At 45.3% G+C, this 140,780-nt stretch overlaps 8 protein-coding genes across 11 annotated transcripts in view; 4 read left to right on the top strand and 4 right to left on the bottom strand.

The window, feature by feature from the left end:
• Nucleotides 1-11,371, top strand: part of insrb (insulin receptor b) — a 77,100-nt gene extending 65,729 nt beyond the window's left edge. The window contains exons 15-23 of the mRNA XM_085264505.1: nt 770-926; nt 1,020-1,116; nt 1,197-1,264; nt 1,357-1,586; nt 1,975-2,085; nt 3,010-3,172; nt 3,259-3,388; nt 3,476-3,610; nt 3,690-11,371. Coding sequence (XP_085120631.1) covers nt 770-926; nt 1,020-1,116; nt 1,197-1,264; nt 1,357-1,586; nt 1,975-2,085; nt 3,010-3,172; nt 3,259-3,388; nt 3,476-3,610; nt 3,690-4,044 — 1,446 coding nt within the window. The 3' untranslated portion in view covers nt 4,045-11,371. The remainder of the gene's footprint in view (nt 1-769; nt 927-1,019; nt 1,117-1,196; nt 1,265-1,356; nt 1,587-1,974; nt 2,086-3,009; nt 3,173-3,258; nt 3,389-3,475; nt 3,611-3,689) is intronic.
• Nucleotides 11,372-12,841: 1,470 nt separating this feature from the next.
• Nucleotides 12,842-52,733, top strand: arhgef18b (rho/rac guanine nucleotide exchange factor (GEF) 18b). 3 transcript variants are annotated; one of them, XM_085264218.1, is made up of 32 exons: nt 12,842-12,902; nt 20,462-20,610; nt 20,892-21,499; nt 21,902-22,052; nt 22,583-22,709; nt 22,814-22,868; nt 23,363-23,407; nt 23,722-23,796; nt 24,317-24,425; nt 24,649-24,832; nt 33,798-33,865; nt 35,366-35,411; nt 36,939-37,143; nt 37,692-37,798; nt 38,702-38,842; nt 39,154-39,404; nt 39,474-39,599; nt 39,699-39,816; nt 39,893-40,147; nt 40,244-40,320; nt 40,497-40,675; nt 40,801-40,874; nt 40,993-41,178; nt 41,316-41,465; nt 41,728-41,843; nt 42,278-42,340; nt 42,491-42,538; nt 42,656-42,937; nt 43,065-43,214; nt 48,015-48,342; nt 48,779-48,922; nt 49,315-52,733. In XM_085264218.1, the coding sequence occupies exons 3-32, from the start codon at nt 21,333-21,335 to the stop codon at nt 49,602-49,604; spliced, it is 4,317 nt and encodes a 1,438-aa protein (XP_085120344.1). In that variant the 5' UTR covers nt 12,842-12,902; nt 20,462-20,610; nt 20,892-21,332; the 3' UTR covers nt 49,605-52,733. The 3 variants fall into 3 exon arrangements, with proteins under 3 accessions (XP_085120344.1, XP_085120342.1, XP_085120343.1); XM_085264216.1 differs by lacking the exon at nt 12,842-12,902 and adding an exon at nt 16,576-16,663; XM_085264217.1 differs by lacking the exons at nt 12,842-12,902; nt 23,363-23,407 and adding an exon at nt 16,576-16,663.
• A 16,124-nt stretch (nt 52,734-68,857) lies between these two features.
• Nucleotides 68,858-79,753, bottom strand: enc3 (ectodermal-neural cortex 3). Its single transcript, XM_085264855.1, has 4 exons — nt 79,419-79,753; nt 77,360-78,394; nt 76,498-77,272; nt 68,858-70,206 (listed from the first exon to the last, which is right to left on the bottom strand). Exons 2-3 carry the CDS (start codon nt 78,380-78,382, stop codon nt 76,526-76,528), a joined length of 1,770 nt encoding a protein of 589 aa, XP_085120981.1. The 5' UTR covers nt 78,383-78,394; nt 79,419-79,753; the 3' UTR covers nt 68,858-70,206; nt 76,498-76,525.
• Nucleotides 79,754-95,640: 15,887 nt separating this feature from the next.
• Nucleotides 95,641-99,740, top strand: timm13 (translocase of inner mitochondrial membrane 13 homolog (yeast)). Its single transcript, XM_085264354.1, has 3 exons — nt 95,641-95,892; nt 96,268-96,336; nt 98,702-99,740. Exons 1-3 carry the CDS (start codon nt 95,773-95,775, stop codon nt 98,798-98,800), a joined length of 288 nt encoding a protein of 95 aa, XP_085120480.1. The 5' UTR covers nt 95,641-95,772; the 3' UTR covers nt 98,801-99,740.
• A 265-nt stretch (nt 99,741-100,005) lies between these two features.
• Nucleotides 100,006-107,624, bottom strand: tmprss9 (transmembrane serine protease 9). Its single transcript, XM_085264353.1, has 16 exons — nt 107,191-107,624; nt 106,568-106,786; nt 106,305-106,432; nt 106,156-106,223; nt 105,902-106,077; nt 105,762-105,806; nt 105,032-105,145; nt 104,709-104,874; nt 103,344-103,618; nt 103,052-103,194; nt 102,159-102,432; nt 101,961-102,074; nt 101,707-101,875; nt 101,362-101,627; nt 100,884-101,020; nt 100,006-100,295 (listed from the first exon to the last, which is right to left on the bottom strand). Exons 2-16 carry the CDS (start codon nt 106,707-106,709, stop codon nt 100,134-100,136), a joined length of 2,379 nt encoding a protein of 792 aa, XP_085120479.1. The 5' UTR covers nt 106,710-106,786; nt 107,191-107,624; the 3' UTR covers nt 100,006-100,133.
• Nucleotides 107,625-109,450: 1,826 nt separating this feature from the next.
• Nucleotides 109,451-111,240, bottom strand: lsm7 (LSM7 homolog, U6 small nuclear RNA and mRNA degradation associated). Its single transcript, XM_085264131.1, has 4 exons — nt 111,184-111,240; nt 110,837-110,927; nt 110,654-110,725; nt 109,451-109,914 (listed from the first exon to the last, which is right to left on the bottom strand). The coding sequence occupies exons 1-4, from the start codon at nt 111,187-111,189 to the stop codon at nt 109,772-109,774; spliced, it is 312 nt and encodes a 103-aa protein (XP_085120257.1). The 5' UTR covers nt 111,190-111,240; the 3' UTR covers nt 109,451-109,771.
• Nucleotides 111,241-111,459: 219 nt separating this feature from the next.
• On the top strand, nt 111,460-118,288 carry LOC146546301 (kelch-like protein 23). Its single transcript, XM_085264127.1, has 3 exons — nt 111,460-112,494; nt 112,625-113,036; nt 113,155-118,288. Exons 1-3 carry the CDS (start codon nt 111,525-111,527, stop codon nt 113,456-113,458), a joined length of 1,686 nt encoding a protein of 561 aa, XP_085120253.1. The 5' UTR covers nt 111,460-111,524; the 3' UTR covers nt 113,459-118,288.
• A 73-nt stretch (nt 118,289-118,361) lies between these two features.
• On the bottom strand, nt 118,362-132,225 carry LOC146546300 (ceramide synthase 2-like). 2 transcript variants are annotated; one of them, XM_085264128.1, is made up of 11 exons: nt 132,070-132,225; nt 130,911-131,087; nt 128,959-129,076; nt 125,670-125,788; nt 125,117-125,174; nt 124,943-124,993; nt 123,863-123,955; nt 123,343-123,471; nt 120,304-120,410; nt 119,964-120,120; nt 118,362-119,884 (listed from the first exon to the last, which is right to left on the bottom strand). In XM_085264128.1, the coding sequence occupies exons 2-11, from the start codon at nt 131,084-131,086 to the stop codon at nt 119,687-119,689; spliced, it is 1,206 nt and encodes a 401-aa protein (XP_085120254.1). In that variant the 5' UTR covers nt 131,087; nt 132,070-132,225; the 3' UTR covers nt 118,362-119,686. The 2 variants fall into 2 exon arrangements, with proteins under 2 accessions (XP_085120254.1, XP_085120255.1); XM_085264129.1 differs by lacking the exon at nt 132,070-132,225 and adding an exon at nt 131,413-131,436.
• Between the last annotated feature and the right edge of the window lie 8,555 nt (nt 132,226-140,780).

Genomic DNA, 140,780 nt, shown 5'->3' with positions numbered 1-140,780 from the left:
TCAACTGCGACAGTGCAGTCGCGCATCAGCCAACCTTAAGCGTCCTTAACACAGAGTCAAACGAGCCCAGCTTTTCACTTCTATCGAAGGGCTACAGGCCAATTTTTAGATTACAGTCTTATGTGTTTTTGCACATGTCAGCTCTTTGGATACATTTTAATTCAACCGCATCCACTTTAAAAAATCGCTCCTTCGTGTGAGTGTATGCAGTGATTTGGTCGGACCCTGAGCACAAAAAGCTCTGGTTGTTCTTCTCACTTCAGCACAACATTCAGGTTTGCACCAAATCACAGCAGCACTCCCCTCGAGGCCCTTTATACTGCAAACCAACGAGCCCAACAAACAGCAGCAAGAACGTTTAAGCGTTGGCCCTTCAAAATAAGAGACACGAGCTCGAGCAGGTCATTCTGTGAGGTGAAGGTTCGCTTCACAGCAGCATGAGAAGACGGGGTGGAGTGTGGGCTGTCCACCCAGTCAGGGGTTAAGAGTAATTGGCTCAGCAAAAATACTTTGGTCACTTTTGATTGGGTGGGAATAGAGCAGCGAGTGAGCATCATGCGTGTGCTGCGTCCTGCACGCTCTACCCTGGCACCTGAGTATTTGAAGTAATGTAAACACATCTGAACTGTAGTATTTCCTGCTGTGCCACATGTGTGTAAAAGTAACCTGGAAATATCCGGACCTGTTTGTCCTGAAAGTCTCTTCCGTTATTTATTTAAGCAAACTTTTAGAATAACATGGGTTTTCTCTCTTTTCCTTTTGGGCCCAGGTTCACACGACCTGTGTGTCACGGCCGGCCTATCAGAAGCTCGGTGGCACCAAGCTTTCCCTTGTTCAGCCTGGAAACTACAGCGTGAGGGTTCGCGCCACCTCGCTGGCAGGAAACGGCTCCTTTACTGAGATGATTTACTTCTTCATGCCCAACCGTAAGACTCTAAGAGTCGGACTTCTGAACTTAACAGAAAAGTGGAAGATGTGCCAAATTTACTGTCTCGTGACCGCTCTGTTATCTGTTGCAGCTGATCAAGGTTTGATTTGGATTGTCATGGGTCCCGTCATCTGCTTCATCCTGCTGCTACTCGCGGGAGGTGGAGCGTTTGTGTACTTCAAAAAAAGGTTAGTCTTTAACCAGCAGGCTGCCCATTACAGCCATAAACTCCAGTGACTCTTAGTGACTCTGTGTGGTCGTGTTACAGGCAAACCGAAGGCCCCTTAGGAGATCTCATCACCTCTCCAAACCCCGAGTACTTCAGCGCTGGTGACAGTAAGAATGAAATAGTTGTTTTTTCCGTCATACGATGATTTGTTCCCTCAGTTCGCTCTGTCAAAACGGTCATTTGCACCTGTGTTGTGTAGTGTACGTTCCTGATGAGTGGGAGGTGCCCCGGGAGAAGATCGCACTGCTCAGAGAGCTCGGTCAGGGCTCCTTCGGCATGGTGTACGAAGGAGTCGCCAAAGACATCGTCAAAGGCGATCCGGAGACGCGCGTGGCCGTCAAGACGGTCAACGAATCGGCCAGCCTGCGAGAGAGGATCGAGTTCCTCAACGAAGCCTCCGTCATGAAGGCTTTCAGCTGTCACCACGTGGTATGACTCTTTAAACCGTTAAACCCTCAGACAGCGTCACGGCACGCCGAGAGGACACCGGAGCAGCTGCTCGTCAATTACACTAAATTACAGCTTTCCCGTCGTCTCGCTGAAAGCGGCGGCACACGTCTGACTCACAGTCGTGTCTTGTTTTGCCGGCGCTGCCGTGTTCACGCACAGTTTGACTCTACAAACAAATGTTGTAACTGTTACTGTGGACCTACAGAGCCGGCTGATCACTAGTTTAACTGCCAAAGGTTAAAACGTCAGCTGTAAAGATCAGATTGAGGTGTAGCTTTATCATTTCTAGTCATTAAATTGAAATTTTGGCTACAAAGTCTACTGCTAGAGTTGAGCGTGCCGTTTTAACACGATGAATTGTTTGCAGGTGCGTCTGCTCGGCGTGGTGTCCAAAGGTCAGCCCACCCTGGTAGTGATGGAGCTGATGACCCACGGGGACCTGAAAAGCTACCTGCGGAGTCTCAGGCCAGACTCTGAGGTATGTAGTCCTGATTAGTGTGCTCCCACCTATTTACACACTCTGGTATGTAAGCCCCGCCCCCAAACATCACTCATGTGGTTTAATACCTGTATTATTTACATATGGATGCACTCCCTGAAGCCTGTTTGCTGAAAATTAAGCAAACTAGGGCTCTACAAACTCTGGGTTTTTCCACCTGTGTATAGCGAGTCACTCAGACCGATGGGCCCATGCACCAGCAGTGTTGATGATTTGGGACGTGCAGTAAAGCCTACAGCCATTTGGTTCGCCTAATGGTTGTTCATAAAATTTCAGGTGAAAAGAAGTTGCACGTGTTATGATTTTAGCTAAGATTCCTCTGCTAAGGCTCAGTAATGAAGATGGTGATCAGTAAACGATAGACTCACCTGCTCCTGCTCCAAGTAACCTGAACAGTACACGGACTGGTTCTTATGTAGTGCTTTTCTACTCTTTTATACAACATGCCTCAGTCGCCCATTCATACAGGATCTTTTTTCTAAGCTAAAGTGTGTTCTAGCTAACATTCACACGCCGATGGATCGGAGAGTATCCCAGAGATATTGGGCATGCAGACTGGGAATCGAGCCACCAACCTTCCAGTTGGCAGTAGGGATGGGTATGGTTTAGGCTACCTCCTGAGCTCCAGCCACCCCACCTTTGCACTCCACCAATCCTACGAACATCTTTGAGTTTAACTAAAATGCCAGACAGTAGCTGTGGTATTGGGGCAGAATATGGATCGCTGTCTTCATTTCCCCTCCACGGGTAGATGATCCAAGTAGTCGTGCAGTAACATTTAGCTCGCCAGCGTAGCGAGTCGGTCACGTGACTGAAAACTACGCCCGAGTATTTCAGCAGATGTCCAGCACAGCGTTACCTGCGGGAAGCTGTGAGTGGGTCTAACCTGTTTGTGGTTTGTAGAACAACCCGTCTGGTTCCCCACCGCCGACTCTGAAAGACATGCTCCAGATGGCTGCAGAAATCGCCGACGGCATGGCCTACCTCAACGCTAAAAAGTTTGTCCACAGAGACCTCGCAGCCAGGAACTGCATGGTGGCGGAGGACTTCACCGTCAAGATCGGAGGTACCAGAACGTGTTTGGTGTTGTCGATACCGCCGCGTAGTTGGAGGTGTTGTCTTAACCTTTGTCTCCGTCGCTCTTCCTCTCAGACTTTGGTATGACACGAGACATCTATGAGACGGACTACTACCGTAAAGGAGGGAAGGGCCTGCTTCCTGTCCGGTGGATGGCACCCGAGTCCCTGAAGGACGGAGTCTTCACCGCCCACTCTGACTGCTGGTGAGTCACAGCTCACACAGTGGCCTACCGTACAGCCGCACGTCATTCGGCCTGATCTCGTTTGTTTGTGCGTTTGTACATCTGCAGGTCGTTCGGTGTTGTGCTGTGGGAGATCAGCACGCTGGCCGAGCAGCCTTACCAGGGTTTGTCCAACGAGCAGGTGCTGAAGTTCGTCATGGAAGGAGGATTCCTGGATCGACCGGAGAACTGCCCTGAGAGGATGTGAGTAGATGCGGAGCTGGGAAAACTGCCGTCCACGTTACACAAGACTAAATTGGCCTTTCTTCATCCCTCTTCCCAGGCACAGCCTCATGCAGATGTGCTGGCAGTACAATCCCAAGATGCGTCCGACGTTCCTCGAGATCATCGAGATGCTGCGGGACGACCTGGACCCGTCTTTCCAGGAGGTCTCCTTCTTCTACAGTGATGAAAACAAAGTCCCCGAGACGGAGGAGTTTGACCTAGACCTGGACAACATGGAAAGCATCCCCCTGGACCCTTCTTCTTACTCCCAGAGAGAGGAGAGCTTATCCAGGGACAGCGGGCCCTCGGTGGCCCTGAGGGGGAACTATGAGGAGCACGTCCCCTACACACACATGAACGGTGGCAAGAAAAATGGAAGAATTTTATCATTGCCCAGATCCAGCCCTTCCTAACACTTCCCGTTTCCTCAAAGAACTCTTTGAAGCTTTCCCTTTTCCCCTTTCCGATCTATTTTTCTGTCTCCTTCGTGTTCCTCTCATCATTTTCGATGATGGTGATTTTCTTATTCTTCAGAGAAGCCCTTCAAAAAACAAAAAAAGAGACACAAATCTCAGGACTTTTTATTTTCTTCCCCGTGGCTCCAGAACACAGGCAAGATGATGCAAACGTGGTGTAAGACATCAGACCAGAAAACCATCGCTCGTCACTAACGCCGCGTTTCCACGACTCCTTGTGATGGAAACGGGGAAAAAACAGAAAACTGTGAACACAACAAACCTTAGACAACCAAGAAGGCTGCTCGTGCTCGACCTCCTCGAGACTCGCCCCTCCTCCTCTCCCACCGATCCGCATTTCCACGATTCTGTGCTTTTTTATTTTGTTTCCCTCTTTTTACTCAGATAGTGGCCTTTGTGTACGTGGCCTGTAAACAAAGTGTCTACACTACTTGTCCTTTTTGAACAATGACTTAATCAGTGGGATGACTTGCAAAGACTTGATGGTAGAACAAACATCTATTCCTAGAGGAATGTTTTTGTTGTTTGTTTGTTTGTTTGTTTTGCTTCTGCAGAATTCCAAACGACAGATTCGTCGGGTGTTTGGTGACAACTTTTAATTTATTTGCTTCAAACGTTTCTTTTTGTGTCCTCAAGGCTGAAGGATATTTAAACAGTTAAGAATTGGACAAAAAGAGTCCCTCAGACTGACCAATAACTGCTGCTTTCATATATTTTAGTGGGTATAGAATTATATGAGTATATATAATACACATATATATGGAATATTGGTATTTCCCTACCAATATTTTATATATATATAAAATAGATGGCATTGTAAATAGTTTGTAATATTTTCCATCAGGAGCTTTGCTTGTTCTTTGTTTCGTCGGGTTTATTATTCACATTTTTTACTTCCTTATTTTTATCGCCCCAGAAATCGCTCCAACCTACCGGCAGTGCTCTCCGTGTCTTAGGCCTCCCGCCTCCCTCTTAGTCTTTGTCTGGATGGGAAACCTGGAAATGCTGTAAGCTGACTGCATTTCTTTCCTCTCAAAGTGCACAATAGTTCAAGACTTCACTACAGCTTTGAAAATAAACTAAAAACAAAACAACCAAAAAGAGAGAGAAAGAAGCTTTATGAGGCGTTTGTAGGTCGGCGTGCCCGGGTGCGCCGTCTCTCGTGTCTTCGGTGGCGTTGAGGCTCCCACGTGTTTGTTCCTGCGGTTTTCATTTTTTTATTTATTTTTGTGGTTTCTCCGGTTTGCCCGTCTGTGTCAGCTGCTGGCGAGGTTAGACGGCGCGGTGCTGCTCGGAGTAAAGGCGGAGCATGAACTGACAGCAGCGGTTGGGTGGGGGGGGAGGCGTTCTGCGTTAGATGGAGGGGGTTATCAGAGTCACGCGTTGCCCCTCCACCCGTGCTTGGTCTCCCCGAGGCGTCCTGTTTGCTGCTGATGTTCAAGATTAGCCTGGTGGAAAATTCCAGGTTTTGTGGTCGAAGCCTGAAGGAGACATACGGACAGTTCCACCTGCAGATGGAGGGGGGGGGGCAGTCTCCCTGTATTTTTGAGAGAGCACAGGGAGGGGGGGCTGCCAGTTGGTTGCTAATCCCATTATTCTCCCTGCTATCACTGCAGACTGTGTGCAGCAGCTGTTTCACTCAGGTCTGACATTCCAGTTGAGTTGGAGCTCCTCGTTCCCTCGAGCCTTTCCTGCCTGTTGGCAGAGCTCACACTATCACACAGGGACAGACGTTCGCTTTTTGATTTTCCTCCTTAATAGATGACTTCAACACATACGGTGGCAGACAGATTTTTCTGAACATTCACACAAGCAGAAACTTGTCAAATTGCTCCTGATGATGATTCAAAAACATTCCTGTCCACTGATCCAGAGTTCAAAACAAGTCAAGTGTCCTTACGGCTGACCTTTCACTGACCCGCCTTCATCCAGAGCCCAAAGGTCACCGGTGTTTCGCAGCGGGCCAGCCCGCGGCCGCTCTTCTGTGGTCCTCAGGCATCAGCCGATAGTCAGCGGATCTTCTTCTCCCCCTGAACACACAGAGCAGTGCGGGTGCCAAACTGAACAGACTCACAGCCAAAGCGTTGCTCTCTCACCAAGAACCCAGAGAGTCGAGTCAGAGACCGCCGGGAAGCTGCCTCCAGATATTTACCAGTGCCTTCTCAAACCCTGAGCCTCTTCCAGGCTAAATCTATTGGCTGTAGTTCAACACACACACAGACGACTCACTGCTTTCTCATATTTTTTGGAGGCGGTGTTTCTGCTGCAGACACCGTCGATCACACCGAGCGCGGATCGGCCCGAGTCTGCGCCGTGGCCACTAAAAGGGGGCCGGAAATGATGGAGTTGTTTTTAGTTCGTCATACTGAGGAGTGAAAGCCGCGGGCCGGTGGTAGTTTGTTTGGAAAGATAAAAGCAGACTAACATCAGCTGCGTGTGCGTCGTGAAATATTCCAACTGCATCACGATCCGATCGCGCAGCCAAAAGCCGCTCAGAGTCGGCACGTCGCGTGTTCCTGCACATCTGCAGCTCTGAACATTTTCTTATGATCATCATCCTGTGAACAAGAACACCGTCAGCATGTTTAGAGCCGCTGAGGGTGGAGTAAGTGCTGCAGGCTGGTCAGCTGTAGAGATGGAGTCGGCGGTGGTGAGCGGCAGGAGTGCTCGTTAGTTAATTAGTTAGTGATGATTGTCGTCTGTGTGTTTGGCCGGAGTCTACCTCAGTGCACACGGAGGAATCGGTCTGCGGAGCCTGAGTCATGGATGGGTTCCCAGGTTGCCGTCTTGCGTCCGTGGCGTGCTCTTATAGACTCTCACATCTTATGTTCAAGCCCGCGCGTCGCGTTTTTAAGAGCACTCATCGCCCCTCTCCTCTGCACGTTTCATGAACATTTCTTCACACAAAGCTTCCCACGGTCACTGGAAGCAGCACCGTAGCTTTACTGGTCCCCTTCTCCGCGCTCACCGGGCCTCTGGGCTGTGCGCAAAGCGGCTCTGATATCAGAGAACGTGACACTGACAAGAAAAACCAATAATATCGTGACTCTGTTCATATCTGTGATTGCCTTCACGCAGCCAAGGCTGACCGAGCTCAGCCGTGGACCTCACGCTGCTTTATCTTCTTCGGCGCGTCGAACTGTCTCCGTGCGGTCGAAACAGTCGCTGTGTTCACATCTCGAGTCTCCTCCTGTTGTACTTTTGTTTCTCTGTTCTGATTTCATTCTGTGCGTATGCTTTTGCTTTTTCTACTGTGAATGTCGAGTGATGACCTGTATTTCCTGTCAATGCCGTGGATTGGGTCTGTCGTGGCAGGACGCAGACGCCCGGGCTGCTTACAGGAGGACTTTAACCCCCACCCCCTCCTCCGCCTCTGAAAGGGACTCGGACCATCCTGTGTGCCATAACAACTATTAACTGAAATCTCGATTGTAACTTTTTCGTCTCAGGGAGGCGGCCCGATGCTTACGGTTGGAGAGTAAAGAGGAGGAGGAGGAAGAGCTACCTACCTACCTTTCATCTGCTCTGACTGAAGCGCAAGTTCTCAGCATCCTTGCAAAAAGGCGACAAAAACCTAAACACTCTTCTCATAAATCAGTTTTTCCCAGCCTGTGAAATCAGTCAGGACCGCTCCACTCACACGTGATCTGGTGTGGCCTGCCCTCTAGTGGTCGGATGGGAGCGTTGCGCGTCAGGGGCTGCAAGGACAAACGGCTTCCCCGCTCCTGCGCCAACCCACAGTGCCTAAAGCTCCGTCTGACCCCCTCCTGAGCAGAACCGCCCCTGACAGTCCACCAATCACAAAAGAGGATTTTCCCGCCTCCGAACACGAAATGAAAATCACATAAATTTTGTTCTTGGCGAAACGATTCTGCTTTTTTTGTTGTTTTAGGAAATCATTGTTTTTCTTTTTAACCTTCCCTCCACCCGGAGAGAAAATAACAGCTGAACTTGTGTCTCTGCTCTGCTAAGCTCTGGCTTGCTTTGTGCATGAAGATGAAACATCTGTACCAGCAGATAATTTGATGCCCAAAGTCACGCAAACAAGTGAGCGCACAAACATTGAAAAGTGCGTTCGTTTGCTGCACGATTTGTATGTTTGTCATTTTCGTTTTGAATGAACCCAATAATAAGCTCTTACGTGTAAATAGCAGCAGATCTTCTCGTCCCTGGAAACAAAACGAGAGCGCTTCACTTTTAGGGAAGTTTGGCTTTGTTTTGCTGAACTCTGGTTGGACAGAGCATGCTAGTAACGCAGCACAGGGTGAGAACAAAGCATTGTATGTATTATTGTTTTGTTTTAAAGAGAAAAGTATTACGTTTTAGAGATGTTGATATCTATTTTTTTTCTAGCCAAAGTAGGGAGGCCGAATACGACGACCTTTTCTGACTGTAAACTTTTACTACTCTTGTACATTTTGAATTTAACATTGTTATCAATGTGTATATAACTTTTTCTAAATTTAAAAAGGTTCTTTTTGTTTTTTCATGAAGCAGCCCACTACACAGAGAAGCGCGAGGCTGCAGTCTCACAGCTTCACGAGTACGCGGCCTGAAATGTTCCGCACGCCGACCCCGCTCTTAGTCCGATGCATGTCCTGAATGTTGGCCCGAGAGGTCGTGCGATTTCGGCCCGCCCCCGCCTCCACCCGGCCCCGGCGGCATGCCACCCTGTCACCCGTAAAGCCTTTCTCACGTCACACACGCTTCACCTGTCGCAGGTGTTTTAGTGTGAAAATGTTTCCAAGTAACTTGTTTGTTGTTGTTGTTTCTTTGTGAGTGTGGACAAACTGGAAAAGACCACTGTGCGTTATTTTGAAGAAGAAAACAAAAAAACACAAGCGAGAAAATCCTGAATAAGCTAAAGAGAAAACGTGTTATTGGAGAGGCGTGTCCTCCGCCAGGCTCTCGGCTGCAGAGCTGGAAGGCTGTCACAGGAGTCGTGCATGTTTTGGTGAATTCCCTCACGGAGAGGTGAAGCGGAGCTATTAGTCACTTATTTTTATATGAGCTGTTACGGGGTGAGTTAAGCTAAAGTTTCCCAAAAAATGACTTCAGTGTGTGTGCATGCAATCCCTGTGACTTTTTTCTACTCTTGGCTCTTTGTGATGTCTTTGGCTACGTTCACACTGCAGGCGAAAGCGCATCAAATCCGATTTTTTTGACCCTATGCGACCCATATCCGATCATGCTATGACAGTGTGAACGGCGCAAATCCGATATTTTCAAATCCGATCTGGGTCACTTTCGTATGTGGTACTGAATCCGATACATATCCGATGTTTTAGAAAGCGACTGCTGTTTGAACGGTCAAGTCGCATTAAATCCGCCTTTTACGTCACCGACACAAGACTGAAGCCAATTATCAGCGCCCGAGAAGACGTCGCGAACGCTTCCTAGCCATCCAGTGAAACTGTTGGGAAGACAACGTGAACATTTTATTTGTTCTGTATAATCTGCAGATTCTGACAGAAATCTGCAGCTATCCTTTGAAGCACCGCTCCTCTCTTAAACAGCAATAAGGATCATTATTAGGTTATTTACATTATTATGTAAATAACAAAATAACTTAAAGCAAAAATTGGGAAACGTAAAGTCCGAAGTCTTTATATTAAGGGCCATCAGTCAAACAATACTGTTTGTTCTTGGTCTAAACAGAGCGCGTTGTGTGTGACATCTTCTTTTGCGCATGCGGGCCGCTTTGAGCGTTCACACTAGAGCGCGTTTGCTGTCGCATTTTATTTGTAGTGTGAACGAGCAGACAAAAAAATCGGATTTGATCAAAAAATCGGAATTGAGCATTAAGACCTGCAGTGTGAACGTAGCCATAGAGAGGAGCTAGTGTTGTTTCAGGCAGTGGATAAAGTAACTGGTTGGACCAACCCTGAGATTTGGATAAACAAAGGACTCATTCAAAGCGACTGTAGCGTAGCGGGTCCTCTCTAAACATAAAGATTAGAAAGAGCGAGCGTGACTCTGATTAACCAATGAACACATCACCTGGATGGTTTAGTCCACAGAAGACCAGCAACAACAGTTTCTCACATTTACTGGTTTGTGTGTGTGTGTGTGTGTGTGTGTGTGCGCGTGTGTGTGTGTGTGCGCGTGTGTGTGTGTGCGTGTGTGGACTAAACAGATTAGTTATAATGTGTCTAATATTGAACTGTAGGATTTTAAGGTGTTTTATCCTATATGGAAGCTTGTTTCTGCCACTGGAGCAAAAAAAATTGAGTATCTCGGAATTTCAGCTCGACAGTTTAGTTTAGTTTAGGTTAGTTTAGGTTTTTCAATTTACTTCTGCATAAGTCTAAAAATGTGACTTATGCAGAAGTAAATTGAAATGTTGTCTGATGGGCTTTATTCGTCTTCGATTGGTGGAAACGAGCTTGGTAGCTTCGCTCAGAGCCACACTCGCCGTGTTCTCCAGTGTCGGACTTTGTGCTAAGCTAGCTGCCTCTGTGCTACAGCTTGGTGTTCCCCCATAACATGAACAAGCTTTATACGAGCGTAAAGGCTGAACCTCTCCTATGAATGACTTCCAGTCCTGTGTGTCGCAGCCCTTTGTCAGGTGACAGACATGAGGACGAGCTTGTGAGAGTCACCCGCCGGTCCAGTGGTCTGCTCCAGTTTACACACCAGTGTGCGATGCTCGGTCCGAGTGTGTCGTCGTCCTCGGTTGAGATCTTCACGAGCGCTCTCTTCGTCCTCCTGTTACTTCACGTTTCCTCTCTCCTCGTGCACATAGGTGGTCCCCAGAATGCTCTGTGTTGTCTTGCAGGATACCTCTTTGTTAATGTCATTTTATTGGCGATGAATATGCTGATGTATTCTTTTTGGGATATGTTGTGTATATGTTATGTTGAAATGTCGGCGTGTACGCATACAGCAGGTGTATATGTGTGTATGTGCAGTGCAAAAACACAAAAACGACAAAAAAAGGACGCCTCGCCCCAAAACCCGCAAGAGATCGCTTCATCCCTGACACTGGATCCAGATGTGCCATTATCTTTATGTACCACAAAATATCGACTACACAGTCTCACCACACACACACACACACACATGCATATTGTACAGGATCAAAAATGTGCCATGACGAAATGAACGCTTGACAATTTATTTTTTCTATGTTTTCAAAGGAGAGCCAAGTAGTGACGTGTACAGAAAGTGTTGCAATGATATGAAAATAAAAATCTTGCTGTGTGTAAATTATTCAACAATTAACTGTTTATATTAAAATTATGAATAAAATTATTGGAGAATATGCGTCTTTGTGCACTTTGTCAGCTTGGGGAGTTAAACTGATCGCACACTTTGTGTTTTCAGTCACGTTATCGAGGTTTGGATTCATCCTGTTTCCTGCTGTTAACACTTGAACCCTGCTGATGCATTTCAGGGGAAATATTTTCTGTTCCATTAAAATGATGAACATTATCTGCAGGTTGATTCAATTCCAACATTTAAAGCTGGGCAAGGCAGCAAATCCGTAAAAGAGCTCAATCGTTTTTCATTATTCTGTAACTCGGTCTGATCCAGAGCTAGACTCTCGTCTCAGCTCCCAGCCTGGGAAAGAGCTTTAAACTGGGACGTGAGCGTCTGACTGATTACTGCGAAGGTCTCAGAATAAAGTTTTGTTGGATAATGTCACCATGCCTTCATCCAACTCATCTCACATGAGCACTCCTTTGTCACTGCCATATAAAAAGCAGCACAGGGTTAGAACAGAAGGATCTGCCGTTGGGATGAGTGATGATTAAACCCTGTGGAGCGCAACAGCATCAGACGCTCCTCTTTGTTGGTTTTGTCACTGATTAAATCAGGATATTCATTAAATGTAACGAGTGAGAGGAACTTCAAATACAATACAAACGACACCAGTGACTTTATAAATAAACGTAGAGCTGCATTAATGAATCTTTGTGTATTTTGTGTCCAAGGATCCAGATGTCTGAGCAGCTACACTTGACGCAGTAACACGACTGTTACTTTGTTGCCACCTGTTCTAAAAACTACTTATGCGAGTGAATCGAGTGCCAAAGATAAGTGACGGCCGCCAGGCTTTGTGGTTTCAGTGGTCGGGTCTGCTTTTTGCTTCCTCCTTTTCAGGTCCTAATGATTTGCTTCTGTCATCTATTACAGGAAGTGACATCCTGCACATCACCAAAGCAAATAAAAGCCAAGTTGGAAACCATCTTATATGGAGAAGGTTTCCAACTTGGTTTTTATTTGCTTTGGTTTCACTGCGCTCTGGTCACTGGTTTGAATGCCTTGATGCTATTATTCATTAGTTTAGCTCTTGTTTTGCTTTTCTTCACCTTTACATGTGGACCTCATTTCTTTGTTATGCAAATGAACAAGTTGATTGGTTAAGCTAATTGGTTTTTTGAGTGAGATGTTTTGGGCTGTTGGTTCTTAAGAAATAGAAACAAATGTAGTTTTTGGTTTCTTGTATGGTTGATTGTGTTAGTTTCCTTTTTTGTCCGGGCTGTCCTAGTTTTGTCTCTGTGCCGTGTCCTCTGTCTCCTGTGGAAATGAGTCTAGTCTCCATCTTTGTGTCCCCGTGTGTGTTTCTGTGCCGGTCTCTGTAGTCGCTCGTTTTCCCTTTTGTTCTGTCAAGTTAGCCTGTCTAAGTTCTGGCCCTTGTGTTAGCTACTTCCTGTTTTATTTTGTTAGGTCCTTGTCCCATGTATGTCATGTTCAGTGTTACTTCCTCTGTCTCCTCAGTTAGATTCTGCTCAGCTGTGTTCCTCACCTGTTCCCTTGTCGTCTCTGCTGTGTCTTCCTAGTGTCCTGTAGTAAGTTCCAAGTTCCTCGTATTCCTGGTATATTTGGCGTACTTGCGTTCCAACAGTTACCTTGTTTCAGCAGTGAAGCTGTATTTCCGAGCGCTTCCCTACGTTTGGCTCCAAACCTGCCAGTCACGCAGTTTGAGTTACGACTATTTCACACAGGAAAACTGCTGATCGTGTTTTCCTTTCGGGACCGTTTGTTATCTTGGTGTGTTGTCCATGTGGTTGAAGTGTTGGGAGCACTGGGAGTACTGGCTGGGACTTCTGTGTTTCCCAGATCCAGAGATACTGGTAGTATTTTCACATGATGGGAGGAAGCTGTGTGACTATAGTCGCCCTGTGGTTGTTTTCGTCTGGATTTGTCTTCAGCACTTCCTCCTTGTTTAGTTTAAGTTATCTGATAAATATAAAACATGAGTTTATGGACTAGCTGGCAGTGCGGGCTCAGGTGACACCAGGTGGATGTCCTGTGGCAGCATGTAAAAATGAGCTGATGGAGTTTTTGGGTTAGCAGGACATCACCACAGATTTGTAGTCCTTTCTCTGAGGAGGCTCCTTTCACCATCCTGTTACAAAAAAGCACTCCCAGCTGTCATGTTGCTTTAACATTTCTTCTGCTTCTGATCCTGGAGCTCAAATTTGTAGAAATCTTTTAAGATGCTGGTTGGATGCATTTGTGGGCGCTCCTGGAGGCCAGGGGGGGGGCAGAGCTCAGCATCCCGTCGGCTTCTTTTCATGGAAAGTTGGTCATCAGCTGAATTACTCTGAGCGAAAAGGGCAACCTGATGCTCATTTGGGCCCTCTGGGTTTTTTAGGGTCCACTGGACCATCACTACCAGTAATGTTGCATACAGATCATAATCTGCTGACTACTACTTTTTTTTTTTTTTAATGCGGTGTGCAGAACGGTTACTAGAGACTGCTTTGGCTGCTTTTGTATCATATTAAAGGTTAAGAAAATTGTGCATTTTCTCAAACACTGATGCCTCAAATGACCCCAACAAGACGATTTGCAAAGAAACCTGGCTTATCTTGGTGTGATGTGCAGTATATTCTTAAAAAAATGAGTAAACAGGACAAGTGGAAGACAAGCCTAAAAAACCAAATGCACAGCAGATAGCATCCATGATAGTCTGAAGGTCATGCCCTTGAAGTCCTGCAAGGATGACACAGGACCTGAGAGATGGATCTGACCCTTCAGTCGACCCATCTACTGCTCACTGAAGTCTCGTCAGAAATGGTCTCGGTGTTAGCGTGGCTGTCAGGAAGCCATTCTTAAAGACGGGAAATGGTCTGAGAGACACCAAAGGGACAAATCCAAATGTAAATTTCTGGATCAGATCTTCATCAGTCAGGTCAGGAGAGAAGCACTCTACTGTCCCTCATTTTTTAAATGTATTTTTCTCAGAAAATGGAAAGTAGATGCAACGATTGAATGAAAGGAGTAAATAAAAATGGAAAAACATTTAAGTTGTACATTTGGACTCAACATTACTGAAGCATTCTCACACTTCAGCATCCTAGTTCAGACGCAGAGCCGTGGCTGGCAGCTGATAAAAATCGTCATGTACCTAAACAGCTCTGCAAAGTGGTATCTTGATGGTGGTTGAGGAGGAGCTAAGTCTTACCTATTAGCTCTCGTCGTCGTGTTTTTCAGCCTGAGACCTGTTGTGGTGAAGCCATGCACTGCAAAGCAGAAGAGTAACTGATGCACCCCCATCTGGCCAATTTAAGCTTAATGAAAAAAATAACTACAATAGGTTTGTGTGTTTTTCTGAAGCACAGAGACGTCTTAAAGCTGCACATTGCAAATACTTTTCTTTCCATTCTCTGCATGTAGGTTGGGTTTCAGGGGAAAAACACAAAGACTGCACGGCCGGTTTGCACAAGCCTTAGTTTTGATTCAGAAAAAGATCTGAAAGTAAAAGAGCAGCAGTGCAGCGTTCGTCGTTATGCACTGAGGGAAACCACTATGAGCACATCTAGTTCCTCCCCAACTTGTTTTATGTAAATGCTTTGCATGGAAGCACAAAGCTGCACAATGAGAAGATGTAGTAGCAGAAAAACACACCAGAGACGTCAAACTACATCTCAGCGTATATGTGTGTGCTGATGGTCGGTGACGAAACTATTGCTCTTCGATGGAGTGAGACGTTGTTTTTGTGAGTAACAAAGGTTTACTGCCAACAGGTCACTCGTTCTGGTTACGCTTCCACACTGCTGCGCTATCACGCTGCTGCAGTGATGTGTCAAACTGTACGTGTGGGCCATTCAGAGTGCGGTTCTCCTCAGCTGAGCAGAATGACACACAGAAAAAAGGGGAAAGAAAAGAAAGAGGAAGCGGGTTGAGAGACGGCAACTGTTTTGGCTGTATGCGCTCAGTTTGAGTCCGACGTTCCTGCAGAACAGTCCCATCTGAAGGATTTAAAGCATCTGTTTTTTGGGGGTTTTCTGCCTTTAATTCACTCTTTTGGCCAACAGGAGGAATTTACACGCTGCCACTTGTGACCTTCCATCCAGCGTAAGTGCACTTTGTGTGTTTTTAGTTTTTTTATAAACTTTGACAGGTTGTGACTGGCGGTGGATCAAATGTGAGACGATGTGCAGCACATTTCGGTTGTAATACGCTTCAAGCCGTGTCATCTGTGGGAAAGTAGGGAGAGTCTTCCACATGATGTGCACTGACAGTCGTCCGCAGCGACGCTGGTGCAAAGGAAATAGTTGCAAGAAATGCCAAGCCCCATGTCTAGCAGCTGCAGCAGTCAGCGGTTGGTACAGTACCTCCTGCTTTAGTTGTTAGACTTGGTCTTTTCTGTAATGTGCAGTTTCCCTGTGAATCTGAATCTAAGAAAAACCCAGCATGGATCCTTACCCTGTACTTTCATTGCGTATGCTTCCTTCTCCTTTTCTGTTTTTGTTTCTCTAAAACAGCTGCGTCTGCTAACTGGTCTGAAGCAAGAGGTTTGTACAAATGAACAAGCCTGAAAGTCAGTATTTGGCATGACTGGACCTTTATTCTCCGTCACATCCTGTGTCGGGTCTTTGCTGGATTTCTCCTCCCAAGGCCCGAAAGTGCAAAGTGCTTAAATTGGTTCTTGGCTAGCTTTCCTGTTAGGGGCTCATCCTTTGAGTTGGGCGTCTTCTGCATGCTCGAATGATTCACAGGTCAGTGTTAAGTGGACCAAGAAAAACAGCAAATGCTACGATGACTGGACTGAAAATGAGGGAAAAAGCATCCACACAACAAAAAGAAAAAGCTTTGAAAGAGCTTCAGAAAGTCTGAACAAGTGTTTCTCGAGATGACTTGAAAAACAAACTCCTGCACGCTGTGGAATCCAAATGCAAAGAAATAAGAGGTGACTGGAGACGTTTGCACAGCGCTATGGATCCATTTCATGAGTGCATATTGAAATAAAACTGCAACTCTCTCCTCCTCCTTACTTTGTCATTCAATCAGCTTCAAATGAATCTAAAAACAAGAGCTCTACCCCCCCCGGGAAGTCTGAGAGCCCACTCCCTCACCCCTTTTAAAGACACCACACTGATATGCTTCTTGATGCCGCTCGCCCTCTCTCTCTCGCTCGTTTCTTCGCTCCCTCCCTCTCTCACCTCCCTCTTCCTCTTGCTGGGTGCCAGAGCTCAAGTGCGAGCGAGCTCCAGTTCCTGCTGGCCTACCCACTGTGCTGCTCCTATGGCGGACTCTCCTCTTAACAACTCCTGGCCATCCTTCTCCAGACTCTGGATGAAGAGATGGTCCTTCAAGAGAGGTAACCTGGTTTTACACTGACTTCATGTTTCAGCCATCGTGGGTATGTTGGGTGGATGGGGGGAGGTGACCCAGCATGGGCTGCAGACTGGATGTGACCCAGAGATGTGCGTTATACCTGCTGGCTACTGCTGCTGCTATTTTAATGTTCTCCTGGCTTCCTTTGGCCATTTTCACACCGTTGTTGTTTACCAGTTTGACCTGGTTGGGTTTGTGGTCGGAGACAGTTAGTGCAGCAGATGAGACGTTGGTGCAAAGTTCAGTGAGTCATTTCTCACTCTGTGCAGTGTCACCATGCACCTTTCAAATTTGAGCATAAATCTATTACTGAATTTGTGTGTCCACCGGTGGAGCTGCACCGTGCGTGGACAGTTCAGGCTGTGAAGCTTTGCGTGGGACTTGGTGTGGCACTGGTCTTGTTGTCCTTTTAGAGAAAGCATGACTAACAGGTGGAGCTTCGTCGGCAGCTAGTTTCCTGCTTCCTGCGCTTTCGTGGTTTAATGTAATGCTTAGCGCACACGAGCAGCGTGGAACGTTTCCACTTTGCTTTCGTCCAAAGTACCCGGGCCGCTCAGCTCTGTGAAAACAGCCGTCGGGCGCATTTGTGATCAAAGAGGCTCTGCAGCCTGACAGTTGTTTTTTGATGTTTGCTTCAACCTCAGATCTCACAGCTTCTGCCTTCACCTCCAGCCCGTCACGCAAACACAGAGACACAGCAGCCCACACTTTGTGTGATTCAAGCACCAGTGACAGATACTAAATGGTCACCACGACCTTAATGTGAGCTCTGTGTCTCAGACAGACAGGAGCTGTAAGTTTTATTAAATGAGTTGTAGTTTTATTTCCTGTGGTTTGTGTCACTGGGTGATGATGTATCACCACACTATGTAAGAAAGCATCAAGATCACAAAATCAACTGACATAATCACATGAGTTCCTCTTGTGATTAGCTTTGCAGACAAACGAACGACAGACTTTGTGGCAAACACGTGCGATCGTTTCCTCCTCGTCACACCGGCTGCAGCGCTGATGCACAGCTTCTGGTTTCTTTTTCCTTTTAATTAGCGGTTGCAATCATTCAGCAGCTCAGCGCAGTTCATGTGACTTAACTCACCATTACAGCAGCTGAATAATAAACACCTCTTTAGAGATGTTTAGAAAGTAAAGCGAGGCTCGATGCTGAGTAAATCACAGATGCAAAGCCGTTCATGTTGGTGTTGTTCATTACAGCCACTAGTTTTAGTACGTGGAGCCGAACTGCGAAGAAAACAGCTGACAGTGACAAACGCGCAAACGCGCTCACCTGAGGACGCACACGGGCGTTTCGTCTCTGTGTCATGTCGGGGGCGATCTGAGAGGCCGACCATAAAAGGCCACAGTGGCGCTGCAAGGCAGCATTAAGCAACCGCAGCAGCGCCTGCTGGCTGTCTTAAGTTTACTCAACACGAGCGGGATCGGGACGCAAACAAATTCTCCTTCCAGTGAGGACACTGCCACCGCTGCAGCCTCGGCCTGTGATTTAGTAATATAGAAAACTGGATCTACAGCGCGTCTGTCTGTGTGTTTATATGACAGCAGCCCTGACTGCGCCGCTGAAGCCGGGAGTGGATGCTGCTGGTTTACAGCAGGACACGATGTCTGTGTTTCATCATAGCGTTCAGCCACTGCCGAGGTCTCAAAAGTGATTCTGAGAGAGGGAAAAAACACACATCGTGTGTGTGTGTGTGTGTGTGTGTGTGTGTGTGTGTGTGTGTCGCTCTGATGGTTAATGGTGATTTAGGAGGGTTCGTTTTTTTCTGAGTCTAACTGAGCTCAAGATGTCTTTTGGAAGACGCATCAAATCAACACAACACTAAAGAGGAGACACGTATGATGATAAATAGAAATGAATAAAACTTTTCATTGCAAACAACCCTTCACCAGCGCACAGTAACCAGGATATAACTCAAGTAGGAATTGAAAAAATAAAATAATAATTTTATTTATAGGCACCGTTCTTATAAGCAATCAAAGACCAAAATCACGCATGCAGTTAGAGTCATGCGTAAAATAATAGTTGGTAAACGTAATAAAAAGTCAACAATAACAAAATAGGCAAGCTTTGTGTCTTATATATATATATAGATATAGATATAGATATATATAGATATATAGATATAGATATATATAGATATAGATATATATAGATATATAGATATAGATATAGATAGATATACACACACACACACACCCCAGGTGTCATGGTAACTGGTAAATGGACTGGTTCTGCTCTACCCGAGCGCACTAACAGACCTCATTCATTCACACAGGCACAGTTTTCTATGCTTTAGTGTTTTTATCTAACATTCACACAACCAATGGATCCGTTTGGGGTTCGTATCCTGGATCTGTGGCGTGCAGACTGGAGCAGCAGGGATCAAACTACCAACTTTAGCAGATTATTTGATGACCTGTTGTCAGCAGTGACCGTCTGCGTGATCGAGTTATGTAATGTTTGTCTTTCAGGTTTTAAGCTTCCGTCATTTAAGTTGATCTTTTTTAAAATATTAATATTTGTGCTAAGAGACTTGCTGGTGCAATCAGCAGCTAAAAAGCCGGACATCTTCTACAGGATCTGGCAAGTATTCAAGAAATGTATCTCTTAGACGGAAAAGCAACAACTGCTGTTCGTGATGGTTTTCTGCTCTTGCATATATGATGTTGGGGTGTTTTATTTCTACACCAGAAGTGACTGGACTTGTATGACCATCTGAACGAAGTACAAACAGACACATCAGCTGCATCTCAGCCTGTATTAGCACTGAAAAACATACTGATTGGCTCTGATGTGCCCGTTTTGTGATAAGAGAGGCCCACCGAGAGTGGGCTGAGCAGCAAAACAGCAGGAGTTACTCCCACACTGAGCTGAAATCAAACATAAAAAACATGTCAATAAAATCTGTCTTAACTTTGTTGGTTTTAGAGGCTCTGGTAAAATCCTCCGGAGCGCTCTCTGCTCAACTCGAGCTCAAACTCAGGAGGCTACATGCAGTAATACTCCTCATGGCGACGGGCTGCCGAAGCACAGCTGTAGCACCGAGCTGTCTTTGAAATATTTACTTATTGCTGCATTATTGAGGGGAAATTCCAGTGTTTATATCTGCACCTTCTTTTTAACTACATGCATCATATCCTCCTTTTCCCTCCTACTGAGTTTACACACATATTACACATATATCATTGGGAAAAGCCCATTTTTACATTGAATGAGGAAAACAGAATAAACCGTGTGGCTGGAGCCCCACCAGTGGACGTGACGCCGTGAAACTCTGACATGTTTGCTCTTATCGTGTCTCAGTAATAAAATGACACTTTTAGCTCCAGAATAAGATCCAGAAATTCCACGTTTGCCTCTTCTGTGTCTGTTCCCCTCACGTCACCTGAGCGCACTGGTATATTATATGATTTATTGCAGGCAAGCCGCTTCTGGAGCTGCTGAAAGCTCAGCAAGGGAATAATCGCCAGCCTCCCAGAAATGACATGGAGACTAATGTTGGCTCACTGAGCAGTTGCCAGTGGTGACGGCGGTTTGTGGCATCATGTGAATCGAGGAATCTGTTTATGCAATGGAAATGCAAAGGAGCTTTCAGCGAGGGGCTGGAGCAGGGCTGCCGGCGGGGCCTTTCTTCCATTATTCACTGTAACTGTTCAAATGCATTCCACAGGTGTTAGACAGCTGATGACGTCTGCCTTTTCTCCTCGTGTCGGTTGTAAATTTGTGTTTATCGAGACTAATAAATGCCAAATGATTTGTTTTTAGCATCAGAGAGCAAGCCCTGCAGTCAGCCCTGTGAGCCTCCCAGTGCTCATCTCAGCGTCCAGCCTACCAGTGCAAAAGGATCTTCCTCCTCATTATCTCCTGCTTCTGTCACTGAGGACGTCTCCTTTGGGTGGACCAGTGATGACCAGGTGAAGCTGAACACTGAGCGTTACTATTATTTTAGGTTCTCAACAAATGCAATGACATTTACCAAAATAATAGTGATCCGAGGTCCGTTATGGACAAATGAATTCTTCCCTTTTGTCTGACTTGACCTTTAGCAGCAGGTGCCGGTCAGCTTCAGCTTTAACTCGTTCAAAGAATAACTGAACGCTAACATTTTACACACCAGGCTCCCAAAGTGTGTCAGGACTTCTATTCACGTCTGCTGTGTTTGTCTTGTCTTCGGGTGCCTTTGCGCTCTGTCCAGGATGCGTGTTCGGTGGTGAGCGACTATGACTGCCCCTGCATCGAGGAGAGCAGCAGTGTGGAGGACTTGCAGAGCATCAGCCCCTCTCTCAGGGACTCTGAGTACTTAAAAGATCTGCGGGGAGGTACGCCGACCTCGCAGACAACTGCATCCACAGTGACCGCAGCCACGGAGAGCGTCGACCTCCAGGAGCCTCTAAACACAAACAGTCCAGCCCTAAACCGACCTGCACACTCTTTTCTGAACACGCACTCCCCACACTTAAATGCACCGTTCCCGTCCTGCGAACAGCCTCCAGAGGAACTTCCTCACAACCTTGTGGTCACTCAGCTCAGTCCTAAGTTGTTACCAGGTGGGTTCACTGATTGCGAGGACTCTCTCTGTGGAGGCTCTGCAGTAGGGCGGAGCTCGCCAAGTAATTTGATCGGATTGTCGGGATCGATGGAAACGGCATCGACAGCGGCGATGGAGGGAGCAAAGGACCAGTGCTCAATGGATTTTGATGGAGAGCCAGACCTGGACAGCTTTCCTATCCTAATCAGATCCATGTCTACATCTCGGAGGCACAGCTGGGGTGTCCCTCTGTCCCCCATCAACCTGGGGAGGAGGTAAGACGCAGAGCTGGACACGCAGAAACATTTCAGAGGAAGCGTCTCCTGTTACAGTCCAAATCTACTTGACTCATAAGTCATATAATAAAGTTTCTACATAGAGAAACATCTTGCTTCAGTATTACTCAGCACAGTTGTCACGCTCAAAAACAAAAACACTTTTCTGCCTGTGTTATTTAAGTGAGCTGAACGTTTCCTGTGGTTGGTCTTTCACAGCTTTTTAAATAATGACGGTGAAGCTTCTTTGAGCTGTGAAAATGAAACGTGCACAAAAATACTGACAAAACAGAAAATACACACAAGTCATAGACTCCCTCTGTCTCCCACATGTGTGTGTGTATATGCACATGCTTGTATATGTAAATCTATTTGCTTTGTGTTTGCTTGCCGTGCTGCCAGACTCAGTCTCGACACCAAGGCCATAGACAGTGACGGAGAGAGAGATGATGATGATGACGAGGAGCGACAGAATAGTCTTTTCCAGTCCACCTACAGCTGCTCGCCGTGTCCTGAGGAGGACTCCGGCAGTCCTGATGGCTTCAGCCTGAGGGTAAGCTGCCCAAAGATCAGGGTCACTGTGGTGGTAATAACTCAAAAGTGGCATCGAGGAACTAAACTTTTTTGTTAAAGTAATCTCACAACAAACCAAAAGCAACAATGTCATTTAGTTCCCTCTGAAGACGTCACAGACGTGCAGCTCTGCGCTGAACTCGAGCTCAGTGATTTCCTCAAACTGCAGGATGCTGTTCATCTTTCAGAACAAGCAGGTGCATTTCTGTGACACTGCAATGAATGAACACATCAACCAGTGAGCTTCTAATAGTTTTTGGAAAAGACTGGAAGTCCCAGAGGACTTTTGGTCTGGGACATATGGACGATAGGAAAGCTGTAGGTGACCACAGCTTGGATATTTGATACTAAACAACAAATTAACTGAACCACAAAGAATTTTCTGACCACATTGACCAAAATAACTGAATGTAAATTGCCGTCTGCATAAGAAATCTATCGTATACAGTAAGTGTGTGTGTGCTGCTTGCTGAGGAGTGGATACACGTGCGTTTATTCTTCTTCTGTCAGGACCACAGTGAGCCCGGCAGGCAGCTATACTCCCGCTCAGAGATCCTTGCTACAGACGATTGCTCCCGTGCTGCACACATTTCTCGTGTTGTACAGACATCCAAACGGGCTGCCAGGGCAGCAGGAGGTGGGCCGGCGGCTTTAACGCCTGTAGAACAAATCTAAGTTCAGGTTTTATCACCTGAAGGCATCTTTCCTCATAACTGACCAGTTTATCTTTTTCACCTGTAGCTGAGGAATTTGACCCGGAAGAAAACCTGCATTCTACTGAAGGACAGACGCATATGTGAGTACACGTCATTTACATCAACATAGCTGCTCGTTCTCACCGTGTTCGAGAAGCTGTTTCTGTCGAGTGCAAGTTTAAAGATGTTTGAAAGAAGGAAGTAGTTTGATTACATTAGGAAACACGTCTTCTAAACTATGTTGAATTGTATTATTGCAGTTTTTGACTCCTTTAGTGCAGCAGTGCAAATCCTGCTCTGTAGCTTTAAATGGTGAGCTGCAGCTCTCTCACTCCCACATAGCAGAGGGGCTTTCCCCACTCTCTGCTGACATTTCTGCTCCATGTCATATGTCAGCAACCTTCTCCTCCCACAGTTCCCTCTCCCAGCTCCTTAGATGGCCCCTTTGTGTCTGTGTGTGTGAGGGGGAGGGTTATTTTATATGTACCCGGGCGGTGTGCGGACACAGCACACGGGGGAGGATTCTTCTCAAAATCAGCACCCAACTCCTAGAATTGTTCTCCTCCACTTAGTCTCAGTGTCTTGTTTGTCTCAGGGTGATGGTACAGAAAGTTCTGCAGGAGCTAAAGAAGTACCACGGGTAAGTAAACAGGAGAGGGAGGTCTGCGTGCTTTCACTGCTGTAGCGGCGTCCCAGTCTATAAAGCACCAGCAGAGCCAGACTGTAGAGCGTGCGTGTGCACACACTGCACTGTAAGTGCAAGCATGTTTTTGCCATGTTTTGCATGTTGACATTGTGCAGTGACACGGCTGTTATCACTGGGAAAACACTCACCGAGTCTAAACCACACTCTTTGTTTTTGTACAGTTTAAAGACTTGAGCCACGACAAACACGTTTCTCACATTTGGAGATTTTTGAATCCAGCCTTTCATTGTCATTGTTGTCATTGACAGAGAGAAGCAGAGAAGCAGCAGATCAGACGCCAAAGATTCAGGAAGTGTCACTTGGTACGAGTTCCTCTCTAACGAGTAAGTACGGCCCTCACCGTTGTTCCCCTGTGACTGAAGCTCATCGTCTCACATTTGGGATGTTTGTGATCTCAGCGAGTCCTGGGAGGAGTTTTATTAGCCGTCGGTGACGGGATACAAAACTGAAAGCAGTGAAAGACAAAGTGCTGATACAGTGCAGGCTGCTCTTGGTTCTGCAATAATGTGGTTTGTTTTTATAGAAACCATCAGAAAACTGTTACTAATCAACAATGTCCCCTGTTTGCCAGGATGAATTTCTGATGTGTGCTTCAGGGGAAGTTTTATGGGTTTTTATTCCCTTACTATGTAAAGCTCCCTGAGATGACCTGATGCTGCACAAAAAAGTCAATTGAAACTCAACAAAGAGTGTAATGCTTTTAAAGTCAGGGATAGCAGTGGATCATCTGCTTCCATCTCACCCTTTAAAGGCTGAAAGCAGAAGAAAAAGACGCCACAGAGATGCTGTGGTGTCTTTACACTAGCCTGTAGTTTATACTTTACTCTCTTGCTCATCTACCAGGAATGAAGAAGAGGAGGATCGTATAGAGAAGGTGGAAAGAGGCACAAAAGTAAAAAGGACTCTGAGCTCTCTCAGGAACAGGATGACCGGCTCCTTCAATAAAGACAAGGTAATCCTGTGAAGCCCCTACGACTTCATGGCGAAATATAAATGTACCTTTTGCACTGAAGTGCGTGGCACGTTTGGCCTAATGATTGCATCTTAAAGCAGATTGCAATCTCTATCCGAATTGTATGTCCTGCCTCAGCCATGAGATGTCATGTTTATTATGTCTGAAGAACACAACATGTGCATGAAAAAACCAATCTGCCTCTTTCCTTGTTCCTCTGCAGGGTAAGAACCGCGAAAAAGAGCCTCAGAAAGACAAGGTGAAGGACAAGGACAGGGAGCCCAAAGAGAAAATGTGTGGCATTCACAGCAATGGGCATCATTTGGTGCCAGGTTCCTTCTCCAGTTGTGCCACGTGCTCGTTGTGCAGCAAGGCGCTGCAGAAAAAGCATGGCCTGCAGTGCACGAGTGAGTAACACCACAGCCACAGGTGTACACGCACCCACGCTTCTTCTCAGTCGGACACATATGTGCACAGGTGCCGCGCTCATGCACAAGCTCGCATCTATTTATACTGCATGCACACTCACTCGCCCACTTAGTGGCGCACTCATGCACACAGGTAAACAAACCACACACACATGCACATACAACACGAAGAGCTTGTGCTCACTAAACACCCGTTCAGCCTCCTCACACTGACATCTTTGTCAAAGCACATACATGGAATCAGACAGCAGCTTTCACCACCCGTCACAGTGACTGTGGCTCCTCTTTGGGGCTGTAGAAGACATTTTGCCGTTCCCTTCCCTTGTTAGATGCTAAGATGACACAGCCTTCCCCTTTCCTGCCTCATCATTACTTTACCTCATCAGGTCACACACCTCGGTGAACTTGTTTGGACAAATTCTTGCAGATGTTTCGGTGAAGCTGCAGCTCGCCTTAGATTTGTTTTTCTAGTTTGCAACATATTTCAGATTTCTGCTGTCTTGTACGTGTTGAATGAGCTCGAAGTGGAAAAGCTGAGCCTCGCTTTGTCTCAAGGTAACCAAAGCTTCATGAATCCATTGGTCTGTTACTCTTAAGCCAATCAAGGGCAGCGTACAGGCTATAGTCAGAATAATGTTACCGAATGTGTCTTTGCACATTTGGAAGATTATAAATAACTGCAACAGCTTCTGATGAACTACTTGTACCGTGCATGGAAGAAGTTTCCCAGTGAAACTCTTTAATAATGGCAGTCGTGTTAGTGGACGTAGACGAGAGTTAAGAACCTTTAGTCTGTATTATTCACATCTGACCATAACGTGTCTGACAACTTTACTCAAGTAAAACTAGTTTGCGTGTCAAATGTTAAGCTTCATGTCAGTAAAATGATAAAAAGTCTCTTCTCTTGATAAAGACGATGGCAGCACAGGTTTCAAAACTGCATCTGACCAAACCACAGCGCCACGTTTGGAGAAAATCAAACGCAGCATACCAGCACAACAACCTCACATCAACTGTTGGGCACGGTGGTGGGCGGGGCAATGCTTTCAGCTCGTTTTGCAGCCCCGGGACTGGACACCTTGCACTCACTGAGTCCACTGTGCACTTCTTAGTATACAAAAGTATTCTAGAGGCAAATGTGAGATTGTCTGTCTGACCAAACCTGGGTCACACAATAGGACAATGATCCCAAGCACAGCAGCAAATGTTACAGCAGAATGACTGAAAAAGAAAAGAATCGACGTGTTTCGATGGCACCGTCAAGTCAGGTCAGTTACATTTAATTAGTTTAACTTATACAGCACCAAATCACAACAACAGCCGCAGGGCTCTTTATACTGGAAGGCGAAGACCCTACAATAATACAGATGACCTCTTTGAGCAAGCACTTGGCGACAGTGGGAAGGAAGAACTCCATTTAAACAGGAAGAAATCTCGTTCAGGACTCTAGGAGGGGCAGTGACAGGAATGCTGTGGGCGGACCTTAAGAGCATAAACAAATGTCCACAAACCTAAAGCGATGCAGTTAAAATGGATGGTTCTAGACACACTCTCAGTATTGATGTTACATCTATGTTTATACAGGTTTGTTAAAGTGACAGTTTTAAACTCCTACTGGGTATTTCCTTTCCATCACCGTGACTGATGCTGGCAGTGTGGACTTTTGTCACATGTGTTGACATTATTGTAAACCAGAGGCCGTCTTCTCATAAGCCATGTGGTCTGGCTGTTGAGAATTTCACATCAACAAATAAAGTTTCCAGTAACAAGGAAACAGAAGTGTTCTCAATGTCATCACCATTTCTCTTTGCTTTCACTGGCACATGTGGATGGGAGCACTGGGGGCATTTAGTCATTCTGTGCTATTGCTTCATTATTTCATGACTATAACCCAATATTTCCTTTCTCCCTCTATTCTGTGGCAGACAAAGGCCATAATACGTCCAGGATATTTATACACCGTGCAGTCTGGCGGTCAGGATGTAATATATGGTTGTTTCTTATTGTTTGCTTATTAAACAGAGCTGCTCTGGTATCCTTCAGCGAGGCTCGGCGTGCCACACATTCAGTGTCTTCCTCTTTGGACTGCCTCTTTTTTGACATCTTCGTCTTTCAGCTGCTCCCCTTAAGGGTGGATCATCTGCCTCCATCTCACCCTGTCCCTAGCATCATCACAACGACCACTACATACCACTACATCCACGAATCCCCTCTTTTGTCCTCCTTCCTTTTCTTCCTCCCTTCAACATCCTTTGCCCAGCATATCCACATCTAACCTTGTACATCCTGGTCACTCCCAGTGAAAGTCTGAGCATCTTCAACCATACACTGTCATCTTGTAAACCTTCTCTTTCATTTTGCTGCTATCCTTCTGCCGCAAATCATCCCTAATACTCGCGGATGAAGCAGGCTCTCATCCACCTGCTCCCCGGTCTCACTACAGATCACATTGTTGCCTGTAAATATCATAGTCCACAGAGCCTCCATCACTGTGTCAAAGAAGAAGGAAGGGTCTTAGCAGATTGCTGGTGTAATCCTATCCTCACCTTGAACCTGCCTGTAAACCTGCTGTACACCCTGCACCACCCTCACATCCTTCTTCACGCAGTACCACAGTTCCTCTCTTGCTTTCATAGATCCACAGAAACCACAGTGCAGTTCTTTTTGACTTTCTCTACACTTCTCCATCAGCACTCTCAAAGCAAACATGTCTCTAGTGTAAAGTAAAGTGTGCGTGTTAGTCCCCATAGGGAAATAGTTTACTTTCTCGGCATGAGGACACTGCTGTTCACTTATCGTCACCTCTCAACAACTCTTTCCCATATCTTCACGGTATGACTCATCAGCTGTATCGCTCTATAGCTGCCTCAGCTCTGTACATCACCCTTGTTCCTGAAAATCAGTACCAGTACACTTTTCCTCTGATGCTCGGGCTCTTTCACTCTCCGAGATTGTGTTAAACAATCTGGATAAAACAATAATAATAATTATAATAATGCATCTGTTACATTTCTCCATCCATCAATCATCATCGCTGCTGCTGCTGAATGAAGTCACAAACCCTAGATGCTCATGTGTTGTTGTTCCGCGGACACAGGCGTGAGAAAACAAGTGAGTGTCCCTTTAATTTGAACTCAGCCCTGTGGGGATTCAGCCTGTGGAATGCGTCGTTTGTATGCCAGAGATTGTTCCCAGTGGAGACACAAACTGGACAAAACCGAGTATGTGGGATACTTGTTGCTGATCTCACTGGTCGGTGTGTTTTATTTAACTCACGGACAGACTACAATTCCCTTCGGATGCAGCTGATTCAGGCAAACCCGAGTCTTCTTGGGCGGTAAGAAGCGGCTACTGTAGCGATGGTCTCAAGCGGGATCAGGTGGATAACTCCCGTTGTTTCCCTCTGTGGACTTTTCAGTCATTCCTGTCGTTAGCTAAGCCAGCTAAGAGCTAATCAAAGCCAACTAGGAGCTTTTTTCTTTTCCCTCCAGTGTTGACTCGGTGTGATAATAAGGGCAAGACACATTTACTTCCCCGAGAGTTTAATTTATACTTAGCTGGCCCAAATTAGCTCCCAGCTATTCTCAGCGTAGTGCTGGCTACTTATTAGCCTCGCAGCGCTTAGCGTGCTAGCTCGCGAACAACCTCTCCTTCTCGAAACACAAGGTTAGCTGAAAGCTTGTGTCTTTGTGGCGTAAACAAACCCACAACGCCACGAAACTCGTCTGTTTGTTGAACTTTACGTGGGTTTTTCGGTGACTTTGCTCTGCTGCCGGTTGTAGACTGCACGAAGCTCAACAGGTGATTGCTAGCGTTAGCTTCCAAGATAACTTGGTGTGCCTGAAGTCTTAATTTACTGGCGTTTCCTCTCATGTAACGTGTTTCAAACGGAGCGTGTATTCACGTTTACAGCAGTAATGTTAGAGCAGTGTTGACCGAGGCTGTCTCCACCTCGTTTCCATCAGCCTCCTTTATTTGTCTTTGCTCCCTCCTCTTAGCTGACTGAGACCCAGGCAGCTTTTATTCCTTAAATGTATATTCTTCAGTGTATTAAATGAGATGCTTCCCATTCCTCAGCCGGGCAGGTGATGCCCCTCTGCCAGAGCTTTGCTGGCATCAGGCGATAGGAATGCCCCAGGCTGAGGGGTGACCATTCAGCCTGTCACCTCACTCTTCAGCCTTTCTGTTCTGACTGGGTCACATGGTGCTAATTGTGCTTGGCAGGTCTACCAGTGCATAACAGCCCACTCCACTGACTCTGGGTCTCACCCATGTCTGCCTGTTAGCACAACACTTCTTTATGCATCACTGCCTTTCCTTCAAGCATGCCCGGCTCTCTGAATGTTTGCATTTTACACGATTGAAGGTTTGGCTCTCACACTAGTATTCTCCTCCTGTGGACCATTGTTGTCTACTTTTATACTGGTAACCTTTGGCCTAATTAATCAGGGAAGGGAAGGGGGGGGGGGGGGAAGCACCATTACCAAGAAAAAGTAGAATGGTTTGGACCATTACTTCCAGGAGTGAGAACCAGATTAATCTAATAGTTCAAACCCAAGCAAGGTCAAGTGTACGACAATGAAGGCATGGTTGTTGTGCTAATTTATGTTGTGCATTAGATTATTGGTGGTCTTCTTTTGGTGGAGATGTTTCACTTCACTTTGTAAACTGCGCCGCTTCCCTCCCGTTTCATTAGATGATGTCATTGGGTTGTCTGGCCTCTTTGGACTTTGTCCCAAATGTTTTTGTCGCTAGTGTTTTTGGGGATTAAGAGTAACTTCTTTCTTTTTCTTTTTTTGCATGCATGATTGCACAGGAAGCTTTGTGCTAGAATGTTTTTTTTTTTAAAGTGACCTGTTTTCCTCTTTACCTTTAGTCGATCAGCTATTTGTGGTAATACGGTTGATTGGGGTCACACATGCTTTTCACATGGTTCAAAACGATAAGCAGCCTACTTATTGAACTTTACCGTCAAGTTAATTTCCTCTCAAATTGTGACACTGCACTGTCCAAGTTATTCTGTGGAAGGGTGATATGTTTAACTTCTATTGTAGCTTACATGCTCTCTCTGTGTTTTCTCTCGGTTTCCTATCTAGTTGATAGGCATGCATTTAGTTACTGTGGATATCCATATCCATGGTTTAATAGCTGTTTGTGTCAGCTCTGCAGTGGACTGACCGAGAGGACATGCTTGAAAATGCTTTTCATTCACATAAATCGAACGACGTTCACATACAAAGGGCTCTGGTTCTCTAAGTCATGGGAACCAAACGGACTGCCTTAGTGACTTTGAATGCCATGTGTGGGATTCTGGTCATAACAGAGCCACTGGATCCACTCACAGCAAGCGTCTATAGTCAGTGTTTTTTGTTTAAGTCGTCATTAGTCTGTAAGTGAACAGTGGATGTGACCTAAAATGAGCTCTTGTGGCCCTTGACAGCAATTGCAGTGCTAGCCTCTATGGTTTAAAGCCTATACTTAGAGCTGTGACAGGGTTATTGCTTTCACATGAATTAACACAACAGCTTCCTGTGTTTTTGCACTTTGTCTTTGCTGTGAGTTATATATATTTTCCACAAACCAGGCTGCACCTTCAATCTGCATCTATCATATAGTAAGGAATAAAGTAAAGACATTTGTGTGTGTGAAGCAGGATCGCAACGAGAGCTTAAGATTGACAGAAATGCACAGCTGCTTTAGGATCTAAAATGTGCATCCTTTGTTATTGCATGTTGTAAAACCACCTGCGACGGAAACTGCAGTTTCACAACCTGACAGCGTTTCTGGGCCGCGTGTGAAAACAGTGTTTACATGATGTGATGTGTGAAATAATGCTTTCCTGGAAGAAACCCCTGTTCTTCTGTTGACCTCTGCCAGATCCAATGCCGGGCATGTGAGATAACACATTTTCTCTAGAAGTGGAGTAGCAGCACAGCTTTTTTTTTTTCTTCTAATTTTCTATCAGTTACAGCAGAGAGCAAAGTATCATTTTCACTTCTAGTTCACTGTGACTCACTGAAGTGTGCACTCTGTACCACAAGAAGACTTGTTGTGCGATGGGGTGTCAGCAGATGTTGGGTGTCAGCAGATGTTGGGTGTGGTCGTGGTTTTGTTAGGGAGCCGAGTGTCCCGTGGATCAGCGACTGACATCAGTAACTGTAACTTCTGACATTTCTCAACAGTATCAGTCGTCCAGCTGATGATACGCGATCCCGTCCTCTAGGGCTGTGCGATATGACCAAAACCTCATCTCCCGATATCAGACATCTGTCGTCCGATAACGATGTAAATCACAAAAATGTAACATTTTCTGTAAACTCGTGAATCTCGGGCAGCTCGACTTGCGTGAAGTGTTTCCAGCTGCGCGTCGTGTAGCTGGAGTCGAGTGTTTTAACCGATGCTGAAACGATACATTTTTAGACATAAGTTGTAACGGCGCCGTTTTCTTTGTGAGTATTTATTACACGGCGTGCTGCGGGGAAAAGCCTGTTCTAACGTTTGAGTCTAAGGTTTATTTTTTAGCACCTGGCGGCTCTTTTTTACTTCTCATCTGTAAATAATCTGCATCTTTCACGTGATTCAGTTTATTTTGAAAAGTCTCAACAGGATCTTGAGCTTTATTGTGAAAGGTTTATGTGGAACATAAACAAGCGGACACGTGATGCTGTTACCTTCATTGTTGCTAATGACAACGCATAAAAACAGGCGCTTGTCCGTCCGTAGTGTGGTTATATTAAATATAAGAGAAAGAGAGAACTTTAAGAAATGAATATAAACACTACAGTGACATCAGAACCATGAACAAATATTGCTGTAAACAGTTTATTTTGCAACACCACGAAACAAACGACAGCGTGAAATGAAACGACAGATGTTTTTATATCGTCATCAGATATATATGGTTATATCGAACAGCCCTACCCTCCTCACCTGAGCTCTGCTTACTTTGATCTCTGTCACCACCCGTGTGTTCAGCATGACTGGTGCACAGTGTGCTATTGTTAACAAGCTGCAATGATAAGCTCGGTGATATCAGTGAGCAGAAAACCTACTGTTCTTGCTTATCTAAGGTTAATCTTTTACTTCTATTGACTGATAATATTGCAATGACATTGATTTTTTTTAAACCCCACACAGATATACTTAATTATTAATCCCGTCTGCTTCTCAGTACCTTTCCAAGACAGGAACTGCCGTACTGCATAAGGAAGTGCGGGACGGTGACACAGTGGTGAGCTGTGTGGTAGGAGTCGGAGGTGGGCTTTGTGTTTGCAGTGTTGATGGACAGGCTGACAGATCGGTCAAGTCTCTGTGGACTGTTCGCAGATGACATTGTGCTCTGTAGTGAGAGTAAGGAGCAGGTGGACGAGAGCTCTGGAAGAAAGAGGAATGAGCCTTGCCCGTGGGGCCGGTTGTCTTCATTAAACAATGAATTTGAGCTCGTCTGTCGAACAGCCAGATTAGCAAGAAGATTACATTTTATTTTCTTTTTCATCTTTTAGTTGAATCAGGATGAAAAGTTGGAAATTTCTAGTTTCTTCTGAAGTTCCTTCTTGTCCAGCCTTTAGCTGCTAAACAAAGTCTAAAAGGGGAAAATGGGCTTAGATTCAACGCAAAGTGCTTCTAGTTGCTATTCACAATTTAAGTATATATCTGCTGAATACAGCTCAAAGTGAGGCACAGCGGTGCTGGTTCAGATTATTCAGAAGCCAGTTTCTGTTTTCTTTTCCTTCAGCTGAGCCAGCAATTGTTCATTTATTGTGAGAGCGAGCGAGCAGCAGACACAGAGAAAAAAGCTAAGAGGCAAAAAGCTGCATGCAGAGCGTTTTCACACACAAACGATCACCTGTCTCACTGCTTCATGCTTTTTCTGGGTAAGAAGATACAGACTTATCATTTGTCTCCATTGTAGCGGCTGTATTGTGTTACCAGCATTCAGAAGGGAGGGGTAAGGACTAGAAACATTTAGCATTTAGTGGAAGTTGCTGGTACGGCTCACGCCAGCGTCACCTTTGTCAGCCAGCTACAAAGCCTGATTTCAAACACTCGCCACGCTGCCTGCGTCGGTGTAAAGGAGGCAGCGCTGACAATGAAGCTTTAGGACATAAACATCATCAGTGAACGAGTTATTGTGCGACGTCACACTTTCTCTTGTGATGCACTGACTTGACGCAGTCAGCTGAAATTTGTTTTTCACCAGTCACAGCGTAGATAAGGTTTTACGGCTTCAGTCTGCGTACGCAACCATGTACTTGTCCGTCTTGTTTGTATTATCGTGGTTTTACCTGGAAGGGATGGGAACACGCTTTGCATGCTGAAGCATGACTAATTTGTTTGGCTAGCCTTGTCCTCCAGAAAAGGCTTCGGGCGTTTACAGTATGTGTTGTACTGCACGCTGCCAGGTTGCAAGATCTCAGTAATCGCGTACGCGATAGAGGAGAACTTTTCTCACCCCCAGTTTATTTTTCCATAACAGCTTTTATCTGTGTAATTAGCAGAGAGGTATATACAGCCATGTCATCTAAACATGCAGCAGCAGCAGCTTTGGGTTTAATAAAGACAGAAATATAAACCTGTTACTGAGAAAAAGGAAGCTGCTGGTCCGACTGCGCTCTGACTCTGTGTCTTTATGGGGAAACAAACAGAAGCCACAGCCACTGTTGCACCAGTCCCACCAGTTTTACTTTACAAATACATGCCTGAAAACAAACATTGTGATTTGTTTGCATGAGCTGAAAGTGCTGTCCTTCAGCTTTCTGTTTCTTTGCCTTGTCTGAATCACAGCTTTGTACTTGTGATGGCGTCGCCTTCAGGAGCTGCTCAAATGTTGTTCTTTTTCATTTCAAACATGCATCATTGCCAAAACTTTGTGGTCTTGTATAAACCTGCTCCTGCAAAGACTAATGATACACTGACTGTAAGTTTCTGCCCTGGTGTTTTTCAGATTGCGCTGTGAACGTTCACAAGAGCTGCAAGTCTCTGCTGGGGGAGTGCACCAGCAGCAAGAATAAGGTAAACACTCGAAACACGGCGAGCAGCCACGATTAGGCCACGCTGGGTTTGATTGCGCTCTACAGGCCTGGACTTTAATGTGATGTTGCACGAAGGAGTTGCATATCACTTCCTGTGTCCTCTTCTGTGGTTCGATTACCATTAGTGCTTCTGTGCAACGCTGGCAGTGATGACACGTAGAAACCTTCAGACGGGATTTATTTTGTCAAGCATGAGAAATCTGGAGGAATGTTTATGTTAAAATGACTTTTGGATTGATGATGAAACGAGAATTTGCTGTTTGACCGTGACGGCAGGATTCAGTGTTCACTGTGACGGTGAAGCGGGCGTAAACAGAAGTGTCGATGATGATGCTGCTGCTTGTAATTTCCACATTCAATACGAGGGCTGTCGAAACATTTTGCAACAACCGCGCCCATGACTCCCAAACATACACCGTCTCTTATGCATCTGCACAATATGAGCTCACTGGAGCATCAAGAGGACTTATCCTAGTCTACAAGTCATACTTCTTAAAAATTATTTTTGGGGATTTTTAGCGTTAATTGATTTGATGGAGCGCTGATCAGAAAGCAATTCAATTTTATTTATATAGCGCCAAATCACAACAAAAGTCGCCTCAAGGCGCTTCATAGATACAGAGAAAAACCCAACAATCATATGACCCCCTATGAGCAGCACTTTGGCGACAGTGGGAAGGAAAAACTCCCTTTTAACAGGAAGAAACCTCCGGCAGAACCAGGCTCAGGGAGGGGCGGGGCCATCTGCTGCGATTGGTTGGAGTGAGAGAAGGAAGACAGGATAAAGACATGCTGTGGAAGAGAGACAGAGGTTAATAACAGATATGATTCAATGCAGAGAGGTCTGTTAATACATAGTGAGTGAGAAAGGAGACTGGAAAGGAAAAACCCAGTGCATCATGGGAATCCCCGGCAGCCTACGTCTATTGCAGCATAACAAAGGGAGGATTCAGGATCACCTGGTCCAGCCCTAACTATATGCTTTAGCAAAAAGGAAAGTTTGAAGCCTAATCTTGAAAGTAGAGATGGTGCATGAAGGGACAGTGACGTGCACGCAGTGACTTGTGTGGACACGTTTCTGGGTTTTAAGCAATAATCTCATTTGTTTTTCATTTGTTATTTTTATTAAACAAACTAAAGTGAAATATAACTCAGACTTTATAAATTCCAGTGTTGTACGTTTTCTGACATTATTTCCTCTTTTTTGTCTCATTCAAAAATGTAAGAGTAAGACAGAAGACTGAGAACAAAATAGGAATCGTAAAAGAAATTAAGGTGGTGCATGAAGCTACTTCATCCCCTCACAGATGCGTGAATCCACTTCTGTCGGGGCGCTTTTCCCGGCTCATTTGCAGCTCGACTTCTTGTTAATAAAGACTAACTGTGTGCAATGTTGTATAATTTTATAATCTGACTCTGTTGATAAAAGCACGAGAAACTGGCCTTAAAAATGTCGTCTTTCTTTATTTTCTCCACGCAGAGAGATACGCTACCGAAGCTTAGCTCATCAGGATCTCCTAACCTCGGTGAGTAGAGCGCTGATGTGCGGATGTGGTGCTCGCCGATCCCACTGACACAGTATCAGTGTAACTATGGGGGTTCATCGATGGCTCAGAAGGTGGCTTTATATGTCTAATTAGAAAGCTGGTTGCCACACCAGAGGATTAAAAACATGAACCCTCAACACATCTGATGGTGGACTTGTCCTATTTCTTTCTGGTGTGTGTGTTTGTGTGTCTGTGGGTCTGCTTCTCTGTGGTGTGTGCGCCTACACACTGAGCATAGGAGGGGGAGATTGGCCTCCAACAGCCGGTAGGCGAAGGTGATGATTAGCCACCGCTGAGAACAGTCAGATTTACTTCTGGTTTACCTTTTGTCCAAACTCTGATTTTGAAATGTTGTTTATGTATCGACTTCATATAAAGACAGAGCTGCTGTACTAATACTGCTATGAAGTGTTGCACAAGTGTCACCTGTGCATTCTGACCTCATTCATCTTACGCTTGGCCACAGGGCGTCATTGTTGAACAAAAGCATTTAGAAAGAAAATAAAAGACTGGGTGAAGCTGCACGTTTTAGTCTTTTTAAAGTCGTTCCTCAAAAGCAAGTGTTAAATCTGAGCAATGGTGCTCTGAGTACAGCTGAGGGGGCTAATCACCCGGTGGTACACAGACGATACTGCTTAGCAGGATGAATATATAAGTGGTTTTGGTCTTTTCATGGGCTTTGCTGACTACGATACAAATGCATTTGCTTTTATTCATCCTAGGAAAACTCACTCATCGCTAATTGTAACATGCAGCAGGTCCGGTTGCATGCGAGCGAACCCACGGGGGACGTGAGCGGCGGCGGCAGCAGCTTAAGTTAATCTCCTGTAGCAGTTGTTAGTCTCTTGTGAACAGCTGGGGGCCTGTCACCCACACCTGGTTTTGCCTCATGTCTTGCCTCCAGCCAATCAGTAGCTTGTGCAGGGGGTCAGGAAGATCAGCAAGAGAGGGAGGAATTGAGGAGGCGTGAAGGATCAGAAAGTGCGAGAAACATCAAAGGGTGTGCGTCTTTCTAGAAGTTACTTCTACTGAGGAGCTCGGGCTTGAAGGGTCTCGTGGGCTGCGTATAAAAGCGGGGTTCGCGCTGTTCTCGGCTCATTGTTTACACTGGTGACCTCGCTCAGTTTGCATTATTGCACTTCTCCTTGAGTCGCTCATCCGATTTGAAGACCTTTGCAATGGAGCTGGTGGTTGCTAAAAGATCTTTCCAAACAAAGGGACCCTTCAAAGCGTCCTCCGCCTCCTCGTGGGGTCTGTCTGGACGTGTGGGGATGCGAATGTTGATGCACCGCGACATGATCACCTGCAGATTCTTCCGATCCCTGCCGCGATCCTGGCTGAGAAAGCACTGGGGTCGGCTCGGGCAGGACACGAAGAGCTCCTCCTCCGCTCCACTTCGCCGGTCATCTTCTCCTTTCTCTCTGTCCTCTCCTCGTTTGTCCTCATGTTCCTCTTCTGTGTCCTCTAATTGCATCCGATCACCTGTCTCTCGTCTTTATTTCCCAGCGCTAAAAGACCGGGACAGAGAGTGGGATCAGGCAGGCCCGGCCGCATCTCAGGCCCTGGATGGCCATCGAGGTTCGTTCAGTGGCCCAGGCATGACCATTAGTGCGTTGGGATCTAGCGCTTCGCAAACCGCCCTCGCCACCAGCACTTCCACGGCTGCTACCTCCAGCATTGGCCACAACCTTCATTACAACAATAGTTCAGCGTGAGTATGGACTTCATCCACTTCTCCCCTGAAAAACCTTTTTTTTCTTTCAAAAACTTTCTCACTCGTTTCCTTTTCAAGAGATTTTCTTTGTTTTTTGAGTTGAAAGATTCACAGAGGAGCACAGAGCAGTCTTTCTCTGAAACGTATATTGCTGCACTGTCAATGTTTGCAGGCTCTGCTGTATGTAAATGTCTCATATTTTTAGATTCTCGTCTCTTTAGCTCAAACGATATTTTGCCGTTGCCACCGTAAGATGTTTTTATAGTCGACACTTAAAGGCAGGCTGTCTCTTCTAATATGACGCCCTGTGAAGCTGAGTGTAGACGGCTTGCAGCTGCCTGCTTTTCTGCTGCATGGCTCGGTAACGGGGGGGGGGGGCAGTGAAAGAGTAGGTGGAGAAGAAGAAATCAGGAAAGATTTTCTCTACTTTCTTTGATTTATTTGCTACTTTGGGTCTTTAAACGCACGTGTTGGCTGCTAGCAGCATCACGTTGTTTCCATTTCACCATGTATGCCACCTTGGACCTGTGGTTGTCTTCCCTCAGATCCCTCCCTGGGGAGATGGATGAGACGGACACTCCCCGCTCCAAACGCTACAATGAAGACGCGATTTCCCTCGCTCCTTCGACCACCGAGTCCATCATTGTAGAAGGTGAGCAGCTGAGTGACTGAAATGTGGCTTGAACTGGAATTACTGGAATAACAGTTCCAGTCTCAGTTGGTATCAGTGGGAAATTGTTGACCAGCTTTTCTCAGACTGAGTCTTCTGAGAGCTGCCTGCTCGAGCGACAGCTCACCTTCAGGGCTTTGTGTGTCCTGCTGGTTTGACTTGTGGGTTCAGGACTGACCTCGACCTGTATTCTAGGCTGGAGACTCTATGGGCTTATTTATGAAAGGGCTTCTGCCGATACCCGTTTTATTCCACGCTTTAACAATGTATGACAGGGCAGGATGGTTGTTTTTCCTCACAGTTGTGTTATCAATATGGAGGATGATCACCTATATTATCTCTGATATTAAGAACATCACAGCATGCACTGTGCTCATGGATAACTGATGAAAGGGGCGGAGATCATATGTTGTTGAGGAGGAGTCACACTTTGTTATCGGCCCTTTGAGGAAAGCGACCTTGATGATAACGTGCGACGCGTGTTCGGCATTGCTGGAAGCGACTGTAGCGTGTCTGAACTAGTGTTGCTCGCCTCTGCAGAGGCGACCAAGTTTCCTGTAGTGAGACACAAAGTTGCTACAGATCGTTTAAAAGATGAAAACAAGGCCGCGCGTCGTCTCGGCCGCGCGTCGTCTCGGCCGCGCGTCGTCTCGGCCGCGCTGATGATTTTATAAACTGTCTCATTTAGGCGACGGGAAATCCTTTAGTTCAGAAGGATGAGCTGTTAAACAGGGACCCTGCACAATAACGGTCATTTAGGAATCGTCATTATTTATAAAATTCTGCACATGTTGAGGTGTCATCATGCAATATTCAGAAGTCCTTTTCAAAATAATTATAACCAACAAAGCAGAGCAGGTGTGATGCCTCTGCTGCTCTCCTCAGATGCTCACTATGCAGCTGTGCGGGCTGATCTGGAGTCTGATGCTCAGGATTTGGAGGCAGACTCGTGGAGTTCGGCGGTTGATCAGCAGTATCTCAAAAAGCACACTAAAGAAACGGCGAAGAGACAAGACGTGATATACGGTAAGTGTGATTTCATTTTTCCTGTACGTGTCCGGCCAGTGAGCCGCCTGTCGCGCGGATCAGTGGGTGCAGACGGCGCTTTGAAAGGCACACTGATTGGGCCGTGCACTTTAAGTGTAACACAGTTGGAATCGCACATTTAATTCGGCGAGAGCTGTAAATAAACCTTAATGTGTAAATGTGTGTGTTTAAAAAGCCTAAATGTAACGGAGTGTGTAGATGAGGGGAAAACCAGGAGCTTTACGCAACATCCAGCACCTCAGTGCACGACACACACACGTGCATTACAGAACATGCGTGTCGTCCTGTAGAGCTGATGCAGACAGAGATGCATCATGTGAGGACTCTGAAGATCATGCTGCGCGTCTACGTCCGGGAGTTGAAGGAGAACCTCCAGATGGACGCAGGAAGGCTGGACTGTCTGTTTCCCCGCTTGGAAAACCTCCTCGACCTTCACACAAACTTCCTGTCTCGTCTCAAAGAGCGGCGGCGAGAAAGCCTCGTCCCGCCCAGCGACAGGAACTACACCATCAACAAACTGGCAGACGTCCTGATCGCACAGGTATGGAGGAGATGCACGCACGCTGATGCCCACCATCGGCGACAGAGCTGACGTTTGTTCTTTGTCCAGTTCTCAGGTGAAATCGGAGAGAAGATGAAGGACAGCTATGGAGATTTCTGCAGTCACCACCCTGAAGCTGTCAGCTACTACAAAGATCAGCTGCAAAACAACAAAAAGTTCCAAAACATCATCCGAGTACGACGCCGACACAGAATTAGCTGCATCATATCACATTAAAGAGGCGTTGGTTACCGTGCAGCGTCAAATCAAATATTTCTGCTTTTGTTCTTGCAGAAAATCAGTCACCTGTCTATTGTGCGGCGGCTCGGAGTGACTGAGTGTATTTTATTGGTGACACAGCGGATTACAAAGTACCCGGTACTAGTTGAGCGCATTCTTCACAACACTGAAGGTATTTCTGCTCCGTAGATCACAGTTACTGCCCAGAATGACTTCGCTGTGTTTAATCATTTCTTCCTCGTTCCTAGCTGGTACGGACGAGCATGTGGATTTGAGTCGGGCGCTGGGTCTGATCAAAGACACCATCGTACGGGTGGACACGTTGGTTAATCTCCACGAGAAGAGCTCCAGGCTCAGAGAAATACACCTCAGGATGGAGCCGAAGGCACAGGGGAAATTCAAAGACGGTCGTGTCTTTCGGAGGGAGGACCTCGCGCCGGGCCGGAGACGGCTGCTTCATGAGGGCACAGTCAGCTGGAGAGCTGCTTCAGGCAGACTCAAAGGTTATCACATAATAAAACTATGACTCCTCTGCTGTCTGTGCACGTGTTCTGGTTCTATAAATCAATAAGCTGTCATTTCTGTTGCTCTTCCTTTAGATATTCTTGCCGTGCTGCTGTCAGATGTGTTGCTTTTGCTGCAAGAAAAAGATCAGAAATATGTATTTGCTGCAGTGGTGAGTACGTCGGTATCTATGAAAATAAAAGGGCATCAAAGAGAAATGTGCTCGGTGTGTTTTGGAAAGAAGGAGCAGAATTCTGCTGTGACGGGCGACAGGTTTGTAAACTCATCGGTTCAGCTCTCATTCTCGTTTCCGCCCCCTCCTCTCTTTTGTTCTTCTGGTCCTCCCAGGATAACAAGCCGTCAGTTATCTCTCTCCAGAAGCTCATAGTCAGGGAGGTTGCCCACGAGGAGAAAGCCATGTTTCTCATCTGTGCCTCTTCCAATGAGCCGGAGATGTATGAGATCCACACCGGCTCGAAGGAGGACCGAAACTCATGGATGACGCAAATACGACAAGCTGCAGAGAGGTAGCTGCAGCAACACACAAACACGCATCTGTTTATCACTCGGGCTAATCCAAAGAAAGTGTTCACACACCTCAATCAAAGCCAGGATCCTTTCCTCATCTGGCTCCTGTCTTCTCCCCCGTTAGCTGTCCTCACACTGAGGAAAGGCTGTTCAGTGAGGAAGAAGAGGCGCGAGCTTCCAGGTTTAAAGAATTTCGAGGTAACTAGAGGCCACAAGGTGGTGCTCGTGTGTTGTCTTACCCTTCAACTATCTAGAAGTCTAGAATATTAAAGCTTGTCCAGGAATGAGTCTTCTGTGTCATGCTTCCCAACTGTAGAACGGCTAAGCCAGAAGGATGCAGTGATCACGCAGGCGCTGACCGAGAAGCTTCAGCTGTTTGCGGACATGGCCGAGTCTGTGGCAGGGCTGGAAGACGCAGCGTCGCGCTCCAGACTTCTGCTTCGAGGAGACTTCTCAGACCTCCAGCAGGGGGAGGTCCTGCTCAAAGGAGCTATCACTGAGGGTAGGACCAGGCCGCATGACAATACGTGCATCTAAGTTTCAAAGGGAATTAAATGACGTTCACACACACGTGTTCTCGTCTCTCAGCTGCTGCATAAATTAGTAGGTTGTAATATTATTGATTTGTTTTGGCTTCAGTGGAGAACCTTCAGAACCTGCTGCAGTCTGGAGTGAGGGAGGGGCCTCCTGCACCCGCCAGGTGGGAGGAAGGAAGCGGCTCTGGGGTTCTGCCCAGGCGAGCCGACACCTTTGGGGGCTACGACAGCAGCCCCGCCATCTTCAACAAGAGTGAGTCCAGCACAGCGCGAGCCGCAAAGTCTGTTTGACGTCACACATACAGGACAGATAAATACACATGAATAAATACATCTGTGGGGACAGTTTACACACAAATCTGGTTGTATGTGTGAAGTTTCTCCTAGATTATGACCGTTTGCCGGTCAGTTTCTTTCCCCCCCAAGTGTTTGTGATTTGTTAATGTGTGTGTGTGTGTGTGTGTGTGTGTGTGTGTGCGTGTGTGCGTGCGTGTGTGCGTGCGTGTGTGCGCCAGATGGCAGTGTGAAGAAGAACTTTTCTGCCGAGTCCAGAAACAGAGACAGGAGTCAAAGAGCCAGCTCTGACCCTCAGCTGAAAGACCTCTGTGGCAGCCACGCCCTGGAGCAGACGGTAGGACGCGGACACACACACACACACACACACGCACACGCACACACACACACACACGCCTCGGGATGAGTCGGTGTTATTTCCTGTAAATAGTAAGAACCAGAGCAAGTCCTCTGGAAACTTCCACGTGCTTGCAGGTGACTTCATCTGTGTCTACATAGATGAAACCTCGATAAACAAATTCTCTGAACATTCATTTGATTCCAGTAAACGTCTCTCCTGGACAGCAGAGCCAGCAGACTCTGTTCGTCTTTTATTAAACTTTATTATTCGTTTTTCACGGCTGTTTCCTGGAATCGCTTTTGGATTTTTTCACAAAATTAATTCTACTAAACTGAAATTACATAATTCAGTGCTGAGGTCATATTTTATATTGTACTGTACGTGATGTGCAGCACTGCAGTTTGATGGCTCGCTGTGTGTCTCTCGCTCAGGTCGACGAGAGCTCTCCTGCCCGGTGGAATCGCATCTGGTCCGACTCGTTCCCAGAGGCTGAAGTAAGCGCCTCTTATCTCTCAGCTACACAACAACGTCAGCTTTGATGCTCGCAGTCGTGCCTGCTGCAGCCATGAGATGTTTATTAACCCAGTAAAATGTTGTGTTGTGGATATTTGAGCGTGCTGACCTTGTCTGTCTTTGCACTCTAGTTCTTTGACAGAGTGCTGATGCTCTCACAGAGGCTCTACAGTCTGGAGGTGAAAGTCTGCCCTTCACTCTATAAATGAAATGCATTAGTATGTAATAACATCTCAGCTGCTCATCATCGTCTGCGACGTTTTTGTTGTTTCACCTGGTCTCGTGTGTCTCTTCAGGCCATTGTTTCGCAGCAGGACAGTCAGATCGAGCTGCAGCGGGCCTCGCTGACGGAGCGGGCCTCCCTGCCCGGCCGCCACAAGGGGAACGTGCTCCTGGAGCAGGAGAAGCAGCGGACTCTGGCCTTGCAGAGAGAGGAGCTGGCCAGCCTCCACAAGCTGCAGTCGCAGCACCGGCAGGAGCAGCAGCGCTGGGAGAAGGAGAGGGAGAGGCACCGCCAGCAGGTGGAGGCTACCGAGGCCAGGCTACGACAAAGAGAGGAGGAGTGCAGGAGGACAGAGGTGAGGTGCTCTCTGTTACCTAAGAGCTGCAGGACAGTTACGTTTGGCTTTCTGTTTGCTGAAGACTAAACTTGCTGAGCTTATATTTAACAAAGCCTAAGCTGCAGCATCACTTCTTGTTGCGCAGGAGCAACTGGCAAAAGAGAAGGAGGAGTTGGACATGCAGAGGGAGACGTACCAGCAGGACCTGGAGAGACTGAGAGAGTCCACCAGAGCTGTGGAGAAAGAAAAGGAACGCCTGGAACACCAGAAGAAGATCAAGAGGAAGACCATTGAGGTGGGGCACCCGTGCTGGTGGCCACATGCACTGTTGTTATTGTTATGATGTATTACGGGCTCACACGTGTTGCATGCATTTGATTTGAAGCATTTCTTTGTGCTCGCTTTTGCACGATGGTTCATTAGTGTGTCCGTGTGGCCTTTCTCTCTTCATCACTTTGAAGTGGAAACATGAAGAAGCTGCCACAGGACCCTTTGTTAAGTTGCTTATCGGGTCTCCTACGAGTGGGAGAAGCATCGGTGTCATAGACGGGCTGATGTTACACTGACGGTTGAAAACACACCTCTGTGTGCTTCATCTCCTTACCCCCCAGCCGCTCTCGTCTTTGCTTATGCTTCCTCTCCTTACGCTACAATGCGTTGCATTGTGAGCTTCATGGGAGAGCAGTTCTGAGACAGAGCCACTGACTGTAATTTCATGCCCGATGCTAACAAATCTGTCAAGGAGCTACTTAATATCAGCCTTTAGTGTTTTCAAAGGTCTGCAACAACCAATTACAGCTTAGTGGGGTGTCTGTGTGCACCGGCAACTTTTGTCTTGACACAGATTTTATCTGTTTGTCAAAGAAAAAAAATATCAGTGGATAGAGCATTTATAATCAGCGCCTGAATCACATACTTTGAATTGACTTCGTTCATTTGTAGCTGATACAGCAAAGCTTTATGCGTCCATGAACAGAGCGCCGCCACATTCACTCTGACACAGCTCAGCGCAGACCCGGGACTCACTGCACGCTCTGGTTCCTGCTTACCTGAAAAAGTGTTATGATTTATGTAACAGTGCGATGTGTTGGCTCAAGCTCTTTCACAGCCTCTAGAAATACCTAAAGCTAATTTCAAATACTAATATTACAGCGTGAATGTGAAAAGCTACCAGCTACACGCACACCATGTGCGTGCTGCCTTTCTCCAATGATGTTGTGATGACTCTGACTGCAGCACAGTGATTCACCGTCACTGGACTGCAATTACTCAAGTCTGTAAACCATTGGTGCTGTTACATGGGCTCATATGCATGTATTTCTGTCTGATTGCAATCTATAGTTATGTCATAAGTCCCTCTCTGCTGATTGGCCAGCGTCTCCAGCCTGCATACCATGCTGACTAACTGTCAGCTGACACGACGCTGTTCATTCACGTCCCAGAAAGCGCTACAGAGCTCTTTTGCAACTGTGGATTCCTTTTTTAAAATAGTCTGTAACTTTGCTCAGCTTCACACGGTGACCTTTGCCCTCGTGCATTCTCACAGATTTCATGTTAGGAACCTTTTTTAATGCCCCAGACCTCGAGTAACGGGAGTGTAGACTCAGGATGTACACAAACATAACCAGCTGATGTGAATTATTGCAGTTATCATCTCATTACAAGCTGCAGAGGCCTTTGACTGTGAGTCATATCTGGAGTACTTCAGTGGCTCCAGGAGAACCGCATCCCCTCTGATGAAGCAGCAGAGCCTCTGGGTGAACTGACCTAATCCTCTGTCATGAGTAATCCTCTTCTAATTATAGAGGCCTCTGCTGAAACGGTGACGGTGAAAAAGGTTTCTGTGAAGTTTGTTGCATGAACTGCAAGATGAGACCTGAACTACATCACACTTACAACCTATGTAATCAGTCTTTGTGCGTGCATTTTGTACATACGTGCAGCGTCTATGGGTTTCAGTTCTATGCTGTTGGCTGGGACTTTCTTGGCTGTTGTTTGGAGAGATTTGGAAGTGGTTTCTTCTCCCTCTGTGTCAAACACATCAAACGGTCTTTTCATTAGCTACACCCGCAGGATCTGTTCCAGGCTCCTGGCCAAGCTGATATCAACAGACATTTATCTGCCACCAACCAAAATGAGGACTCATCAGCAATCGCAGAGAGCTTTGATTAGACTCACTTCTGTGTGCGCATTTCTTAACATACGTGAGCAACAACTGTGCAGGTTTTGACATGTTCTGACTGAAGAGAGCATTTTTTTCCTCTTTGATCTGTGTTATCTCGTCTGATCGTAGTTGGCCCCGGGATTTGGGTTGGCTGTGGTCTGATTGTTCAGTACTCTTGTAATTGGAAGGTCATAAAAGCCAAGCGTTGCTGAGGTTACATCTCGATTTCTAGGTTTAAGTGAACGTAAACAACATGATCAAGAAACAGTTGGCCAAATTGCTCCATGCACCAGCTGTTTCACGAGCAGCTGAATGGGTGTACCTAAAAATGTGACGTAAAGGGCAGTGCGAGACAACAGGAGCTACTAAGAGTGAGCACGAAAGCACAAAGGTGGAATAATTAGGAGCCAAACATGCATAACGGTGTTATTTAGATCCTCTCTGATTTCTTTATGTGAAGACACACAAATGTGACTAAAACATAAAGTCTGCAAACGAACAAACAAAGTAAAAGTTCTTGTTGCTCTTTGGCTTTAGCCTCCAGACTGATATTAATTGCTTTGGTCTCAGTGTGTTTCTGTGAAGCTCGCAGTAAACGCTCATCAACACCTCACCATGTGCACAGAAACCTAAAGGCCTGTTTCTGGGTTCTTCTATAATCAGCTGCTAGCAGTTGCTTTGTGGAGCTGAGCACTGCGCTCGAGGGCAGATATTTTCTCTGAGCCATCTGTCACTGTGGCTATTCCCACCTGTTAGCTGTACGCTGTGTGCAGTACTGTTCAGTCTTTAACCACAATATTAGCAAATTACTCCCAGTGAATCATTTGCTCTGAGAGAGGAAAGTACTGCTTTACATTCAAAGTACTTTTACTGGAGTCTTGGAGAAAGTTGCTTTTTTGGGATTAATGAGGATTTTTAAGGTAATAACAGGCTGTGACATGTTATTGATAAAGCTGCAGTGTATTGATCATTGTTGGTGTAAGGAGAACCCAAACAGACACGGCTGCTTTCTTCCTCTGCAGCCGGCGAGTGACTGAAACGTCATAAATGGGTTAAAGTTCCTCCACATGTTTGTTATTTGTAGAGAATCGACTGAAGTCTAAAACTTGTGCTGAGTGGAAAAGATGGAAATGTTTGATCTTTTGATTGATGCGAGACTTAAAAGATTCATCAGGCATTAATAAGAAATGCTGGCTAATAATTTTGTGGCATGAATAACAGCTGCTGTGAAACACCGTGTTCCACCATGGTGCTTTCTCTGAGTCGGACCACATTCAGGAACTGTAGGATTTACTTAGGTGCAGTTTGATTTTGGATTAAACGTGTTTTGCCTGCTAATCTCGTGACTTCAGCCTGGATCACAGCTGCAAATTAACCATAAAAAACATTTTTAACGTCACTGTTCAACACATGAATTACTCCCAGCTAAAAGCCCCGAGCTGGTGTTGTCAGCATATAGAAGTCTTTGTGCAGGGTTCGTGGATACATTATGATATGGGAATATGCAGGCTGAGAGGAACCTGGCTCTGTAATCAGCTAGTCCAAACCCAGCATTAGCAGTACCCTCTGGAAGGCAGCCAGTGCTAATTGTTTATGTGCTGTCAGTCAGAGCTCTTTGTGCTCGGCAGCTCGTGCGTGGTTTACTGCCCTGGAAACCTGCTGTTTGCGTCGCTTAAAGCAGATCACCTTGTTGTGGGAACAATGAAGGATCTGTGTGCCGAGATGAGCGAGTGCCGAAAGAGGAAAAATTACGGAGAAGAAGCAAAACCGAGGGGTCAAGAAAGGATGAATGGAGACTTCGCCCACAGAGGGCCCCTTCACTGTCTCGGCTAGAGGAAGCTACAGTCTGCACACGAGAGCGCTCGGATGAGTCTGCCTTCAGTCAGGCGTTCCCCATCGCCACAGGAAGTGTCAGCAGCAGCATCAATCACGTTGCACGTGGACTGCTCGCAGACAGGCTGATGCCACAGAGAAACTGATGTTGATATTTGTACAACATTAAACACCGTTTAGAGGAAGGCTGTTCGTTTATTTTTATAATTAAGACCATGGTAGTAATCCCCAAAGATTTCCTGTCTGTTATTCTCATCATCATCATTATCACGTAAGAGGACGGTGAAGAGTTAACCCCTTCTGGCTGATTCGTAGTCGGCCATTGTTCTTTGACTTCTTATATAATGTCAGATAAATATCATCCTCCACCATAACTGGGTCACAGCGCTGCAGAGGCGGATTAGCAAAGTTTGGTTGTGTAGTATTTCTTACAAAAGTGCGCTGAAAGGAGCCTTTGTGGCGATGAAACTTGTGGGATTGTTAACACAAACACCACATCACTGCATTGTTGCAGAAATCCGTCTCACTGAGTGCAGCTCGGACGCTGACGTTGACTCGGCCTCCAGATCGTCTTTCCTCCCTTCTAGTAATTAAGTGGAAAATGCGATTCCTATTATCCGCTCATGTCACCGGAGCCGTTTTCCTGTTCGCCTGCTTGTTTAGCAGTCCTGTTCGTTTTGTTCGACACGCCTTTGTGTGCGCACGGATTATTAAGGGTTTTATGTTTCTGATTTTCTGTGTCTGTGTCTCTGTGCGCTTTGTCCTCAAGCAGCTTTGGGGGGGAATCAAAAGCTTGCACCAGATGTACCAAAATGCATGCTCAGCAAGAGCCCAATGTGTTTCTGATTCCCTCTTTAGCCCGTAAATACCCAGCGCCTCAGCAGATTTGATGACGCCCTGCCATTACAGAGGGCAGACGATTCATGGCGTGCGATCTGTGTATTCTCTGCAGCTGTTTGCAGTTGTGTTCTCATGCACACGCACACACGGGCTGTGCAAACATTTGCAGCTGTGATTCTAAACTGAATCGACGCATCGATACGGAGACTGAGCTTAAAAGTCCACCTTAAGAATAACCCGTTCTTTCCTGTCCTGCAGGTGGCTCCCCTTTCTGGAAGTCTAAATGGAGATCTCCTCATGTCCTCCGGGTCCGCCGACTTGCCTCCGAAGCCGCTGGTGCGTGGCAGCATGTCCGTGGCACAAGCCGACTATCCGGAGCGTCCCGAGGTGATAGCGCGACGTGAGACGGGCTCCTCGACTTTGCCGCTAAAGACGGAGGTGCCGCTCCATCTCTTCAGCACCACCAACCAGCTGCACAAGCCGGTCGGGGTTCAGCAGCAGATCCCCACCAAGCTGGCAGCAATCAACAGCAGCAAAGGGAAAGGAAGCAAGAGCGGCAAAGCTTCGCATCGCACCGACAGCACCGGTGAGGCGCCGGGATCATGGCCGCGCATCAGAAATTCCAGCACTTGCAGACTTGATATTAAATGGCCACAGGTGTAAATACTATACAGTGCAGTCCTGTTTAGAAAGGTACCAAGGAAGGTGATAACGGTGCGGGTCGTCTCTCGCTCACACTCGTGAGAGACTGTTTACTCAAAGCAGTTTGTAAAGCTCAGGTGCTTTTTGAGCGAAGCACTCTGGGTGTAGGCCGTTAGGCTCTAAGTCTCTCCCTCCCGTAGGTGATGTTAATCAGTGCAGCAGACTCTCTATTAAAATGGATTTTCTTGCCTGACCTGCGCTCGGCCTGATCGGTCTCATTAGAATCACATGGCAGTCCTCACTGGGTCAGGCTTATCAAACAGTGGCCTCATCTAATCTGATCTCTCTGCTCCCCGTCCCCTCCCTCGGTCTCCCCGCAGCCTCGCTGGACACGAAGCAGGTGCTCCCAATGAAGCTTTCCACCAAAGAGGACAACGCCCACAAGGTCAAGCGCTCCGTCAGCCCCCACCAGCAGGTCCCGATGTTGGCCCCTCCTCAGTCGCACACCCAGCATCACCACGCAGGTATCGCTGCGCACGCGCTCAATCAGACGAACTCAAACACAATCTCCTCTCGTCCGTCTTTGCCTGCTGCATTATTAATCCTGGTTCTCATAGATGCAAACAAAAGAGTTGCGTTCTCCACCTGGGCAAACCTGACCCCACCCAGTCACATTCCTCTCTGAAGTCTGCATGCCCAGCCTCACCCTGTGTAAACACCTATCAGTTTCATGTATGATTAATATCAAGCGGTGCTGCTGACACAGACGTTTTAATCCTCTCTGCTGCAGCTACAAAGAAAAAAGCTCTGGCAGGATTATGTGACTACATTCCTGTATGAGTAAGCCCGACTGCATCGAGCTGCTGTGAATAACTGTGTTTGCAATAATTCTTTGTTCTTATTGCCTTTCCTGCAGATCAGCCCAGTTCTCTAGACAACGCTGGACCAGACATCCAGTCTGCCTCCCACCCTCCAAATGTTCAGAAGCCCCCCATGCCTCCTGCACAGTCCCATCCTCAACCCTCCCTGCAGCCTCCCATCATACCTCCCCACTCGCAGAGCACCGGCGCTCTTCAGTTCCACTCCCCCGTGCAGCCGCAGAGCCTCAATCCCAGCGCACAGGTTCAAGGGCTCAGCCACAGCCTGCCGCCGCCCTACAAGTTCACCACAGAGGACCTCAATAAGGAGGATGTCATCTTCTTCTGAACTTACGATAGAGGAAAAAACCAGTCCAGGGATTGATCGTCATCCCCATTAAACCATAAGGCCCATTCTGAAGAGCACCTTCCATGCGATCATGTGAATGCAGACGCATTGTTTCAGTAAGGCTGGTGAGGTTTGTTGCAGGGAGGAGGGCTGCTGTGGTTCACATGGAGAGAAAGACGGCGTTTGTTTTTAATAACCCTCATCTGGCCCTAAACTGCCAGTATTAGTGTAATCGTTTAATCTTATTTTATTTAAGTTTTATATCTAAACTTAATTGGCTGAATCATGAAGGAGAGACCTTTGGGGAAACAAAGGAGTGTGAAAAAAAGGTGTAAATGAAGTTTTAGCGATCCAAAGACATTATCCATGAGAGCTGAACCAGGACGTGACTGAAAGGAAGAGAAACGGTTGTTTTTTGTCAAGAGGAGTGAAATCAGGACAGTCGGGGAAGCGACGGAGATCTTACGGCACCTGGAACCACGTGAAAGAAACTCTAACACTGTCTGCTCGATGTTTCATTTGCACAGTGTAAATACTTCAGCCCAGACTGATGGACGAACGGACAAACTGTGTCGTGTCTGACTGCACAGCTGTTAAAATGATGAAGCTTCCTTTCATTTTGTTATTTGTCTTAATTGTGTTTATTGATTACGTCCTTGGTTTTTCCTCTTTTTATGAAAGCCGTACTTCATTTCAACCCTGGGGGAGTTTGGCTAATTGTGCAACTAATGAAACTCATGCAGAGTGAGACAAACTCGCAATCTTTGTCACATAGTTTCAACTCTTTCCCCGAACGCTGGGTGTTGAATAACAACAAATAAATGTCTCTCCCATCTTTACGCTCCGTTTGTTGCTGACTCTGAAACATAACTAATACAAACTTATTAGCATCGGCTTTAATTTTAAGGCTATAATTTTCCACTTATACTTATTCAGGAAGCTAATTGCAGATGTCTGAGTTTGTCCCCACTTTACTGAGTTTGTCTCACCGCAGGAAGCCCCTCCCCGCCCCCCATCATCACTTTATGAGTCACATCAGTATGAAACATTTGTTAGTGGAGCTCGAGTGGGTGTCCTGTACATTTCATGCTGGAAGCTATTTTAAAAGCAATCTTTAAACCGCTGTAGTTTTCTTGTCAGTAGCCTGAATAGAAAAACAAGACAACCTATTGGAACGTAACGGTTTCAGGAGAGAGGATGTGGGCTTCAGATACTGAAAAGTATCAAATATATCGTGAAATAGAACAATTGGTTACAATATAACCCCGGTTCTCTGAGTAAAGAGACTACCTGTCCAGCTCCATATATATGGAATATACAGGCTGCACAGGGATTCTTGACTGCATTTGGTTACATTGCAACTCGGGTTCTCTGAGTGAACGCACACGGCCGACATATTCCATATATACAGAGCTAGAGAGATGCTCTGGACACAGTGGGGAGCCGTGTCCTCTGCTGTCTGTCTGGGGAGGAAAATGTCAATCAGCAGTGTCTGTTTGACGCAGACATAAAAACGTGCTGTAGGTCACATTCAGCTTTTCCAATATCAGAATTTGAGATAAACGATCACAGAGGAATGAAGCAGCTTAAAGGTTCTTTATTTTCCATTTCAATCCACGTGAGTCTTATTATTTTTAGGTTTAATGAAATTTTAATCTGTTTTTGAAATGTTTTTGTCACTCGAGCTCATTTTGATGACTTTACAGTTTGTAAGAAAAAACCTGGCGGGTACATTTTAGCCCGTTCGGGTTTGAGTTTCTGTTGACTGTGTTCTGTATTTATTGTTGAAGACGTTTCGTCAGCCTTGTCTTAAATCTCTGTGCCTGCCTGACAGAAGAGCGATGCTGTGGCAGCTGTGGAGGCACAGCTGTGGTTTGTTCCTCTGCACGCGTGTGGACGTCAGAGTTTGTTGATCCAAAACGAGCTGGTGTCTGAAGCTGTGATCACGGGCTCGACTAGGAGCAGGTTTTTGTGTATATTATGTATATTATTGTACATGCTGGTCGCCCTCCTCCTACACGTGTCCGTTATGTGTATTTCTGTATATACACTTAAAATACACACGTGTGTATGTACAATCTGGTACTGTTTCACCTTCCTGAATGCAGTCTTGGCAGAAATCACAATCGTTCATCATTTGCTGTGTAAATGAAGGTATTTAACCAGCGGCGGTACTCTGCCGGTCAGCTCTCTGGTCGCAGGTTCACTGAGTTCATGGATGAAATGATCCACTTGTTTCAGTTGGTTAAACCAAAGAGGCGTTCAGCTGACGGGGCTCGGTGTCGTGCTTTCTAACATTCACACTCCGATGGATGCATTGGGGTTAGTAGTAAAGCCAGGAATCGAACCACCAGCCTTCCGATCAGTAGATGACCTGCTCTACCGCCTGAGCTACAGCTCATGTGCCGCCTCATCTCAAATATCGCTTTAGTCACAAACGATTATTTACATTTTTATTCAGCTGATATGTAGTGTGTGAGTTTCTTGTATTTTTGGACTGACGCTCACGAGTTTGGCACAACAAGCAAGTTCACAGGTTCATCAGCCAGCTTACTCTGGTGGTTACTTAACAGGTGAGACTCGATCATGAAGATCATCTCAGCTGAAAAAGCCACTTAAGCTTTTCGGGACGTTTCCTCCGGTCTGCATTTCTGTTTTCAGCTCGTGTTCGAGTGCTTCGCTTCTGCTCCAGGTCCGAGACGTTAACGAAACCTCAGCGGGGAGATGAAGGCTGCCTTGTGGATCAACTCGAGTCTTAAACGTTGCTTCGCTGTAGTCTCGTTTCTGCTTTCCAACGTGGAGGCCGGTCGGTGGCGTCCCTGTGGACGGTGTGTGTGGAAACATTTTGAAATGCATTTGTTGGACCTGTAACGTGTAAATACTTGTTTTATTTCCTCTGCCAACTTTACACTAGTCACTTTGGATAGTAGCATACTTGAAAGGGAAAATGAATGTTCAGAATGCGTCTTTGTTGTCATGTGAACTTTAGTGTCTAATGACGTTTGTAGCACACAGCAAAACTGATGCTTTTTTGTACCGTTTATTTTATTCACTTTGCGACTGTTAGAATGACCTGCGGACACAAACTGCTGAATTAGAAACATTTAGTAATAAAAAGTCTTGAAATAATTCGCTTTGTTTGTCCTCTTTGTGCCGCGCGTTTGGATCATTGCTGTCGAGCACGCACTGTGTTTACTGGCTGCGCACGTGCAGCGTATAATTCCGACTCATACGCACTTTTATTCACTGCTCGTCAAAATAATCCTGACCACCCAATTAGCTGGCACCCGTGCCATCTCCCAGTGTCTCGGAGGTGCCGCGGCGGTGTTACTGACCCTGTGTTTAGACGACTTAATAACAGTCTATTCCCAGACGAGGATCTATTCAGGTGCTGCGGTTGAGGCTGTTCAATCCTTTGGTGGACATCGCTAACAGCGGGGCCGCCAGCTCCTCCCTTATTGTCGTTCTGGCTGGGAAGACGCTGCAGCAGCGGCCAGTTTTTATTGTCTGCTGTCATTAGTGGCTTTCCTCTGTCTCCTCTCGACAATTATTTTTCCAGGCTGCTTCCCCTGCGGAGGGAAGCTGCACTTTAATCTGTCTTTGTTTCTGTCTCAGTCCTTCCACTGCTCTGCCCAATTCCTGTCTCCCTGTTTCTTCCCCCTTCTCTCATCCAGCGCCTCCAATCCATCTCAGCCCGACTGATTCACAGCTCGGAGGCGGTTTATGTAATGCTGTTTGCAGGAAGTCAGGAGTCAGAGCCTGTTCTCACCGCAGAGTTAAACAAATAGATGCTCCGCAGAGTCCAGACGTGCAGACAAACATCCCTGCGGGCTCATAAAACACTGAGACTAATCTTGGTTTGATGGACTCTGCGTCGCTGTGGTTGTTGTTCAGTGCGCTGCTTGCTGGAATGAGCCGTTAGGTCATCATGGCTACTTGGAGTCATGTTTTTGTTGTCATCACTCAAAAAATCATTTACCTCCTCTCCACCGCTGCTGTGGCATTATTACATCATCTTAAGTGGAGAGTCCCCACATTTTGTCACATATTGATTTCTAACAAAGACAACGTATACAAACAAATCAGCTTTTCTTCAACGCAAAATAGTTTTTATAATAAAAGAAATGAAGCTTCACAATTTCCCTCAAGCTGCTCTAAGGTCTTCTCTCCCATAAATAACTGGGGGAAAAACATATCCGATGTTTAAATTGTTGAGGAAAATTTACCATTTTAAGAAAGAAATTCGCTCATAAGTCGGGAGGCGGGGCTAGTTTGTCCAGCACGTCCCACAGATGCTGGATTAGATTGAGCTCAGGGGGATTTGGAGGCCGAGTCAACACCTCAAACTCATCGCTGTGCTCCTCAAACATTCCTGAACCATTTTCCTTTGAGGCACTGCACATTATCCCGCTGACATAGTTCAGACTTCAGGGAAAACGTTTCCATGAAAAGTTGTTCATGGTCTGCAGCAGTGGTTCAGTAGGTAGGTGGTAATCAGGCCCATCAGTGAGCCGTTGCTGGTTGTCAGGGACCAAGCAGTAAAGCATAAAGAACACCAGGGTTTAATTCAAAAAAGGGTTTTATTGACCCAAAAATATGAAAATATATTTAACGAAGCCAAAAAACTTAAACAGGCAGACCAATAAAACAGGTCAAGTCAATAAACTAAACTCAGATTAACAATTAACAAACCTCAAACAAACATAAGACACACTGACCTGCTGAAATGACACAGGGGAACTGCCGTATGAACGACTAATACGAAACAATTAAACAAACATGAACCCCCCCCCATGAAGCATGTGGTTTCACCCAATTAGGCTGTCAGTGGTTCTTCAGCTCTCCCAGCACGTTGCCAGACAGCAGGTAACTCAAACAAAGATGCATTAACATAAAACAGAACGTTGACCTTGCAGTGTTAATATGTGTGCACGCCATATAAACACTGGACGGTGTGATGGAAAAATAAATACATTTAATAAAGAAACAATATTGAACAATAAGTAGAATATATTAAAGTAGTGACTGCAAAGTAAACTAAGGTGAATCTACTGGTGGTGACGTGTGTGGTTTGCCATCACACTGGTTCATCTGGTTCCTTCGTTGGGCCGCTGCAGACCCAGAGCGCCCCACCAGAGCTGCATTTTTGGAGAGTCGTCTGGCCATCACAGTTGTCTAACAGGTGCTACGATGAAGAGATAATCGGTGTTCTTCACGTCAGTGGTCATAATGCTGGTGCATGTTGCTGTAAAACCTGCATATACCTGTCAGAACTGATGGTGCCTTTCCAGATGTGCAAGCTGTCAATTCCATAGGCACTAATCCACCCCCAGACCACAGAGATGCAGGCGTTTGAACTGGGAGCTGATAACAAACCAGGTGGTGTCTCTCGTCTTTAGGCTGGAGGACGTGGCGTCCATGTTTTTAAAAGGAATTTCCAACCTTGAGTCCTCTGACCACAGAACAGTTTTCCTCCTCAGTGACGACCGTGTTCACGTGTGGCTGCTTTAAGCTTATCTGTGGATGCAGCGACAGTCGTGCCTGAGGGAATGAGGCACATCCGTTATTCATTTCCAGCCTCGTCTCCTGCACACAGAGATTTCTCCAGATTGTGAGTCTGGTGATATTATGTACAATAGATGATGATCACAATTTTACATCGAGGAACATTATTCTGAAATGGTTTCTTATCATGTAAATGTGCACATCTACCAGCATTAACACCAGTTTGTGGTCCACTGTGCCGAAACATTTTTCAGCTTCTCCCCCAAACCGTCTCGTGACCTTTTCGTTTCCTTTGTCAGCCGCAGTGTTTCTAAACCTGCATCCTCAGCGTTGTCCTGCTCGCTGTGTTTGAAACTAACGCTATGAAGGAATGTGCTCGATGTCTGCTTATCTGACGGCTTCGTCGTCGCTCCTGGCTGACACAAGGATCCTCTTGTTGAAAAGACACAAAGCAGACTCTATCTGTCCTCTTTTCAAACACCCAAGGTGATAACAGGAACACAGCCAGCAGTAAAACATGTCTCTCAGCCAAGGCTGCTTCAGATTTGGCTTACATAACCTTCTTGGCAGGATGTGGTGCATTCTGGGAAAGGGAAGCTTGTGGGGGATGCGGTATTTTGGGTTTTGACTGTTATCAGTGATAAAGAGCAGAACAGTGAAGGTCACTGGCCTGCAACAGCTTGTGTGCCTGTACGTCTTCTCACGAGCTGTAAAGCACGATGTGTATAAGCAAAGTTTTGCTCCAGATGAATGAAAATCATTGTTGCTTCAACCTGATCTGATCCTTCATCTGGGATCAACAAAGGTCCCTGTGTCGGGGGAATGGTGAAAGGTTACGCCAGGTAGAAATCAGATCAGGTGGAGGTCTATTGTTCTGCTAGAAGAGACGCCTCAGGTGAATCGAAAAGGCTCCGATGGATTATAAAGGAAGTGTGCTCTGTGCTGACTCGCCCTTTGTGCTCACAGGATTTGCATTTTGCAGTCAGCTACAGCCCGGCGACTGTCTCGTTGGTCCAGTTTTATTCCCGTGTGCCGATTACGCCATATGAGGAAGTGATGAATGCCCCCATTGTCACAGATCAGCCCGTTGAAGAGGAGCGTAAACATCGCCAAGACAAATTTGCGCTCGACTACAAACAATGTTTAGTCTGAAATGCACCTGCTATCTTACCAAGGATTAGATGAGACAACTGACACCGCTGTAACAGCAGGGCGTGTAATTTAAAGCTCGGGCACAGTGCGAGACCACAAGCAGTACTTATCTAGATGGTTGGTTCAGATGTTGGTGTCAGTTTGTCTGAGCATCATCAGAAGGGCTTCATTTTAAAAAGGATGAGGGGGGGGGGCAGGCTTCAGAGCAAACAGAGCGGAGTCGTTCCCGCGCCCCCGGGGTCTTTTGTTCCCCTGGACTGTTCAGCACATCCGGTGGAACCTGAAAAACACGTCGCCCGGCTCAGCCTGACATTTGCTGTTGTCACAGTTAGTCAGAGGCTTCAGGGGAAATCCAAGAGCCAGTGATGATCAGCGCTCATGTGGTTGTTTAATTGCTTTTATCAGAATCAGAAGACTTTATTGGAGAGATTATTTTGGTTACAGTGCTCCAGCAGAAACAGTAACAAAGACAGACACCACACTAAGTAAGAAGTAGACACGACATATACATGACTTATATACATTTGATTGATAAATAGCTGAATAAGAGGAGAGTGTGTGTAAAAAGGGCGCAGCTATTGCAGTGTACAGTGTGTTCAGTGGATGAGAGGCCACATTATTAGATACTCAGAAACGTGGATTTGGTCATCTGGACGTTTCAGTGGGTGAAACATGAGACCGTGGTTGAAGGTTTCTCCCGCTCACAAAAACCTGACGTCCAGATGAACAAAATCAACTTCAAACATTATTAGATCCACCCTGCTGGTTCTTCGTTCTTTGTGTTACTGATTCAACGAGGAGTCCCAATGAGACTTTGCTCCATGCTGACAGCATCTCACAGCTGCTGCACATTAGTTTGTTTCACCGCAGCCCAAAGGTGCTCTGTTAGAGGCTACAGTTCATGCTAAAGAAAGCAGCGTGAGATGATTTGATCATGGTCATGGTCGGCAACAATAAACTGCTGTTTGCTCGCTTGCATATTTTCTCTTCTTCTCACCAGTTTTCGGACGATTCTGTTTGGAAAATCCCCGATCAGCAGATTCAGGCCCAAGTCTACATATCCCAGTGCACTGAGGTGCTGCCATGTGATTGGCTGATTGGATGTTATTCCTCTAACATGCAGTTGAACAGGTGTGCTTAGTAAATCTGTTGGATGAGCTCATCTTTGTGCTGTCTTATTGTTAGTCTGTATGCTGGGCTCTATGAATAAGCTGAAATGAGTGATTCAGTGATTGAAGCCTTCTCTTCCATCACGTCGGTGCCAAACTGCATTCTGTTGTTCCCACTTCTCAAAGCTGATCAGTTTGCAGTTGTTTCATAGCCAATAAAGAGCCTTTCAACATTTTACAAGGTGATTCTCTGTTCGCAGCTTTTTTCCATCAGTGCTTCAGGATGCAGTGTTGTTCAGGGCTGATGCGGGTGGCCGGGAGGTCTCTGTGGCATTTCAAAGAATTAAAAAGAACTTCCCCCATCCACGCACACGCGCACACACGCACTTATTCAAACACATTTTCTGGTAGTCCAATGCTCGTGGTGCCAAGGCAAATTAGCCTCCTGGCAGCAAGCATGGAAAACCTCCTTCATGTCAGAATGTGAAGATGTGGGCAATTTAAGAAGCGAAGTCTCTCCCTGGAAAGACCCGGGGGCTTTGTGTAAAAGTTTCTCGCCATTATCAAAGTTGTTTTTGAAAGTCTGGAGAGCATGTGTCATGTTTCCAAGTAAATGGCTGCATGCATGTATATGTAGGGTAAAAGGGAACCTTAATGCCTGAAGGAACCCTTCTGCGCACAGAGTGATGTGCAACGAATCAAAAGGGAATAAAAGCAAGCTGAGAGATTCTCTCACCAGGTACACATCAGGTGAACAAGATGCACTTTTGTTGATGGTGCACTTAAACTCTGCGTGAGGATTTGTTGTTTCGAAGATTGCAGCCTGAGGCGGTGCACTTCACTCCAGTCGGACCATCAAAGCAAACGAAAGCTGTTTCCTTTGTCTATATGAGCTGCCTTTGTGTCCTGCTGATGGTGTTATTTGAGATTTTCTTTGAGTACGTCTCTGCGTTCAGAAGCAGGTCTCTGGGTTTGGTTTCATAGTCTTTTATAAATGTAACTAGAAGGTGAGGATTTAAACAGGCTCGTAAATCTGAAGGATAAACAGGAGAGAATAATTGCATCGTCCTTCGTTCACCCTGAAGACAGCGGCGCTCCCGGTGCGAGTGCAGCTCAGCTCTACACGGGGGATCTAAACACAGCCTCTCTGATTTAGGAGCTGGAACGGAGCAGTCGCCAGCCTCCCACCAGAGCTGGCAGGATCGGTTGGCTGTCTGGCGGCTGTTGCTGATGAGGGGAAGGCGGGTGGAGTGGGGGAGTGGAGACGGGCAGACGCTGCCAAAAGACCAAAAGGCCACTAACTGCTGTAACGGCAAACACCAGACTAGGACAAAGCCGGGTGGATTTCCTGCACGCAGGGAAAATTATTTTGTTGCTAAAAGTCTGTTTATATAATTACTCAGTAGTACTGCAGCAATTACCTCTATAGAGTTGCATCCCTGCAGTTCTACAAATCCAATGAGGAAAGTTGTCACAAAGCTGAGACCATGACTGAAAAAGTGTGAACGGGCCCTGAGACTCGAAATAATGCAAAACCCCCCAAACTCAGCCCCAGTAACACATCACACCTGCATATCAGTTCCTGCGAGCACCTGAGCTGTTCGCCTATGTTCAGCCACTGCACCCATGTTTGAGGGATGGAGCTGCATGTGGGTGTACACAGTTTGCTTCAGGTAATAAAAGCAGTTTGGCTAAGGTTAGATCAGGATATTGAAGTTAAACATTAGCAAAGTCATGCCTCGCATTGCTGCTGACTTCAACCTTCAAAAGTATTCCCTATTCTTTATAGGCAAAAGAAAATTTAGCAGATGAGTTCATTAAAAGGTTTCCTTCTTATGTTGAAAAGAAAAGCAATCAAAGTGTGGTTTCTCCTGCAAGTGTTAAACATCCATTTCAAATCACGAGCAGCTGATTTCAGCTACTTTAAGCACTGGTAGCATCGATCCGTGATCAGCGGTCCTCTGGGTTTAAATGCCTTGTTGATGCCAGATGTGAGAAGCGAATCTCCCGACTGTTGGAGCTGTTAGGAAAGCAACAGTGGCTCTAATAACCGCTCGTCACAGCCAAGATATGCAGAAGAGAATCTCTGAATGCACAACGCGGAAGACCACACCTGTCAGCTCAGAGCAGGACACTGATTTCCCTCAGGCTCACCAGAATTAGACAAAATAGAAGCTTGGAAAAAGTCGCCCGCTCTGATGAGTCTCGACTTGGGATGGTGGGGTCGGAATTTGACATAAACAGCAGGAGCGCAGCTGGATCCCCGAGTACTGATTACGTGTTGTTTAAATGCAACACTGCCATGTCTGCTGACGCCGGCGTGTCACAAAGCTGAGATGATGTCAAACTGGGTTCTTGAACAGTGAGTTTACTTAAATGGCCTCCACAGAAAACTGATTTCAACAGAAGGTGTAAGGTCAACCCACAAGTCTGCAGCTGTGTGATGCTAGCGTGTCACCATCATGGTGCCGACAGGGTTTAAGGCAGGACCACCCGGAGTCTAGACGCTGATGTGGTGGTGAAGATGAAGAGGTGAATGATGGAGGGCACAGATTTAAACCATGAGAAGCGGCGCCTGATTGGTTCAAAGAAGGTGGGCGTGAAGATGATTGGACTAGAATAATGACGTCGGTATTGAAAGCGGTAACAAAAGCAGCCGAACACCCAGGAAAGCAGGCTGATGACTGATTACAGATCTTAACTTAACCATAAGCTTCACTTCTATTAGACAAACAAGACAAAGTTCAGTTTCCAGGCAGACGCCACCAAGTATCTCCTACTCGACAGTTAACACAGCTGTGAGTGTCCCGAGGTTTTCATCACCTCTGAATTTACCTGATGCAACAGAGGCGACACTGTCTGCTGTGAAACCGCTCTTCATGGTGCAGACGCATGAACAGTGTACTTTAAATCACACAGTGTCTCTTTTGATCCACGGATCTTATTTCATTTGCATTAAGCAGGATCACACCTTACTGTCACTCGGCTCGGTCATCTACTGTAACTTGCACCCGAACCTGTTCCACACAAAGGCAGACTGCTCTATTGTTAGTAAAGAAAACCTCTCCCTGCTCTTTATTCCTCCCCTCGGCCCTTTGGGAAATGGTGTGTGTAACCAATCAGAGAGCAGCAGCTGGGTCCTCGCCTTCTTTGAACGTAACCTCGTCAGTTCAGTTTCCTCCTTGAACAACGCGCCCAGCTACAGTGAGATTTGTCATGAATCATTCAGCGGTTTGCTTGCTTGCAGCGCCCGGCCTCCGCCGGGCCTTTCCTCCTGACTTTCCTCCTGACTGGGAAAATTATTTTTGTATATCAAAAGCAGAGCGAGCTTCTCGGGGGAATTCGAGGGGTCTGAGATGAGATGCAGGTCATGAAGCTGCCACATGGCACCTTCTGCACTCACACTTGTTTGTCTGTCTCTATATGTGTGCATACATCCATGAGAGTGTTAATGCAGCGTGTCTGCTCCATTAGTTTTGTATAAGCCTCTGCGCTCTGCTGTGAATGAGGAGGGAGGACGACACACGTCAGGCCCAGACGCAGACAGATGCTGCTGACACATCTGAGTGTCTCTATTGTATTTTTCATCCTCGGTGTCACGTCTCATCCGGAGTGGTCAGCCAGACACGGCTCAGCAGAAGGGGTCGCCTCGAGCGCGCACGCACACTTGTGGTTTGTTTTCATAGTTCTGTTTGGGTGGGACTTTCTGCGGCGTGTGTGTGAGAGAGGGCGGGTTTAAATCTGCCACGCTGCAGCTCCGAGGCCTTCATCAGGCTGTGGACGATGCTTTTGATGCCCGTCTCTCTGAGCAAAAGGGGGCTTCTGATTGGAGAGGCTGCGTGTGTGTTTTTATGTGTGTGAGCATAAATTTGTCACCTCGGGCAACCTATCAACCCCTTCCATGCCAACCCAACCTTGAGCAACCCCCTCCTTGAGCCTGGCTCCGTGCCGACTGGGAATTCATGTCTGTTTTATTAATGAGACTCAGAGGAAATGGCAATTACATGAAATAAAATCTCAGTGCATGAGATAAAAGAAGGAGCTTGGGAGTGTTTTTAGTTGGTAGAGGAAGAGAAAGGCATCTTTTTGTACCACACGAATCCAAAAATGCCCGGCTTGCCTGGAATGTCCGCTGGCTCGACTCCGCTCTGCCCACGGTCTTTGCTCATCGGCTACGATCGGCGGATGAAGCCATTGTGTGTTTTTTCCTGTGAATGAAATTGTCCCCGTGTTGACTTTGTGATGTGACTGCATACCGCTCCTCTGCCAACGCACACACTTCACATGGTCCTCCCACCTTTGTCTTCAAAGCGGAGGAGAAAAATCTATAAAATACTTCTATTGATTTATTTTTTTTTAGAGAGGCACGCAAATATTTTGTTAATATCCCATTTTATACAGAACCTTTGCTTGAAATCATATTTTTTGAAGGAGAAAAGCTGAAAAACATCAATGAAAGTTTTTGCACTTTTCTCAGTTTTGCTGTTTTGTGCAGTTAAACCACTGAAGAAGCTCAGAGGACCCGTCACTCTGCTGCACGTGCCAGCAGCATGAGTGCCGTATAAAGACAGCTTTGCAGAAGCCAAACTCTTAAATATCTGCAACAGCTCGCTGACGTGTCCAGGGTGAACCCTGCGTCGCGCCTCGTCAGAAGATCGGCTAGAGTTAAGGTTTTGCTCCAGGGCCTCTGCAGCTCTGGACAAATGTCTTTTTTAGAGAGCACTAAGATCCTCCAGCCAACTGCTCCTAATGCAACCAAGGTCTCGTTTACAAACCAGAGGTGACCGTGCATTTGCCATTGCGCCCTTAGACTCTGGAATAATCTCACAGTTGACATCAGGACATCGGAATCAATTCAATCGTTCAAATCCCGTTTAAAAACACACTAGTTTAACTTAGCTTTTTTCAAATTAGTGTGACGTTCATTCGGCCTGCAGCACGCCGTGTTAATGCAGTTTTAAGTATAATTGTACTATTTGTTCTTTGTTCTGCCCACACTGCGGTTTCATGTGAAGCACTTTGATGTACACTAGCCTTTTAAATGTGCTACATAATAAACTTTGACTTTTTATTTATAGATCATCAGTTAGATAAATGCAGAGGAATAAAAAGTGTAACATTTTCCTGCCATATGGAGCCAAGTGGAAGCACAAGCAGGAAATGGAAATACTTGAGTATGTATACAGCACCCCAAAGTTGTACTTGCAGTAAGTGCAGCACTTAGTACCATTTAGTCTGGACCAACCCACAATCAGGGGTCGTTATCGTCATGACGACTTGAAATTTGAATCTGCAGGCAAATAGCAGTAAAACGCAAGATGCTTGTTTGGTGGAGCTCGAGCCTGAGTGCAAGGAAGCAAATATATGAAGCCCATCAAAGACCTGAAAGCTTTGATGGGCTGTGTCCTCCTCCTCTCGTTCCCCTGCAGTTTACTGGGTAATTACTGCATTGTGTAAACAGCTATTTCTGTAGCAAGTCTGGATGCTTCCATCACAATGCTCACATCTCCCTCTCTCTCTCCTTCACAGCCACAGCTCCTCGCTGCACTCAGAAATTAATCTGGTGGAGAGAAAGTGAGAGAGGGAGGGTCAAAGGTTGCAGAAGTCTACAGGAACAGGCGCAGAGTGAAATGTTCATACATGTGAATGCAGTTTTTCCAATGTCACGCATGCATAAGTTCAGCTGCACAGCATGTGTGTTTGTCACTGAGATCTTAATTAAAGGTGCCAAACAACACTGCACACATAGGTGTTTACTTTTTATTGTTCTTTCCATTTATAGAAGCGTTGGAGGACAAAGCTGATTACAGGCTTCCTGAACGTCATGGCAGAACACCTGTATTGGATTTCATTAAAGTCTACCTAAAAATGCAATTAAATCAAAGCTTTCACAAAGCTGCAGACTGGAGGTAATAAAAGCTTAAATGTAGGAGTAAATAACAAGCCGTTACCAATAACAGCGATAGTGATACTTTTAACTCACAACAATAATGATCACTGTGATTTCGAAGTACACACAAACAGCTGTAGATGTTGTTCATAGTGCATGTTTCAGGTGGAAACACAGACTTACGACATGAATTTGTTCCCGAGGGTCTTTTGTAAGTCGAAGCACCCATCGCGCCTTTTGAGTGAGGCGATGCTGTACGATAGATTGACAGACCACGTGACTTTCGTGCATTGCATGCCGGGTACTAGTGGCAAAACAATGAAAGCAATGCATCAAACGCAAGTATTTGCAGCGCCGCAAAACATTCATTCTTGGTTCCAATACCTTCTTGCTTTTTCTTTGCCCCCCAAAAAGGTTCTGTACAAAACGAAGGAAACAATGCCGGTCCGTACAAAGACAGACTTGATGAAAAGTCAAAGAAAAGATACGAGGAAAAAAATCAAAGGAGTGAAAGGGTCAGACCCTCACGAGCACACAGAGTGGACAGAGTGCCCAACTTTCACCACGCTCATATTTATAATCATACGGTTCTTGGAGTGAGCGCATACACTCATGAAGTTTAGTAACTTCAGGTCACTGCAACAAGCCCAGGTACAGTTTACCGACGGATGGGTGCAGGACCTTGAAATGCACCGTGTAGAAAGTAAAGACCATCGTACGTATCATAAGTTTACCAGTCTCACAAATCGTCGTCATAAATACACATTCCTTAACCGTTTATTAATAGGACCTTTGAGCTCAACGGTAATTAATTAGTAGTGGAAATAATTTCTGGTAGCATCACAGAAATGTAGCAGTGACAATAATACTGTATGCTGTAATCGTACTGGGCAATTAGTGATACAAAACAACTGTTTTATCCTGTGAATAAAAGTATATGTTTTTGTCAGTGTACCATAATAACAGAAGCGAAACGCAATATTGTGTCAGGACAATTCACTATTTATGCACAATAAATAAAGGAGCATAGCGCGACAATTTCTGTTCAGCGCCAGACTTGCTTGTAACCTATATCACCAATTATGTTATGAAAATGACGCATTAACTACAACAGCAGACTGACCTTTGTGTAAATGCTTGGAGCAGACTAACCTGTGAGCTGGAGTGTTCTGGGACGTTATATTTGGTCTTTGAATGGCTGCAATCCAGTCGCGTCTTTGTTACTTCGGAAACATGGCTCGAACAATTTCTCTTCAACGACGTAATCCGATAACAACCGATCTCTTTACCCGTCGGCTTCCCGTGGCTGTCATGCGACCGGCTATTGCAGTTAATAATACAACAGCTTCTTGACATTTTTTGTTTCTTTTTATCGCTGTGTGACTGTGTGGGAGCCAAGTTAAGATAGTTCATATGTTTTAGTATTTATATTTCGCTGTTGTTAAGCTTGTTTGTGTAATTAATAATTTTAGGAAATAGATGCATGTTTATGGTGGAACTAGGTTACGTAGTACCATGAATACATGTGCCTTAAAGACTCGTGTTTATAGTAAAATCCGGGCATCACGGATGTATGCAAATTAGTGTATGCGGTGCGGGAGGGGGGAGAGAGAGAGAAAAGGAGTTAACACGGCATAAGCTATACGGGGCAGCAGGGTAGAACAGAGCCACACGGTTTTCCTACCGTAGTAGGTTATTTTGTTGAGGACAAGTTAAACCTGACCACTCCTGTAAGATGCAAAAACTGTGGAATAAATTTTTTGTTACATCGTTTCACATCGGAGTCCCGTGGAGTTCTTTTTCCTCTTCAAACTGACGTACGCGAGTGAATCACGGGAAAACTGGTCTCACGGCTTACACAGACTGATTTCGATTGAAAGCCTGCGTGCGCTAGTACCGCTTGCCACGAGTTCCCAGAATTCTTTGCGGTTTTACCCGTGAATGACGTCACATTTTCTAATTGTTGTCTAATTGGCTAATTGTTAACTAGAACAACAATACATCGTTCAAGTGGAACAGCGAAGCGCAAGTACGGAAGCCAAGGGGTTGTCACATGATTGTGGGCATTGTAGGCTCAGCCAATCAGAGTTCAGCCTTCCTAACTTGAATTTATCGTGAAATGGGGTCTTCGTAATTCCACTGTACATGTTTTTATTCCCCATTTCATATTGGTACCAATATCGGTACTGGTATCAGACCACCTCTAGTTTTAAGACTAAATTCCACCTCGTTAAATCAAATGTCCTGTTTTTTAATGTATATTTACTTTAAATTCCAAACACACAACACTCTGCATATGGCTCAGTCTGCTGCCAGCACACATTTAACTCAGGAGATTCAGTTCTGCCTTGCTTGGTGCTAGCCGACCTGTCAGCTCCTCAGAGCCCCTCACACACACACACACACACACACACACACACACACACACACACACACACACACACACACACACACACACACACAGAAAGCAGAGACGAGACAACCCCTGCATTCGCTCCAGTGGTTAGACTGTCTGACTGGCTGTCTAACTGTCTCACACTCTGTTTACTCCTCATTTGCTTACCCAGCCAGCTCTGAAGCCGTGGAGCGGCTGCCAGCAGAGATGCCCGCAGCTATGGAGGGGGGAGGGGGGGATAACAGGGGGGAGACAGAAGGACAAATTTGACACCAGTAGCAGAGACGGCACAGAGACGGGGGACGGCATTGTTTGGTAATTGTATACTCTTACAGGCTGGACAGGCTTGTGGTCATTTTCTCAGTAGTAAAACGAGGTAGACAGTGAGGCGGGGCATCGGTTGATGAAGATTGATTTGTGCCTGTGCAACCAGGGAGACTTATGTAAGAGTGAAGGAGGGACGTTTCCTCCCTTCTGCAGTTCGACTCGCCTGCTGACTTTTTCAGTCCTGACAAACTTCCACATGCAGACATGCAGTCTGCAAACTCCCCTGTGCGTCTGCACTTGGACCACATATTTGTAACTTTTCTTATAAACGATTGCAAGTTTTTGTATGCAAGTTGGGGGATCATGTTAAATGTTATTTGACAGGACAGAGCGGACAGTAGACTGGAAAACAGGGAGAGAGTGAGAGGAAATGACATCAAACCCAGGCCACCTAAACCAGGTGAGCTATAATGGAGCCGTTCACGTTAATATCTCGAGATCATAGGAAGCCTTGAAGCATCTTAAGATGAAGATTTAAGCACTTGAACAATCTTGATGCAGACCGATAGCCTTGATTTATTCCCCTCTGTAGTGTTTAAAATTCAGAATTAAAGCCCCTTTACTCTCGGCTCAGATCTGAGCTGCCCAGAAGGCCTTTATTGATCCATCGATCGGGCTTCCTCCTGCCGACGCGTCATCAAGGCGTCTCCTTTTGTTCCTGTCCAAAGCAGGCGCGGCCCCCAGCTGAGGGGGTCTCAGGCCAGCGCACGCATGCCAATATTTGGGTGAGTGAGGCAGAGTGCAACGTCTCTGTCCGTTCCACCTCACTGCTCCTTTTCTTATGGGTTCACAACAACCCCCCGCTTCACACACAAACACACGACCACAGACACACATGAGGATGAAGCATAAATGCATATGTGCACAAAAACCACACACACATAAACAGAGACTCCACATATCCTCCAATCCAGTCATGACAGCTCATCCAACCTTCCATCCCCCTTTCCCAGTGTGTGTGTCTCTGTCTGAGGTTCTTTTGTGTCCAGCGGACTTTGAAACGTCTATTTATTCGCCGTGGTTTAATTGTGTTGTCGGCAAGTTCTGTTAGCATCACAATAGGAGCCACTGACCGACCGGCTCATGGTGCCAGGCCTCCTTTCAGAGAGGCCGTTTCATTTTTAATGCGCCTTTGCATTGTTTCCAAAAATTCATAAATTAACCTTTTGATGAATCTCTTACCCGCAGTGGCACAAACGTGTGCACATGCTTGACTGGACACGGCCCGTTACAGCCACGATGCAACGGCTGCAGAGGCACATTTTTCTTTGCTTACATCCAATTAACAGCACTCAGTGCACTGCTGAGCAGTAACAGCACACTTTGAAGTTTCTTCGTCTGTCTTTGGAATATTTTAACGACGCTGTTGCATTATGTCACTCGCGTTAGGCAAAGACTGAACATGTTGGTGTACAGAGAGTCTTTTGGATTTTTTTATCAACCTTTTAGACATTTAGAACTATGCAGACAAGAAGTCAATGCTAAGAAAATAAAAACCTTCAGACGATCTGTTTTCCCAGCTCCCTCTTTGTGTCTGACACTCTCAGGCAAACACAGGCGCACTCACTGATGTCTTCATCCATCTGTCGTTCTCAAGCATTGTCAGGGTAGCTCATTTCATCTCCACTGAGGCCGAGGCGAGGAGAAAACAGAAAGAAAAACAGAAGGGGATGAAAATAGTGACGGTCTAAACTGAGAGTCAGTGTGTTATTCTGCAGCCAGAGGACAGAGAGTGAGAGCTGGGGAGGAAGCTTGGACGAGCTGGACTGTGATCTGAGATTTTCCACTTTTTTCTCTAACTTTGTGTTTGTGAGATCAGGAGTCTGATGCCATCGAACTGTGACAACTACAGTCTCTGTGTCCAAAAAGCCAAAACGAAAACACTGTCCCTGTTTGAATGCTTGATTCACGAGTGCAGGTTATCCAATAATCCATCCATCCATTCGCTTCCGCTTATCCTTTTTCAAGGTCGCGGGGGGCGCTGGAGCCTATCCCAGCTGTCATAGGGCGAGAGGCGGGGTACACCGCGGACAGGTCGCCAGTCTGTCGCAGGGCCATCCAATAATGCAATTGCAATGTTTTTGTTTTAATGACAGGTGTGTGTGTGTGTGTGTGTGTGTGTGTGTGTGTGTGTGTGTGTGTGTGTGTGTGTGTGTGTGTGTGTGTGTGAGAAACATGTATTTTCTGTTCTGATCTAGTTGATCTATGTCTAACTTAAAATCTGTCATTGTGCAGTAATTCCTTTTTTAAAAAGTACATATATCAGGGTGTGTGGTGGAGCTATTTTACAGAGTTAACAGTCAAGTCTATCGTTCCTGTGACAGTTTTCTAAATGTCCTCTTTAAACTTTATCTTTTAAAGCACAAGTCAAAGCCCTGCTGCCCGACTGTTTAAACACCTCAGAAGTGGAAATCCTGCAGGTTTGTTACAAACCTCGAGCTGCAGGCAGCACTCACAGGCTCCGCCCTCACATTGAGCGTGGGTACATTCCTCTCTGGTGGTTCTCCTCCCTCTTCTACGCAAACGTGCCAGCCCCACTTCCTCCCACCCAACGCCCCGACTGCACTGTTTGTCACAGGAGGAGCATCTCCTGACTGCTGGTGAGAATCATCAGGGTATATTTTAAAGATCTGAGCGTTCTGATGGTGATTTTAGAAGGGTTTTCTTCTCTGCTTCACATACCATGTGATCCTGACGCGTGATATTGTCAAAGAGATCAAACATGAGCAGTTAATCTGAGCGACTCCTCGGTGCACAGAGAGCAGGAAGCAGTTGCTGGTAAAATACCAAAAGCGCTCCGAACCTGCATTTGGAAACTATCTGAAGCACCTGTGTGATCGTACAGCTGCTGAACTCCACAGAGGACGAGCACGAGTCCAACAAGATGACATTTATTGAAAAGTAACAAACTATAGAACAAGTAGTAACAGACTGTTTCAGTAATAGCTTAATATATCAGTATATCTGGAGTATACTGCCATACATCGGAGACTTGCACAGAGAGCAAATTAACATATTTTTGACGATTTGCTACAAAAAGGCTTCGATTACTCACACTACCCGACCGGGTTAAGACAAAAGATACAAAATTAAGACAATTAAGAGAGTTGTGCAAATTTAAAGCCTTCTACAAATGAATTACGAGGCAAATGTACAAAACTATACACACCAAAGACTTCTGTAGACACGGAAAGAAAAAATCACTATTGCAGCTACAAGGCTATCACACTAAGTTTTGTTATTTAAATCCATAACAACACTAAAGTTAGATATTCAGGTTTTGGCAACATTTCTGTTTCAGATATGACCGACGCTTTTAAGCACAATCAGACATTTTCCACTTGGCAAAACGACATAAAGAAGAGTTTGTATCACAAAAAAAAAAAGTACATTCACTAGAATGAAATCTGTTTTCAGACGAGCGATAACAAAAGATGTAACCCTTCCTTCAGCAAGTACACATGACCCTGAGACAGATAAGAACAGACAGAAATCATCATCTGAAAGCCGACACAGACGAGTGTCTCCTTCAAGTCGTGATGGGCCACGTTCCCTCTTTTTTCTTCCTTTTTTTGCGAGCTTGTATTTTCAGTTAGGAAGAGGATACGAATTTAGCTCAGCAAGATTGAGGGAAGCCCAAGTCCAACTTCTAAAAACACAGACAGGAAGATCGTTTCTGTTCACAAAATCATACACTTCCCCAAACGTCTCCTCTCCCTCTGCACATGCCGGCCGCAGCAAAGGTCTAATTCAGTCTGAATAAATTACACCTGAGTAAACAGTGTCAGGAGTGGGCGGGGACAAAGAGGGACATCTCAACTTCCTTCTTCGCGGTGAAACAAGCTAAAGTGTCAGTTAGAGCGGTGATGCACTGGTGAGAGGATGCACGTCTCCGGACGAGCAGTGCAGGGCTGACAGAGTGACAGCAGCTACAGAGAGAGAGACGTGCTCACAAGGCCCTGCTGGACACGCACCAGCGAGTCCACTTCAGACGCGGGGACAACACGGCAAAGTTACACAAGAAGCACGAGTAAACACATCGGGTAAAAAAGCAAAAGTCTCTGTGCTGTTTCCAGGCCTTCGCTCATGTGCAGTTGGAGATAATGTGAATCAGTCTGGATGGAGAAACGACGGGAACACGCAAAACCCCCTCCTCTTCCTCTTCCTCCTCCTCGGAGCCGCCGAGGGGGGGCACATTCCTGCATACCAGACTCTGAGGCTCATCTGAGGGAAAAAGACAGAGAGGGATTAATGTGCTGGTCCCGTGAACTCTGCTGTACAAGGACCCTGTATGAGAACGCCAGGCACATGACCAGAGGGCCTGGACGTTCTCAGGGAGAGGAAGGCAGAGACCTCCAGGCTACACAGCAGCTTATCACTGTGCTGTTTTATCAGGCTTTGGCCACAGAGCATTAATAACACCTCTGAACGCAGCAACATTTAACCATTTATGTGGCTTAGTGATGAATATCTGAGGGTGCAGAAGTTGGGACCTGTGAGTGAAAATAAGCTTCAGTGAACTCAGATAAAAAGCACATATTCCAAAAACCATCTGCTTTATCCTGATAGGAGGCTTTATGCTGCAATTCCTGCATCTGCAAGCTGCATTTTTTAAAAATACAAACACTGTAATGAATTCTTTGGAATCTCATATTCCTCTGCAACCTCACTGTCTAATTTTCCTCTCGTGGCGGTATGAGGAAGTCGTCCTCTGGATGTTTGGGACGCTGGACAGAAACCTGAACCTGGTGGTTTGCATACTGCACATTTGCAGAGATACTAATAACCCGCCTGCAGCGTGAGGCAGCGAGTTCGTACTCGGGCTCTGCTGGGGGTTTGTTTGAATAACCTAAAGACTCTAATTTCCACGGCTGACAAAGCCCGATGATACTTCAGAAGCCTTCACTGATCCACGCACATCTGTGACGGTTGTGAATACTTTGCCTGAAGCGTAACAGTCAGACACAGTTGGAGAATATTTGTTTGCACGTTTAAACTCTTGATTGCTGTGATAGGCTGGAGCTGTTCAGGCTCTAGTTGTTTATCGCTGCGAGCGTGCTGATTCTACCACTGCAGCAGACGTGCCGGTGACATTTCCAAATCTCTATAAAAGCTTCCTTTGAAAAGGAGCTTTATTGTTATGCTGCGTTCCACCTCCTGATATTTATTCTTGAACTCTGTCAGAGGAGTTTTGCCTTGTGAAATGAGTCGTCTGTGATTGGCTGCTTTTCACAAGCGGAAGATGTTAAAACAGCAGGTGGGTGGAGCTCCAAGCGTGGAAGAGAAAGCCGTCCGTCGAGCATTTGAACAGCCTGAAGCTTGCAGTGATTACTGGCACTGTATATACACAAACCTTGGCTTTGTTAAATTGTAACCACTATTTTATCTTTTTTTGGCTTTATTGCAAATAATCATATCATTCCAATTTTACCTGTTCATGGTTCAGTAAGACTCTACAGCTAGGCTCCTCAGCTAGCTTAGCTCATCCTGCCTTGAAAAGCAAGAACAGCAGCACTCATTGCATCGCATGCAGCTTTAGGCCTCTGCTTTCTCTGTCAGTGCACATGTGCATGGCTCACCGGCAGCACCGGTTGCTGTGCAGATGATGAAACCCAAACACGCCGCCACTTTGCTCAGACCGTGACAGCTCTGTTTATCAAAGCTTCATAAGAACTGCGGCATCAGGCCGTCACGTCCAGGGTACGACGAGCTGAACCGCGGCCCAGACAGTGAAGAACATTCACCAAGTGCTTAAAGACACCAAAGCAACAAAGAGGTAATGTACTGCCGTGGTTAGTTCATCCACTGAGAGATAATATCCTCGTCTCACATGACCAAACTTTAGCTCACTGTCACCTTGGATGAACTCCAGACCGTCACTTCCTTGTTACCTGTCACATCAAGGTCAGTTTTGCGCAACACCGTGCTGCATCGTTTACAGCGTTCACCTTTCGCCCACATTTCAAAGTACGGCTCTTCATTAGACACAGCTGTAACCCAGGAATTATCCAGGTGCGCTGTGTGCGTCCAATCAGGAGCAACTGCTGCGTGCCTCTGCAGACCAAACAGATGGGCTGGGACTAAATGCTGCTCTGCTTGGATCTGCCAGGTTCGCCTCATGTTTTCACAAAAGCTTGTCTCATGAAATTACACAACGTCCAGTTTGAGACACCTGGAGAGGAGCGGCTCACAGAATGACACCTGGCATGTTGCAAAAGCTGCATTTAACTAAAACCCACATCTGCATCTTCTAGAAGCCCAACGAACCAAAGCCAGTCCTTTCTTTAGCCCAGTCCTTTCTTTAGCTGTCCCCTGTGTGCAACAAGGTCTGTGCCATGTTTACTAATGACCACCTGAAACTGCAGCGTATTGACCGATGCATGAATCGCAGTCACTTCATTTACATGAGTTTGCATTGTTTTCAGGGATGCGTGAAGGACTCTGGGAATGAGCTCCGGCTTACAGGCATCTTGGTACGGCTCTAAAGCATAATGAGGCGCGCCTGATGAATCGCTGCAGAAACAAAGAGCATCTCTGTGACTGGACGAGCCTCACTTTCAGCACCACTTCAGCAAATATTACGCAATTTGGATTAATTACCAGGCAGACACACTGTTTCCTTCCCCAGCTGGCTCTCTGAGGGGGGCCGCTGTAACTGTATGACAGCTCGTCTCTTTTTAAGGGTCTAATCGAATTAGTCTGGGTGATTATTCAGCCATTTTAAGCATCGTCTTCCCTTTTCTCCTTTTGTTAGTCCCAGCGTGGAGAAAAGACCAATAAAAACACCATTAGGTTTATGCAAATTTCAGCATTTGTGCTGAGGGCTGTAATGTGGCAGATTGATTACTCGAGGGACCCGAGACCAAGTGTGCGTGCACGTGCTAACTCTGACTGTACGTGCACGTGTGCGTGAGCTGGGGGGGCGGGCCTTGTTGTACACAGATGCCACAATAAAAGCTTCATTCAGCCCGTGCTCCTGGTGGCCCTCACAGCGAGGCATTAATAAAACATTAGTATTGAGTGACTGAGGCCTCTGCTGTCCTCCTCCCCGATCCCACCGTGACCTTTCCATTTCACAGCAGCTGTTTGGGGATGAAGAGAAACCACCAAGGAGTCCCTCGGTGACCTCTGACCTCTCCAGGTGTACCCTATCACAGAGAGCCATGCCCACCTCACAAGACCGTCGGTTAAAGCCGTTAAAAAGCTGAATTGTGGGGGGGGGGGGCAAAGGCTCAGGCAACATAACAGGCATTTCAAGGCTATTACAGTTCAGTGGTGAGAGAGCGGGATCCAGTTACGTGTTGTCTGCCTGTAGTCTGGCACCAACGACGGACCAGGCTGTCCCCCCGGATGCCATCCAGCTTATCATTTCCCAAAAGACGCACTAAATAAACGAGTCTAAACAAAATTACACGCGTTTAGTTCTGCGTGTTTTAAACCCGTCTGTGAACGTCACAGGCTCTTACTCCCATTCCCAGAACAAACACGAGCCTTTACAAACACTCTTCCCCCATCCACAGTGGGTTCTGGCTTGGCCTTGAAGTCTGCGGTTAGTCACATCTGGTGGAAATGCACAGGGCAACAAACTGCAGTAGGTGGTGACAAAAAAGAAAAAGAAAGACACAGCACGGCTGGTAATCCCATACAGGCCACGCAAACCACAAGGCGACATTAACAAATCTTTACTAATGGGAAAGCAAGCCACACCTTCATTCCTCCCAAATTAGAGTGAGGACGGCTGGTTTTTACTAGGAAGGGCAATGCCAGCAATGTGTAAAGTCTCACCAGACTGCTGGGAGGAAACAAACACACACACTTGCAGAAACACAGTATTCTTCTCTCTAACCCCGGCTGAAAGTTGAAAACTTTGGAGCAACGTATTTTTAGGCAGGCGTTAGACTCGGCTGCCAAGCGCTGGAAAATATAGCTTTGCTTCTCCTGGTCTTACTCGCTTATCTCCTCCTCTCCTTCAGTTTGTGCGTACGTTTGTGTTTGCCCCCCTCCTCCTTTCTTGGGTGTGTGAGAGAGAAAGTCAACAAGGGTCTGGGGAAGGAGTGTGTTTAACAAGCTGGAAATCTGAGCTTTCTCCATCTGTGCAGTAATTAAACATAAAGGCAGTCAGCAGCAGGACGGCAGCTACTGTAACTGCGAGGTTCATAAAGACGCGGTTCCTTGATCTTTCACAGGCAGCCTGTCTGTCTCCATCCTAGCCCAGAAACCTTGGCTACCATGGATACAGTGGCCCATACCAGCAGCCCCATAATGCTAAGCCCCCAGCCCCATCATCTCCAGCTGTTTACTGTCGCTCGCCTCTGCTTTACTCTACTTTCAAACTCTCTGGCAGAATAAAAAGAGGAGGTGCCTTTACTGTTGCTTTTGCACTGTGGGGGAGGAGGATTTACCCAGGATGCACCTGGGTCTGTCAAACAGAAAATAACAAAATATGCACAGAATTTTAACTTGAGCTGTATCCACTCTGGCTATTTTCTAGCCAAACATTCGTCAAGCACATATAAGAACAGCTCACATTTACCGCTGCATTTATGATTATCTGATCGAGTCCGTCTAGTTTCAGTCAACTTGGTTCTTAATCACGATCTCTCAGTCTCATGGTGCACAGCATATGAAGCTGGAGGAGACCAAGCAGTAAACCCCCAGGCTGGAAAGTAAAACCAGCGCAAAGCAACAAAACCTGAAGTTTCTCAAGAGGCCACTTGAGTCTGGCCCCAAAAGCGAGTCAGTCCACTTATGCCTGGATTATACTTTGGTTATGGAGGTTATGGACAACTGGAGACCCGAAGGCCAAGCAGTCACTCCTGCTTCTCTGAAGTCGGCTTGTTTTCTTGTTTTGACGTCCTCAGTGCAGCCATCAAAAATACAGATCCTCGTGTCACTGCTTAGGCTTCAGACTCCCACATTAAAACAGCCAGGAGTGAAAACATTTGCTCTCTACAGACAATTTCAATTTCCATCACAACAGCTATTTTTTCCAAAATACGGGATGGCAACTGCCAGACGACTGAAACTGAAACGTTGTAGTCGACATTTACAAAGAAACGGCTGATGTCATATTAGCCGTGTCCATTTTTTGTTTACAGTCTCTGTAGAAAGCAATTAAGTTAGCATGAAGAGTAGAAGTTAGTTGGACCTCTTCTAACTTTAGTTACTTTTGCAGAGTGACATGCAAACACTCTTGTTAGCTTTAGACAGAGCAGATAGAGCCAGGCTAGCTCTTTCTACTCTCTGTGCTAAGCTAAACTACACGACCGCTGGCTGCAGTGTCGTAAAACCCCTCCTTGTTTTTTCCTTTACAGTTTTATTACTGTAATAAAGATAAAACCCTTTAATTTCAAATTCAATAACTACTGCAGCACTCAGCTGTTTTCCACGGATCGCACCAGAACTGAAATAAGGTCACAGCACGGGCCTCGTGAAATTTCAAACCACCGGGAACGTGTGAAAAATAAATAAATAAAGCTGCTCACTGCGCTTGTCATTGCACCGTGTAAAAGCAGAAAACGCCTCAGGAGTAACGCATCAATCGATAGACTCGCATGAAACTGAAAACTGCCCCTGCCTTCCCTTCAGGCCAGTTGGCTCCTATTATTCTTGAGTTGTTGTAGTCAGTCATATTTTTATACCCTTTAGACTTTCTCTGTTCCTGAATTCCTGATGACTGGTTTGACTGTTTGTCACCGTGGGAAAAACTCGTCAGCACGTATGGAATTCATTTTTCTTTTTTCCTTTTTGAAATCCTTCAAAACCTGGGAGCAAGTCGAGGACTTGTTTGTTTCCCCGTCCTGTAAAATGTCCAAATCTTAAGTGTTGCTTCACACGAGCTAACAAACAGAATGTCTCTGATCTTATCTAAAGCACAGCGAACGTGACGCATCGACTTTTCAAACTGCCTCGTTACAGGCACCCCGTTAGCAGCATTGGGCCTGCAGAGCTCCCTGCACCCTTTTGCCGTTCACTACAAGCACAGACCTGATGCCTGCCTCTCCACCTCGCTCCCGTCAGTGTCAGAGGTCTTGTTGTGCAGCTCTCGCTCTGTAATTATCAGCACCACTGACATTCCTCCTGCTCTCTAAACCAAGACTCCTCCATGTTTACCCGACACCCAGCCGGCACAGCAGCTAGATAATGTGTAACCACTGTAACCATTAGCAACCCTGAAAACACAGAAGAGTCTTTAAACTGGACGGTTTAAAGAGGCATTCACCTGGACTGTGTAAACAGTGTAACAGTAACAGTGAAACTGTAACAGTGTAACTAACAGTGTAACTAACAGTGTAACTGTGTAACAGTAACAGTGTAACAGTAACAGTGTAACAGTGAAACTGTAACAGTGTAACTAACAGTGTAACTGTGTAACTGTAACTGTGTAACAGTGTGCTTTATGCTAGCCAGGTCCCACACATGATCTGAAGATTTAAAGGGGAACTATGAATAGCACACATACAGTAATTGACATCTTGTTTGTTTGCGTCACTTTAAGAAGCTACAATTACTCACCGCAAAACCTCAGAGCGTCAGTGCATCTCTATGCTGAGAGGTACTTCCATGTGCTGACGAAGGCAGTGGGAATGAGCGAGTAGGGCACGCTGGTCACGCTGTCCCAGGAGTCTGACGCTGGATCGTAACAGTCTAGCGTCTTGCACCTCTGAGCCCCAAAGTACCCTCCGACCACATAAAGCCTGTTTCCCGACGCCACAGCGTGACAGCTGATCCGCTTGGCTGTCACGTCGCCAAACTTTGACCACTGATACGTCTCGCTGTTGAACCGATACGCCGAGCTGGCAGAGAATTCGGTGTCGCCGCCGATCACGACGACGTGGTTGCCGACCACGGCCGCTGCCGTGTATCGCCACAGCTGCGGACAAGCGGCCGGCACCGACCACCGGTTCTGGCAGGGGTCGAAGCACTGCACCTTGGGGTATTTGTCTCTGTTTACACTGGTGCCCCCAAAAGCGAAGAGTTTGTTTTTGGCGCCGACAACGGCAGCGTTGCTCACTCCTTCTCTGAGCGGGGCCACGAGGGTCCATTTATTGGTCTGAGGGTCGTACTGTTCCACCTGCTTGAGAGAGACAGATGGAGAGGCGGGGAAGGATCCGGCGAGGGAAGTGTGTCCTCCCACTACGTACAGCATGTGGTCGAGCTCCGCGGAACCGTGTCCGAACCTGGCTACCAGCATCGGCGCCGCTTTAGACCACTCGTCGTGTAATGTGTCGTAGACCCAGACATCTTTGGACGCTCCATTCTCAGATCCACGTCCTCCAGTAACATAGACCTGAGGGACAGAGAGAGAGCGTGTTTACATCGTCGAGGGGTCATAAAAGAAAAATGACACATTTAAGTCGATTCATTGCTTAAATACCTTGCAACCAATGGCGCAGGCGCTGCACTCTTTCCTGGGACTGGGGATGTCTGTTTTGGGGGTGATCTCCTTGGTCTTGTTATCAATCACGTAGACTTTATCACACATGAAAGTCTGACCTCCGAGCAGCAGCAGGGCCTGACTGACTTTTCTTGGACGTGCACAGAATCCGGTTACGATCCCATCGTTCTGGAGGATCCGCATCTTACACCGCACAGCGTCTTCGACGATTTCCCGGCACACCTTGTGGCACATCACCAGCTCCTCTGAAGCGACGTTCTTCAGCAGGTACGATTCAGGCAACAGCGCCAAGCGGACGCAGCGCAGCAGCTCGGGCAGCTCGCTGTGCCTACGCTCCATGTCCGCCTTGACCCAGTCGATAACGGCCTCGTACACCAGGCTCTCGTCCTCCACCTCCAGTTCCTCGCTAAGGATGAGCTCCTGAACTTTGTCCTTGGGGAGGCTTAGGAAGTCTTCTGTCTTAAAGAGAGTAGCAAAGTTCGCCAGGCACATCCTCCACGACAGCTCATACAGTCTCTGACACTGGTGGGCGTCGGACAGCAGCATCATCCCGAGACAGTTGGACTGGTGAAGGTTCTTTTCCAGAAACTCTGCCGCCGCGTCCCTGATGTCGTGAAACTGAAGCATGTCTCCAGCTTCCAGCAGTGACTCTGCATTTTCCTCATTGATGATGACCCGGGCTGAGTAAGCGTAGTCAAGCAGAAGCTCCAGCACTTCCGGGTGGAGAGAGTCGTGGAAGTTGACGTCACCGTCGTGACTCTCCCTGAGCCCGCCGCTAAACATGGCCTCGAAGTACCGGCTGCAGGAGGCCAAGACGGCGCGGTGGCAGGGGAAGGAACGGTTGCCGGCCTTCAGCACGACATCTGTGAAGACTCTGCGTTTGCGTAGCAGGTTGAGCTGAGTCAACAGGCTGTCCGCGTGGGACGTCTTGTGGAAGAGTTGGATATTCATTGAGCCAGAACTAGAGCGAGACTTTCTGTTTTCGTGGTTGCTGACAGACATCTTGACTTGAACCTGGAACACAGAGACAAAAAAACATGGATAAGTTACTCTTACAGCTAATTCTATTTTGATTACAGTTGGCCAGATATAAATCTTTTGATGTGAGCACTCCTCCCATTTGATGATTAAACAAAAACTCTGCCGCCACCGATGAATGGGCTGTACATGAAATACTCTTATCAGTATGTCAGGCTGCAGCGGAAACGGACTTCAGACTGTGGAGAGATGAAAGGAGATCAGATAAGGCGCACTCCCACGTAAACCCAGTGTGTGTTAGTGCACCAGTGATTTACACAGTGCAAAAATCTATAAAGCATGCATCACTGTCAGAGCCGTGAGAACAACCAGCTCTTAGAATAACCTTCAACGATTAAGGTTAGGCTAGAAGCAACACCTGGGTGTTTCCACCCTCTTCCATTTCAGGGCTGTGAGTCACCTCCAAACTCGGCAAAGCCAATAAATTCCTGCCAGCTTGTTGTGTTTCTCAGCTGGCTCACATACAGGAGCTTTCAAGCCCACATAAGATGTGACACCTCAGAGCAGCTCCTCTAGGATAAAATTATGTAACCGCAGTGCAACAAGGGAGAAATAGAGGAGGGGGGGGGGGGGGGCATTTTCTGATCGTTTATATATGAATCTTGAGTGGGAGTGACATTATATGGTTTGTTTAATATTCTAGGAAATATTTCAGCTACCCACTTGTCCTGGCACGGCGCGGCGGGCTAACAAAGAGCCCACATATAACTTGAAAACGACCAAATAAATATCTTCCGCTTTAAAGCGCCCATTGTTTCACAGCAGATAAATTTAAATCGGCCATTCAACCCAGCTGAAAGAGGGACGGTGGACTTCCGTGCAGGGGGGTGGGGGGGAAACAGCGTGTGTGCAGTAAATGTGAAACTCTGGTCAGCACTTCCAGCATGCGCTCAACTTTCCTCCCAAGTTAGCAGCTGCAAAGCATCGGCCGAGATCAAAGGAAACAGTGTTACAGCTCAGTAATAACGCGCGCGAGCGCCGTGGTACGGTTGGATCTTACCTCGGTGGGAAAGGCAGCGATCCCGACTCCTTTCTTTATCTCCGCTACAACTTCCACCCGTCGTCGGGTTTGTGTTTGAAGTTGTGGCACACTTCAGGCGAGTCCGCTTCCCGACTTTAAAGCTGTATCACACCCTAAACTCGCGGGAGACGGTTCAGCCATCTGTTTGTCTTCACACTCTTGGGTTTGTGCCCGAAACAAAACAATTTTTGGAAAGTTAGCCGCTCGCTGTTTTCTGTGGGTGAAGCCAAGCAGCGTGCCGGAGAGCGACGAGCTGAGCGCAGAGAGAAAGAGTCGAAGCAGCAGCGGTGGTGTTTCCTCTGGCTCCTCCCACTCCTGCTCCCGCCGGCCAATGGGCTCAAGCATCAGCGCAAAGCTTTCCTTTATTCTCCAGCCAACCTGGATCAGTGTCCGTCATTATATTCAGAAACCATCGCCATGAATCACCCGAAACACCTGTCACTGTATGTTTCACCTGCCTGCTTTGTTCTCGCCTTTCCTTGGCTTGCGCGTAAAGAAGAAAATCTCCATTTCAGCGCTATCAATGAACGCCAAGCAGCCTGTGTTTGTAAAGGATTTAGCGGAACAACACAATGGAAAAGGGGAGTCTGTGAAAAAAGACGACATAACGATAGACAGAAAAACTATCCAGGACGGCATCGATGCTGGGTGTAAATGCGCACAGGGTTAAAACTACACGTGTAATACAGGCTGATGTTTAAGAAAGGTTTTCCTGAAAGCTGTTGCTGCTGAGATTTTTACACTTTGATGTCACAAAACAGTCTAAAGATCACTTAAAATGACCTTCATTTCACAGACCAGTCTGCTCACCCAGCTCTGAGTCAAATGTGACCGAGATGAACAGCATAAACATAATTTCATGAAATAACTATTGTTACTAGAAAAAAAATCAACGCATTGATTGTGAAAGACAGCGGTGTGAAGTTGTAAATAACTAACCACGATTTTTAACTGAATGAAAGGTAAAAAAGTTACATGGAGGTTACATCATATAAGATTTAATAATCTGCTCTCTAGAAGGTTTTCAGAAAGTCACAGGTCCATCCAGCACACCCATCCCCACCCACAGATAGTCCAGAAACCACACAAACATTTTGCTTAAATTACTGAGATTTTTTCAGATTGTTTTCCAACTCGGTCAGCTATTGCATTATTCTGCACCATTTTTATAACACAGAGGTCTCAGTGTTGCACAACTCTTCCATAATGCTCACAAGAATAAACATTGTGGCAGTAAATCCCAAAATTTTTGATTATTTTTGAAAACCACAAAAATAGCTACCATGTAGATAACAGAGCCTATTCCATGCAGTGGGATGGGCTGCAGCAGCCCCCTCGTGAAGCCGAATAGGATAAGTGGGAGAAAATGGACAGATCAACTGTGTACATTTTAATTTTGGAATGTAAACTATCCACAGGTTGACAAAGAATTAAAAAATTAATGATTAGAGTAAGAAAACTGCATACTGAAGTTCTTAAAGGATTTTCGCACATCATACAAGACGGCCAATCAGTAAAATATCTGGAACAACAGTCTTAGTGATCATATGATTGCAGGTTGAGCGCTGTGAGATTGTTTCTTCAGCTGAATTCTTGGCATTTTCTGCAGGAATTAAGCACTCGTGAGGTTTGCAACAATTCATAAAGAATGCGCCTCGGATCCAAGCAGCCTCTCAGGACGAGAAGCAGGTCAGTGAGGAGTCGTCTAAGTCAAGCCCGCTTGTACTTGTCTGCAACTCAAAGTTTTAGAAAAGAGACTAAAGTGAGAAAATGTAACAATTATGCGCCAGCCTTTGCTGGGACATGCCCTGACATGTGTGACTGATGATGTGAACAATTTATTCTGTTAAGGTGTGTCAGTTTCAAGGCTCTCACGTTGTTCCAGTGGGTGAATTTAAATGGATTTGAATTTCTGCTAATGTTATTAGTGATTGTCGTGCTTTGACAGGCCACAGTGTCTGCTGTGGAAAAGCGTAATAGAAGTCAGCAGAGAAAACCTCATGGATTTAAACAACACTGGTTTGTTTGTGCACCGAGAAGACTGAAGTCCACCAGAGTGGGTGCCACACATCTCGGGTTTCCTCTGCCTCTCTTCCTGTTTTGAACTCCTTCTTAGTGTCGCTCAGCAGCTGCTTTTGAAGATTACAAACTGCTGCTGCTGCTTAGCTTTCAGAATTTGTGTGGATGAGAGAAGCAGTGTTTTAAGCCGTCTTCCCTTTTATCCACTATTTCCTCTCCTATTATTTGCTTGACAGGGGATTTACATTTGAGTGCATCTCATTTATCAAGTAAGCAGACGTCTCTTTCTTATACAGCGAAACGTCCTGGAGTAACCTCAAAGTCTGACAGTCATAAACTGGCTGGTAATTCACAATTTTATAACAATTGTAGCCGCTACTCATTACTGCTGGAAGAGCCAAATGCTTTTATGCACACAAGTGCCTGAAGGAGATTAAGAATTTAAGCAGATTAGATTAATGAACTCATGATTGTAATCTAGGGTTAATTCATTTTGCTTTAACCCACTCCTCCCCGCCCCCGGCCCTTTCGACCCCCAGGGCTTGAAGCCTAACTGGTCTGTGGAGTGTGTGTGTGTGTGTGTGTGTGTGTGTGTGTGTGTGTGTGTGTGTGTGTGTTGTTCCAAGCTTTGTATGACTGGTCATTAATTACTGTTGGGCAGGCGCAACACTAATCAGACCCCCTACGATTGTTCATCAACACCCCCGACAGTGCAATAAACCACTCAGTGAGCGTCTGTTTAGATGACAGTAACCGCCACTCCATTGTTGCCTACACTGTACCACTTATTTGTTCGCTCAAGGCAGGTGGTCTTCTTAGTGAGGTCATCGAGTGTGAAACATAAAGCTGGGGGTCCTTGGAGAGGCCATCCTTAACCCTGGGCCCCAACGCAAACAGCACAGAGCTCCTTCTGACTTTCTATTCCTGTAGGCGACTCTGGCTTTTCATTTATTTTAGCCTGCAGTAAATGTTTTGGCTCATGACCCGCTTATCAAGGACAGCTGACATGTTTAGTCCTAACATTTATTGAAAATGATGTTATCTTTAAACAAGTAGATTTGACAGAATTGTCCCTCCTTTTAGAGTGACAGCCCATCCATAGATGGAAGAGAAATGCAGTTTAGTCATTAGAAGGATAAAGTGTATCCTGATCAAAGTAACACACAGAGAATCAGGAAAACTTGTGCTCGGACTACAATTTAAAGAGTGACTGCTCCTTTCAAAGGATGTCCGTGTGTAACTATTTTAAATAAATCTCAATCTAAATTTAAGGGGTGCATTAAATATTTTATATTATTATTTTTAGTTAATAATAAAATAAATAAAAATTATGACTTATGGGTGGAAAATAAATGAATACAAAATTAATTTCAGTAGAGGAAAATCAGCCTCGTTACAGATTAAAGTCTTATTATGTGCAGTGACAGGAAAGTTGACCTCACATGGTGTTGATCTGCACAAAGAGCATCTGCTTCATGAACAGTCACAAACATGTATCGACACATGTAACTGTTTACAGCACACTAACTGAACTTAGTCAAACTCGAGGGAGTATTTAGCGGAGAACAGCTCCACCGTGTGGCAAACAAAAGCACTTTTGTTAAGGTGGATCACGTGCTAATCGTAGGGGTGACCAGATGCCCTTCTTCATGTTGGACTGCACCGCATTTTTTACCCCTTGCGCTCCTGTCACGCATATTGAGACAATGTGCCGCACTTTGTGTAAATGACCTTTAAATTTGGTAAATATTTTTACGTTTGTTTGAAAGGCACTTCGGTTTTATTTTGAAATCCATGCTTTTATTTTGAAACAGGAAACTGGCACAAAACCGTTAAAGGGCTGTTAGTAACGTTTCTTTTAGGATATGGTAAAATAGTGTGCCTTAAAGTGAAAAATATGTACGTTTACTTTGCCAATTAGTACCTGGCTGACAGTGGCACAAGGTTTGTTAATGTTTCCTTTAACGGAATAAGTTACATGCAATCAAAATGTCGTTTAATAGAGTTTATGTTGTTAACCTTGAACTTGACCTTTATGTGTAGTGGTAAGTTAGTGAGGTGATACAATGAATTGAGTGATGTAAATTTGATGTATATGCTATATGTGAGCAGGAGAAATTTGTTTCCTTTGATCTTATGGTATTAATATTGCTGGTTTTGTTTTGCTCCTAACTCTTACGGTGTCTTCACTGAATGTTTCAATAAAAACATTTCCAATAAAACCTCTGTGAAGCATCAGTATAAGAGACCATCATTCAGCCAGGGATGCTACAGTAAGAGCTTCAGCCTCACGAGTTTCACCTGACTGCCAAAGTCTATGATGAAAGAAGAGGGATTCATTGTGATGGTCTAAATGTGACACTCGCTCAAAATGGAAGCATCTCAGATATTAACTGCAGAAGCAGAAGGCTCAGATCAAATAAAAGACATCTGTCAAGCAAGCAAGGATGAGGAACTTCGCAGATCTGATCGCCCAAGAAATCCCACGGAGAAGATGCTTACATTTCAGAGAGAGGAGGCATACAAAAGGGAGAAGCGGCTCATGCACCTTTATGATCAATGGAAGATCCAGGCACGTAAGGCAAGAAATCAGCTAAAGCTAAACATTCCAGAAAGTGAAATCGCAGCTCTCATTGATATCTTAGAGAAATGCATGAATGATATTACGGACATTTATGTACAAATCAGAGATCACCTCACACCATCCAGTGAAACGAGACGTCGTGTTGATGCATGTGAGGCCGTAACAAAGGACATTATTAAAATTGCATATGAAAGAATATCAGGCATAGACGAAGACTATGATAGTGAAGCAGTCAAAGAACGCCTTCGTGAGCTCCTTAACAGAGACTATGCTCATTCCATATATGGATCCAGGGTTTCACCTCCAAGTCAACACACTATAGACTCCATTGTCGCAGTAAAAAGAGCAGATGCTGCAGCAGAATTAGCAGCAAAGGAAGCAGAATATGAGTTGTTATTGGCGGAAGGAAAACAAAAGGAAAGGATCCAGCTCTTAGTAGAGCAACAGAAAAGGGATCTTGAAGCTCAAAAACATGAACTAGAAAGACTAAGGGCTGAAAAGGATATAAGAGCAGCACGAGCAAGATTGTCAATTTACAAACAAGATGTAATGCAGGAGGGCAGCTTGTGCTCTGCTAACAGCAAACTAAGGAACCAGGAACATATGCACCCACATCAAGCTGTGTCTCTGGCTCCAGTTCAGCATCTCATAAGATTTCCAGCTTCACCTCCACAGACAGATGTGTCCCACTTAGCTCAAGCAGTACAAGACAGCATAGCCATGAACAGACTTCCAATGCCAGAGCCACCTGTATTCACCGGCGACCCAATCCAGTTCATTGAATGGAAATCTTCATTCATATCCCTCATAGATAAAAGGAACATATGTTCAGCTGACAAACTGCATTACTTGAGAAGATATGTGGGAGGTCCTGCACGAAAGACACTTGATGGTATCTTTTACAGGGAGGATGATGAAGCGTATAAGGATGCATGGGATCGCCTTAATAGCAGGTACGGTCAACCATTCGTCTTGCAGAGAGCTTTCAGAGAAAAACTAGCTAGCTGGCCAAAGATCCACTCAAAGGATGCAGAACAACTCAGAGCATTCGCCGACTTCCTACATGCATGTCAGCAAGCCATGCCTCATATTAAAGGGCTGGACATTCTGAATGACTGTGAAGAGAACCAAAAGCTGGTCCAAAAGTTACCTGAGTGGGCAGCTTCAAGGTGGAACCGCAAGGTGACCCAGTTTATGAAGGACAGACAGGAATTTCCAGCCTTTCAGGACTTTGTCAACTTCATGTCATTAGAAGCAGAGATTGCCTGTAACCCAGTAACTTCCCTCCATGCATTACGTTTATCAGACTTACCTGCAGAGAAACATCATCTGAAAGAAAGGAAAAATAAATCTACTGTTCTTCATACACAGACACTTACAGAGAATGAGAAGAATGTACCATCCAAGACAAGCTTAAAGCCCCCTTGTACATTCTGTCATGATAACAAACACCGCCTACATAGTTGTCCAGAGTTTAAAGGAACGCCTCTGGAAGAGAAAAGAAAGTATGTAAGGGAAAACAAACTCTGCTATGGTTGTCTGAAACCAGGCCATAATGTTAAAGACTGCCGCCACAGACACTTATGTGATATCTGTAAGGGACGACACCCAACTTGCCTTCATGACGACAGATATTCCAACATGAATGCTGTGTTAGCCTCTAATCAGAATACAGACGAAGCAGTTACGACATTGTCTCTCAATACAGAGACTGAGCACACATCTATGACTACATCCATGATTTTGCCAGTCTGGGTTTCCTCTTCCAACAACCCAGGAATAGAAAGGCTTGTCTATGCTCTGCTTGACACCCAGAGTGACACTGTGTTTATTGATGAAGATGTTAGTCGTAGCTTGACAACCAAGACCTATCCTGTAAGGCTAAAGCTAACCACCATGATCGGAAAGGACACAGTAACACACAGTGAAAGAGTCTCAGGTCTCAGAGTGCGTGGCTATACCTCCACAAATCACATTGATCTCCCTCCTGCCTATACCAAAGACTGCATACCAGTGAATCGAAGGCACATTCCTACCAGTGAAACGGCGAGGCATTGGAATCATCTCAAAGCAATAGCAGATGATATTCCGCCACATTTAGACTGTGAAGTTGGTCTTCTAATAGGTTATAACTGCTCACAGGCACTAGCACCAAGACAGGTCATCCTAGGAAGAGATAATGAGCCTTATGCAGTCCGCACAGACCTAGGATGGAGCATCATAGGCTGCTCACCACCTCACCTTGAATCTCCTCCTGTCGCCAACATATGCCATAGAGTAACTGTCAAAGAGCTTCCTCCAGTGACGCCATCCGATGCCATTAAAGTACTTGAGTCTGACTTTAAGGACATCAGCAAGGACAACAGAACAGTGTCTCAAGATGACATCCTCTTCCTCAATATGCTAAAGGAAAGCATTTACATGAACGCACATGGTCACTATGAGATGCCTCTCCCTTTTAAAGAGAGACCCTACCTTCCCAACAACAAGCAGTTAGCTATCATCCAGCTCAACCATCTCAAACGAAAGCTGCTGAACAACAAGAACTACAAGACTCACTACGTAACGTTTTTGAATGAGGTAATTAAAAACAATGATGCTGACGAAGTTCTCTGTGAAGAGAAGGAAGGTGAAACATGGTATATTCCACACCACGGAGTTTATCATTCCAAAAAACCAGAGAAGCTCAGAGTGGTTTTTGATTGCTCGGCTAAGTACAAGGGAACTTGCCTAAATGATCATCTCCTGTCGGGCCCAGATTTGACAAATACTCTAACTGGTGTTCTTATCAGATTTCGACAGAACCATGTTGCTCTGATGTGCGACATCGAAAGGATGTTTCATCAGTTTCATGTGCGCGAAGCGGATAGAGACTACCTACGTTTCCTGTGGTGGAAGGATGGGAACTTCAGTGTGGAGCCACAGGAATTCCGTATGAAAGTTCACCTTTTCGGTGCTGCATCTTCACCGGGATGTGCCAACTATGGGTTGAAACATCTCGCTAAGGAGAACGAGAGCATGTTTCCTCTGGGCTCCCAATTCATTATGAGGGACTTCTATGTGGATGATGGTGTCACAAGCATAGCAGATGTAGATGAGGCTATTCAGCTTGCAAAAGAAGCCCGAAGGCTCTGTGCTATGGGTGGTCTGCGACTACACAAATTTGTGTGTAACAATGCGAAGGTGCTTGAGAGTATAGCACCATCTGAGCGTGCCACTGAAGTAAAGGCTCTTGATCTTGCCTTTAGTGATTCATCACTGGAAAGAGCCTTAGGAATCCACTGGCACATTGAGTCAGACAGTTTCAGGTTTCATGCCCGTTTGAAGGACCAACCAGAAACCAGGCGTGGTATACTATCCACTGTTGCCTCTCTTTATGATCCACTTGGGCTTATTGCTCCTTTCCTGCTAACTGGGAAAAGGGTTCTTCAAGAAATGTGTAGGCATGGTACAGGTTGGGATGACCCACTCATCAGTAAACTGCAACCAGTCTGGAGATCCTGGAAGAGTGATCTGGCAAATTTGGATAAAATCACCATACCCCGATGCTATGTACCAGCTGACTTTGGAAAGGTCACAAAGAGAGAGCTACATCACTTCTCTGATGCAAGCACGTATGGTTATGGCCAGTGCTCATATTTGAGACATGTGAAGGGAAATGGAACTGTTCATTGTGCTCTGATTATGGCAAAGTCCAGAGTTGCTCCAATCAAAGCTGTGACCATCCCCAGGTTAGAACTGACTGCTGCTGTTGTATCAGTTGCAGCAAGCAATACTCTAAAGGAAGAACTGGGAATTTCAGGGATTGATGAATACTTCTGGACAGACTCCAAGGTTGTACTGGGGTACATTAACAACAAGACACGTCGCTTCCACACATTTGTATCAAATAGGATTCAGAAAATACATCTCAGTACAACTCCTCAGCAGTGGCGATATGTTTCTACTGACAAGAATCCTGCAGACCTTGCTTCGAGAGGTTCTAGTGCAAGCAAGCTTCTGACATCGAACTGGTTTACTGGACCCAAGTTCTTATGGGAGAAAGAGGTATCACCAGAGGTAGAGGTAATCCCAGAAATCCCAGTTGGGGACCCTGAAGTTAAAAGGGTTCAAGCACTAAATTTGGAGTCTGCAGAACAAGTGACTCTTTCAGACCGCTTGTCAAAGTTTTCTTCATGGTGTAAGGTCAAACAAGCTGTTGCGCGACTTCTTCGCCGAACCAAGAGTGACAAGTCAACAAGCCACAGCACAGTTCAGGAGCGAGAGGTTGCACAGCGCATCATTATAAGAGATTTACAGAGACGAGTGTATCGAGATGAGATCCAGCTACTTAGTAATGGCTTACAACTTTCACGGCAGAGTAAACTGTTTCGATTGGATGCCTTTCTTGACAAAGATGGAATCCTCAAGGTGGGAGGAAGACTGAAAAATGCATCTCTCCCTGCCTCTCAGAAACATCCAATGATCATTCCAAAGGACCACCACATAACGAGGATGATAATAGCTCATCATCATGAACAGGTTAAACACCAAGGAAGGGGTATAACCATCAACGAGATCAGATCAAATGGATACTGGATCCCAGGAATGAACAGAGCTGTTGCATCTTATGTGCATCAGTGTGTCACATGCAGGAAACTCAGGGGATCAGTGGAAGAGCAGCGAATGGCAGACCTGCCATCTGAGCGGGTGGATCCATCTCCACCTTTCACTTATTGCGGAATGGACTGTTTTGGGCCATTTTTTACAAAGCAAGGGCGTAAGGTGAATAAGCGTTATGGTCTGCTTTTCACATGCCTTTGTTGTAGAGCAATTCACATTGAAATGGTGAATGATATGTCAGCAGATGCCTTCATTAATGGCCTCCGATGTTTTGTTTCCATAAGAGGAGCAGTACGACAAATAAGATGTGACCAAGGAAGCAATTTTGTTGGAGCTAAGAATGAAATGTATAATGCGCTGAAACAGATGGATGTCAATCGTCTGACTGCATTCTTGGCTGAGAGGCAGTGCGACTTCATTATGAATGCTCCCCATTCAAGCCATGTTGGAGGTGTCTGGGAGAGACAGATCAGAACAGTAAGAAATGTACTTCGGTCCACTCTTTCACTCTCACCTGGAAGATTAGATGATGCCTGTTTGAGGACATTGTTTTACGAAGCAATGTCTATTGTGAACAGCCGTCCACTCACTGTGGATAACCTGAATGATCCAAATGGTCCAGAACCGCTGACTCCTAATCACCTACTCACTATGAGCCTTACCACCTCCCGGGACGTTCATCAGAGAAGACATGTATGCTCGTAAGAGATGGTGTCATATCCAGTATCTAGCAGAGCAATTCTGGAACCGCTGGAGAAGAGAGTATCTCTCTAATATTGCCACTAGACAACGTTGGCATATTTCTAGAAGGAATCTGAAAGTTGGTGACATAGTTATCGAAAGGATGGATGATCTGCCACGGAACGAGTGGAGATTAGCCAGAGTTGAAGAAACAGTCGCTGATAAAGATGGGCTTGTGAGGAAAGTTAAGATTCGTCTTGGAGACCAGAAAATGAAAAGGGAGGGTCAATGTTCTGGCAAGCCATCCATTGTTGAACGGCCCATTCAGAAACTGATCTTGCTTTTAGAGGCTGTCTAAGACAACGACTATACCCTTTATTGTATGAAGACTTGTGGACATTACCTGCAGGCTCATGCATGGATAATTCTTTGTTTTCGTTATGTAAAAGGCCTTGTGGTTAAGGTCATTTGTTTTTAAAATTCATTCGTGTTATAGTTCTCCCTTTTGTTAAAACACTCATGATTTGGTGGGAGTGTAAATGACCTTTAAATTTGGTAAATATTTTTACGTTTGTTTGAAAGGCACTTCGGTTTTATTTTGAAATCCATGCTTTTATTTTGAAACAGGAAACTGGCACAAAACCGTTAAAGGGCTGTTAGTAACGTTTCTTTTAGGATATGGTAAAATAGTGTGCCTTAAAGTGAAAAATATGTACGTTTACTTTGCCAATTAGTACCTGGCTGACAGTGGCACAAGGTTTGTTAATGTTTCCTTTAACGGAATAAGTTACATGCAATCAAAATGTCGTTTAATAGAGTTTATGTTGTTAACCTTGAACTTGACCTTTATGTGTAGTGGTAAGTTAGTGAGGTGATACAATGAATTGAGTGATGTAAATTTGATGTATATGCTATATGTGAGCAGGAGAAATTTGTTTCCTTTGATCTTATGGTATTAATATTGCTGGTTTTGTTTTGCTCCTAGCTCTTACGGTGTCTTCACTGAATGTTTCAATAAAAACATTTCCAATAAAACCTCTGTGAAGCATCAGTATAAGAGACCATCATTCAGCCAGGGATGCACACTTTGACCGGCTCTGCGGGATGCGTTAAAGTCTGGATTTTTATGCCCAACACTCTAATGCGCTAACTCTGAAACCAATAGGGGGGGAAAGCCACCTAAACGTTACACGCTTTGCAGATTTTGAATCAAATTATCCAACAGAAAATTTAGCCGCAGTTTATATCGTTTTTTTTCCTCTGGATAATTTCATTAGTTTCACACAAGGAAAAATGTGGCGTAAAGTGACACTACACGTGTCTCTTAATTGGCTAGAAAAATGCTAACGTTGGCTCAGTAAACATTGCATAGATGATGAAATCTAATGATTGTGTGATTCTTACTCTGAATCTGAATAAGTACGCGGGACCACTGTGTGCGGTAAGACCATCTCTTTTACTTCCTGTATTACCATCTACCGGCATGCATTGCCAGTGCGTAACACGTAATTACACAATCAAACAGTGAACACATACTGCCCATACAACAAATGTACCAGAGACAATTATGAATACACCACATCTCCCCTTTTAAACAAAAACAGAATATTCCTTTTCTCAGGACAGAACTTCTCTTTTTCAAAGCCATACAAGAACATCTGGCAAACAATCTGCATTACATTTTTAACCTTTTGTTTTTGTTTTCTTGTTCTTTTCTTTTCTTAACAACTCTTTTTAGCTTTATTTTACTGTGCTCTACAAAACCCTTATAACACAGTTACATAACAACAACCTTTTTTTTTTTCTCTTACAGATCTAACTTTTTAGGTTTAACTATTGGCCTCCCTGACTTGGTTCTGACCACATCAGTGTTAACAGGTGTAGCAGGGATCACACTGGGTGTTTGAGGCTTCTGCAACACAGGCACATTAGCAGGTTCATGCACAGGTGAACTTAAAGGAATCAAATGCACACGATTACGCCTCACAGTCCCTTGTGGTAACTCCACTGTGTATGATCGGGGTGTAGAGTGATTTTGGATAACAGTGCCTGTAGTTTTGACATCAGTCACCCAAACTTGCTCTCCTGGGGACAGGCTGCATAAAGGTTTTGCGCGGTGGCGCCTGTTGAAGTTTGCCATGTCCATCATCCTCTTCTCCCTTTCCTTTCGAGCGAGCAGTGCGTTGTCCGGCAGTGTGGGCTCCAGCTGCGATGGAAGCATCGGCAGTGTGGTTCGCAGACGTCTGCCCATTAAAAGCTCTGCAGGGCTGTATCCGGACTGCAGTGGTGTAGCTCTATAGGCAAGAAGAGCTAGATAAGGATCAGCTGCTTTTTTCAGAAGATTTTTTACAGTCTGCACAGCACGTTCTGCTTCTCCATTACTTTGCGGAAACTTGGGACTGCTTGTGATGTGTTTGAAGCCGTATGCTGCTGCAAAGTCTGTAAAGATTTGACCTGAATACTGTGGTCCATTATCAGACATGAGGACCTCTGGGATGCCGTGACGGGCAAAGAAAGATTTCAGGTGAGTAATGACATCGTTTGATTTTGTCCTGTTTAACAAAGCAATCTCAACAAATCTAGAGTGATAGTCAACAGCGAGAAGGTAAGTTTTCCCTCCCAGCTCGAAAAGATCTGTGCCCACTCTCTGCCATGGGCGGGCAGGGTATTCTGTTGGCATGAGTGGCTCACTGTTATTGTGTCTTTCTTGAATACACGTTTTGCACTTGAGCACCATCTCAGAGATTTGTTGACTCAGCCCGGGCCACCACACTGTTTGGCGTGCACGAGCTTTACATTTTACAACACCTTGATGTCCTTCGTGTAGTTTTTCCAGCACCTCGTTTCTCATCGCTGAAGGAATGACAAGCCGTGTGTCTTTTAACAAAAGGCCGTCTTCAACAGTGAGCGTGGCTCGGTCAGGCCAGTAATTTCGCAGTAAAGGCTCTTGTTTTGCATGTTCTGGCCAGCCTTCGGTGCACATGTCCATGACGCGAGCACACACACTGTCGCTTTTCAGTTGTTCCTTCAGTGTTTGCATATATGATGAACTGACAGGCATGTTTGCTACAATACTGTCGACATATATGTCTGTGCTTTCCATTAGCTCTTTGTCTGACAGGTTCATTGGTTTTTTCAGAGGTGAGCGGGACAAAGTATCTGCTGTCCAGAGCGATTTCCCTGGGGCGTACTGCACAGTGTACGAGTAACGCATGAGTCTCATTCTGAATCGCTGGATCCTGGGTGGCAAGAGATCCAGAGCTTGTCCTCCCAGTAAGGAAACGAGAGGTTTGTGGTCCGTTTCAAGACAAAAATGTTTACCAATCAGGAAATCACGAAAACGCTCACACGCCCATGTAGATGCCAGTGCCTCTTTTTCCACTTGTGCGTATCGTTGTTCTGTAGGAGAAAGGGACCTCGATGCATACGCCACTGGTCGCCATCCTTCTTCCCACAGCTGCAAAAGAACACCTCCGAGACCATAGGATGAAGCATCTGCTGATACTTTAATGTCTCTGTTGGGGTCATACATTGCGAGCACTGGGGGTGAGGTCAGGGCATCTCGTAATGTTTTGAAAGCTCTCACTTGGTCAGTTCCCCAATACCATGCGTTCTTTTTGGAAAGAAGATCTCGCAGGGCTTTGTCTTTTTCAGCTAAATGGGGGATGAACTTGCCCACTTGATTCACCATGCCCAGAAAACTGCGCAACTCTGACACATTAGTTGGCTCTGTCATTTCTGTAATTGCCTCCGTTTTCTTCGGGTCAGGACTGATTCCTGTATCCGCTATGATGTGACCCAAGAAAGCAACCTTGCTCTGGGAGAGCTCACATTTTTCAACATTCAGCGTTATGCCTGCTTTTTCCAGTCTTTGCAGTGTAGCATGGAGACGGGAATCGTGCTCCTGATGGTTACGTCCCCACACCAACACATCGTCAATGTGACACACCACTCCTTCGAGACCCTCGATGACCTCCGCCATCATGCGCTGAAAGTGTTCGGGCGCTGAGTTGATCCCAAACGGTAGGCGGTTAAAGTGGAACCGCCCAAAGGGTGTGATGAAGGTGGTGAGTTTGGCAGACTCATCGGACAGGGGAATCTGCCAGAAGCCCATGTTGGCATCCAGTTTGCTAAACACTTTGGCTCCTGCGAGCATTCCGAGACTTTGTTCAACCGATGGCAGCACATATTTTTCCCTGCACACATACTCATTTAGTCCGGTAAAGTCTACGCAAAGTCTTAGCCTAGGGCTGTTTTTCTTTGGAACAACAACCATGCCGGCACACCAATCCGTTGGTTCCTCAACTCGGGTAATGACACCAAGCTCTTCCATTCGTTGGAGTTCCTCTTTTACCCTTCCCATCAGAGGCAGAGGAAGCCTTCGCGGAGTTTTGAGTGAGTACGGCACAGCATTCGGTTTGAGTTTAATGTGATAGGCCCGCTGCACTTTCCCTAGACCATTGCAAAGTTTAGGGTAAGTAGTCTTCAGAGTGTCCATTGAAACCGCGTCAACTCGCACCAGCAGGCCAAGAGCTGTAATGGCGGGCAGGCCTAGCAGTGGAGTGCTCAGGTTTCTTACAACATAGACCTTCTCTGTTGTCTGTTTCGCTCCGTAGTTGAGCTGTAGCTTTGTAAAACCTGCAACGTCCAGTGGTGTTTTTCCAGGGCCTAACAAAGGTTTTTCTGGCTGCTGGAGAACTGGTCTGTGTTCGTTAGCAAAAATCTTTGATAAGTCCGAGTCAGCTATTACAGTCACATCAGCTCCAGTATCCAGTTTGAAAGTGATTTTTGCATCTTTCACTTGTATGTTGGCTGTCCACGCCTGGCCGTCACTGGAAACTGAGCCTAGGAAGAAACCTTGCTCCTCTTCCTCCTCAATACTTTGCACTGTCTTGCTTTGTCTGCAGACTCGCTGGTAGTGACCTTTTTTTCCACATAAATGACATTTTGCATCATTTGCTGGGCACTCAGGTTTCGGATGTGGAGAGCCTCCGCACTTGTAGCATTTGTTACTTTGTCTCTTGCTATATTGCTGTTGTGTTTTGACAGTTTTATTTTTGAACATGTTGAACTTTGTTTTGTCGTGCTTTTGTATCACTCTGTCAACTGTTTTCGCATTTACATGCATTACATTTGTTTCACTTCTCAAAGCTGACTGTTGCTTTTTGATTTCTTCTGACTGCCTGGCCATATTTATAGCTTTATCCAAGTCCAAGTCTTTTTCCATCTGCATGCGCTCAGACAGCCTCGTGTCGGCCAAGCCCACTACTATTCTGTCTCTTATCAGCTCATCGTGGAGCGGTCCGTAGTTACAGTGCTCTGCTAATGCATGCAAGGCAGTCACGAATGCATCAACAGTCTCATTCGGCTCTTGTTTGCGCATATTAAAACGTGCGCGCTCATAAACAACATTTTTCCTGACAATGAAAAAGTTGTGGAAGCTATCTCTCACTTTAGCATAGTCCCGTTGGTCTACATCACTTAACTTTAGTCCTCTCAGGACGTCATCCGCTTCGTCTCCCATACAATATATGAGAGTGTTCACTTGATTTTCCTCCGAGCTCGCAGACAGATTACTTGCCTGACGGAATCTCTCGAAGCGACGGACCCATCTTGTCCATTCGTGTGGTTTGGAAAAATCAAAGGGCTCCGGTGGTTGGATGCTAAACGTAGCGCTGGGAGTGCTAGCCGCGGTGCTAACTCCTGCCCTCGGACGATCGTCTACGTCGTCATTCGGCATTTTGTTTCCACCTTCCCCTTCTCCTCACACTCGGCAGATGTATGGAGTCTTACGAGTCACACAGCACTTCTGACACCATGTGTGATTCTTACTTTGAATCTGAATAAGTACGCGGGACCACTGTGTGCGGTAAGACCATCTCTTTTACTTCCTGTATTACCATCTACCGGCATGCATTGCCAGTGCGTAACACGTAATTACACAATCAAACAGTGAACACATACTGCCCATACAACAAATGTACCAGAGACAATTATGAATACACCACAATGATGATTAACAGACAGGAGAAATAACAGGACATAAAGTTCAGATCCGCTTCATCCTTATTTTATTTACTTAGCAAGACAGTTGCTTTTAAATGCCATTTATTTGGCCTTTACATGCAAACCCGCACAGTACCTCCCTGTATTGCCAACATGTCCCACATGGTCCCACAAAAACACCGTTTTTAAATGTTCAAATGTAAATATACATAGTAGTACTGATCTGTAGGAGAAATGCTACTTGTAGCAGTACAGCTTATGTTGGGGGGGAAAACTACATTTCCCATGAAACCGAGTGGCTTACACGGAAATGACGCAACAAGCACAGCTTCTGTCAAGGGCATCGGAAACTAACGCCGGCTAAGGCTAGCAGCGGCTGTTTGCACGTGTATTGGAAGAAGCTCCGCAAAGGTGAGTTTGAAGAACACGACTGAGGCGGAAATGGACGGCTTTGGTTCAGACTTCTCAGCAGGAGGGTCCGGCGGGAAAATGGACACCGGTACCATCATGGAGCAGGTCAAGGTCCAGATCGCGGTGGCTAACGCTCAGGAGCTGCTGCAGGTAGATCAATGAACACGGCTGCTAAGCTAGCAAGCGCACATTGAGGCTCAAAGAAGTGCTGAGTGCTTTTATCCTCACGGGTCAGAGCTACACAGCTTTACAGTAGCTTCGTTTTTCGTTCTGTGTGTAAGACTGTTTTATTTTTTAGCCCGCAATAACTTCAATAAGGTTGATGGATCCTGCCAGCATGTAAATACAAGGCTCATATAAACACACGAGCCAGCACTGAAATGCTGCCGACACAAAAAGATCCTTTTGAGCCACAACGTTGGAGGGTCTTTTAATACATATCTGTTTTTTTTAAAAGTCATGCAAATATTCTGCGCTGCTGCTGTCAGAGTAGTAAATGCTAATAAAACACTGTTTCTATTTCAGAGAATGACCGATAAATGCTTCAAGAAGTGCATAGGCAAGCCTGGAAGCACACTGGACAACTCTGAGCAGGTATGCACTGGCTGAGTCGCTTCAGTGATGCCCTGCTGCCCAGAGCAAAGAAGTGATCACGTTTTAAGAAAGCAGGAGGGCATAACAAAAGTGCTGCAGGGCTCTAAGGCTTACCTGACAGGTGCTTTTGAGTGGGGCAAGCGCAAAAACATAAGGTGCTGCTGAGGTACTGCATCATCTTGTAGAATAATATATCAGGTTTATCGTAGGATAAGGTGGACCAACATGTATCCACTCCTGAGTCTTCATCAGTGTCTCGTTTCCAGGTTAGAGTTGATCTGGGTTGGTCTATCTCTCTGCAGAAATGCTCCTTGCATGCATATATATATATATATATTAGGGGTGCAACGATACACAAAATTCACGGTTCGGTTCGATATTTTTTCGATACAAAAAAAATGTTCATGCCTTTTTAATTTGTCATTTATTAAATTTTCACGGCACATTCCGCACCACATCTCTGTGCGTTCATCATTTGTTTGAAGCCAGCTCACCTCCACCAACTACTTGTCCGAGAATACGCGCTTCTTTTGTGGTTCGGACTCCTTCTGACATTTCTTTGGAGGTGGAGGAACACCAAAGTAATTGCTTAAACGAGCTTCTTCGGCATCTTTAAGAGTTCTAAACAAATGTCTGTCCTTCTGAAAAGCTTATGTACGCAAACACGCGTTGCAACTTCTTATCTTGTGCGCGTTTTTTATTTTGACAGCGAATGCGCACCTGCAGACCACTTATGTGCAGCCCTGGTTATTTAGCTCGTCATATTGCAGCCACAGAAATTCTTTTGTCCATGAAACCATAAAGCTGCACTTTCTTTTTGCCTTATAGTCTGATTTGTCATAACTTCTCCGTTTTGTGGTAAGCTTTTCTTTGGCTGTCACTTCTTCACCCTGACCTGTCTTATTTGGCTCAGCAGAACTAAAATATATATCCTGCTACTTTTACACACGGACTCACATAAGCTCAGCGATCCTCTGCGCGATCAACCTCTCACATGTTTAAGCTGCGGGAGATTTCACTTGTCATGTTTGCATAGTAAGCTAACGATTAATAAGACGATGTCAGAGGAATTGGTGCACAAATTATCATCACTCACAGATCAGTGCTGTCGCTCTCTATACACAGTTCGCCCGATTGCAAAGTGAAAGCAAAAAAACAAGCGCAAATTCAAACGCGATTTCAATATGTCACATATTGACAGTGGCTCACCGATGCCAATGACATAATTACCCAGCTACATTTCTGAAAGAATGCAAAAGCATTGACATATATTTTTCCTACAATAGCCCGACGGGCAGGGCAGAGATAGATTTTGGTAGCCCGACTGGAAAAATCGCTAGCCCCAGGACGTCGGGCTAGCGATATTGCGAGCCCTGTATCTGATTGAGGAATCACTCATCTTTGGAAAAGAGAGTTTATTACAGAGAAATGGCTCTTTCCAAAATAAAAGCTCTACTATCCGCTTCTTCTGGGCTATATTCTCAGCAGCATAAGGAGAATCCTGTGCTAACGGCTGTCTAAATGACTCGGGTAAAGTTTGTAGCATGCTGCTTGTTGTTTTTGTCTGCTTCCACTTGTCTTTGCACTAGGATGCTGTCGGAGTAAATGTGCAGTCATATTCGTTGTGTTCCCACTAGTGCTTTCAGGTTAATCTCGTTGAAATGACGTTAACGCCACAACACGGCAAATCTCCGTTAACGAGCTACCGCGGATCGCCCCGTGCTTGGGGCTGGACAGCGTCAACACGTTAACGAGCTAACTGCGCTAACACACTAGCTCCCACCCATGTAATTGAGCATTGCGTGGCACATCCAACATACTGTTTTACTTCAGTCCATGACGCGCTTACCTTCAGGGTCATACGTCACATGAAGACCAAAATAGTTCCAAAGGCCAGATCTGAATGAGGGTGGGGGAGGTTCAATTTGCCATGTTGCAAGTAGAGCTTAACTTCTGTCTCGCTAGCTTGCCCTGCGCTCAGTGAATCTGCACTCGACTGCTCCGCCTAGGCTGCACTGTCCAGCCTAGGCGGAGCAGTCGAGTGCAGATTCACTGAGCGCTCAACACAGACAGCATCATCAGAAGGAAAGTTTATAAAATAAATTAAAAATGTTGTATTGTTCGATACATATGCGTACCGAACCGGAAGCACTGTATCGAACGGTTCAATATCGATACGAATATCGTTGCACCCCTAATATATCTATCTATCTATCGATCGATCGATCGATCGATCGATAGATAGATAGATAGAGGAGTGCATCAGAAACATTTTTTGTATCAATCACAGTTTTAAATCGGTTAAAGTCTTTGTAGACCACGAGTGGTTTATTTCTCTGGACTCTTTTTGCTTTGTCCCTAACAGAAGTGTATCGCCATGTGTATGGACCGCTATATGGACGCCTGGAACACCGTGTCCCGAACATACAACTCCAGACTGCAGCGAGAAAGAGCTCGCATGTGAACTCTCTTCATCTTTCCCTTCTTCAGGCTGCTGCACACAGCGAGGGCCGATGCAGTGCTCTGCAGGAGGGCCCGCGCCGTGCACGACTTTGCCACGCAGCGGCGCAACATCTGTCACAGTACCTCTGACAGGCAGAGCACAGCCTGTGGACTGCAGCCATAACGGTGTCTCTGTGGACAGTTTTTATTTTGCTCTGAGGAACAGTTCACTACCAATGTTAAATCGATTGTGTGTTTTACGTTAGAAATATAATCAGTCATCTTCTGCGGGTTCTTGCCATGCTGATTGGAAACACTAAATTACCTGCTTAGGTGTGAATGTGTTTTAAAGTGTTTGCTGATGCTGTGGCAGGAGGCGGAGCCTGCTGTGCTGCTATAAGGACTCCAGGTGCAGTTTGGCTCAATAGGCCCAGCTTACTTCCTGTGACTCATCTCCCTGCCCATCGAATGCTTCTGCCTGTAATACCAATAACAGTAAACGTCTCCCAGTCACTGCAGACTCTCCTTTAAACACTGCTTCACATTCTTTGCTGGGTGATTGTGCTTAGAGATTAAATATTTCCTGGAGCCTTAAAGGAAAAAAAGTGCTTAAAAATCATCAGGAAGAATCGAAGCGTTTTGGTGTTTTCACCAGCATGAATTTGACATTTCCAAGCCTCCAAACAGACCTATATCAAAGTACGCCTGGAGAACAACACTGTTTTGTCTGACGTGTTTTCTGGTTGTCACTCTATCTGCTGCCCTCCACAGTAGTGGGTTTGTTCCAGCGGGGTCTCCCTCGCCCTGACGGGGTACTGCACCTTTCTCAGCTTCGTGTGTGTGCGGTTTGTTAGATGTCTGGGAACCTGAGTTTGTGTGAGGAGCCAGAAAAGCTGTGAACATCATTTGCAATCAGTGATTTTTTTTCCCCCCAAGAAAAAATAATAAATTAATCAATCAGGTGTTCTCTCGTTTCTGATCAAAAATATCCACCAACAGAACGACACCGAGTCCCACGTCACTGACTTTGTACAGAGTAGACTTTCCCCACAAATCCACGTTGCAGTAAAAGATCACAATACCCTTACATTTACCCATAAATGAATCCCATATTGTCCACACAAAATACACAAAGCCACGTGCTGTGTGTTTACCATCCATGACAATAAATAACTAATAAATACTCCAAATGATCCGTGAATGAATGTTTAAGGCACAGATCAGGATTGTTTCCTCAGTTCAGGTAAAGCACAGCACTACCGCCAGCACCCGTGACCGGAGGGTCACAAAGGTCAGGGCTGTGTACACAGTGTTTAGCATGACCTCAGTTCTCTGCAGACACAGTTCTTCCTTCATCAGAAGGGAAGGTATGTGGATATCCAGCTCCTGATAGACGTCACACGAGTGTAAACTCCCGGGAAACCGACTCGGCCGCATCCGTGTCCCCAGCTGGTTACTCCAGCGATAAACCACTGACCGGAGGGCTGACGACACGTCAGCGGCCCTCCAGAGTCTCCCTGCAATATCAAAACACATCAACAGTTTCATTTGGAATTTAAATAACTTTAAATTCTATATAAATGTGCTCTATAAATACAGTGATGATTGATTAACTCATTTATAAGAGCAGACTGAAGATGAGTATGGCAGCAGGGGAGTAAATGTCAGTCAGTCTGCAGCTGAGCCCGGTGCTCTGACCGAAACAGGAATGCGTGAGGGTTTCGTTACATAAGACGATTATGGAGAGGGTGCAGCGGGGTGGCCTGCCTTCGCTGAGGAAGACAGCGTACATTTTCTATCAGGTCACATTTTCTAGCTTTATTCTTTTTGGAGTTTTTTCTCTTACATCTGATTCTTGCTTTTAAACCTTAATTTATTCGTCAGCCTTTTTCCAAAGGTGAACCAGAGAAGCCTGTAAGGGGGGAGATCAAGGTTGACTTTGCTCCGGCCTGGTTAACCATTCACTGTAAAGACACCACAGTCATACTTCCTCCAGCCTCCGAGCACTGCATGCAGTGCACCAGCCTGATGTTAAAAGTCTGCAGGTTCGGAACTTTTTAACGATTGTGAAACAGGAAGTGCAGAAGTCTGTGTGAACATCATACCAAGCAGGTGTCCCGACCTCCCGCCATGAATCCCGCACACATCATGTTTGAAGTCAGAACGCTACCGTATGATTGCTGACAGTCCGTCTGGTCAATGATGTTCACAGCAGCTTTCTGTAGCAGGTTGGTCAATGAACCTGAGGAAAGAGCATTGCACACAGAACAGGTGTGATCGCAACACCTGAGCACCAGTGTTTTTGTTGCTGTGGAAACAAAATTCCATTCAGAGGCAGATAAGGCAGAAGCTAAGCTGATAAAGGCTGCAGTCATATCACATTCACTCGTGAAAGGCCGAACAGGCCACGGATCACGGAGCTATTCCTGCTTTTCTACCTCTGAAGGCTGAGTCACGTCAATAACGTGAAAATGATCTCACCTCTCGGGCTCCCCTGCCTTTATTTCTTAGTAAAGACATTTCATTTTTTTCCTGTGTGACCTCTAAATGCAGGACGTTTAGTTTCGTGGGTTCATCTCTCACCTCCCTCTCTCATGGATCCCCACCCTGTGATGTAGCACTCTGCGCTCTTTAAGAAGCGGTGTACTGGTGATGGAAGACAGACAGACTGGATGGTGTAAGACATCGGGACTGGGACGGCCAGCTCCAGCAAAGCCACATCGTGGTCCATGTTGGTGCCATTAAAGGCCGGGTGGATGATTACCCTCTGGATGGGAACGACCAGGGCTCCTACCCCCGATCGCAGCACAGATCCCAGGCTCACGGCCCAGTTATTGGGAGTAGAGTCACTTTAGATGTAAGTTATTAATATTAGAATCACTCCTGAGCTTTCAGTGAAACGAGTTTTGATATAAATGTATGAAATACCTTTTGAAGCAGTGCGCTGCAGTCAGTAACCACCTATTGTGAATGAGCGTGGCACCGCATCTGTGAAGCCTCTGGTACTGAAGACTCCCGATCCAAGGCCACTCTCCCCTCCGAGCTGTGACTCCACCCACGATCCTATGGGAGCCCAGCGCAGGGCGCACGCCGCAGTCTTAAAAAACCAAAAACCAAAACGCAGTTAAGAAGAATGACCCGTAAGTCCCTCATGCTCCGTCCTTCGTGCATTTTAAGTTTACCACAGTTTCTTTCATCAGCCCCATTGGGACAGTCTGCGGCTCTGTCACACTCCGGGTTGACCTTGCTGATGCAGGAAGTGGAGCTACACTCAAAGTTTCCACTGCAATTCAAGGCTGGAAAAAACACATTCATTAAATAAATGAATCTCAGTAACCGATAAAGCTCTTAAGATTAAGGAGCTTTCAGGCTGACATTACCAGACAGTGGTAGCACTGCTGCAGACGACACGTTATCAGCTGAGGTCCCGAGTGCTGGTGGGGTATTAAACTCTGTCACTGTGGGAACATGCTGGCCATAATCATGAACCGAGGTGGGATCAGTCTGGCTTAGAATCCAGTTACGGAGCCTGGTAACACGGGAATAAACCCCAGGTCTGTTGACCTGAGCGCAGCCCACACCCCAGCTCACTATCCCGGCCAGGAAGAATCTTCCCGGGGCCCCCTCGCACACCAGAGGTCCTCCGGAGTCCCCCTGCACATGACACACATGAGCTGACAGATACTCTGAAAAGTGTCATTTTTGGTAACTTTCAACTATTCAGCATCAGGTAATCCGTCCTGGTTGGTCAGGATTAGCATCATTAGGCTAATCACCACAATTTTAAGCATCAGCTCTGAACCTTGAAAGTCACGGAGCTACTGGGAGATATGTCTCAGAGCATGTTGTCTTTATCAGGGAGACGACACGACAGAAGGGGCACGACATGTACGACTGTCAAATATCAGCTGCTGTAATTCACAGCTATTGCTTTAAATGTTGAAACAATTATGTAATAAGTGCATTTTACACATTCTTAAAGTTCATATTTTTGTCCAAAGAAGTAACATTTTACGTACAGAGAGATAAAATTTCCAAAACGTGTTCGATAATTTATGCAACATCAGATATTTTGAAGTGGATTTCTTTCAGACTGAGCCTCTCACGGTATAATCAACAGCACACGGTTATGCTGAGATGAACAGATGGCTCATAGTCTCAGTTTTTAAGGTGAGAACGGTGTGAATATTTTTAGCGATCCTCAGACCTTCATAGGTCATAGGTCATAGGTATAGACATGCCCCACTGCATGTGAACCGTTTTCACCACTGACCTGACACGAGTCCACCTTGCCCTGCAGGAATCCAGCACACATCATGTTTGGAGTGATCGCTCCTCTGTACACAGATGACTTATTGCACACCTTGGAGTCAATGACTTTGACCACAGCTTTCTGCAGCGTGGAGGGCAGCGTGACTGCAGAAGAACACACGACACACTGATTACTCCCACTTGTCATATTTCACCTTAAATGACAAGACGACAGCTTTCAAGAACAAGTTTTTAGGATTTTCTTTTCTAAATGACTCGTCTGTTGCGTTTTGTGTGCATTCCTGCAGACTCACAGCTAAACTGGTGTACGGCACCCCAACCGGACACAATGCAGCTCTGACCAGGTGCAAAAACATGAGATGGGGAGGGTATGCAGACAGGCTGCACGTAAGAGCTGAACGCGAGAGGCGTCTCCAGCTCCAGCACAGTTACATCATTGTCCGTGGTCATGGGGTTGTAGTCTGGAGACACAGTTATGGACTTGATGTTAATCGTTCTGGACTCTGGCTCCTCACCGCTCACCAGCGTCGCCCCAACCAGGGCTGTCCATTCTTTGGGGTTATTGACCCTAAAACCAGAGGAGGCAATCATAAATGATGGTGTATATTCATGAAATGGGATTGTTGTTTCTTAAGGACTTTTCTAGCATTTTTTCAAAAGCCAGAACAGAATATTTGATCAAAAACAGAAAAAACTGAAAATCATTTCCAGGCTCGTGTGCAGATGTGTCCTAATACTGATTTATTGCAGGACAGCACATGAGGAAATGTGTTTTATGTAACTGTTTGCAAAGTGGTGAAAGAAGCATCATAGTCCTGTTTAAGTAATAGTGGGAAAACCTAAGGATCAAAACATTGCTAAAGTAAAAGTACCCAGAAACATATACATCACAATTAATGATGACGTAATATGCAAATTAATTTAATGGTGCACTGGTAGATAACTTTATTACTTGTGTACTGCTGGGTATCTTTATCAGTCTTGCCCCGCCTTACCTCTCTGAGCCTCATCCCCACGCACCAGCTGCTCCAGGGGGCGGGGCCTTTTCTACATTATGAAATAACCTGACCTTGCAGTTAGAGAGGCCGCTTCACTGTCCACTTTCAAAACATGTCTTAAAACCCATTTTTATTCTTTGGCTTTTGACCTCAGTGAGACTTAGTTTCTCTTGTAATTAAATTAGTTATTTATTTAATTATTTTATTTTTGCTTTTATTTATATCTTATGTAATTTTATTATTTAGTTCAAATGTACAGCACTTTGTGTCAGCTGTGGTTGTTTTAAAGTGTTTTATAAATAAAGGTGATGATGATGATGATGATGATGATGTACCAACGAGGCAAAGAATACTAGTAGACGTGTGTTTGAAAAACAATTTATAATTAAAGCTTTAAAATGAATAGCATGGACAACCAAGCACAGTATTTACCTCCAAAACAGCGCGGAAGGAGCAAAGCATAGAAATACTACAGTGCTGTATACAGTAAGTCCGTGCTGTGCTTCTGTAAAGCACCTGTAAACTGTGAGCTACATTTCACCTCTCCATACTCTCAAACGATGGCATTGAGCATGTGAAGGTCGAAAGCTTAATGATTGTATTGATTAGCATCCAAAATTTTCAAACGACTGTTTTTAAACGGGTTTAAATCAGAGCTACCTCTCAAAGCAGTGAGCTGCGCTGACGAGCCAGCGTTCATTGACGATGGTGGCTCCGCAGATGTGCCGCCCATGGAACCTCAGGCTGACCTGCCACGGCAGCTCCCCTCGCCGTGCGTCCTCACCGCCCACCACCCGACTCCCCGTGGCAGGACGCGTACCGCAGGCTGTGGGTTGGGTGAAGAAAAACTAGTGTAAGTGATTAAAAGCAGATGTGTCCCAGTATATTCTGCTCAGGTCTGTGGTAACGATGCACACTCGTTAATAACAGAAGGAGTAACGGAGCTACTGTGTATGTCTGCTGTAGTTTGAGGAGTCATTCACCACAGCGAGCTTCATCAGATCCATCTGCGCAGTCTGGGACGAAGTCGCACTCTGGGTTTACTTTAGTGACACATTCTCCGCTGTCACAGGTGAAAGTGTTGTCAGGACAGCTGGCTGCAGAGCCAAAAATACTTTCACTACGCATGAAATAAATGAATAAATAACAACAACAATACATAGTAGAGTTTTTGCAAAACTGGTGACTTATTAAAGTTACAATTCTCACTTCTAAAGATAAATTTGCACATTGAAAACCTGCTGGATGAGCTGAAAAATGGACTGTTTCAGAACACAAAGGCCCAGTTTTGGCTCGTGAAAAGCTGAGACTTTGTTGAACACGATTTAACAGGATAATGAATGAATGGATGTTTGGGAGGAGGACGGATGTCTGTGCGGCAAAGCCATTCATTCCAGATGGAAGTGACATCATTAGGTGAACATTTGAGTTTAGCTTGGCTAATAATAAAGGAAATGAAAATACTTTTTTGAGGTTATGGAAGTCAGATAAAGAGTTTGATGTATCCGTTTCTTATACAAATAAAGATGTAAATGATAAACGACATTTCCACTGCTATAAAACATTTTTACAGTTTTCACTGTAAATTTCATTTACAGTAACTTTACTTTCCTGTAAGTACTTTTACAGTCATTTTCTGGCATCCAGCACATTACTGTTAAATTTGCAGCACAATTGTGTGTTTGGTTTTGTGCGTGCGAGTGTGTAACTTACCTATCATACTGTCTCCAATAACATAAAATGACTTTCCACTGGCTCCTACAAAGAAGGAGGAGTGATAGTTACGATCTTCGTCACTCCTAGTAAACGTAAAGACTCTGGTGAAACACACAGACTGGTGACAGCTTTACTACCCAGCAGGATGACAGCGTCGATCTGTCCAAACTCCGGCACCTCCAGCGGTTTCCCGTGCATCGATGAGCTGAGTCCTGCACTCAGCAAGTCCTGAACAAAGTTTTCTGAATACTGCTGGATCTTGGACACCCTGAAGACGAGTCGGAGCGTCGCCATCACATCTCCGTTAATGTTACTAGGAAGGCGAGAAGAAAACTGGCAATGTTCCATCTTACATCCTGTTTGTGTGTTGAATAAATGACCCCGTGCTTACCCATAGGCAACAATGCTGCAATCGACAAAGTGACGTGTTATGGGTGAGGCGGTGAAGACGTTTTTAATCTGAAAGGTGAGAATCAGTAACAGTTGAACAGCTTTAACATTAAGACCTGCGCTCTCATTGTGTTGTGAATCAGCACTAACCCTGGACTTTAAAACTGAGGACAGTACTATGGAGAAACCAGAGCTCTTATCCTGCAGTGCAGCGTCGTACTTCAGACCTCTGAGCTCCACTGTCTCCATGAAATGATGCTGCTCCTGCACAAGGTACGCTGCGGGTAAAACAGGAGGAAGTTATCAGTAAGTGATGCATCTGCAGTGAAATCTTTAAACGGTTCGTGCTGGTTTAAAAACGTCTGATAAATGAGTCACAAAACATTACACCCAACATTCGTGTGCAGGCTCACCTATAACCAGGCCGACAAAGATGCCAATAATAAGGAAGAAGAGGAGGAAGAGTATGAGACCGCTCCTGTAGCAGACAGAGCTGGAGGGAGCGGGAGGCGAAGATGACCACGGCCCTCGGCCTTCATCCTTCTGCGCTTCCATGTTGGATTCACAGCCGTCACAACCCACCGTCGACTGTCTCCAGCAGCATAATGCCTCACAGGCAAAACGACTCAAGCCTGCGTGAAATAAACGTGCTGCGTGTCACTGCAGTTAGTGCGCCATGAGACTGGGAGCATGATTTTAAACAGACACTTTTACACACACACAGAGTTACATTTAAAGATACTTTTAGTTCTCACAAACTGTTTGTCAGTAAAGAAATAATGATCATAAATACTCAAACTATTCAAAAGTACAAAAAAAGTTACCGCCCGGCGGCGCAGCCTGAGGAGCGCGTAAAATAAACCACGGAGGCCATGTCGCTTGGCAATCACAAATCAGATGTGGGGAAAGGTCACAGTAAAGACAAGAAAACGTCCGTAAATCTTTGCAGATAAACTCCACACAGCGTCTCAGGTACGTCTCACACAGCGGAGCTTTAAACAATGCAGGCTTTATGTCCTGAGGTAGACTCACTCACCTCTTCATCTGTTGCTCTCAGCACTGACATTTACAACATCCCGAAGTTCCAGCAAGAACAGACACGGAGACTGAAGACCGGGCGAGGACACCAAGAGGTCCGCTATTTGTTCCTTTGGCCAGGAGGCGTGCCTTTCCCCCGTCCCGCAGGTAACCCACCTTTTTCTGTTTGCCTTTGAAAGTCGGTAAGTCTTCACAAATCTCTGGCAGACCCTCCTTCCATGCTTGTTGATCCCTTTGGTTACACCCCGGTGTGCACAGGTGTTTCTGCTGTTACCTCATAGCTGACCTGCAGCTGACCTGCTGTCCACAGTCTCCGGGTAAATATCAAACACGCATCCTTCAGTACAGCAAGTTGGAACAAAGCAGAGATGAAAATGGCTCGAAACGCTCCAGAGCGGCTCCGGTGCTGCTCGTCAGTGCTCCACTGACAGTGACTGGGCAACAGGAGGAGGAGGGGCCGAGCCTCCTTTAACTCGGCCTTTTTGTTCCTGGCTGCAAGTTCTGCACTTACAACAAGCTGGCAAACCATTAAGGCCCACAGCGCCTCCAGTCTGACACTTTACTGACCTCTTGCATCGAGGTTAATGGTGCACAAGTTTAAAGTGTATTTAAGGCTTTATTCAGTTTCCATAACTGAAAACACAGTTTAACTACTCTGTAATTATTTGAACAGGAACAGTTGTCCCTCATTTCAAAGCACATGGGTCAACTTTTAACAAACAATGGACACGTTCTGCTGTAAAGCTCGAGGTGCAAACTGGGATTATTCCCCCGCCCTGCTAAAGCACAAAGGTGCAACAGCCTCTTTGTTGGTGTGTTTACAGGCTTGAAGTTTATCTTCTCACACTCAACACACACTCCCAGTATTCCTTTCAAAACTTTAAGTTCATGACCGACATCATCACACTGTTAACTGGCCGCTCACACGGATCACTGAACATAACCAGCTGGTGTTTAAGTACAACGACCACTCGCTGTGAAGTCAGGGGGCTGAAACAGAAATCAGCTCTGGCCTTGTTGTATTTTTGTGATTTCATGGTGCTCCAGATGTTTGCAGCTGGTGAAACTGGACTGCACATCGATCAGCACACTGTGTACTATGATGCCATGCTGCTGTAACAGATTCATGTGTTTCAGCATCGTATTGCTGAAATATGCAAAGCCTTGCCTGAAAAAAGACACCACTGGGTGGGAGCATGTGTTGGTCTAAAACCTGTAAATACCTTTCAGCATATAGTCCACGTCCACAGACACTGACCCCCCCCCCCCCCCCCCCCCCGTGACAGCAGGGATGGAGGCTTTTGAGCTTGGTGCCGACAACAAGCCTGATGGACCCTCTCGTCTTTAGGCCAAGTTTTCAAATAAGAATTTAAATTCCATCACAGTTTTCCGCCAGAGAAGGCCGGGACGTTTCTGGATCACGTGGCTTCTCTTCAGATTTCTTCTTGTCTTTAATGTGCATTTGTGGATGACACAGTGAACTCTGTGCAGTGATTTCCACAACAGGTACATGTCTGTTTTTATTAAAGTTTTTGATTTTTGGCCTCTTTTGATGTCTTGCACTGTAGACATATTGAGTCTTTAAGTTCTAAAACTTTCATCACGATTTGCATATTTCACAATTTCTGCGAAACTGTCTCTAAGATGCTTCTTCCACAGCCGATCATGTTGGGCCTCAACTGGCAACAGCTGCTTCGTACAACTACACACAAACAGATTACAGATTTATGAAATTTGCAAATCATTGCATTGTTTTTGTGCACATTTTAAAGAACGTGCCAACTCTTTTGGAATTGGCGTTGGATTGTTAAGCATTTGACGTATTTTTTTGCTGGCTAAGCTGGACAGCGAGCAGTGACGCTCAGCTGTAGAGCAGTGGCTCCAAAAGTATGGAGCGAGCCACAGAAGTCTGGATGAAAGGAGAAAAATAAAGCGGGAACTCAATTCAATAAAGGAGTTTTTAGGCAGGATAAACACGAGACTGCTGATGCAGTCATGCCTGTCTCTGAGTCTTTGCTTGGTTTTACCGAGTGATTAAAAACTGAAAGTGCGAGGTGTGAAATGGCAGAGAACCCGTGACACTCAGTGTACGAGATAAAAATGGAACCACATCTGAGCTGAGTCATGCTGCTGTTAAACTACAGCGACTTTCAGGAATCTAACTCACATTCAAAGTGGTCGTTTTCACAACCTTCATGTAATTCTGAAGGCAAAGATGTGCAGCCAGCAGAGTAGAGCAAAACTTCCAAAAGTCGGCATAATTACATTTTCACTTTATTTTCTTATCAAAACAACAAAGAATAGTAAAAAGTTCACTTATTCTGGATAAAAAGAAAATGGTACTGTTTACACATCCCACATTTATGGGCTCTTTACAACACAAATCTTTACAAATTTGCACATCAGACTGAAATAAAAGTGAAGTGCATTCAAACGTCTTTTTGCTGCTTAACTAAATCGTCTTGGCTCCATTAATGATCACCGTTATTGTTAAAACGAAATAAAAACTAAGGAAAAGAAACAACGAAATATTCAAGTGTGTACAAGTACGTGTAAGTTAGCAGGGGAGAGCTTGTGTGTTAGCCGTCCTGCTGCTGTATGAATGGGTTTGGTATGGCTTCCATGCCATCCTGAGGACAGATCAGCACTACGGAGGTTCCTCTGCAGACCACCAGCCCCAGCTGCCGGGTGTCTTCTGTCAGCTTCAGCTGGTCATCTGGATCTAAACACAGGAGTTGCAGGAGCACACAAGTAAGCGTCACATTATCTACGACAGCAGTCGATGCTGCACGATCAGTTTAAATACAGACACGGCTTTAACAGTAAGCCCCACCAGTGTTCAAGTAACTCCTATGAGCTACTCAGTTTCAGTTTTTTTCAACCCTAACTTCACTGTGGTGTCGCTGAGAAGGTTTAGCCTTAATATCTCAGGTGCAGGAGCTCCACCCACCTGCTGGAGAGGAGCTGAGTAGCTATTTCAAACAGTCAATAACATGAGGCTCAGTTTAAGTTAAAAAAAACAACAAAACTTTAATTTAACTCAGCTGGGCTCACACTTACACCCACACGCTGACATGACTTTAGCATGAAAACTCCTCAGTGTGAGTGAAGGCTACAGCTGTCATAGCTCACACTGAGGCTGGTGGTCAGCCCTGAGCTAAGGATCAACGCTTGGTGAAACACACAGCTCGACTCAGTATACTAAATAACATTTCCCAGTTGTGGGACCATCGGAATACTTTCAGTAGCCTTATTTTATTTTACTGGGTCCTCCTTCAGTAGATGTGATCACAGAAACACTCAGGTTAGTCTGGGCACTGCCTCAGTGTTGCAAATGACTCATTTGGGTTCAGGTTAAAGGAAACGCAAAACACTTCAGTGCTGGCGCAGTCTTGTGTCATTCTTTGTTCCTGTAAATCATTTTTCCCTCGCATGGTCTTGACTTTAAAGCGCACACTTACCGCGCATATACTCAATAGTGCCGTCCAGCACCAGGTTCAGCAGAGGGTCAAATCCTTTAAGGACACCGCTGGCTGAGGAGGAAACAAATACACGGTGTAAAGTCTCTATTAGCTGGACATAAGGACAGCAAATCCCGCAGCGCTGCTTAACTGTTAGCTTGTTATCATAACTGATCCACCTACCTTCTCGTCCTCCTTGAAACTTTACACGAATCGGCTTATCGATGTATTTGGACAAGTCGAAGATGCTCTCCTTTTTCTTTTTGTCTTTATCCTGCGCAGAGAAAACAAAACACGCCGTTTGTGAGTCGCATGTGTGCTAGCCGCGCACACAAACACCAGCTGAGCATGAGCCCAGCTAGCTAGGCTAGCCGTGTTAGCTAACATGATACAACAAAAACACCTTATATTACTTTGAACGTGCTGATTTAAACCCGGGTTACGGCTGAAACACACACTCACGGGCTAACAGCATATCCGACAACGTTAAAGGTGCAAAGGCAGAAAAGTATTTGAATGTACGAACTCACCGCCATGTTAGCTGCGTGACACGGAAGTGAAATTTCGACCTCAAGAATGTTCCACCAATCAAAACACCGAGCGCCTTTACATGACGTCACTGCTTTTTAAAATGACTCTTCATGATTTAATTTAATGGGGCTGGTATGATAGGGTGAGTTAGTTTTTATATTATAATATTTTATATTATAACACAGTTTTATCATCAGCATCTGCTTTTGGAACTGACCCCCTTTTCCTTTGCTGTCAGTCGAGGGGGGGAAGTCTATTAATAGCACCAGCTGGTGTGTTGGAAAGCAGAGGACGAGGATCCGAGCAGAACACAGGAGGAGGGGTGGCTGTTTGTTGTGACATGGCTGACAGAGGTGACCATGAGCTGAAACTGCAGAGCTTTGAATTGACGCTTGTATCAGAAGAAGAGGATGAGTCTGCTTCACAGGTGAAGGACTCTGAGGCTGATATAACACCTGATGCTAGCCTACAAGTAGAAGGAGAGATTTTTTATGTCAACCGTCAACATCTGGCCCTGCAGAGCCCTTACTTCAGGGCTCTGTTCTTTGGCCGTGGGTTGGAGAGCAGCAAAAGGCAGGTAGAGATTAAAGGTGTGAGTCTGCAGCATTTCAGGACCTTGATGGAATATACCACAACATGCAGCCTGTCTCTGGACAGAGAAAATGTTACGGGCATCCTCGAGACGTCCGACTTTTTGCAGCTGGAGCGAGCCAGGCTGCTGTGCTGTAAGTTCCTGGAGCGTGAGCTGCACCTCAGCAACTGTTTGGGGATGATGGCCTACGCCTGGCAGCTGGGTTGCACTCAGCTTTATGCCGCAGCACGACAGGTGGTGCTCACTCACTTCTCCGCTATTTCAGCTGAAGAGGATTTTCTGTCACTCTCAAAAGAGTCAGTAGCAGATCTACTTGCCAGCGATGACCTAACCATCCATAAAGACGATCTGGCTCTGGAGGCAATACTGCGCTGGGTGTCATTTGACCCTAAACGAGAAGAATATTTCCTGGAGCTCATTGAGCTGGTGAGGCCCGAGTCTCTGTCGTTGCCTTTCATCACTGAACTCTTGACCAGAATGAAAAGCTCTGATCCCAGAGCCAGGCTCATCATAAAGCTCAATGAACATTTCCCAGCATCTTGGTCAGTGGGCAGGTCAATGATGAGGACCAGGGCCAGAGAGACCCTGTTCGTGCTGGGCGGGCCTCATGATCAGGAAGAACAGGCGCTGTTCCAGTATCACCCGATGAGTGGTAGATGGCAGAGCTGCGCGCCCCTGCAGAGGAAGAACCTCACACAGTACTCCGTGGCTGCAGTGGGTAATGGATGCATAATGAAACTGGCAAAAGTTAGATGTGTGCTTATTTTTCATGTGCTCGTTTTTATGATCTTACATGAATATTGAACATTAAATTTTCACTGATTTTTTAAAATTTCCTTTTTATTTAGGAGACAGTGTGGTCGTGACAGGTGGCTACTTCCGGGATGTTCTGTGGTTCAGTGTGGATTGGGTCCGGATCTACGAATGTGGGAACCAGCGCTGGGTGGACGGGCCAGCCCTGCAGAAGTCCAGACACAGCCACTGCTCCATAGGGCTCGAGTCAGTACTGTATGTCCTGGGGGGAAGTATGGACGAAGGTCTTGTGGATGATGTAGAAAGGCTGGTCCTTGGGTCAGAGGAGGGTTGGGAGGCAGTGAGTCCCATGGTCAGGGCCGTAGAGAGGGCAGCCACTGCTGCTCTGGGGTCGTGTATCTACGTGGCGTGTGGGCTGGATGAAAATGGCGAGGTTTATGGTGGAATTCAGAGGTATGTGGCGAAGGAGGATCAGTGGGATGTGGTCTCCTATTCTCCATTTCCACGGTGAGTATCTTTCTGACACTGCCAGATTTACATTCTTATGAAGTTTGAGCTTTCAAATTAAATGATACAGGATGATCAGCTGACAATTAAACAGAAAGATTAATATGTTTTTCTTTAGATACGACCTGGTTGCCACGGAGCTCAACAGTGCCCTCTACCTGTTCGGAGGCCAAGCCCTTCGTTTTGACATGGAGACAGATGAGTGGACGGAGCTGGAGGAGGAATGTCTGAACAAAAAGTTCTTCTGTGGCTGCTCCTCAGTCACTGGGCAGATATACCTGCTCAGCGAGAGAAAGAGTAACAAAGCATTCCCGAACATGGTGCTGCTGGACCCTTACATAGACACCTGCATTGAGGTAGATGATGCTATACCCTGTCCCGTGCCCCTCAGAGGGTGTGTCACCGTAAGAATGATCCCATGATGCTCTATGATGGTTGAATGAATGTGGAATTGTGCAAATCTCTCGAGCCATCCCTCTTTCTTTATATTTGGTCAGGAAAATGGGAAATGGGTGCAGCAACTCATGCAAACCTGAAGGGAAAGTCAATATTTGGTCTGACCACCTTTAATTTTTCAGCACAGGCTGAACTATCAGGCAAGCTTTAAGTAGTCTTCAGGAGTAGTTCTCCAGGCTTCTTGGAGGACATGCAAAGCTCTTCTTTTATTCTATTCTCTGTTAAGATGATCCCAGAGATCAATAACGATGAGTTCCAGGCTCTGTGGAGAGCAGGAAGCAGGCGGAGGTTTGAAAGTCAGAAGAAGCAGAATACATATGTGTGAACAAGAGGGAGACATGCAAAGAGCAGTGATGGTGAAGGTAGATCCGTTTAAATATCAACCATCCAAGAAAAAGGAGAGTCCAGAAGAGAGTGCAGTCAGGGTGGAGTGGGTGGAGACGAGTGTCAGGAGTGATTTTAGACAGAAGGATAAAAGCAAGAAGCTACAAGATGCTGGAGAGCTGCTGTGATGTTTGGAGATGCTAGAAGCACGCCTGGAGGTGGAGTGACGAGGACTGATGGAGCTAGAAACGAGTACAGTTAGAGAGGCAAGGCAGGAATGATTTGGACATGTGCACAGAAGGCAAGGCTGGACTGGGACAAAAAAATCGGCCCGGGCATTTTGACTAGAGACCGGCCCACCAGGATAAAGATTGAAAATGTGACGTCATTCAGGGGTAAAACCGCAAAGGTTTCTGGGAACTTGTGGCAAGAGGTACTAGCGCACGCAGGCTTTCAATTGAACTCAGTTACACAGCGATAATAAGAAACCCAAAAAATGTCAAGAAGCTGCTGTATTATTAAACTTCAATAGCCGGTCGCATGACAGCCACGGGAAGCCGACGGGTAAAGAGATCGTTTTTTTTTTTTTTATCGGATTACGTCGTTGAAGAGAAATTTTTTAAGCCATGTTTCCGAAGTGACAAAGAGCCGACGGATGGTCTGGATATACCAAATATATCGTCTCAGAACACTCCAGCTCACATGTTAGTCTGCTCCAAGCATTCCCACAAAGGTCAGAGTTTTGTAGTAGTTAATGCGTCATTTTTCTTAACATAATTGGTGATATAGGTTACAAGCAAGTCTGGCGCTGAACAGAAATTGTCGCGCTATGCTCCTTTATTTATTGTGCATAAATAGTGAATTGTCCTGACACAATATTGCGTTTCGCTTCTGTTATTATGGTACATTGACAAAAACATATACTTTTATTCACAGGATAAAACAGGTTTTTTGTATCACTAATTGTCCAGTACGATTACAGCATACAATATTATTGTCACTGCTACATTTCTGTGACGGGTACCAGAAATTATTTCCACTGCTAATTAATTCAATTCAATTCAATTTCTTTATTGTCCCACAAGGGGAAATTAGTTTAGCAGCAGGAGGATAAGAACAAACAGAACAATACTATAAAACAATAATAACAATAATAATGATAGAAAATTCAAGGACAATTATTTGCCATTAAGGAGACAAGACGCAGTAGGGATAAAAGAGACCTGGAGTCTTTTAGTCCTCCTCGGAGGTACTCTAAAACGGCGGCCGGAAGGCAACAACTCAAACTCACTGTGAAGTGGATGGTTCACACAATTAATAATAGAATGAGCCTTTCTAAGCACATTTCTATTGTAAATGGCCAAAAGTCCATCTTGCCAGCGCCCTGAAATTTTGCTAGCAGTTTTTACCAGAAGTCCCAACCGATTCTTATTCTTCACCGTCAGGTTACCAAACCAGGCAACGATACAAAAAGACATCACAGATTCGATAAAACTTCTATAAAACAAGGACAACATCTCAGATGAGACGTTAAAAGATCTCATTTTCCTTAAAAAGAACAGTCTTTGTTGAACTTTTTTAATAGTGGCATCAGCATGAGATTCAAAACACAGTTTATGGTCGAGTACCACACCTAGATATTTATAACTCTCACCGATCCCAATATCGGCAGTTTTAATGATATTGGGTGATGAGCTATAAGAGGACTTCCTAAAATCAATAATCATGTCTTTAGTTTTTGACACGTTAAGTGAAAGGAAGAACTCATCACACCAATTCACAAAATCATCTACAACCTGCCCATGGCCTGACTCGTCCCCCACTAGAAGACTGACGATCACTGTGTCGTCAGCAAACTTCAGGATGTGTCTGTTTGTGAAATTGCTGCGACACTCATTTGTGTACAGAATGAACAGAAGGGGAGAGAGGCAGCAACCCTGGGGTGATCCAGTAGAGGAGGAGAGCACATCAGAAAAGACATGATTCACCCTCACACATTGTGACCTATTAGTCAGAAAGTCTGTCACCCAGCCGACCAGACTAGTGTCAAGCTTGAAATGATTGTAAAGCCTGTCAGCAAGTAAGAGGGGTTGAATTGTATTAAATGCAGATGAAAAGTCAGCAAATAATAATCTTGCGTGGGTGTGGGGGGCCTCAAGATGCTTATACAAGAGATGCAGGAGTGTGACAGCAGCATCCTCCACACCTCTCCCTGCTCTATAGGCAAACTGGAAGGGGTCAAGATGGTGTTCAACATGCATTAAAATCTCCTTCTTAATTATCTTCTCAAATGTCTTCATCACTAAAGAAGTCAGCGCCACAGGCCTAAAATCATTCAGTGCCTTAGGAGAACTGCCCTTAGCAACAGGAACAATGACAGCATGTTTCCAAATCTTAGGTACTGTCTGTAGCTCTAAAGAAAGTGAGAAGATATAGTGAAAAATCCCACTCAGCTGATCAGCACAAGTTCTCAGTACCTGTCCACAGATGTTGTCAGGTCCAGGACTCTTGCTTTTGGTATGTCTAAAAAGATTAGCTACCCCTGTCTCATCAATACAAATAGATGGGGGAGTGATAGTCCTTTCCCTCAGTGTGCTGGTCTGCCTAGAACAATCATAGTTCTCAAAACGAAGGTAAAAACTGTTAAGACTGTCTGCCAGATGTTTGTCAGAGGTAAACCCCTCTAAGGTAATGCTGCTTTTACCTTTCGTCTGTAGCCCTGCCATTGTTTTCATACCAAGCCAAGCTCTTTTGAGGTTGTTACTGCTGAGTTCTGCCTCAATCTTATTTCTGTACCTCATCTTGGCGATCTTTATTGCAGCCCTCACCTCCTTCCTCAATATTCTCACAGTGGGAACGTCTCCCTCTTAAAAGCAATTTTCCTTTTAAGAATCAGATCCTTAATATCTTTAGAGAGCCACGGTTTGTTATTAGGGAAAGTCTTAAATTCTCTGACTGGAACCACAGTCAGAGAATTTAATTACCGTTGAGCTCAAAGGTCCTATTAATAAACGGTTAACGAATGTGTATTTATGACGACGATTTGTGAGACTGGTAAACTTATGATACGTACGATGGTCTTTCGTTCTACACGGTGCATTTCAAGGTCCTGCACCCATCCGTCAGTAAACTGTACCTGGGCTTGTTGCAGTGACCTGAAGTTACTAAACTTCATGAGTGTATGCACTCACTCCAAGAACCGTATAATTATAAATCTGAGCGTGGTGAAAGTTGGGCACTCTGTCCACTCTGTGTGCTCGTAAGGGTCTGACCCGTTCACTCCTTTGATTTTTTCCTCGTATCTTTTCTTTTTGTTTTGTACATACCTTTTTTGTGCGGCAAAGAAAAAACAAGAAGGTATTGGAACCGGAGAATGAACGTTTTGCGGTGCTGCAAATGTTTGCATTTGATGCGATACTTGATTGTTTTGCCACTAGTTCCCGGCATGCAATGCGCGAAAATCACGTGATTGCTAAACAAGGGGGAGGGTGCATCCGGCCTCCTTGGCTGTAATTGGTCCAGCCCAGAGTCGATCATGACCAATTGGCCAATCCAACACCTTTCAGTACATATACCCTTCCTTTAAAAAAAAAAAAAAAAAAAAAAAAAAATCCATCGGCCCATAAAAACAAAAAGTCGCCAGCGGCCCACCGGGCAAATGCCCAGTGGGCCACTGGCCAGTCCAGCTATGACAGAAGGGATGGTAGATATATTGGACAAGGATGTTGAATATGGAGCTGCCAAGCAGGAGGCAGAGAGGAAGACCTCAGAAAAGATTCATGCATGTAGTGAGGTAGGACATGCAGACGCTCGGTGTGACAGAGGAGGATGCTGTCTGTCACACGGTGGAGTTCCTGCAGATCCCCAACTGCACTGGCTGAGACTCAAACCATGACAGAGCCTCCACTGTGTTTCACAGATGGACACACTGCTGTACCTCTCTCCTGACCTCTCCTGTACACACTGGCCACGATTTGAACCAAAAATTTCAAATGTAGATTCACTCCACAAGACTCGTTGCCACTAATTTTAAGTCCAATTTGGCAAACCTCTCCCTGTTTCCTTTCATTAAGAATGGCTTGTGGACAGCCACTGAGAACATTTCTGAGGAGGCTTCAGCGAACAGCAGATGGATCAGCTGAAGGGCCAGATGCATCTCTCAGGTCCTGTGTCACGGCTTTGCTTGTGTGTTTTTTTCATGTAACTCTTTAGGACAGGACGTTCAGAGACTGTTCATCTGCTGTAGACAGGCCTGCCACCTCTTTAATCCTCCACAGATGTTTAAGGACTCGCTGCGCAACATAAAAATGAATGAAAAAGCAGCCAACCTCCAACCTTCATGAAGCCTGGAGCAATACTGCTCAAGAGCACTTTACAAACATACCAAGAGGGTGTCAGTCACCTCGATAGCAAAACAAAGTTTGCACAGTACTGTGTATGGTTACCTGTCTGTGTGTGTGTGTGTGTGTGTGTGTGTGGGGGGGGGGGGGGGGTCTTCATTAGTATGAACAAAATGTAAAAGTGTTTAATAAAAGCTTGACTGAATTTGTACAGGTTTTATTCAGAAGTCATTTATTTAAACTGTTCGAGTTGTCACAAATCAACACTCATAATAAAAGTCAAATGCAGGTTTCATGAGGACATAAAGTGTCTCCTGCTTTTATATCTTCTTAAAAACAACATCCAGGTGAGTCTCATTCACTGCGTCGGCCGTTTAGCGCTCCAGCATTTCACTTTAAACCCCCTGCTGTGCGGTGGGCGTCAGTGACATCACACCCCTGCACAGACACGCCCTGTTTCTAGCCCTATCACAGCCATCGTTACATAAATGATGACTGGATTAGCATGTTCACCTGCAGCAGCACGGCGGGAAGACACATGTAAAATCACACTAGCAAGCATCAGAACACAATTTGGTAAATATTAAAATATACAGCTCCTAATATCTCTACATTCATTTTTACCCAGGAGCATTGCATCGATGCATTTAACGCCACTGTCTAAAATAGCTCAATAATGCCCATCTGTGTGAATCAGGTAGAAATGACAACACAAAAACACGTAACACACGTTACAATAAGGCCTTTTCTGTGTGTTGTTCCAAAAAGGGGAACCCTAGTAGCACATAGACTTCATATCTTAGTGTTCAAAACACAGCAGCCAAGGCACAAAACAAAAGACCCGAGTAGGAAATCATGCTGCCCGTGAGAAAAAGACACGATGCACAGACACGCACACGGTTCACGTCCGTGTTTGTAGAAGAAATACTTTTTGTAAAGGCATCAGAAAGGGCAGCGTCTTCTTTGTGCACCAGGGGGCGCCATAGTTCTCCTAAAAAGTCTAAATCTGTCGCAGAAAAATACAACTTCTTCAATCATACGAGGGATTCAAATACAGATTACAGTGAATAATGAATAAAAACAGCCAATAAAGTGATTTATCAACAGATTTACTACAATCAGAACTGTGTGCATGAGCAGCCATGTGGACATAAATCAGTCAGAGTAGTTTGTTCCATTTAAAATAGATTACACCATATTATACACAAGAATTAATATGTTTTAATACAAACAATATTTTTTTTAAGCTCTCACTCAAAAAAAAAGCAAAGATGAACTAAAACGATGTCCTGAATATTTTCAAGTTCTTATACTACAGGGACCAGAAACGGCATCGCAGTGATCACGCGCTCTCATCATACGTGTTCTTATTGTTTTGATATTAGTGTTATGAGTGGTGTCACATTCGGTGGATCAACAATCATCTGTGCTTCTTTGCTCAGAGGCAAACCTACCCTGACCTGAAATCATCAACGGACCATGTTGGAGACATGGAAGTGGAAGCGAAGCCGTGGACTCGATGTGAAGCCACTATCTGGTTTTGGGTAGTCTGCTGTTTCTATTTGTCTGGTTGGTCAGGTTGTTCAGGACGCAGTTGTTAGCCAGCGATGCCAGTCTGGAGTTAATCGCATCCTTCCTCTGCTCCCAGCTGCACTCACCCCCGTCTTCCTCTTCTTCTTCATTGTCATCTACCGGACTTTCCTCGTCGCTGCGCACGTCACCCTCGATCTGTGGAGAAGAATAAAAGTTAACCATCCGATTCCTCGTTTCCTGCTATCGCTGCTGCTTAAACAGCCTCTCGTCTCACCTTGCCCATAAAGGCAAACCTGTAGACCATGCGCAGGATGAGATAGGCCCAGTAGATGTGCAGCAATTGTAGCACGAACAGAAGAGCGTTGAAGAAATAATAACCAAAGAAAGGCTCGTAGAACTGCATTGAAACGATCAGGGTGGTGTGGATGATCCTGGAGGGCAAACACAGAAACAGTGAGATCAGCTGTTCCTACAAACTCTCGGGCTTCAGAGCATCGTGTGTCGTACCGATAACGGGAAACTTTATCTGTGCTCTAAGACAAACTGTACATCAAACCTAGTTGGACATTTGCACACCAACACATGAAACTACGTCTGATTTAACAGTTTCTTACCTGCTTGGAAAGACATACAGCCTCGTGACGAGGAACACCAGAGCAAAGAGGACAAACAGGACGTCGCATGTCTTCGCCCACAAGGCGTAGTGTAGCATCTTACCCACCTGTCAGAAAAAGGAAGGTAAAAGTTCCTGTGACTTAGAAAAGACAGTGAAGACGTTTAGGTTAAGTGCTGTGGGTGTGAGCCCACCTCCCCACAGCTTCCTGTTCATCGGCCCCTGACAGTAACGACCTGCTCAGGTGTTTTCAGGTTATGTCATCAGGTTTGATTTGTGGTCATACAATTACTGATGTTCTAATCTCGGACGTACGCCAGGGTCAGCTCCACCCCCATTTTCACTTTTAAATATAAAAAGTCATTTTTAAACATCGAGCACTTCAGTGTGTTTGTCCTGCAGGGGTCTCAGATCTGAACAGGTTCAAGTGTAAAGACGTCACCTGAGTTTACTGACTCGAACGTTATCTCTTTGTTCCAGGTGGTTTTAGCGCAGCGAGAGAGAAAACAAGTGGGTGTGGCTGGCTCGAAATCAAACCTCAGACTCACTGATGAACTCACCTGCACTCAGTAACTAATCATCTATTGGATATGAAGCCAGCATCGTTTTCCCTTTATGATTTTTATCAGCGTCCAGGCGACACCCTGTCACGCCCGAGTTGACACGACTGCATATTTCCTCATCTCATGTAACGCGGAAACAATCATCATCGTCACTTCTTATCATTGAAACAGCCTCACAACACCCACGGACAAAGGAACAACTGTCACCGAGGTGGTCAAACCTTTACAGCCAGGACAAGCAACAACAGAACGAAACCTCTCGCTGTGCGCGGCTCACAGGACGTGTGTGCTCGTATGAAAGAAGAAGGAAATTCACAAAAATACACAAGTTCCTCGTTTGTGCAATAATCTGCCATTTTAAACGTTTGTGTGCGAGCATAACGATGCAGTCTCCTCCACACTGCGCCGTGCAAAAGTCTCGAACCACCACTCAGTGTTTTATATTTTGCTTCCGAGGTGCCAGGCGCTCCTGGAATTTTTAAAAGTAGCCTTGAGCAGCGGTTTTAAACTTTCTCACCCATTTTCAGTCCAGTCCTTGGACCTGAGTCACTTAACACTAGGGCTGCCACAAACGATTATTCTGATAGTCGACTATTCAGATCATCATCCATTGGACATACAGCGTACAGCTTATTGCACCAGCAGCATCTGCTCTTATCTAACTATCATTAGCTTACAGCTTTAAGTGTTTACGGTGCTAACTAAAAATAAAGACAAGATGATAGTTTATTAAATTTTAATGAAATTTGCAGATTGTTTCGGTGAAGTTTAATAAACTCCTTGCTATCTAAAATATAACAGGACACCGGAGTAAATTCTGGAGCATCTCACACTTCTGATGATCAGCTGTCTGCTTGACGTTTATTCAGCTGTGTAAAGACTATAACTTTAATCTCAGCCAAACCGATTTACTCAGGAACAAATAAAATACTAAAAAAAGCCAAACAATAACATTTTGAAGTTATCTAAGTGACTCATATATCATGTTTAACCTGAGTAGCGAAAGACGGCGGTGGGTTTGAAAACGATTAGCCGGGAGTCCGGTGTTCTCACGGCTCTAGTTAGCCTAGCCCCCGGCTAGCTATCGAGCTAGTGGGTAACAGACGTCTCCGAAAACGTCGGAGCGCTTTTGAAAATATGCGGTGTCCTGATAAACTGAGCAGATATTTGAGGTTTACACAGCTACATTCTCGCCTGAAAATATGTTAAACGTTTATTTTGTGACCCAGAAAGAATAATAAGAATAATATTAAAACTAACCAGCTGCCGCCATTGTTGGAAACTGAGCTGGGCTGCGCTATGAATTCTGGGACACAGCTGCTTCTTCTTCTTCGGGGTTTAACGGCAGCTGGCATCCTTGTACATGCAGTGCTGCCATCTTCTGTTTCAGTCCGTTATTACACTCTTAAATCCTGCTACTGATTCCTGCGTCTTTTGTGGTCTTACAAAGCTTCAAACGACGCGTCGACTATTAAATCAGTCGTCGACGATTTTGATAGTCGACGTAATCGTGACTAGTCGACTAATCGTGGCAGCCCTAGTTCACACTGATGAATCGGTCAAGCTTGAAAAAAATGCAACTCAAGTGTTGTGTCTACACACAGCAGACAACTTGGCAAAGACCCAACTCAAGTTGAACCTCGAGGCACTTGCAGGTTATTAGCAGCCTGCTGACCGACTCCCATTTCTTTTGTTGAACTTGTGAAAAAGGCCAATCATAACAGAGTTTGACAGGAATATTTCAGCATCATGTGAAGTGTCTCTGTGAATATTTTTAAGGGAAATGAACACACAGAGGACGAGAAGAAATCCTGTCCTTGAAAACTTGGGAAAAACCAGCAAAGACCTGTTCCGGGACCCGAGGGATACATCTGTCCCTTCAGCTAATCGTCTACTGTTCACTGAAGCCTCCTCAAAAATGGTCTCAGTGGAAGGGTGGCTGTCAAAACGTTACTCTTAAGGCAGGGAAGCAGGGAGAAATGGGTGGGCTATGCCAAATGACACAAGAAATCCAAAGAAAATCAGTGTCAACAAGTCCTGTGAAGTGATGAATCCACATTTGATCCAAATTTTGATTCACCATTTGGAAAGCATCCGATTGGCAGCACTGACAAACAAACTGCCACTGCAGTCAAAACGAACCTGGATGGAAAACATGGACCAGCCTCCCAGAGCCTGTTCATAGTTTCCAGTGTGGTATCATCCTGACAGGGAATGGAACAAAGTACAGCCTCCAAGAAGAGAGCTTTGGGATGTGCCTCGTGAAGCCTCACAGAGTTCAGGCTGTGTTCCAAAATAAAGGTGGTCATACGAACATTGACTTCCCTGCTGTGGCAGACGCTTGTGAACGAGGCAGCGTATAAAAGTCACTTTCATTTCCAAATATGCTGCACTTACTTCCCTTTTGTTAGAAAACAAAGAATGAAGTAGTGGCGTTTGTACTCACAGTGTATCTGGAGGCAGGTGTGGTGTTTTACCTCGAGAATAATGTCGGCAGAGTCGTGGACCAGCATCACCAAAGTGCCCACCCTCACATAGTTGGCAATGTAGGAGAAACCGATGAGAATTATGGTGGCAATATGATGAACCACCTGCTCCTTGAAATCCTAAAACACAAACACACATGCATGCACGCATTTAAAAACATGCAGCAGCATAAACAGCAGCTGCACGGGTGCCGTTTGAAACCAGCATGATTGTCTGCACTGATTCGTTAATTTAAATAATACAAATATGACAGCAGCAAAGCCTCCTGAAGGACAGAAGCACTGAAATGATTATAGTATTCAGTACAGTTCAGGTTTCTGTGGAGAGACTGAACTGAATATTCAATATACTGTAACACTCAAAGTACAGAGTTATAGATAATTACAGTTACAGATAATCCAGAGCATAATCTGCATTTGCTTTTTTTACCATTGGACTAAAACGTTACATTTCAGGGATTAAATGTGGAATAATAATCAGGTTCTTTATGTGTTTTCAGTTAATACTCACTTTTCGCTTCACATCCACAGAGATGCTCAGAAGCAGCGACAAATAGAAGCTCATCTCCAACATGTAATACCAGTAATGAGCCTCAGACACAGGCTGATGAAGGAGAGGGAGAGAGCAGCTCAGTGTGATCATTCAGTGGTTAAACAGAAGCTTTTCCAACACCATGCTTATTTGTCCAGACTTAGAAAGCAACAATGGTGATGCACGCAGCAGCATTCACAGACAGATGTGTTAGACTGTTAATCACTGAACTCCAACGTGAACTCTAACTACATGCTTTTGAGGAACTGGAAGAGTTTAATAAACAGTTTTCTGAACTGATTCCTTTAAGTGTGCTGAAGCAGGTCTGGACTTTTTGGGGTAGTGCAGGCAGATATTCAACTCTGCTGAGTATTTACAGCTTCACCTGTCTAATAGCTTCAGGGCTAAAGTCTAGCAAAGGTTCAGTGGCCACGTAAGAACTCCTCGCTCTCATTTACAAGCACAGAGGACGTGCTTCATGCACAGGAAGTCATGGTGTAATCTTAAAGAAAAACATTTGGAGAAGACTCAAAAGTGAAAGTTTGCAGCGACACAATGACAGGAAGTTGACTGAGGTATTTACCCTAAAATACGTCCTTTCTACCCGTCTGAGAAAAAAATCAAGTCTGCAGTAGCAGAGCTGTTATCGGTTAAATGCAGATAAAGAGAGCCGTGGCTTCCAGGGAAGAACGTGTGCCATCATCCACACGGCAAGTTAAAAACTCAGGCAGGAAGGAAACCACAAAAGCATTCAGAGCTTTGCAGTCAAGGAAGTCGCAGTTGAAACATTGTGGATGGAGTCTGCATTAAAAACGATCAGCGTGCTCTTTCTGCACTTTCCTTGCTTTAAGTAGATCCTATTGTTCTTATGACCTGAGTGATGCAGATTTTCAGTTTTAGCTCACAGACATCTCTGCCACTTAATTCTTCATGAATATAAATGTTAACTTAACAACAGAGCAAAGAATCAAATGACCATGAATTAAAGAATCTACGACTCATGTTACACTTGCTGCAAACCCCAGCATTTACACCCCAACGGCAAAATCTGTGTCCTACCTGTTTGGGATAACCCCTCCAGCACTCGCTCTGATCCCAGAACCACGGCGTCTAGAGGATGGAGGAAACGATAAATCTCTGTGCCTCGATCTTACTTCAACAGCGTAGTAAGCAGATGTAGATTCTCAAAATTCAGTGAAAGTCTTTTAAAGAAAAAAGTGACGACACACTTACATCAATTAAAGAGCTGAGCCCTGCTGTGAACGACGTGAGGTAGAAGAAAAAGCGCCAGCTGCAGATAAGAACAGACGCATCATCGATTAGCGCTGGGATGTCACAGTGGCCCACTTTGATTTTAAATGGGCGAGACGAGTGACAAGAAAGTTTTCGTTTATGAACAAAACTATCATGACCTGGATGATAGTTTTGTAGATGAATCAACAGAGAGACTGAAAATGTCGTTTATATGGTGGTAATTACTTTGGTGTAGCATGAAGCTCCACTGTGGACGTCTTTATCATTCAGAAAAGCTATAAAACTTAAATGTTGTAAGAAAATGTAAAAATTCTGTTCACATTTTCCAAAGCCATCCAGTGGGCCGCATCGGTGTCTTTGCTGGGCCCATTCTGGCCCCTGGGCCTTATGTTTGACACCCCTTATTAGCGGATGCTGTGTAAATGAACTACATAGTTCTATGAGATCAGACAAAGATGTGACCAGGCACACGTGTGACATCCGTCCAACAGGAAATTGCTCAACGACTGAGTGTATGAGAAGAAAAACTCACGAGGCCTCGCAGAACTTTTTGGTGCTGCTGGGTCTGTCCTGGTTCCTTCTGTGTCTAAACCAGGTCTGGATCTTTCTCTGCGAGAGTCCACACTGCTTCCCCAGGCCCACCACTTCACTCTGAGCGCACACACACACACACACACACACACACACACACACACACACACACACTATGTAAATACGAGCTGCTTTCTCATAGCAGGCATTGTTACAGCTTCATCACAGCTCTCGTCCTGTCGACGTGTAGCTCTGCACCCACAGAGATAAATGTGCTCGACCACTGTTAGCGTGACCTTCCCTCCCTACATCCTACATCACAGCGCCGAAGGTCCCTCTGCTGAGTGAAACCTAATTACAGGGTTCAGTGTGACACATGCATGTTTTTATTTGGCTACACAGGCTCTCTGCACCCCCAGCATCAGCTCCAGCACTGTATCAAAGGATAAACTGTGACACCACACCGAGCAGTGAAATGATTTTCCCACGATTGCGTTGTGCAACAGAAATACAGTCGCTGTATTCAGGAAATAAATCTACTTTGTTTCACAGCGTGTTTGTGGCCAAGTTATTTACATGGGGAACAGCAAAGTCGTTAGCTGCTGCTGCTGCTGCTGCTGCTGCTCGCGGCCCCATGGAAATAGATTTGCAAATAAGCCAGAGCATGCGCACACACACACACACGGGTAAAAACAATGTAGAAAGGCGCTCGTGGAGCCGTGCGTCTCCACTCGATATGCTCAGTCATGCCTCGTCCTGACAGGTGTACACCCCTGCCTGTCTGCACAGCAACACGGCTGCTCTGCTGCAATGCCAAATTACACCAAGAGGAGGGTGGAGGACTTCCATGATTCGGAGAAAAGTAACAGTTACAGACTAATAGCGCTGGTTTGTCCTCAGATTTTAACTAATTATTCTGATTATCAGCAACATAATAGGAAAGATTAATAGGGTGGCTGGATAAACTGTGGCTGTAGCTCAGGTGGTAGAGCAGGTCATCTACTGATCGGAAGGTTGGTGGTTCGATTCCCGGCTTCCCCTAGTCTGCATGCCAAATATCCTTGGGCAAGATACTAACCCGAAATTGCTCTCCGATGCAGTCATCGGAGTATGAATGTGTGTGAATGTCAGTTGTGCTTGTGCGAATGGGTGTGAATGGGTGAATGCACAAGTTGTGTAAAGCGCTTTGAGTGCTCAGAAGAGTGGAAAAGCGCTATATAAGAACCAGTCCATTTACCATCAAAGGGACAGACGGGATTATGTTTAAAAGGAAGATAACTGCTTCTCTCACAGTGCAGCGAACACGCTTTTTGTAAGCTCGAGCCTCGCAGCCTGAGCTGCATCTCTGTGGGGACGGCCCGTTTTCAAACTGTTCCTCGTTCCAGAGGAAGCTGGCACACAATCTCACTCTTTCTCCTGGATGGAGCCACACCCAGCACGCATAAACTGTTTGTGTCACACAGTAACAGATGTTCCTATTTATTAACATTAAGAGTGCCTGGCTCAAGGTGAGATTTTCCATTTAAATTTGCATAGACTTTGCAGGATGCTTACATATTTATATAGATGATCATGAGATACAGTTTATGTAGTCGTTCTTTAACCAAGACGGAGGTCTGGGCACAGATGTCATTTTTGAGCTCAGTATAAGTATAATCCTAAAAAATGGGAATTGCTTTGTAGGTTTTCATGTTTTCACACACTGAGGTTAATTATGGAGTTCCACAGGGTTCAGTGCTAGGACCAGTTCTGTTTACATTATACATGCTTCCCTTAGGCAGCATCATTAGAAGACATAGCATACATTTACACTGCTATGCTGATGACACCCAGCTCTATCTGTCCATGAAGCCAGATAACACACACCAATGAGTTAAACTGCAGGAATGTCTTAAAGACATAAAGACCTGGATGGCCGCTAACTTTCTGCTTCTTAATTCAGATAAAACTGAGGCTATTGTACTCGGCCCTGAAAAGCTTAGAAATATGGTATCTAAGCAGATTCTTACTCTGGATGGCATTACCTTGGCCTCCAGTAACACTGTGAGGAACCTTGGAGTCATTTTTGACCAGGACATGTCCTTCAACGCACATATTAAACAAATATGTAAGACTGCTTTCTTCCATTTGTGCAACATCTCTAAAGTTAGAAATATCCTGTCTCAGAGTGACGCTGAAAAACTAGTTCATGCATTTATTACTTCCAGGCTGGACGACTGTAATTCATTATTATCAGGAAGTCCTAAAAACTCCCTGAAAAGCCTTCAGCTGATCCAAAATGCTGCAGCAAGAGTCCTGACAGGGACTAGAAAGAGAGAGCAGATTTCTCCTGTTTTGGCTTCCTGTTAAATCCAGAATTCAAAATCCTGCTCCTCACATACAAGGTCTTAAATAATCAGGCCCCATCTTATCTTAATGACCTTGTAGTACCATATCAGCCTATTAGAGCACTTCGCTCTCGCTCTGCAGGCCTACTTGTTGTTCCTAGAGTATTTAAAAGTAGAATGGGAGGCAGAGCCTTCAGTTTTCAGGCCCCTCTTCTGTGGAACCAGCTTCCAGTTTGGATTCAGGAGACAGACACTATCTCTACTTTCAAGATTAGGCTTCAAACTTTCCTTTTTGCTAAAGCATATAGTTAGGGCTGGACCAGGTGACCCTGAATCCTCCTTTAGTGATGCTGCAATAGACGTAGGCTGCCGGGGATTCCCATGATGCATTGAGTTTTTCCTTTCCAGTCACCTTTCTCACTCACTATGTATTAACAGACCTCTCTGCATTGAATCATATCTGTTATTAACCTCTGTCTCTCTTCCACAGCATGTATTTATCCTGTCTTCCTTCTCTCACCCCAACCAATCACAGCAGATGGCCCCGCCCCTCCCTGAGCCTGGTTCTGCCGGAGGTTTCTTCCTGTTAAAAGGGAGTTTTTCCTTCCCACTGTCGCCAAAGTGCTGCTCATAGGGGGTCATGTGATTGTTGGGTTTTTCTCTGTATCTATGAATCGCCTTGAGGCGACTTATGTTGTGATTTGGCGCTATATAAATAAAATTGAATTGAATTGAATTGAATGTTTTCAGCACACTAGAAAAATCGGTGCATTAAACTGATCTTTAACCTATTGGGCTGCATGCTTATAAGTGACTTCAACAATTCATTTATTCATATATTGGTGGAAAATTTACTGTATTATACAGATGAGTGTCACATTTAAAGCAATGACTCCCTGTTACGTGTACCATAGTTACAGTAGTGCACTCCACGGACAGTTAGAGGGTCCTGTGAACACCAACCTGCGATGGCTGCTGGCTGTGCTGTTTATAGAACGCTTCCAGCTTTGGGATGGAAGCGGCTCGAATCCAAATCCGATCCTTCACACCTAAGACTTTGCTGAGGGGGATGGCAATGACCCTGAGAAGACAGAGACCAGAAGAGATGAGGAGGGGAAAAAATGCATTTTGCTGCTGTTTTATATTTATATGCATATATGTGCATAATAGCAAATGCAACCCTGTTAATAAAACAAACGGGAGTAATTCGTTTTGCAGTACTTGAAGGATTAATGTGTGATGTCATCAACAGCTGCTCGATGTGCTCCAAACACAGAAGAGCAACAGAGGAGCTCGTTACTCCTGACAGCCTGTGGAGCTGCTGCCGTGGGCGGGTTGTGCCCAGACAGCCATTATCCGATCCAGCATCAAGAGACACTTGATCTGTGTGTGTGTGTGTGTGCGTGTGTGTGTGTGTTACAGACGGAAGGAGACAGAAAGATCGACAGAATAATACAATATGAGGGTATCAGCAATGAATACATGTTTAGATAAATGTGCGTGTGTGTAATTCTATCTCAGAGATAATGATCCTGAAGTGTGCACGCAGGGAGAGATCGGAGATAATGAGAAGGTCAGGGCAGCTTCACAGAGGGACACACAGTGCTCTGGTTACAGGAACACACACACACACACACAGCTGTGGCCTGAGAAGATTGCGTGGAGACACCTTCCAGCTGGCCGACGTCTACGCGAGCACAAATGACGGTGCCCACCTCTACGACCTCTACGACTCGCACACAGCACACGCCATCATCCTCCGACCCCGGACTACTCTCACAGCTAATGTTACCAATCTGCTAAAACATCGCTGATGAAGGCACAGACGAGGATGCTAATCTTCAGCTCTCACAGACAATACAGCAGCTGACGATGATGATAATGGAAAGGCGTTCAAGCTGTGGTCATGTGGGCCGCGTCTCTGCCAGCCCCGAATAAATTCTTGTCCTGTTACCAGAGGAACTGGTTAACTGTACAAACAGGTTTACTGTGACGTTTCTTTTAAAGCAGCTTTGCTCACAAGCATAAATGTGATGGGCAGAATACTGTGAAAGCTCTCGTCTGTCTGATTTTGTGCCACTAACATTCTGAAACATTCAATCCTGTAAAACCAAGAAAGTGTTTGAGACGCTGAGACAAACGCATCATCAGACCAGATGCACTCACAGATTAACTGTATTATTTCTCTTTAATTCATCCAAAGTGTTCAAATGTTACGTTAAAGTAGAACGCTATGAAATGCGTATAAAGAGGAGTGAAGATCTACTTTCTTCTAACTGAAATATTCGAAAACCAAACGCAGTCTTTTAAGAAGTGTCAGGTATCTGAAGATAACATTCAAATCCCTTCAGCTGTGACAGCAGAAATATTCTGACCTTTTCTAGGGAACCTCTTGAAGCACCGGGAGGACACATTTAATAAGCACTAGTAGGACTTTCTGTGCGATCACCCCGACAGCAGTCACTGACTGGTTGGTGTGGACTACACCTTGCAGAGGCAGCTTACAGAGAATCAGCATTAGTAGCCATGCATCGTAAAACCTCAGCTATAAACTTCTGTAGTTGCCATGTCCGAGTGTTTTCCCTCAAAAACACTCGGACACACTTTAACACAAGGCTGGAAGGAGCCTGGGGGGAGACGGGACTCTCACACAGCATGTAGCACATGAACAAAGGGAAAAGGAGGCGTTCCTCAGCAGCTTAGCAGCAAACACCCTCCAGCCAGCCACCATGACCAAAACAAGTCAAGCAGAAAATTACTTTTCCCCCACAAACAGCATCACACTGCTTCCTTCAACTAATTAGGTAAAACTGAAAAGGACAAAACTGTGCGCCACATAACTTACTGCTCTGCTGATTTCAGCCTATTTAATGACAACAGCCAAAAACCAGAGCTCGCCGTGAGCTCGGCCTCACCTCTCAAAGATATATCTGATGGCTATAAAGATCAGAGCTAGTGGCAAGGTGTAGATGAGATGCCTGGGTAGAGGGAAGTGGCCCTCTCCTTCCTTCATCTCCATGTCTTTCCAGTGATTCCCAGGAGGGATCCAGAACTCTTCCCGCCACAGCCACTCGTTCAGCAGGGCCTCCATTCTGTGGGGCACGAAAGAGGAAGAGGTGAGTACTGTCTGGCTGCACAAACACAGTTTACCAGAACGGGAAGTGGATTCAAATTAATGACAAAGAGGACAAGAGGAAACTGTTTGCTCACGCACAGAAATGATGGAAAAGAACAACTGCACAGTGTCATCGCTGCTACTGCATCAGCTCACATGGCAACATGTTTCGATTACATGATCAATGACGGTGATTTCACCTCTTTACATCTAGTTTATCAGCAGTGCAGTGTTTCCCCCAGAAAATATTCACAAAACATTTTTAAGCAATAAATGAAAAAGCACAGCAGCAAATACGACACCTTCAAATGAATTTGAATTATTTCCTGTTTCAGGCTTTAACAGGTTACATCTCCTGTTAAATGTAACCACAGAGGCGCAGCAGCTGCCGCCTGTCACAAACATGAATCAGATGCAAACCCGCTTGTTCCTGACTCAATGGGACAATCAGCTTATCAGCCTTTCAGAAAAGACACTGATATTATCAGCAGACGTGTCTGTGCCTGCTTTTCAGCAAAATCTGCGCAGCGCAGCCTTCATGCGTTCAAGTCTCTGTCTGCACACACACACACACACACACACACACACACACACACACACACACACACTGTATGCTGTAAGCTCACTACTGTTATTCCCTGTAAACGGTTTGCACGGTCTGGGTTTAAAAGCTGCTGCTGCTGAGATCCAATCGATCCGCGTATCGATCAGGTCGTAGCTGTGGAGGAACGTGAGCGCAGATGTGAAAGCCTGCGCAGTCAGATGACCAGACAGACCGTAACCACTGTGCGCCGACTGCACGGCGAGTGCGCCAGATTAAAACGCGCAATAATTGATCCATCAGCTGTTATTCGCGGAAGCACAGCAAACCCACGGGTCCATCAACCATTCAACAAACCACGCAGAGAGCTTCGAAACAGCGTATCTAACACACCGCAGAGAGGAGATGTTGTGCTCACCTGTCCGCGATCCTGTGATGGGAGATGGAAAGCGAGGCAACAGCGGCAATTTAGAGAGGAGGGGCGTGTGGACGCACCCGCTCCTACCAGCGAGGGCGGAGAGCGGGCGTGTGCTGTCATCATCATCATCATCATCATTCTCTGCTCTGGATCTTGCGCCACAACACGAGGATCGTAGTATTTTCTCACCAGCCAAAATCTGCTCAGCCATTCACGGGGACAATGCCACGTGCTGCCGACAGGGGGCGAGAGGAGACGCGTTCAAATGAGATTTTCTGCTCGGGTTGTAATTTCACTTCTGTTTATTTGGGGGGGTTTCCAACGTATCGCAATTTTGGTGGTTAAACATGAGGCCCGGGGGCCAAAATGGGCCAGGAATAACTTCAGTTCGGCCTCTTAGAAAAATATGAAGGAGGGCAAAATATGGCTTAACTGTATTTTTTCAAAATAGGTTTTACAGCTTTTCCTGCCGACAGAGATCCCCCCCCCCCCCCCCCCCCCACACACACACACACGGCTGTGTGCTTTGGTGTATACTACACCAAAGCACTAGAGCGACAGTTTAATAATTAAATGACAGAAACCATTTTTTACTGTCTCCGACAGTTTGGCTAACATTTTCATCAATCAAACAAAAGTTTCTATTTTTTAAATATGGGACAGTCTGGACGCTAATTTTACACAGTTATCATGCAGAAAACTGAGATTTAAAAAAATGATATTAGGGTAACTTTTGGATGTCCAGTTAAACGTTTTTACACTAGCAGAAAGAGTTTCAGTGGTATGTGTAAAATTAATTTAACGTTCCTGGTCTAAATGTTTCATGAGGCAAATAGAAAATGTTAAATTAAAGGGATTTTCTGATTGTTCTGGAGACGTCTAGACAATAAGAGGCCCAATGAGAGCTAATATCTTCATGTTTTTTCATGTATGATTGTATGTGGCTAACACATCTGCAAATGAAATCTTTACAGTTAAATATTATGAGCGCAGCTTTTAAAAGAGATTACTCGTGACCTCAGGATGCACTGTCACACAGTTTTACGAGTGATGTTAAAGATTATGTGCTCGTTATCAGCAGACAGGAAACCAGAAGCAAAGCAGAGAAAGAAATGCGACACATCCTGTCACTGTAAAATCTTATCAACCTGTGTGTTACACCAGAGAGCTGATAAGCTTTATGAGCATGATCACATGATGTTGCCTTTCATTCCAGTCATATTTCAACAGCACTATGAATGAAAGAGAAATGCATGATGGGAAGAGCCCCACCCAGCAGTGCTTTATAACATACAAAGCTTAGTCACTGGGTCAAGGTCATTGAATTCAGTGAAAGCCAGTTAATTTATTTTGACATCTAAATATGTCACAAAACTTGCTTTTCTGCTTCTCACCCAGATAAAAAGTGATTATATAACTGGCTGGATACCAACAATGAGAACCTGCACAGGTGCCCGATCACATGTCGAAGATGATTTTGTTCTCTTTATTTGGAGCTGTGAACTAATTCAGTGTATCAGGTAATGCAAGAGATTCATTACATGCTATAGTAAAAGTGTGCGGTCTGTTAACATAAAACACAGTTCATGTGGTGTTGGAAAACCATTTACAGTAAAATAAACACATCTCCAAAAGTTGATTCTGTTCATCTGGACGTCTTCAGTGGGAGAAACGTTTGGTCACTCATCCAGGTGACGTCTTCAGTCTCAGCTGACTGCAGGTTTCAATCTTATAAACAGGACAAACTGAGCTTTTTGAACACAACTTTATGGATTTATTGAGCAGTTTTCTCACGAGGACCCAGTTTAGTCAGTGTACTGTTAGTGTTTGTTTGTGTGTGTTTATGTGGGGCGACTGTGGCTCAGGGGGTTGGGAATCGCCGGTAAGACAGATGGTGCGATATGGCAGCCTCGCCTCTGTCAGTCTGCCCCAGGGCAGCTGTGGCTGCAACCGTAGCTGCCTCCACCAGTGTGTGAATGTGAGAGTGGATGAATAGTGGCATTGTAAAGCGCTTTGAGGGCTATATAAATGCAATCCATTATTGTTACTTATGTGTGTGTGGAACACTGGCGTTCAAATAAGCATCACAGTGAGTTTGTTTCCTATTTTAAAGCCAATCACAACATGAGATGCACAAACACGTCACACTGAGACAAATATTAGAATAACTGAGTTTTTCCCCATTAAAACGTCTTTAATAATGTATCCAACCACATGTTGAGAAACTCTGAATGTCTGCCGTAGTTTCAGGTGCTCTCAGCAGTTCTGTACTGACCTTGTAGCCTTATTGTGTTACATTATTAAATTCTGTCCTGTTAACCATCCTCTCCTGTCCTCAGGGAGGAAAGCTCTCTATGCTCTTTACCTTCTGCATGGTTGGTTTTTGGATTCTTTCCCTTTTTGATCCCTGAGCAATCACGACGGGATTACATCACAACTTTAATTTAGAAAAAGACTGCTAGTATAAAGGTGAGCAGTTTTCTTTATGCACTGTGACCCTGAACCGTTCTCGTCATTGCCAGGTGTGTCTGTATGTGAGAACATAAGTGTTAGACATCAAGCAGACTTTATCCAGGGTGCACAAAGTCTATATGTTGTTTGACGATGTCCTGGTAATTGTCCAGTGAAATGACGATGGATCATTGGTTGGCATGTATCCTGTTCCTGTGTGCTCCATCCTAAACTAAACACAATATTTCAGAAGTGAGAACCTGTCGAGGACCTCCTGCTGAGTACTGCTTAGTAAGAATATGTCACCATGCCTGGATTTACAGAGTCATGTTAGCTACTAGTTATTTTTACTTTAATCTCAGGTTATTTACACCAAATAGCCTTTTCCCCCCTTTTTTGGCCATTTAATCTTATCAGCGCTAAAGAATCTGTAACTACAGTGTTACGTCCCCCCCACCATGGCGGAGGCAAAGGTAGGAAGGAGACAGCAACACTGGACAACCACAATCAATGAAGGAGGAAGACCACAGAAGAGTTAAGTATCAGGCAGGATTTATTGGTTGCTTGCCTGGATAGTCAAACTTAACAACAGAAAAGAGGTGGGGGAGGAGGACTGGGCGGTTGATCCAAATCAAAGAAATTAATAAAACAAAAAGAGGTCGATAGCTTCCAGGGCCTAACCTAATTGAAAGAAAAATGCAAAACAAAAGGCCTACCTAGCTACTCGACAAAAGGTCAGTGAAAACATACAAGAGTGGCATCAATCGCATAACCTAGTGTGACTAACAGAGTAAAATCTACAACCAGTGTACAGGGTACCCCAGCTTACCTGTCCAGCCTCCCACCACACACAATATAAAGATGCTTGTTCGCAAATGTTTGTCAAAGCAGAAGCCAGCAGCCCCAGCTGGCCAGGGAGCGGCTCATTTGTAGTGTTCTTTGGAGTGTGATTGGCCAACTGAGCCCAGACCAGCCAATAGACACCTGCCAATCAACTTTGAACTGGCCAATCAGTGGAGGCCTGACGCCTGAAAGATAAATAGAACACAAAACAGAGCACAAAAGCAAAGCCACACCCCTTGGCACGTAACAACAGTGTAGAGATACATGAGCACAGTGGTGGTTTATAGAGGGAAATGGGAAAATGGGTGGGTGGGACTGTGTTATCGGTGCGTGTATGCGTTCAGGGTCTTTGTCTGTGGGTGTTTGTGCTGATGCCCTGTAGCGCCTCCCTGAGGAAGCAGGCTGAACAAGTTGAATAAGACCAGCCCTTTTAGCAATCACCTGGTGACAGTGGGAAGGAAAAACTCCTTTTTAATAGGCAGAAACCTCCAGCAGAGCCACGCTCAGAGAGGGGAAACCATCTGTTGTGAACGGTTGTGGGTGATAAACCTCAATAAAAAAGATTCAAATATGAAAGGTCCCTTTTTTGATGTTGCCTAAAGCTTAGGAGATAGTTCCAGTTTACTATCTAACACAGCTGACAAGTTGTGTCTGCGAGGAAGCAAAAAGGTTGTGTGAGAGAAACAGTGGTTACTAGATGTAACTCAGGTTCAAGGGACGTGCCCCTTTAGCCTTCATCACTGACTGGTGTCCAGTGACTTTAGACTTTAGAGCTTTTATTGTTCGGTTTCTTGCACACTGAAATTGGGTAGCAGGACCACAAAGGTGCAAAAGTAAAGAAAACAATCTACAACGAGGAAAAAGCAAAATATATGTATCCATATATGTGAGTAAACTGTAGACATGGTGTATGAAACACTGAAACAGAAACGTTGTTGGGCTGTATACAAGGGCAGTTATATAATATATTAAATAAATGAATAATGGTGAAGGAGCTATGGTGGATGGTAATTCACTGAGAACAAAATATTGCACCAAACAAGGAAAGACTGAGATATAGCACATAGCAGTTGATCAATAACAGCGTCAGAGTGGTTGTATGGGAGAAGTGTGCTCACACAGAGGTCTGACAGCTCACAGGAAGAAGCTGATCTTTAGTCTGCTGGTTTGCACCTGATGGATCTGAACCTTATCCAGAGGGCAGGATGTTGAATAGATGATGGTGTTCATCACCAACCCTTTACTCCACCCTTGAATATCAGCATGCAAAAGCCCTCGAGATGACTGGAACATATAATGTTTGCTTTGGTTACCATTTTAGTTTAGCATTAGCATTAGCACTACAGGTGTCAGGTATGTCAAAGGTAAAATCACCCAGGCAACAAATCAAATCACTTTTATTGTCACATCACATGTGCAGGTACATTGGTACAGCACATGTGAGTGAAATTCTTGTGTGCGAGCTTCACAAGCAACAGAGTTGTGCAAAATACAATAATGTAAACAAGCAAAATACAAGAATGGCTACATCTGAAACTAATAAATATATGTACAATATATAATAGTATATGCATTTCTGGATGTGTATACTAAATGTTTTTCTACGTGTGTGTGTGTGTGTGTGTGTACACATATTTTACAAATTAAATAGAGTAAACAATAAAATAAAATATATAAAATATACAGAGTTGAATATGTGCAAAACAGTGGCATTACTGTACAGTATGGAGTGCATAATGTTAAAGTTCCAGTAGTGAAGCTGAGGTGTCTATGAAGTGTTCAGCAGTCTGATGGCCTGATGGAAGAAGCTGTCTCTCAGTCTGCTGGTTCGGGACCGGATGCTGCAGAACCTCCTTCCTGATGGAAGCAGTCTTTTAGGAACGCAACCCCTGATCTGTGAACACCAAATAAGAGAGAATTCACTACAGTGTCACAGGTGTTCACTCACCTGCCTTCACAAGCCTGTGAGCTGATTGGCAGATGGCAGTTTCCTTTTAATTTTTTCAAAGTGCCATTAGGTTATATATACTGTGTTTTGGACAAATGAGTAGTCAATCCTTTACTTCATGAAGGTCATTCATCAATCACACATGTAATTTTCTTAAACATGGTGATTTGATGTTGTATAATTACCTGATGAAAAAAGTTTGGAAAGCTCAAATCTGAATGTTCCTCACAAAAACATTCAAAAACGAACAACACAGCAGAAACACAGAGTACAACACGTGTGTGTCAGTGTGCTGCACAGATAAATCTCAGGTTAAAAAGAGAGAAAACAACAGGCTCTGCATGCAGGACTCAGTCTGAACACCAGGTATTTCTGCACCTGTATTATTACAGCGAACGAGTGACACACGCTTATGTTGCTGTGCACACACACCTGCATCAGCTGATGATGGTGTTACCTGAAGACTTAAAGAAAGAATCCAGTCACAGTTAACCTTAAGATGGACGGTTACCTTGAAAACGTGTATTAGAGTTCATATAAAACCATTTAAGTGAGACATTTACTCAAAATGCAGAAAAGTGAGTCCCACGCTCGTCTCGGGTAAAAAAGTGTGACAAGAGTCATGGTGGGAACCTTTGAACAGCAATCTTATAGCACTTCGAGTATTGAACATGAAGGAGAAGTTCTAAGTTGTGCCTCCTTTTGTCTTGGCCAACAAAAACACAGGCAGGGAGGTGGGGAATGTGGACAGGAAGCTGCAGGAAGCTACACAGCAGCAGCTCTGAGGCTGGCTGAGCTGGAAGTGAGCGGCGTCCTCCAAGAAACACAGACAGCGTCCCACAGATGTCAAATAAACCCATATTCACATCTCATCTAAACCCATTCAGTGTTTGTCCAGACACACGAGCATGCATGGATGCTTGTGCTGCATGTTTAACATTTTTCTTCTCTTCTCTTGTTTTTCTTGGTTAAACACACTCATGCTCGTACATTTAGCTTTGTCCCCTGGTCTCTGTCGGTCCCTTGTTTTGTCAGCACACCAAGACTTCTGTTCTGGAAGATTTCTTCCCTTTCTTTGTTTCCACTCTTTGTTTGTTTTATTATTCATTTATGTTTTTCTCAATTTTGCTTTCTATTAATTTCTCTCTTCAAACATTCTTTGTGCTCTCTGCTGTTGTTTTTATTGTTTTGCATTAGTTAATCTCAGAGTGAGACCAGTGAACTTTGCAGCTCTAAGAGCGAGTCTTCGCTCACTCAGTCTGTCAGAGGCGCAGTTAAAGCAACCGCTGCAGGCTTTCAGTAAAAACGGTGCTGCTGGAGTGATTGGAAGTCTCCTGACTGTTTGACCTCATTCAGCACTGACACAGAGGCTGCTGTGCTCCTGCAGGGGGCACCAAACATCGCAGGTTAAGTAGAGCAGCATTGGACAGGACGTCGCGCACACTGTGTTTTAAGCATTGCTGCTTTATGATAACTGTGCTTACTTAAAAAGGCATAATAATACAATTTTAAAATGAAAGAACAGATCTGAAGTATTAATCATTTTAAAGAGTATTTGTGCTTCAGTTTATAGCAGTGCCACTCCAGCAGAGGGTTGGAGTCAGAGAAAATATTATGTGCAGTTGTTTAACCCACAGAAGCGTCTAACCTTTAATTATTGAGACACACAGAGTGTAAACTGGATAAACATACTTTGTGTTAACAAGTTCTGCAGAACTAAAAGTGCATCGAAGCACATTTTCTCCAGAAATCACCAGTTACTGCTGTAATAGTTGTATATAAAAGACTTTACTCTGCTTTTCTTTAAATGAGAAGTGGAATAGAGGCACAGGCATCAAAAACAAGCTGCATTTAACCCTTGTAATGTCCTCGGGATTTCCATACACCAAAAAAATGACCCCAGGACAACACAAGGGTAAAAAATGTCCTTGTATATTTTATTTTAAACAAAAGACAAATTATCCTCCAATTAGTTTCTGAAAATAAGTCTCCAAGCCATGACCAATAACTGTAAAGGTCACGGTTATTTTCAGGAGAATAATGACAGCATCGTTGCTCTTAATGGATTTCCCCTGTGGAGGCAACAATAGAGAAAGAAAAGTGTAAGATTACGTGTGCCTGTGCACAGACATGTGCTCGCGTGCTTGGAAAAAGGTACATTTCCATCCTTCAAGGGGACCTGGAGAGGTAAACATCATTAGTCTTTGAGACGTTTGATGGTCCAGCATAAAGCCACAAAGCAGCTCTCACCCACCTGTTTACAGACTTAATTAACAGGCAAACTTCAAGCTAGATGGAGGCTATGTCATCAGTGGAACCAGGCTGGGGGTCATGCTCTCATAGCTTCACTCTGGAAGAATTTAAGAGACCTTAAAGTCATAAAATATAACCTCCCAGAGAAGCAACCTACGCTGAGTATTGGCAGCATTAACAGTAACAGAACTTATTGGTCTTCTAATCAGAAAAGCTGAGGAGGCAAGCAGACCACGAGACAACGCGTACACGTTTGATTATGTTTCGTTTAGTTAGCAAAAGGTCAAAAGGTCCATTTTTATCTTTTTATCCACAGTAAGTGGAAACAGTCTCACTCGCTGTCACCGTGAAGGCTGATAGAAACAATGGCATTAATCAAAGGTGATTCTTATTTATATGAACCATTTTTCATAAAGGATTAAAGAGGACATGAAGAGAAAGGGCACTCTGAAATTAAACTATAGTTACATTATCAGGTTAACGAGGGAAATGTAATCAACATGTCTTTGCAGGAGGAGGAATTACTCTGTGCGAGGAAGCATGGCCTTTCTTTGGCTGCCGTCATAAAAAGTCTATTTTGAAGCTTTAGTTTGATGAATGTAACGGTCCCGCGTCTGTGACTCAGTGTTTTGAGTTTGTGGTTTCACTTTGGTTCTTGTTGTTTGTTATATTTCACTTTGTTTATTTCTCGGCTTCACTTTACTTCTATTTGAATTCTGGTTTCTTTGATCTTCTATGTGGTGTTTGAGTGTGTTAGGCCAGAGGTGGGACCAAGTCATTGTTTTGCAAGTCTCAAGTAAGTCTCAAGTCTTTATCCTCAAGTCTCAAGTCAAGTCTCAAGTAATGTCAGGCAAGTCAGAGTCGAGTCTCAAGTCACTGGTGTAAAAGTCCGAGTCAAGTCACAAGTCTGAAACTTTGAATTTCAAGTCCTTTCGAGTCTTTAAAAAAAAACAAACGAAAAAATAATGTTGCAGTTATATGCTAAATGTAAATATTAGACCATGTAATTTTTAAATCTGTGTTTTTCTCAACACATGACAAAATAGTGAACTTAGAAAATATACACAAATTGTGAAATTGCACCTCTTTAAAATGCAGCTCAATTAAACCTAGCTCCAAGAATAATTTTCACCGACAGTTCTGAGATAAGCTGCATGTTATTCTTGGATGCGGTTGTAGGACCGGCTTTAAAATCGCATGACAAAAATATCATACA

This window comes from Mchenga conophoros, linkage group LG23 (genome assembly GCF_057382185.1).
Source record: "Mchenga conophoros isolate Kocher_MC1m ecotype Shallow Benthic linkage group LG23, M_conophoros_male_GT1.1, whole genome shotgun sequence".
Classification (NCBI taxonomy): Eukaryota; Metazoa; Chordata; class Actinopteri; order Cichliformes; family Cichlidae; genus Mchenga; species Mchenga conophoros.
Note: the sequence above shows the minus strand (reverse complement) of the source record. Positions and strands in the feature narration are given on the sequence as shown.

Coding starts and splice junctions, on each gene's coding strand:
- arhgef18b (XM_085264216.1), top strand. CDS start 16,588: ATGGCGGACTCTCCTCTTAACAACTCCTGGCCATCCTTCTCCAGACTC. Junction 23,408..23,721: donor GAGCTAAAGAAGTACCACGG/GTAAGTAAACAG, acceptor TGTCATTGACAG/AGAGAAGCAGAGAAGCAGCA. Junction 43,215..48,014: donor TCAAGAGGAAGACCATTGAG/GTGGGGCACCCG, acceptor CCTGTCCTGCAG/GTGGCTCCCCTTTCTGGAAG.
- enc3 (XM_085264855.1), bottom strand. CDS start 78,382: ATGTCTGTCAGCAACCACGAAAACAGAAAGTCTCGCTCTAGTTCTGGC. Junction 77,273..77,359: donor CCTGCGCCATTGGTTGCAAG/GTATTTAAGCAA, acceptor TCTGTCCCTCAG/GTCTATGTTACTGGAGGACG.
- timm13 (XM_085264354.1), top strand. CDS start 95,773: ATGGACGGCTTTGGTTCAGACTTCTCAGCAGGAGGGTCCGGCGGGAAA. Junction 95,893..96,267: donor ACGCTCAGGAGCTGCTGCAG/GTAGATCAATGA, acceptor TTTCTATTTCAG/AGAATGACCGATAAATGCTT. Junction 96,337..98,701: donor CACTGGACAACTCTGAGCAG/GTATGCACTGGC, acceptor TGTCCCTAACAG/AAGTGTATCGCCATGTGTAT.
- tmprss9 (XM_085264353.1), bottom strand. CDS start 106,709: ATGGAAGCGCAGAAGGATGAAGGCCGAGGGCCGTGGTCATCTTCGCCT. Junction 106,078..106,155: donor TGCAGCATTGTTGCCTATGG/GTAAGCACGGGG, acceptor TCGCCTTCCTAG/TAACATTAACGGAGATGTGA. Junction 101,876..101,960: donor GGCTGATGAAAGAAACTGTG/GTAAACTTAAAA, acceptor TGGTTTTTTAAG/ACTGCGGCGTGCGCCCTGCG.
- lsm7 (XM_085264131.1), bottom strand. Junction 110,726..110,836: donor GTTTCAAGGAGGACGAGAAG/GTAGGTGGATCA, acceptor TTTCCTCCTCAG/CCAGCGGTGTCCTTAAAGGA. Junction 109,915..110,653: donor CACTATTGAGTATATGCGCG/GTAAGTGTGCGC, acceptor TCCTGTGTTTAG/ATCCAGATGACCAGCTGAAG.
- LOC146546301 (XM_085264127.1), top strand. CDS start 111,525: ATGGCTGACAGAGGTGACCATGAGCTGAAACTGCAGAGCTTTGAATTG. Junction 112,495..112,624: donor GTACTCCGTGGCTGCAGTGG/GTAATGGATGCA, acceptor CTTTTTATTTAG/GAGACAGTGTGGTCGTGACA. Junction 113,037..113,154: donor TCCTATTCTCCATTTCCACG/GTGAGTATCTTT, acceptor GTTTTTCTTTAG/ATACGACCTGGTTGCCACGG.
- LOC146546300 (XM_085264128.1), bottom strand. CDS start 131,086: ATGGAGGCCCTGCTGAACGAGTGGCTGTGGCGGGAAGAGTTCTGGATC. Junction 129,077..130,910: donor ATCAGATATATCTTTGAGAG/GTGAGGCCGAGC, acceptor CTGTCTTCTCAG/GGTCATTGCCATCCCCCTCA. Junction 123,956..124,942: donor GGAGGGGTTATCCCAAACAG/GTAGGACACAGA, acceptor CTCCTTCATCAG/CCTGTGTCTGAGGCTCATTA.